The sequence below is a fragment of the Channa argus genome, chromosome 5 (assembly GCF_033026475.1).
Source record: "Channa argus isolate prfri chromosome 5, Channa argus male v1.0, whole genome shotgun sequence".
Taxonomy (NCBI): domain Eukaryota; kingdom Metazoa; phylum Chordata; class Actinopteri; order Anabantiformes; family Channidae; genus Channa; species Channa argus.
In genome coordinates, this window is record NC_090201.1 from 12,288,696 (window position 1) to 12,398,688 (window position 109,993).

The 109,993-nt window shown below is 37.7% G+C and overlaps 15 protein-coding genes across 45 annotated transcripts in view; 7 read left to right on the forward strand and 8 right to left on the reverse strand.

Moving 5' to 3' along the window:
• arfgap1 (ADP-ribosylation factor GTPase activating protein 1) overlaps nucleotides 1-6,240 on the reverse strand; it is a 14,566-nt gene extending 8,326 nt beyond the window's left edge. For 8 of the 10 annotated variants that reach the window (XM_067504419.1, XM_067504418.1, XM_067504420.1 and 5 more), the window contains exons 1-6: nucleotides 6,024-6,240; nucleotides 3,762-3,832; nucleotides 3,480-3,589; nucleotides 1,248-1,419; nucleotides 821-921; nucleotides 649-735 (exon numbers count right to left, since the gene is read on the reverse strand). In XM_067504419.1, coding sequence (XP_067360520.1) covers nucleotides 649-735; nucleotides 821-921; nucleotides 1,248-1,419; nucleotides 3,480-3,589; nucleotides 3,762-3,821 — 530 coding nt within the window. In that variant the 5' untranslated portion in view covers nucleotides 3,822-3,832; nucleotides 6,024-6,240. The other 2 variants (XM_067504422.1, XM_067504424.1) reach the window with 2 other exon arrangements.
• An 837-nt stretch (nucleotides 6,241-7,077) lies between these two features.
• LOC137128220 (signaling threshold-regulating transmembrane adapter 1-like) lies at nucleotides 7,078-10,835 on the reverse strand. The gene is made up of 6 exons (XM_067506049.1): nucleotides 10,712-10,835; nucleotides 8,791-8,907; nucleotides 8,624-8,657; nucleotides 8,415-8,476; nucleotides 8,232-8,323; nucleotides 7,078-7,995 (listed from the first exon to the last, which is right to left on the reverse strand). Exons 1-6 carry the CDS (start codon nucleotides 10,743-10,745, stop codon nucleotides 7,744-7,746), a joined length of 591 nt encoding a protein of 196 aa, XP_067362150.1. The 5' UTR covers nucleotides 10,746-10,835; the 3' UTR covers nucleotides 7,078-7,743.
• Nucleotides 10,836-12,482: 1,647 nt separating this feature from the next.
• Nucleotides 12,483-17,285, forward strand: LOC137128009 (translocon-associated protein subunit alpha-like). Its single transcript, XM_067505653.1, has 9 exons — nucleotides 12,483-12,643; nucleotides 13,545-13,663; nucleotides 13,757-13,850; nucleotides 14,028-14,155; nucleotides 14,620-14,754; nucleotides 14,947-15,023; nucleotides 15,708-15,786; nucleotides 16,052-16,145; nucleotides 16,327-17,285. Exons 1-9 carry the CDS (start codon nucleotides 12,574-12,576, stop codon nucleotides 16,389-16,391), a joined length of 861 nt encoding a protein of 286 aa, XP_067361754.1. The 5' UTR covers nucleotides 12,483-12,573; the 3' UTR covers nucleotides 16,392-17,285.
• Nucleotides 17,286-18,128: 843 nt separating this feature from the next.
• Nucleotides 18,129-21,770, forward strand: LOC137127015 (neuritin-like). Of its 2 annotated transcripts, none has more exons than XM_067503296.1 (3): nucleotides 18,129-18,486; nucleotides 19,443-19,572; nucleotides 20,190-21,770. In XM_067503296.1, exons 1-3 carry the CDS (start codon nucleotides 18,435-18,437, stop codon nucleotides 20,425-20,427), a joined length of 420 nt encoding a protein of 139 aa, XP_067359397.1. In that variant the 5' UTR covers nucleotides 18,129-18,434; the 3' UTR covers nucleotides 20,428-21,770. The 2 variants fall into 2 exon arrangements, with proteins under 2 accessions (XP_067359397.1, XP_067359396.1); XM_067503295.1 differs by having other exon boundaries at nucleotides 18,137-18,486; nucleotides 19,419-19,572.
• Nucleotides 21,771-24,201: 2,431 nt separating this feature from the next.
• Nucleotides 24,202-29,972, reverse strand: sys1 (SYS1 golgi trafficking protein). Of its 5 annotated transcripts, none has more exons than XM_067503292.1 (5): nucleotides 29,506-29,961; nucleotides 28,255-28,472; nucleotides 26,009-26,268; nucleotides 25,863-25,930; nucleotides 24,202-25,578 (listed from the first exon to the last, which is right to left on the reverse strand). In XM_067503292.1, the coding sequence occupies exons 3-5, from the start codon at nucleotides 26,168-26,170 to the stop codon at nucleotides 25,338-25,340; spliced, it is 471 nt and encodes a 156-aa protein (XP_067359393.1). In that variant the 5' UTR covers nucleotides 26,171-26,268; nucleotides 28,255-28,472; nucleotides 29,506-29,961; the 3' UTR covers nucleotides 24,202-25,337. The 5 variants fall into 5 exon arrangements, with proteins under 5 accessions (XP_067359393.1, XP_067359392.1, XP_067359391.1 ...); XM_067503291.1 differs by having other exon boundaries at nucleotides 28,255-28,477; XM_067503290.1 differs by lacking the exon at nucleotides 28,255-28,472 and having other exon boundaries at nucleotides 29,506-29,958.
• Nucleotides 29,973-31,844: 1,872 nt separating this feature from the next.
• Nucleotides 31,845-40,286, forward strand: LOC137127017 (peroxisomal succinyl-coenzyme A thioesterase-like). Of its 4 annotated transcripts, none has more exons than XM_067503301.1 (11): nucleotides 31,845-32,003; nucleotides 32,964-33,173; nucleotides 33,343-33,442; nucleotides 37,111-37,301; nucleotides 37,388-37,563; nucleotides 38,171-38,287; nucleotides 38,380-38,471; nucleotides 38,775-38,868; nucleotides 38,975-39,055; nucleotides 39,296-39,431; nucleotides 39,591-40,286. In XM_067503301.1, exons 1-11 carry the CDS (start codon nucleotides 31,943-31,945, stop codon nucleotides 39,689-39,691), a joined length of 1,359 nt encoding a protein of 452 aa, XP_067359402.1. In that variant the 5' UTR covers nucleotides 31,845-31,942; the 3' UTR covers nucleotides 39,692-40,286. The 4 variants fall into 4 exon arrangements, with proteins under 4 accessions (XP_067359402.1, XP_067359404.1, XP_067359405.1 ...); XM_067503304.1 differs by having other exon boundaries at nucleotides 31,928-32,003; nucleotides 38,359-38,471; XM_067503302.1 differs by lacking the exon at nucleotides 31,845-32,003 and adding an exon at nucleotides 32,012-32,827 and having other exon boundaries at nucleotides 38,359-38,471.
• A 45-nt stretch (nucleotides 40,287-40,331) lies between these two features.
• Nucleotides 40,332-42,809, reverse strand: LOC137127019 (protein S100-B-like). The gene is made up of 3 exons (XM_067503307.1): nucleotides 41,222-42,809; nucleotides 40,989-41,132; nucleotides 40,332-40,490 (listed from the first exon to the last, which is right to left on the reverse strand). The coding sequence occupies exons 1-3, from the start codon at nucleotides 41,225-41,227 to the stop codon at nucleotides 40,335-40,337; spliced, it is 306 nt and encodes a 101-aa protein (XP_067359408.1). The 5' UTR covers nucleotides 41,228-42,809; the 3' UTR covers nucleotides 40,332-40,334.
• Nucleotides 42,810-43,121: 312 nt separating this feature from the next.
• inpp1 (inositol polyphosphate-1-phosphatase) lies at nucleotides 43,122-48,946 on the forward strand. 2 transcript variants are annotated; one of them, XM_067503306.1, is made up of 6 exons: nucleotides 43,122-43,421; nucleotides 44,122-44,327; nucleotides 44,410-44,470; nucleotides 45,025-45,225; nucleotides 45,314-45,488; nucleotides 46,706-48,946. In XM_067503306.1, exons 2-6 carry the CDS (start codon nucleotides 44,124-44,126, stop codon nucleotides 47,199-47,201), a joined length of 1,137 nt encoding a protein of 378 aa, XP_067359407.1. In that variant the 5' UTR covers nucleotides 43,122-43,421; nucleotides 44,122-44,123; the 3' UTR covers nucleotides 47,202-48,946. The 2 variants fall into 2 exon arrangements, with proteins under 2 accessions (XP_067359407.1, XP_067359406.1); XM_067503305.1 differs by having other exon boundaries at nucleotides 43,127-43,421; nucleotides 44,117-44,327.
• A 172-nt stretch (nucleotides 48,947-49,118) lies between these two features.
• dnajc14 (DnaJ (Hsp40) homolog, subfamily C, member 14) lies at nucleotides 49,119-57,611 on the reverse strand. Of its 3 annotated transcripts, XM_067503298.1 has the most exons (8): nucleotides 57,476-57,605; nucleotides 56,842-56,927; nucleotides 54,864-56,286; nucleotides 54,428-54,534; nucleotides 53,965-54,084; nucleotides 53,653-53,813; nucleotides 53,376-53,478; nucleotides 49,119-51,942 (listed from the first exon to the last, which is right to left on the reverse strand). In XM_067503298.1, the coding sequence occupies exons 3-8, from the start codon at nucleotides 56,079-56,081 to the stop codon at nucleotides 51,648-51,650; spliced, it is 2,004 nt and encodes a 667-aa protein (XP_067359399.1). In that variant the 5' UTR covers nucleotides 56,082-56,286; nucleotides 56,842-56,927; nucleotides 57,476-57,605; the 3' UTR covers nucleotides 49,119-51,647. The 3 variants fall into 3 exon arrangements, with proteins under 3 accessions (XP_067359399.1, XP_067359398.1, XP_067359401.1); XM_067503297.1 differs by lacking the exon at nucleotides 56,842-56,927 and having other exon boundaries at nucleotides 57,476-57,611; XM_067503300.1 differs by lacking the exon at nucleotides 56,842-56,927 and having other exon boundaries at nucleotides 54,864-56,301; nucleotides 57,476-57,571.
• A 1,599-nt stretch (nucleotides 57,612-59,210) lies between these two features.
• nab2 (NGFI-A binding protein 2 (EGR1 binding protein 2)) lies at nucleotides 59,211-66,923 on the forward strand. 3 transcript variants are annotated; one of them, XM_067505151.1, is made up of 8 exons: nucleotides 59,211-59,578; nucleotides 59,789-59,893; nucleotides 60,129-61,082; nucleotides 61,271-61,404; nucleotides 62,218-62,269; nucleotides 62,397-62,511; nucleotides 62,612-62,797; nucleotides 65,223-66,923. In XM_067505151.1, the coding sequence occupies exons 3-8, from the start codon at nucleotides 60,171-60,173 to the stop codon at nucleotides 65,318-65,320; spliced, it is 1,497 nt and encodes a 498-aa protein (XP_067361252.1). In that variant the 5' UTR covers nucleotides 59,211-59,578; nucleotides 59,789-59,893; nucleotides 60,129-60,170; the 3' UTR covers nucleotides 65,321-66,923. The 3 variants fall into 3 exon arrangements, with proteins under 3 accessions (XP_067361252.1, XP_067361255.1, XP_067361254.1); XM_067505154.1 differs by having other exon boundaries at nucleotides 59,211-59,512; XM_067505153.1 differs by having other exon boundaries at nucleotides 59,211-59,893.
• A 1,760-nt stretch (nucleotides 66,924-68,683) lies between these two features.
• On the reverse strand, nucleotides 68,684-71,432 carry zgc:113184 (uncharacterized protein LOC553745 homolog). 3 transcript variants are annotated; one of them, XM_067505157.1, is made up of 5 exons: nucleotides 71,230-71,432; nucleotides 70,054-70,100; nucleotides 69,605-69,733; nucleotides 69,169-69,530; nucleotides 68,684-69,056 (listed from the first exon to the last, which is right to left on the reverse strand). In XM_067505157.1, the coding sequence occupies exons 3-5, from the start codon at nucleotides 69,714-69,716 to the stop codon at nucleotides 68,883-68,885; spliced, it is 648 nt and encodes a 215-aa protein (XP_067361258.1). In that variant the 5' UTR covers nucleotides 69,717-69,733; nucleotides 70,054-70,100; nucleotides 71,230-71,432; the 3' UTR covers nucleotides 68,684-68,882. The 3 variants fall into 3 exon arrangements, with proteins under 3 accessions (XP_067361258.1, XP_067361256.1, XP_067361257.1); XM_067505155.1 differs by having other exon boundaries at nucleotides 70,054-70,172; nucleotides 71,230-71,431; XM_067505156.1 differs by lacking the exon at nucleotides 70,054-70,100.
• A 5,457-nt stretch (nucleotides 71,433-76,889) lies between these two features.
• On the reverse strand, nucleotides 76,890-83,316 carry LOC137127852 (probable nuclear hormone receptor HR38). 2 transcript variants are annotated; one of them, XM_067505338.1, is made up of 7 exons: nucleotides 83,156-83,316; nucleotides 80,982-81,820; nucleotides 80,309-80,438; nucleotides 79,939-80,102; nucleotides 79,633-79,829; nucleotides 79,364-79,542; nucleotides 76,890-79,278 (listed from the first exon to the last, which is right to left on the reverse strand). In XM_067505338.1, the coding sequence occupies exons 2-7, from the start codon at nucleotides 81,816-81,818 to the stop codon at nucleotides 79,016-79,018; spliced, it is 1,770 nt and encodes a 589-aa protein (XP_067361439.1). In that variant the 5' UTR covers nucleotides 81,819-81,820; nucleotides 83,156-83,316; the 3' UTR covers nucleotides 76,890-79,015. The 2 variants fall into 2 exon arrangements, with proteins under 2 accessions (XP_067361439.1, XP_067361437.1); XM_067505336.1 differs by having other exon boundaries at nucleotides 79,633-79,835.
• Nucleotides 83,317-87,301: 3,985 nt separating this feature from the next.
• dgkab (diacylglycerol kinase, alpha b) lies at nucleotides 87,302-99,598 on the reverse strand. Of its 3 annotated transcripts, none has more exons than XM_067505800.1 (24): nucleotides 98,722-99,598; nucleotides 97,845-98,002; nucleotides 96,121-96,197; nucleotides 95,797-95,941; nucleotides 95,427-95,501; nucleotides 95,242-95,291; nucleotides 93,575-93,649; nucleotides 93,363-93,479; nucleotides 93,143-93,260; nucleotides 92,895-92,983; nucleotides 92,312-92,422; nucleotides 92,124-92,222; nucleotides 91,984-92,034; nucleotides 91,373-91,446; nucleotides 90,995-91,069; nucleotides 90,823-90,908; nucleotides 90,653-90,742; nucleotides 90,401-90,561; nucleotides 90,248-90,312; nucleotides 90,042-90,132; nucleotides 89,759-89,939; nucleotides 89,487-89,607; nucleotides 89,213-89,273; nucleotides 87,302-89,004 (listed from the first exon to the last, which is right to left on the reverse strand). In XM_067505800.1, the coding sequence occupies exons 2-24, from the start codon at nucleotides 97,915-97,917 to the stop codon at nucleotides 88,924-88,926; spliced, it is 2,166 nt and encodes a 721-aa protein (XP_067361901.1). In that variant the 5' UTR covers nucleotides 97,918-98,002; nucleotides 98,722-99,598; the 3' UTR covers nucleotides 87,302-88,923. The 3 variants fall into 3 exon arrangements, with proteins under 3 accessions (XP_067361901.1, XP_067361902.1, XP_067361903.1); XM_067505801.1 differs by lacking the exon at nucleotides 98,722-99,598 and adding an exon at nucleotides 98,444-98,715; XM_067505802.1 differs by lacking the exon at nucleotides 91,984-92,034 and having other exon boundaries at nucleotides 98,722-99,597.
• A 310-nt stretch (nucleotides 99,599-99,908) lies between these two features.
• Nucleotides 99,909-107,360, forward strand: stx16 (syntaxin 16). Of its 4 annotated transcripts, none has more exons than XM_067505806.1 (9): nucleotides 99,909-100,327; nucleotides 103,726-103,737; nucleotides 103,844-103,951; nucleotides 104,112-104,252; nucleotides 104,377-104,539; nucleotides 104,626-104,714; nucleotides 105,032-105,175; nucleotides 105,258-105,338; nucleotides 105,948-107,360. In XM_067505806.1, the coding sequence occupies exons 1-9, from the start codon at nucleotides 100,202-100,204 to the stop codon at nucleotides 106,047-106,049; spliced, it is 966 nt and encodes a 321-aa protein (XP_067361907.1). In that variant the 5' UTR covers nucleotides 99,909-100,201; the 3' UTR covers nucleotides 106,050-107,360. The 4 variants fall into 4 exon arrangements, with proteins under 4 accessions (XP_067361907.1, XP_067361910.1, XP_067361909.1 ...); XM_067505809.1 differs by having other exon boundaries at nucleotides 99,909-100,282; XM_067505808.1 differs by lacking the exon at nucleotides 103,726-103,737.
• A 155-nt stretch (nucleotides 107,361-107,515) lies between these two features.
• LOC137128103 (EEF1A lysine methyltransferase 3-like) lies at nucleotides 107,516-109,634 on the forward strand. The gene is made up of 3 exons (XM_067505811.1): nucleotides 107,516-108,281; nucleotides 108,376-108,487; nucleotides 109,037-109,634. Exons 1-3 carry the CDS (start codon nucleotides 108,120-108,122, stop codon nucleotides 109,429-109,431), a joined length of 669 nt encoding a protein of 222 aa, XP_067361912.1. The 5' UTR covers nucleotides 107,516-108,119; the 3' UTR covers nucleotides 109,432-109,634.
• Nucleotides 109,635-109,993: the final 359 nt, after the last annotated feature.

Here is a 109,993-nt window from a genome sequence, read left to right on the forward strand (position 1 = left end):
AGACAATGTGAAAATTACAAATAACATACAAGGAAAAGAAAAAAACTAGGGACAACGTAAGAATGGCATATAAAACACAGATGCAGGTGGGGAGTTTGTGGCAGTTTCAAAATAATTACTTGTATACTTAAAGTGCAGGGTGTGTGTTTTTGTGTGGGTTCTAGGTTCTAGCTCTGTAGTGCCGTAGGAAATACATCCGCTGCTGAGTCTTTCTGATGATGGAGGTAATGTTGTTCTCCCACCTTAAAATCATGCGAGATAGTAGACCCCAAAAATTTAAAGAATTTCACAGTTGACAGAGGCCTGGAGGACTCACAAGCGCACCAGCACGCTTCCCTCACCTGCATCTCCTCTGAAATTCATAGACAGCTATTGCTCCCCCAACCAAGATCTCAAAATAAGTTTCTGGATGTAAGAAGACTGGCGACAAATTACGTGAAATGGATTGTGTGATATTACGCAGGTCATCTCTGGTGTTTCTAATTGACTTAGAGAGGCCTAATACACCGAAAATACATAAAAATAGACAAAGTCCTAGAGAGCATTGGACCAAGGTGGCCATCCATGATGCCCTTCTTAAAAAGCTCTTTTACAGAAGACAACAGATTGAGTGAATAAAAAGAATATAAAATTTTACAAGGTACTTACCTCTGATAAGAGTTAACATCATCACTCAACCAGTCTTCAAAAGCTTTGTCACTAGATTTTGCAGAGTTTTTTCCAGGTCCTCCAGAGCTTAATAACAGAAACACGAATTCATGCTCTGTTGGTTGATATGACACCTAAGTTTGTTGTATGTTTACACCTCCCCCACTCTTACCGATGAGAAGATGAAAGGTTGGACTTAGGTTGAGGAGATGTCCAATTTCTGGCAGGAGATGTTTCAATGGACCACTCCTTACCCTCTGCTAAAGTTGAAACCTGTGATATGCAGTACAACATAAAAAGAATGAATTATTGGGATGAGCAAGAGACATAGCATGTAGAAGCAACGAGTCTTACTTATGCTCGGCTCTTTCTAGACAATCAAGTCACCTTTCGTATGAAGCCATTTGTTCTATCCATTAAATGTTGCATTTATTTACAGATAACTATACATAATTCATATTCACAATAAAAAAAATCTATCATCTACGATAATCAAAGCTTACCTAACAATGGTTAACTTTGTTGGAAAGTAATTTAACTGATGTCTTCAATCTGCAATTAAGTGAAACATCACAGACATTTGGGTCTGCACCGCTCACCTTGTCCCTGAAGAGAGCAGCAGCTCGGCTGTTGTACTTCTCCTGTAATGTCCAGTTTGGATCATAATCATCTTGGAGTTCAAGAAACAGGCGAAATTTTCCATTTCCCCCTGCTTTCATTTTCTCAAGCTCGAGATCCTTCCACTTGTCCATGGTGACAGAGCGCACAAAACTGTAAAATGGGCAAAAGAGAAAAAATAAAGTAGCATTTTTGTAATTTTCTAAATTAATTGTATGGTCTGGAATTACCATGTGCTAAAATTGTTAATGGATATCCTCTTTTCACATGTAGTCTGTTAGCCTGCAGCCTGGTTTCTGTCTGTGCTATTGTTGTCCAAAAAAGATTGAAAACATACCGGCCAGACATACTGCTCCATTGGGTTACGTGTCTTCATTCAAAAGTGTGTGAACAACATGATTTTAAATTAGAATTGCTCTGAATCAGCATTGCTTAATACAAGATCTCTATTACAGTTATGCTTATACACATCAATTTGCGCAATACATCCATCAGCCAAAACAATACCACACCATTTAATACAAAAAATGTATATGTTTTTAATAAATATTATGAATAAATAAATGCTGATGTATTAACCACCTATCTGTTCCACCTTTACCACCAGGATTCTTTAACCATCTTTAAGCTGTATGTTTTTCCAATTACTGTACATGTTTTGCCATAATTACCTAAATCAGTATTATTTAAAATACACATTTTCTTAATGGAATACTTTTACTTTGTACTTTAAGTAAAATGTAGATAATTTACTTAGTACTTATACTCAAATAAAAGATTTGAAGTGGTGCTTGTAGGAAAGAATTTTCTTAGGGCCAATACTTTAATTAAATATGGAGTTTGTGTATTTCTATTACCTCTGTGCATAGTGTTTCAAATTTGGCTATATGGGGCAGTTCAGCCACGAATGCTCAGAGTGGCTATTCCAACCCCTTTCCACCATACTATAATTAGGAACACCGGTGTTAATGTTATTAAATTAACTATTAACTAAATATTAATGGGGTTTTTTTTGTATACAAGTATCTGTTTTTTCTGCTGCACACTGACACAGACTGAAAATGAGTAGAGGAGATTCATTTTTGGTGCCTCTGTTATATTTTGTGGACAGTCTTTCATTGTTATGCCAGAAATAAAAAGGTACATATTGACTTCTCTGAGCTAAGTTGTTGGTAAACCCAGTATGGGAACACATAATACACCACATACACATTGCTCATAAGGGGTCCATAACATATTATTTACATTTAGTTATTTGGCAGATGCTTTTATCCGAACTGAGATGCAAAGCAAGCAAAAAACAAATAAAAATTGGAGTCCCCATAATCAAGTGCATGAAAAAAGGTAGCAAGAACCAATCTTTTTTTAACTTGCAGAGCAATGTCAGCTTTTTGTCTATATTAAAACCCTAGCTTTAACCTACACATTCTGTTTAAATGTAAGATAATTATTAAGGCCATATGCCAAAACACTTATAACCAGATACAATCTCAACTTTTTCCCCATTTGCTGTCAGTGTGTCAATCATGTCCATCAACTTTGTTTCTTAAATTAGAGTTAAAAATAATATAAATAAATAATATCAGTTAGGCAATGATGAGGACTTTGAAAGTTGTCCTGGTGTCTACGGAAAGCCAATGCAGAGATATGAACAGTGGTGTGATATGTCCTTTTTAGGTGATCAGAAATAAGACCTGTTGCTAGATTCCGAGTCAACTGGAGGGGTTTTATTTATTCCTGGAGTTAGCCCTGTAAGCACAGCATTGCAGTAGTCAAGACAAGATAAGACCAGTGGCTGTACACAGAGTTTAGTAGCATACAGAAGAAATGGAGGGTCTAATATTTCTGAAACTGTAGAGAGCAAATGTGCATGCCTGAGAGTGAGTGTAGACGTAGTCTGTGAAGCTTAGTTGGTCGTCAATAATGACCTCCACATTATTAGCTAATTTTGTGGAGAAAGTCAATGATCATTAGCTTAGCTGATGGCGTTCCAAGAATATCTTAAATGCCCACACCCTGAACTGACAAATATATCTATGCTCAGTGTACATCTCTATTAAGTTATATTTCAAATCTTCTTAAATGAATGAGTAAAAATTGCAACCAGTAACATTACCCAATGTCTGAACGAGAAGTGTGAGATTAACATATACCAAATACCAAATTTGAATGTATCTATGCCATAATGGCATAATTCACGTCATGGTTCTTACCTGAGATGTACTCCTAGACCCCTGTGTTTGCCAGAGCATTCTAGACAAATCCAGATTCCATAGGTCACACTAACCCACTGAGGGTTGAAGGCTCCACATTCAAAACATAGCTACAAAGAAAACACAAGACGTTGGACAACTAATGAATTTATGCACATGTAAAACAAGCGCACTATTTTACTTTACTTTTACTTTAGTAAAATAGTGTCACCTCTATTGGGGTTATACTATTTTGACTAGGAACTGAATTTCAGTTACATGAAAGATGCTTTGAGGACTTACATTATTCTCATCTTGGGTTCTCACTTCCTTTAGAACTCTTCTGGTCCTTGGACTCGCCATATTATTCCACACTAAATGAGAAATGCATAGTATGCTTGTAACTACTGTATTTTATTATTAACTCAGATTATAAAAATTCATTTAAATCAGTTGAAAACACCAAATCATATTGCTAAAAATGTATATTCCTGAACCCAACATTATTTTACAGAGAAACACCTTAAACAGCAGAGCTCTGTTTCTCATATTGAAATATCATATTCCTGCTATAATACCGTTTCTAAGGAAAATACACACTAAAATAAAATATACAATTTTTAATAGGTAAATGTAACCAATTTCTCCAAAAGGCGAGCATGAGTAAGAGAAACCACTTTAAAGATGTGATCTAAAACAATCCTCTACCTGCTCCACATTTAGCATCTTTGTCTGACATTAACTGTTATTTGCCAGGAGAGTGAAAGTAGCAAGTAGTAGCAACAATGGGAAGTTAAACCTCCTAAAATTTTAAAAGAAGTCTATAATAACTAGAAAATGCACTGTGAATGCTTCAGTAGTAAAAGGATTTTCCAAGCAAAGCTAAAAAAAAAGCTGAACTAGAAAAAGTATCAAACAGGCTTTTATTTTTGAAAGCGTGCTTCCTGTCTGTGTGTCGACTGTAGGTAGATTTCACCACAAACTCATTTTAGCATTTACATGCTAACATGTTGAAATAGTATCAAAAAAGACTTTTATTTTGAAGGTCTGTTTCCTGTGTGCGTAAGGCTTGACCAAACACAATAAAGGTCTCCAATCTGAGTTTCAGACGGCACTCTCTAGTGGAGGTGATGAAAGTTAATTTTAGAAATATTTTAAAATATTTTTTGTCTAACTTCAAATCAACGTGCTGAATATGTTCTGCTGTGGGGACCCCTGAAGGGACAAGCCAAAAGCCGTTTATCTTTAGGATAATCTACTGTGAATGCTAATCTATACACGACATTATCAGTTACATCATTATTTGCTTTGTCTATAACATTTTTGAAAAATGCTATTACATTAACAATGAAAAATACAGAACATCCTCAAGATTTTTTTAAACATGTTTGACTGACATTGGCAACGACCTAGGCAAGATCTATAACTACTGCTTTACCTGAGATTTGCTTTTTTTTAAACTTCCTTATTCCTATTTAGACTGTAAATGGTAAATGGTCTGCACTTATATAGGCCTTTTCTACCTATTGGCACTCAAAGTTGGGACTTTTAAAAAAATATTAAAATATGCATTTGGTACCTAAGCTTTTATATTATCATTTGAATTATATGATTAAAATGATTAGGAATATTTAGAATAATTATAAGGTTGGTACGGCCTTAAGGCATACAGTATTAAGAAATGTCTAGAACTTGATATAAGTTCTATTCATTCGTTTATTCATTCATATGATGGAGCTGACGTAAATTGAGAAATGGAGACTTTCCAATCGTTTTGTCTGAACAACTGGCCAAAATGCACCAACATTTACAGTGATATCTTTAAGCAAAGAAGAGCCAAGACACAGGCTTTACACTGGAAAGGGTCTAAACTATAGTTTTGCCCACAAATGAATCCCATACCCAGATCATTCTACCTGTTTGAGATTAAAAACACTGATTATATTGAAAATTATTTTTTGGTCTAACTTCTAACATTGGCTGGGATTTCGCAAAAGCAGTAAGATAGGAGAATCTTTAGAAGAAGGGGACAGAAAAAAATAGCAAACCAAGCACTGTAAGTTTGGGGCCTTCCCAGAAACAGGCTCATTTAATTTGGTTCATATTCAGTAAGATAACAATTGAAGTTGTCATTTGTCCCAAAGAGTAACCCTAACGTTACTGGCTGTGGTGATTGATGTATGTAACATTTCATGTTGTCAAGATTCTTTACAAGCAGGGCATGATAATAATAACAATATAAACATCCGTTAAACACCATCTCTAAACTCATACCAATTTCAGTTTTGTAAGCAAATGTAAATCACTGACATTTAACAGATAACAGAAATGCAGTCGTGTCGAAACTTACTGACAAGCTACATTGAGTAACAATATATCGCGTCTCAAAGTGGATGACTTAACCGTGGTCTGATTCAGGTAGCATTAATGATTAAAACAATATTTCCGAATGGACCTGATAAAAAATTTTAATTGTTTTTTATTACCGAGTTAACCGAGTGGGTCGTTAGCGTTAGCTGCCGATGCTAACATTAAACTAGCTAGCTAACTGATCCGCTAACTTACCTGTCTGCGATTGATTTCTACGAAGAAACTGTATTTAACGGTTTGGCTCCGCATATAAATCCTATGAAAGCCTTTCTTCTGTCGCGGAGGCACAGCAAATATTGTGTTATCACAGACTGTGTCAAGCCGACAAAATTGTGCTTTTAAAATGGACAATCGATCTTAAATGCCGGTAGCCATGTTCCTGTTTGCATACGTTGGCATTGCAATGCATTATGGGAGCCCTCACCTTCTCCTCCTCCTCCTCCTCCTCCTCCTCCTCCTCCTTCTTCTTCTTCTTCTTCCTCCTCCTCCTACTTCTGCGTCTTACCTCTGTTCGATTTTGCTTCTTTTCTGACAGTTTGTTGTCTTTGCTTCCTTTACCGCTGCTGAGTGTGAACATTAACGTTAAAGTGTAGTTTACTTTTCTTTAATAGCGCCAAGTCATTAAAAATGCATAAACGAAGCGTAATTGCCGTGTGTTTGAAATTATTAAGTTCTCTGGGAAACATTTATCATGGAACCGAACAGAAAATGTCACTTTTGCACATTTGTTAATTTAATAGTGGGTTTTTAAGAATAAGGTGTACTAGTAAGTTATGCACTAGGCTCTTCATGGGCTATGCCAGAACACTAAACTGAACCTGAAGCTATTTAGCTATTGATAATTTTATTATTTACATGTGTATGTGTTACTGTGGAATGTCTATGGAATGTCTATAAGGAAATATAATGTTTTAGGTTGGTACCCATCCATCAGACTTTAACAACCCTAAAGTCAAGAAGGACATAGGCTATAAAAAAAATGGTTAACTGCCATCATAGAGTTGGATGATGGGAATAATATACAGGCCAAATGGGCCTTTCTTCCAAGAAAGTAAATGTACATAATAACATATTTTGTTTTTATAGCTTAAACAAAGCACAAAAAGCAGAATTTAAGTTTTTTTCCTGCTTGTGCTGACAATATCAGCCTAAAAAGATGCAAACCACCACCCCCTCCCTTTTTATTATTATTAATCCCACTTTTTTTACTTTTTTACTTGAATCAATGACATTGAAATAGGCATACAAGCAAGATTACATGTCATTTTTACTGTATGTGTGGCACAATTTAAATAAGCTTCACTGAGCAGAAAATTTATAATAAGACAAACAAATCTGCATTTTACATTTTGACTTGTGTGGTTAAGCAGTTATTGATTTGACAGCTTTAAACATGAACAAATATGCAAGTGATATCAGTTGATCCTCAGCAAACATTAAAACAAGGAGCCAGCACTGTCACACATCACTGACCCAAAAAGAAGAGAATTAGACAGTCAGCAGTTTTTAACAGAGACTGATCAATTGACAAACAATGTCTATTCAATTGTTAAATCCCTCTTAACCTAAAAAGTGTCTTATGTTATACCTCACTTGGATGTATGGCTAAACTGTGCAGAATCGTGTGAGAAGAGTTTTATAGAAACTTTCATCTTATGTAGGAGGACTGTGGTCACCATCACAAAGTTTGTTTATAAGCATGTAGGTGGGCTGTTTGGCCTTTTAGAAACATACCCTGTATCTCTTTTGCTTTAAGAAACATACCAAAACAAGTCCAGAACATCCATGAACATTTAGCTTCTCTGGTAAAACTAGTACCATTAATTTGTTCTTTTATGGCAAACACTGCCGTCCTGTGGTGGCAAGTCATGTTGCAAAAAGAACTTTTATCTCCGTATGTCAGTATCAGCTTCTCCTAGAGATGGTTTGCATAGTCCTCTCCATTATCCGCAGTGTCGACTGTTTTGGTGCGTTGAGTTTGCACCGAAGCGTACAGATCAGACATGGTGGAAACAGCATCTGTGTTGCCCTCATCCTCCTTCTCTGATACCACTGATGGCTCCTCTATATGAACTACATCTGAGTACTGTATCTGTGGAGAGGTGCGGCCAGTCTGCACCCTAGGGGGCTTCAGAGTGAGGTTGGCATAGCAGTCCTGAGTTTTGGACTGGAAAGAGAAACACAAACCCAAGAATATATCATCCTCAACAAACGCTGTGTGTGAAGGACATGTTTATAGAGAAAATGTTAGCAAAGTCCATGTCTTTATGCACAACATTTGCATTTTTTATGCTACTGCCACTTTCCTTTATCTGTAAAAACACCTATGAGCTGTTGGGATGTGTGTGAGTAAATAAAAGATGCAGAGAAGAAAAATGTACAGTAAAAGATCTCAATCTTTACCTGTGGGTTACGATTGACTTCTTGTGGATCCCTCAAAGATGAAGAGCCTGAGGGTGAGTTATGAGGATCAACCTCTGTGTACACAGTTGTGCCTGTGGAAAACAACATCACACTGTGGAACCGACACAAGTGTACACAGACACACACAGACAGACAAACAGGCAACAGGCACAATGCACTTACTTGTCTGCATGTAGCTTATGTTTCCATAAATGGGATTTTCTTCCATCTGCCTTGGGCTTCGTCTTTAATGTGTTGCCCAGAACATAGAAAAATATGTTTGTTTGTTTGTTTTTTTCATTTTCAGTTTTGCGATGACTTACAAAAAAGCCGACTATTTAACATTATTAGAATTTTTCTTGTGAATATTAGTAAATATATTATCTTCATACCTTCGCCCCAACTTTGGTCGACACGTCCCTTTTTCTGTTACAGTACAAAACATAGCATGTAACACTACACAGTAGCTCACAAGTTAGTGCCTAATTCAATCAAATTTACAGTATGTCATTACCTAAACCAGTATTGAAATTTTTTAAAAAGTGAATAATGTAATTACCTGAGAAAAATCTTGACATACAGCAAAGAATATTCCAAGATAGTGAAAGGACCAGCATTGTGCTAATGACCCCTAGGAGCAACTGTAAATTAAATGGCATACAATAAAAGTTCCAGCCTAGAGAAAAAGAGAAGGCCCATATTATTTAAGGATAATACAAAATTAGCATGATTATAGCAAATTGGAGCATGTTTGGCTTCTAAGACAACCAAAATAATTTTTTAATGAATGTGTTGTTCAGCAGCACTGACTGAATCTACTGTCAGCCTTGTCAGTGTAAGGCGAATGCTGCTACAAAAATCAAACGGGACATTTATTAGAAACAGAAAACAGAATTCATCCATCATCGATGCCTTCTTCTATCTTCTGCAAACGTTTTAAGGCTGATTAATACCAACTCATACTGAATGAATGGTGGGGTACACACCAAACAAACAACAATAAATCATACACACATTTACTTGTGCTTAGTCTAGAGCAGGGGTCACCAACCTTTTTGAAACTGAGAGCTACTTCTTGGGTACCGATTAATGCGAAGGGCTACCAGTTTAATAAGCACTTTTGAAATAACAAATTTGTTCAATTTACCGTTAATTATATGTTATTATATAAGGGGCGATATATACTCATGTGGTCCTTGCGGGCTACCTGGTGCCCACAGGCACCATGTTGGTGACCCTTGGTCTAGAGACATTATATGTATGTTTTGGCAGACAACATGTAAACTTTCTAAAAAAAAGACCACACCTGCAGTGAGGTGACACTGTAAACCTCTGTACCACCACCACAGTATTGCCCATGCTGAATTAAACAATGTTTATTGCAGTAGGTAAGGACAGTAACAAATGTATTTATTAATTATGTTTTATTTAACAACCAAGTGTTTTGTAATTACAGCACTTTAACACATATCCTTTAATAATTTTATTTTAATTTATTCAGCTAAGCTGGTAATTGTGTGAGTCTGAAACAAGGTTTTGAAAAATGTAAATTATTTTTGCCGGTTAGAGGTGTAAAGTTCTTCCACTAAAACCTTTGGACTATTTCCATCTCTGCTGGTAAAACAGGGCCATGAAGTAAATTATAGAAATAAGCACAGAAGTGTTGCCCTAAAGCAACAGATTTACACAGCCACTTTCTCTAGAAGAGCTGCTCAGATGTCAGCAGCAGAAGATGTGGTTTTACTGAGATGTTGCAGGCATGCATATGTGAGATGTGCGATTGTGCACTACAATAGATTTCGGGTGCAAGATCACATGCTCAGCAAAATATGCTGGATACATTTCCTACCTCACAAACCATTTTCAAAATGTGGTTTTAGTTGAACATACATTCCACTGAACCTGCATCACGTGACAGCTGGATTAAAGTAAAATACTGAAATCATTTGTTTTGCTACAGAACTACAGGAAACATGTATTGTGAAATATTTTGCAGAATATATCCACTGAAATAAGCTTGTCGTTGGTGTTTTTCTATTATTTTGTTTTTGACATTTGATTGGATTGTGTGAATACAGGGTTTTAATTAGATCTTGACTGGTCTGGTTATATCATTGTTTAGGAAATGTGGGTGTGAAAGTGTCTGACATTCAGGAGGCTGCAAAAGAAACCATTTTATAAACCTTTAATCTGTGTTTTCTTCTACTGACTGCATCAAGCCACACATGTTGCTGTATGTTAACTAACCAGCCCTTTAATAATTTCTACAGCCATGGCTGAAACTGACTCTCCTCTACTATTTTACCATAAATCCAGTGTACGGAAGAAGCCTCTAGCTGTTCAAGTTGCATCTCTCACACGCCTATTGATCTGACAGTGTTGTTTAGGTTCAAGAATGTCAAAAAACTTAGTCACTGACATTTTAAAATGCAAATCATCCTTTACATATCACATGTAAGTGATCATTTTAGGATTCTTACCGTCTGAACTTGTCCAATTGACACAGTCTGCCATGGCAATAAATGCTCTAACCAGGGTCCCTCGCTCTCTGTGTCCACAGTGTCTGTGATAAACAAGGATGTCTGTTGGGTGTATATGATTGCACAGTGTGATGCTCTTCAAAAGAAGAAAAAAAGAGTGCATTACAGGATGTGTGCTTCTGCAGAAAACCACAAATCTTTTTTTAGCCTGAAATAGGCATCAAGACATAAAGTACAAAGCCTGTAAACTTTTATTAAGGAATATCAACACAGTTTAATTATAACTGAGACAGCTTTCACTTAAATTACACGGAAGAAACTTTCTTAAAGTATCTTCTCACACACTTTATCTTACCAGTCAGCATCTACCTAAACCTCATTTTGTGATTTTATATATTTTTCCTTTGAATTATAACAAAGCTAAATCCCATTAAGCATTTTTACTTCCCTCAACATACAAGAGAACTCAATTTTCATATTGTCAAATACCTCATCTAAATGCAATAACAGTGCTGCAGACTGCTAGGACAAAAATCTCAGTGACAAGGGTTACACACATAACCACTGTGATGTTATGTTATGTTATGTTATGTAACCAATATTGGAATCAACATTTTAAAGCGCTTTGGATAAAAGCGCTATATAAGTGGCCATTTACCATTTACATGTTAAGCGTGTTCAGTGACAACAGTCAACATTATATTTTTATGAACATTTACACACAAGCCAGGATCCTATTTTGAGGTCTGCTTTTCACCATATTGTCATATAAGGCAAAAGTATAATCATAAAAGTTATATTTACATGGCAGAGAATTCTCAGTTTATACCATTTGTTTTATACTATTTTCCTCAAAGCCTGAGCATAGCCTGTACCAACATATGTATTTAGCCCGCCAGGTTCAGTGAAGTGCTGAGCTGCATGGTTTCCAACACCTCCTTCCCACGAATTAAACATGCTAGGTTTTTCACTAGCTGATCTGTGTGACTGAATAGAGCAGAAACCATTGTTCAAGTTTTGCGTCCTGACTAATAAACGAATTTAAAGCTAAATGACTGTTGGTGGGAGCTGGGTTATGACAGCAGTTAATTGGGCCCCTGCTGCTCCAACTATGCCTATTTGTCTGTCTGCTCATGTGAACCACTGTGCATCTGTGACTTTCCACTGGTTTCCCAGCAGTGATATCAGAGTTTACCTGTATTTAGCAGGTGTTTGAAACACCTCTAAGTGCATCTGCTTACACAGTTCATCCTGCTATCAAAAAAGAGCTTTTTAAACCATGGATAGTTTGTTTTTAACACATTAAGAGGTTTCATTGGTTAAACTGAGCAACAGCGACATCCTATGGTCTTTTGGTCTATCCACATATTTGTTTGAGTATATACACACTTGTACACACTAGACGAGGCCTAGTTGGATATGGTGGCGCCCTAGTGGGAAACTTTGTCCTACTAATTGAACAAAAAATGATTACTAGTTCACTAGTTAGAGCAAAAAGGGATACTAGTTGATTTATGAAACATTAAAACTAGTACTACTAGTAAACATTTTTCCTCAGTTAGTGCACCGGCATATCCAACTAGTTCGCACAAAGGTATGACGTAGAAGACAAAATGTGTGTTTGGACAATGTGGATACTCAATTCTCCAACGTCTCGCCACAGATCACCGTGCATGACACAACTTCACTTCCTCGGTGTGTAATCCAACCCACTGGAGCTTTACAGAGTGGGACCTCCCACACACACGCACGCACACACGCCGGGCGGGTCTCGCTCCTTTATCCCGCCCACCGCTCTGCGCTGCTGCTGTGCTGTGCTTAACGCTGATGTGTTACTAACTTCAGCCTACATCTCTGCAAAAATGTTCAATTTTGGATCAAAGATGTTGCTGCTCTTTCTCTTGGCCTTCCCCTGTGGATTAATATCCGTCGGTAAGTCAGACTTTCCTGCGTGTGAACCAGACGAGTTCGCGACAGCTCCTTCACTTTGGCAACAGTTCCCAAGTTTTAACGCATTGACGTGGCATAGTCATTTTTTAACCTTACACATTAGCGGCTTTGTGTGTCCAATGACGCTTTACTTGCATGAATATGTTCATTTTTAGCCACAGCAATAAGACAGCGCGTTTACGTGGAAATGAATGAAAATGATCTTTCTCCCCGCGTATGCCTGTTGTTAAAGTATAAAAAACACTCACACTCGTGTCAGGTAACGTTTACTTTAAGGTGTTTAGGTTTACGTGTCATTTTAGTCCGATATTTTAAGTGCTGGGGATACACCCGCAGTAAAGAGCTCCCCCATGCTGGGACACGTCACCATAGATAACATGGGAACTTTTATTTGGGATTGTTGGTTTCTCCTAGGTTGTTTTATAGATACAGTTACTTCTGGGATGAAATACACTAATGTGGGAGCTGTTGTGATTTCTATATAGAAAGTGGAAATTGTAGGTTATTAAAGCATTCAGTGATTTTTGGTTGTATTGACTTTTATTGACATACTGTACTGATATTTTCAGAGATTACTATATTAAGTTGTCACAGAATTGAAATTACTAATAATATGGACCTGTTGACCACATTTATTATATAATTTCACTCACCTGAAGCAGTACAAAAAGCTGCTTTTGTGAGGAAAAAAGTTAACATCACAAAAAACAGGTAATTGTATAACTATTTGAAAGTAACCAAGTACCCATACTATCTCTACATGTCCATCACAATATCAACGCTGGTATTTCACCCATGTCTACACCAACACACTCTCACGGTGAAACTTTCAACCTTCACTCTCACATAGTGTGTGTCCCTGTATCTTTGCTGTTGCTCGCAGGCCACGTCTCTGCAAACACTGACTCTGCTGAGGACATTGTAGAAGATGCTGATGTTGCTGTAGATGAGGAGGACGACGATGAAGAGGAACTTGTCGAGGAAGATCAGATACAAGCCTCAGTATGTACTACGCTTCATTTACACAGTACTAATACACTATAGCTTTCATGCGCCAGTGGTGAAATTTTAGTGCTGCGCTTTGTTTATCCTCAGAAACGAGATGAGGATGACTCTGATGAAGCTGCTGATAAACTGTTAACCTCTCACCCTGATGCTGACACAACAATCATCTTCATGACAGGAGAAGGTTGGTCTGCTGCTATTTCAGGTTTTACTGTGTTTTATCTGGCAGATGAATTTAAGAAATTAAGTGAATTACAGAAGGAATTAAATACAAGTGTGTGGATTTGGTACTACATTATACCTTGAATATACTCTTGTTTTAACTGTATTTAATATATATTCGCACTTATCATAAATTTAGAGTTTCCAGCCAATGAAATTGTGAGGTTTCTGGTGGGCTTCACCAACAAGGGGAGCCAGGATTTCACTGTACAGTTACTGGAGGCCTCCTTCCGTTATCCTCAAGATTTCCAGATCTACATTCAGAATGTAAGTTTGATCTGAAATAAAACCACCAGCAAATGTTGCTCTGCCTTTTGACTTTACCTGGAGGGGTCAAATTATTTTAAAATGTGATTAATTTTTTCACACCTAAAAATACAAGAAGTAAGCTATCCCTATGTGAAAGAAGGGAATAAAGTGTGTTTAAAATATATTCTAAATGAAAAAAATGGCTTATAAAAATTAAAATTTCTGGTAAATTCAAATCATTCAGGGCAGAAAAAAATCTGTGGTTTGTTATTATTGCACACAAGTTATCGTTTATGGATTTTAAAGCTACCTTGCAGATTTCTAACATGATTTACTTTTTAGTTCATACGACATTAACATAGTGTAACAACTCAGGAGCAAGATTTGTCATATGCCGTGCAGCGAAACACAATAAATATTACTGAAAAAATGACCATGTCATTGTTGAAGAGTTCTTTTTATAATGATGTATGCGTTTGTAGTTCACAGCGTTGCCTCTGAACACTGTAGTGCAGCCCCAGGCTCAGGCCTCCTTTGAGTACTCCTTCATCCCAGCTCAGCCTATGGCTGGTCGTCCATTCGGTCTTGTTATACTCCTCAACTATGTTGACACAGAGGTAGGAATGTTTTTCATTATTTATGAAGAAGATATTTGTAGTGGTTTATTTACTTATTTGAATTAATCATCAGTGTGAAAAATGCTGAATCATTTTGCCATTTTAATTTTAAGAATCAGTCCTTAAAACCTTCAAGACAGTTCTTAAAAGTCTGAGTTACGTGCTCATTCATTATTTGCAACTTTTCTTCAGGGTAGTGTTTTCCAGACTGCCATTTATAACCAGACCGTCACCATCACTGAGAAAGAAGAGGGGCTCGATGGAGAAACGTAAGGCTTTCTTCTGCTGACTTTGAAAATGGAAGGACAAGAACAAGTTGTAGTGTAGTACCAAAATGACTATATGTGAGTAGGCAGTAGGTAAATAATGTTAAATATAATTATTATTACTATTTCAAATTTGTTATTTGCTTTGTTCCATAAACAGTCTTCATAATCCCAGCTCCCTCAGACTATTGCAGCTAATGTAAGAACCTGCAAAAGGTGTGAAATTGGCACTGTGTAGTCGTCAGAATTGTGCTGCTTGTGCAAGATGCAGAAACTGTCACCAGCAAAATAGCCAAGAAAGAAAAACAGTTTTCCAGCTAAAAAATGCTGCAGTTACCTAAAGCTCTTGAAGTTGTTAATGAATGTTTATTTGTTGCTACTAGAATTTGCACAAATTGTTTAGGAAATAAACAGAATGTTTAGTAGAAGCTATAGAGATTTTATGAGTTAATATCAATTATGCTTCATTGTATGATGTATTTAAATAAATTTCACATCTCTTTTGAAAGGAAAAAAAACAGTAATTGTGGCCATTCATTGTAGTAGAACAGAGAGAGACAAAGCCTTAAGGTCTACACTGAACACTTAGTCATCTTGTAGCCATTAATTATTCATAGAAGATGTAAAAACAGGAGCAATGGAAATGTAGTAAGAAATATAAATTAATATATTTTGTTTTATTTGCAGAATGTTCATGTACATTTTCCTGGGTGGATTGGTGGTCCTGATTCTCTTTGGGATGTACCAGGTCCTGGAGTCAAGGACAGTATGTGTCTTTTTATGTGTTAAGATACAGTATGAGTTTTTTTGGTCTATACACGAACTTAAGAAATTACTAATTTTTTAAAATCTGGTTTACCAGTTCACATTCAGAGCAGCATATAGGGAAAAGTTCACATTGTCCTGGAGAAACATTCATTCTCTTCATGTAAACTATGCACTAAACCAGAGATATGTTGGGACTGAAGCAGGCTAATAGATAACATACATTAAAACTAAGATATGTTGTCTTTGAACCATCATTTTTGCAGAAAAGAAGAATTCCAGTGAAAATAGAAAAGGGCACAGGTGGGATCAATGATGTGGACATCAGCTGGATCCCCCAGGAGACTTTGAATGTCATGAGTATGTCATTTTATATTTATGTTTATGTATTTTGTATAACAGAGTGAATTCCTTACCACAACTTGTCTCAAAATCCATTGTGTCATAAATTCTTTGAGATTACTTGCTCATCTGACTTTCCTTCTCCATATACTGTGAGTAAAGTAAAACAACTAGATGATCTTTACATCCTGTCTTACAGACAAGGCTTCTCCTAAAACATCTCCACGGAAACGAAACAAGAGGGCAGTTGGAGTAGATCAATAAAACAGTGGGTTTCCATCCATCATCATACTGTCCATAAGGCTTTCAAAGCTCATTTCCTTGCTACACACCCCATTCCCCTTCTCAGTGGATCAACGTTTCTGGAGTCCAATTTCCAGCACAGCAACATGTTTAAAATGTTTGTACAGATTTCAGCCTCTCAGACCAGAGATCAGAGAGCCTCCTGGACTCGACTGCTCTGCTCCCAGAATTTAGTCACTATCAAGACTGGACTGTTCATTTTGAAAGGGACTTTTCTTTTTATCAATATGTGTGTGAATGTTGATAGAACATAAACCAATAAGTCAATAAATGTTTTGAGGTAAAACCGATGGAGTACGGCACAGGTTGTGTCCCAAAAGAAGTTTGAATACACGCATATACAGTATATCCTGTAAAGTCACAGAAATTGCATTGAAGTTTAATGACATTTCATCTGCAGACGCGATGGTCAACACTGTGAAGATAAACTGGATGTTTTAATTGCAACTCATTCATATTTCTCTCTCTTGTCTCTGATGTAACACCATTGTGCCTTACCCAGGTGTTTGCAATGCCCTGCAGATAATGTTGTGAAAGATTAAAAGATGTCCAACAGATACCCCTCGGTTTTTAGCTTCCAACCACATTGTCTGAGGTCTTTAAAACTTTCAGTCTGGCGTGAAATTAGTTTTACCATGGGGCAATGGCAGGGGCAATGGCAGCTGCAAGGACAGCAAACATTAAAAACAGTATTTTCTGGATGTTTCTGCAGGTTAATGTTCCTGTTTCATCACATGATTGTTGTGTTACTCTCAGTGGAGCATTTCGAATTCTTACTCAATACTGGAGTCTTGCAGATTGTATTGTCATTATTTGTGCTAAAACATGTTTTGAAAATAAAAGGGTGAAAGAGTGTTTCATTAGTTGCTCTTGTACAAACATGGTCCATTTTTAAAATGTACTTCAGTCATAGCATCTTCTAAGAGCTGGTTTTTCTTGCAACCATGTTGTCACTCTACTATATGAAAGTAAAATTACATTATTGGTTGAACCAGAAAAGATTTCAAAACTTTTGATAACTATTTTCTCTAATAATCTAGGAAAATGTCTTTAAAAGAACTCTCCAGCAACACTCTCAATGTTGCTAATTTTAATTTAGATTTCCATACGTTTAAACTCATCTTGGTAAAATTACAATGCAGTACATATTTATTGATATTCAGGAATGTTGTATTGTATATGCCTGGTTTCCAGCGTTATATCAGAAATAAAGCGTTACCAAACATTTGGTTAACATGATTGAGTTAGTTAGGTTACTTTTTCTGCCTAACCTTTCATTGTAGGCCACACTGCTTAAGTATTAAGTTTCCCTCCTGTCAGAATTTACTTTTTCTTACCATTACATCAGTTGGGTGTTTGGCATCACTGCATGTGCCGGTTATAGCCTACTATAATGTGCAAGTTAGACAAGTGTCTTAGTGATTTTCTACTAATTTTTTCGCACTAAAAAGGAGATACATTTTTTTAACACTATGTCCATTTTCATTGAAAAATTAATTTTTCAAGCGAGAGAGAAGCATTGTGTGTGTTTCTTTAACTAGTCAAAAATCATGTCAGGAGGAGATTAAAACTAAAGCCATATTAGAAGTAGCTGTTCATCATCTGTGTAATAGCAAATTCTGTAAAAATAAAATGGAGATGCTACATTAAGACACAAAAAATTGCTCAGGTAAAGGTGTGAAGTATGCGTTGTGTGAGTGTTGCAGGTGGGTTGTGCGCTGATTGCAGCTCGGGGAGGTGAGAGCTGTCCGGTGCTGAGGGGGGAAGATGAGCTCAGCTCCCGCCGGGGGGCAGGTAACGTCAGCAGTGGACCGGAGCAGGGAAAGACTGTGCATACACACCCACCAAGTGTTTATCGCCGCTTTAGCACTAATACACACCGACACACAGTAAAAAAAAATGGGAAGCTAATCCGCTCCGTGTGACTCAGCGCCGCTTTTTATCCCGATTCCCGAGCTCCTCGGCAGCATCCCGCGCCCTCCGCTTGGCTTGAAATGGGATGATATGGGATTTTTCACGTCGACAAAGATCGGAGGGATTCTCGCGTTTGCCTTGGGTAAGACAGTCTATCTCAGGCTCCTCCGTGGTTGTTTTTACACTGACAGCCACTTTGCACGGGTTTTCAGCCTTACATGGTGTTATCCCCGTGCATCCGAAATGTGACTGCTAACGTAGAAACCTTTATTAATCTCCATCACTGCTGGATGATTGAGATCTGCACCGTGGCCAAACTGCTTTGGTACCACCATGGACGATGGGGGTGTCTATACTTAGGTGGTAATGTGCAAGCTTTTGTTACATGAAACATTTAAAAAGCAAAACCCGGCGTTGAAATAAAATTTATGGTTTCCACTTTTTATTGGTATTTAATATCTTCTTGTTTGCTATAGCACTTTTTACCACTCCCTTCCACAGATTATTCTATTATTTCTAATATTTAAATAGCAAATATCAAAGTATTCTTTGCACTGCAGTGGTCAGGAATATTCTCTGTGGTAACATCTGCCTCACAGCCTGCCGCCCACTTACATCTGTCCTAAGTGAAGTTCACGCCAGGACTGCAAAATAGCTACATTCTGTTATTTATATTTAATATATAATGGGGTATTAAAAGTACTTGCTATTTACATGTATGTATGCATGCATTTTTGTAAAGAATCAGAACTTGGATGAAAAATAAGTTTTGTGCAAAAGTTGATGGAGGGTGCTTTTGGTAGTAAAGACATAGTAGAGGAAGAGAAACCAGATTAAAACAAGTTCACACATAGGAAAAATACCAAATGGCCTGACATCCTCAGCTGGAGGCTAGTGAATGTATCCTTTTTTGTTCAATTGCAAAAATAACAGAGGCACTTCATAACTTTTCTTGTGCACTTCTTGTGGACATCAGTTCTGATTAACTTAACAGGTCACTGTGGTTCAGCAAGTGCCAAACATTACAAGTGTGGTCAAATAAACCTGTGTGTTACATGTGTGTGTGATTTGCAGTATTCCTATCCCTTGTGGTGTCAGGAGACTCTGCAGATGTGAGGTGTGAAAACATTTATAAGGACTTTTCTGACTGTGTCCTGGAGCTGGGAGAGAGCATGGACAATTATCAGGAGAATGTGACCAGTGAGAGGGGAGTGGCGGCAGTGTGCAGGTGAGAGTAATTTTTAAAGAGTGTGTGGACCGTGTTAGGCACACTGGACATCTCTGTGACGAATCCCAGTGCTCTGTACTGCTAAGCACAGAATTATGTTTCACTTCAATTAGTCTAGTGCATAATGTTCCATGATTGAGGAAAATAATATAGACAAACAGACTACATCTCCTGATAAATTACTGGAGAGATGCCATAATCTCAGAGGGAGAATACAGAAATGAATGGTGCTGAGACACTGAGCCATTGTACTAAATAATTTATGACTTTGCTGCAGCAGTAATGAAATTCCGGGGACGTTTTTTGTCATTGTTACTGCACGCACCCTACAACCCTAGAACAGTATACTCAAGACAAAGACTTACAGATAAGGCTTCTGTTGAAAATTGCCCACTTGCAACATCATCTGTGATATTATTTCACTCTGTGATGCAGTTGCCATGGTAATTAAAGCTCACTTTGACTTTCTAGAAGCCACCACAGTCATCTGAGTGATGTATTATTGGCAAGCAAATTAATCCATGACAGCTAGCGCATGTCTGCATGCTGTAGTCAGGATGAATTTTTTGTGAAATGGCAGATGCAACATTGATCTGATGATCCTCTGTTTGCTACAGTCACTGGGAAGCTTTCCACACATGTGCACTCACAGCGCTGTCGGACTGTCAGGAGGAAGTCAGCTCCATCTGGGAGACTCTGAGGCAGGACTCCAGGAAGATGCGCTTCCAGGGAAGTCTGTTTGACCTGTGCAGCCCGAGCTCTTCTCCTGGATTAAGTTCCCCTCTTCTTGCCCTTACCCTGCCACTGATGCTGATCATGGCTGGGACCAACTGGTCCTCCATACAGATGGTGTAGGGTAGGTGTGAGGATTAGGAGATGAGCAGGTTGTGGAGGGATTTAGATTCCCCAAATTCACTTCTCCAAGTGCAAACTTGAAGCCAAGGATTTAAGAGGAACAAATGTATGATCCAAATTTGCAGTGATGAATAATTTTAAATGCTCTCAAATAATTTAACCTGATCTTCCCTCATGTATAGAAAATGCTGGAGTAGTGAAGAAAATGACATTTGTATGAATTTATTGTCCAGGCAAATGAAACACTCAATATTCTAGTGATCTCAGATACAATGTGACCTTTGGCTCTCTGTTATCAATATGCTATATAAAAGGGTGAACACAATACCATTAACACCTACAATATACAACCTGTTTAATGCAGAACAGACCCGCAATAAATAGCCTCCTGTACTTCTACAGATGATGACATTTCAGTTTTAAACGGAGGTTAATCTGTGAAGTTGTACTAGTTTTCAATAGATTATGATCCAATAGTGTGTTTCTGGTATTGTGTCTACTCACCCTATAATTTAAAACAGTTCAACATTTTGGGACTTAGCTGTAAAAGACTTATGTCACTCTTGTGTCTGTATGCTAAAGACAAAGCTATTGGCAGGAGCCCATCAGCTTAGTGTTGCACATTGCTCCTATGGCTCAGCACAAACCCTTATAAAAAATATTTTTTAAAACCATTGTGCTGATTAAATAGGTAAGATATTAAATGTTAATTAGTGAGCTTTAGAGAAACTAGTGAGTGTATTTCGTTACCTTTGAAATGCATCTAAGATAAGCAAACTGGTTGATGGCTGCTTTATATTTAGAGTACAGACTTTAGAACCTAACAGAAAGAAAAAAAGATCTTAAGTTCTTAAAATGGCAAAATGTTCCTTGAGCTACAGTTTGTTGGCACCAAAAAACCCAATTTAATTGCCAGTGAGTTTGTTTAAATACAGCCATGGTATCACAGTGTGGTTAGCTATTACATTGCAGAATAAATAAAAAATGCCACCAATGTCCTAAAAGGTTTTTTGTCTAAATTTGGTCAGTGAAAGGACAAAAAGCAGCGACTAAATGTTTGTGTAAGTGACAATCATAAATCTTTTGACCCCTTCACAACATTTTAGCCTGCTGTGGCTGATGTTGCACGGCTGCTATAAAGACACCAAAAAAAGACATCACCTGGCATCACTATGTTCACTCCCCCAGCTCTTCTTTCGGAGCCTCGCACTATGGTTTGGTTCATGTGTTATGCTCAACTTTCACACTTCTGAGCTATTGTTTGTGTAAAAAGAGAATCTAAATTGTTCAGCAACGTTTTGCATAAATATTTTTACCTGTAGTAAACAATTTAACTAATTACTGGAGAAAAACACTAGGATATACAGTGTACAGATCGACCACGTAGGGGACTTTTTTCTTTTTTTTTTTTTTTTTTTTTACAGTGATGAGATTTTGAAAGAAGAATCTGTATGATGATGCAGCCAAAGTTATACGGAAATTCCCTAAATTAAATACACAGTATTTAAAGTTAAATACATAAAATTAATTTCTAATGAGGTCAATAGCCAAACTAGTGGCTGTTGTAACACAAACTAATGGCTCATTTTATCCACATAATTGCCCTTGCATTACAGTAACGGTATTTTAATTAATGTATTGCATAAAGCAGACTCCAAAGTATGCTGCTCCATTTATTAATGTCATGCTTTTACTCAATCTAAATTTTCTAAAATTTAGGCTTTTACACAAAAAGGCACAAAATGTAAATGCAGCAAAAAAAAAAGTTTTGTGAATCTGATCAACAGAAATGAGCTAACAAGAGCTACAAATTGTGGCAATGTATTGGTCGTCACTTCTACTTGTCTTGTCTACTTTTTCAAAAAAGACTATGAGAGATTTTGCCAGTTGTGGTAGAACCTCAATCACTCCTCTTGCAAAAATGATGTTTTTATTAAAAATGAATTAGCAATACCATCAGATAGTTTTGTTTGTGTTTCCAAAACAGTGTTACTAATTGCATAGGTCCTTTAATACTAATAGTCCTAACAGGCACCATCAAAATATGGAGGCTTTCTGTGGTACTGGATATTGTACACCATCTATTTTTGTCACCAATGCATGACAGTTTTTGTGGCAGTGCTTTAGAAAAATGGACAGTCTGTTGATTTTATCTTGGACAAAGTGTACAGAGATTTGGATCTGTGCATGAAGTTAAGATAGCTCTTAGTGTTTCAGCATCTTCTCTTATATAGTCATTAACCCACCCCAACCCCCATTTCATGAGCATGTTTGTTCTAGATGTTTCTATTTATTTCACATTTCAGTGCTAGCATTATGTCATCCATTGTGTGTCTGGTGGTGAGAATAAGAAAAACAGTTTTGGTGTCCTCAAAGCATGAGCAATACTATGTACATTCACTTAAAAGAGGACTTTTTTTTCATTGCCGTTGAAAAAAAGCATGAAATATATTCTGTTATCATAAGCATTATATAACAAGAGATAAACCCTCTTGGGTGAAGGAACTTTTGAATGTAAAAACTGGTTCAGTTTCTTTTTTTTGTTTGTTTGTTCGTTTACTGATGAAAAGCACACTACATGTATCACCAAGATGGTATAAAGCAACTTATGGCAAAGTAATGTGTTTGTAATAAAGCACCATGTTTAAAATGCAGTGTGTATGTGTGTGTGGATGCACATCACTATCAAGTGAATAGCAAAGATCTAGAAACCGATGAAATAAGGAGAATTTAATTGCAATAAAGTGCAGTAAATTTTCTGCTGTACAACCCGTTTACTACAGTTTCTGTTTTTAGTCATCCCTGAAGCAAAGTGTTGGTAATGAGTATCACAGCCAGCTTTTTTAGATTTGTTAGTGCTATCCCATCTGCTGCTTTCCACCTGGACACCTTCAGTCAGGGGTGCGGTGGGAGAAAATGAGGAATCATGGCCCTGGGTAGAAAACCTTAGGAGCACTAAAGTTAAGCTTCTGCTGTGCATATGAAGTATAATGGCCAATTATTTTGCTTCCACCTAGACTGACCTAGTCAGTTTCCTGACAAACAACTTCACTTTCTTGTTTATGAAATGGTCATGTTTTATTTTAAAACACAAGGTATTTACACTGTACCAAATGATGTTGTCTGGTGCCAGCCATGTACACTCAGAGAGGAAAATAAATATGTTAACTATGACTATAATGCTAAACACGTCAGAAAATTTTATCACAACAAAAGGTTTGTCATTAAGGGTCTTTCTATTTCAATATATAAAATTAAGTCACACTAGGTACACACAAGTTGCATTGCATGCGAAAACTTCCCAAACAGCAACTGAGATCAATAATCACATAGCAGGCAACATTGGCTTAGAAAGAGAGTAAGATTGACACCATTTTCTTGTCTTTACTGTAAATATGCAGCTTCCAACCATCGCTTAGCTTGGCTTAGCACAAACACTGAAGACAAGGAAAGAGTTAGCGTGGCTATGTCCAAAAGTAACAAAAGATACAAGCAAGTAAGCAAGTCTTATGTTACAGCTTGTTTAAAACATACAAAAATCAAAGTTATCAAAATATTAAGGAGTGCCATCATTATGAAGCTGAATAAAGTGACAAGATGACTGCAGGAATTTACTGTGGTCACTCAAATTATGTGGCACATAACTCTCCTTTATATATAGTTTTTACCCTTTACTGATGAAATAAAAAAATATACTTTGCTTGAGCTATCACAGAGTCCACACTATAAAAGCTGCAAAGATATTGATCTGACAGTCACCACCCACATTAATAAAATATGAGCATCCGTTACCCAAATGTGATTGATTGATTCAGATAAGATTTTAAGAAACATAATATAAATAATGAAGCTGATTTTCATCTCACATCTGCACTATCAGTGACTGTGTTTCTGAAAAGGCAGACACAGCCTGCTGTCAGTACTCAGCAGGCAACTGACAAACTGTCCCCAAGTGGCCTCTATGTCTGCATAATAAATCAAGATATAAAGAGAGGGAAACAAACACAAGCTGTGCAAAATGCTGTACAAATAAAGGATTAAACTAAAAGGTAGAATACTGGACATACACACTCTCCAAAAAAAGGGAAAGTTCTTTCAAATTTCTAAAAAATAACAATTAACTCTACCAATCCCCCCCATGAATTCTGCACAACCTTGCAGTAAAAACAATAAATACATAAATTGTGGCATTTTAGGCAACAACCACCAAGAAGTCCACAAAATCATGAAAGGGCTAAATGGTTGAGTACTGAGAGTCAGAAAACATTAGCATCCACTTTTCACTGAACTAGTTACCCACGGTTTATCTTTTTGCTGCATAAAAAAAGAAATAAACACTATAGTAACAATAGACACTTGCATCAATATGTCACTGAGGTATGCCAAGAACTTCAGTTTGTTAAAATTATTCTGTAATGGGATGGTCATGTTTGTTACTAACCCAGCAACTCAATACAATGTAAAGAATGAGGAAAAATTGTATCTATTGATCCTAGTTTTGCGTCAAAGGGGGAATATAATATCCCCTTTATAAATGATTAAAAGGTCTTAAAAGAAGGCATTGAGATGCACTAATGTAGTTAATTTTAACACAAAGCATTGAATTACTGAGAAATGTATTGTACAGACATTAGTTTTTAAAAAGGGATGTAAACTTATTTTCTTTGAAAAACTTTAATATTTGAATCCTAATATGCTAAAGACTTAACACTGTCAACAACTTAAATGACAGCTATGAATAAATATATCAGTTCATCTGATTTATCACTTGATGAAGAGAAGCATAACAATTCAAATAACAATGTATGCTGATAGAGGTTCATGTTTCACTTTTCCTACCCCCAGTGGAAAACCTCTGAGCGAGTTCCTGAAGGTTTAACTGTCCACAGATTTTCCGTGTAGATAAAAATTCACAGGTTCGACTTGGGTCCGCTATTGACAGGAATGGCCCTGAGCTCAGTCCGCATGCACAGGTACTCTCCAATTACAGCCATCAATGCCATGCAGGCGACATTGACGAGCCACCAGGACAGGGCAGCTGGAAGATGAGCATTGTAGATCCAGCAGCCAATCATATGAAAGAAATGCACAGTGACTGTGAAGTCCAGGCACTGTTTCCCGCGACGGATGAAGAACCACAGGCCAAGCGCGCTGGGGAATGACAAGACAGACTTTATTCTGTCAGCCATGCCCAAGATCAAATCTCGCCAGACATCAGTTATATAAAAAGCAGAGTTTATCTTCATCCTATACCAATTTAGTGGGGGGTTTTTTTAAACAATGTTCACTCCTACTGTTTAACGTCAGGTTTCCAGGTGCAATTTTGTTGTGCTCTCTACAATATATGATTCATAAGATGATTAACCAACAGCATTTTAGTAGGATTTGTCACAGCTCTTATCGCTTTGGATGTACAAAGAAAAGGATGAACTCACCACGTCAGGGAATTTAAGATGAATGCCATCATTGAAAGTCTACCCTGGAGTGTTGCAAAACCAAGGACCTGCAAAAATTCAGTTTTATGAGTGTACAAATGTGGCCCATAAAACAGGCTTTACAGATAGAATAAATTATTACTTACTTCATAGCTGAAGATTTGGTCTAATGACCGACTAGTTTGGACCAGACTGTCCACTCCAGCCAACCAGAGGCCCAAAAAACTGTAGTAGATGCACTGCATCAACACAATCTGGCACACAATGAGGACTGGATCCCAGATGTAACTACGGAAGTGGCTTGCCATTGCAGGCTGATGTTTCACATACAGGCTTAAAGGGTCTTAACGATGGCTCTGATTGGTACAAGCTGGCCCATCCAGTGTGACGAATGTAATTTCAAAACCTAAAACACAAAAATTAAATTGATAAATAGCATGTATAGAGTTCATGTCTTGGAAAGCTCAGAAGCTTGGAAAGATATGTACAGTAATATGACAATACTGTCAGACTGTAGCTATTTAACTAACAAAGTGAACTACATAGCTGTGAAGAAGGCTACCTTATAAATATTAGTCTCAACATCTGAACAGTTTAAACAATTAAAAAGTCTAATAGGATAAAATGCAACCACAAGGGGCACAATCCAGTGTCTTCTTATGCCAGTCCCAAGTCTTGACATATGCAGACGGTTGTGTCAGGGCATCTGACATAATCTGCATCTGACATAAAACACATCCCAAATCCAACATTGCCAAATGTTTGAATATGCCAAATGCCAAACGTTTCAGTATGGAATGATGCTAAATCATTCCATACTGAATCTGACTTCCATAAATAGATTGGTCTCCGCCCGGGTTAACAACCACCACCTGTGCAACTGGCCTACAGAGTGGGAAATTGGGGTACTGTTGGTCAAAGGAGGAGAGGAGGAAGGCGTATTCATAGGCAAAGAAAATAGAGGAAAGCCAAAAGTATAGGAGGGACTTTGAGTGCATGGACTATGACAGAAAGGCTAGAAATTTAGTTGACACGATGCACTGAAAGAAGCTGAATATACAGTGTATCCAGGTAGCAAGGTTGAAAGCTTAGTAGCAGTGTTTAAGATGTTTAACATGGTGTGGATGGGAATAGAAATGGAGTAAAAGTTATCCTGACAACAAAAGTATTGGTAGGAGAGCCTGTAGCCAGCCAACACAGGATGGTCGTGTGTAAAATGACTTTGGTGGTGAGGAAGATGAAGAGGACTAAGGCAGAGGACAGGATGAAGTGGTGGAAGTTGAAAAAGGAAGAATGTTGGTAGTTTTCAGGGAGGAGTTGACACAGACTGGGTGGTGAGGAGATGCTTCCAGATGACTGGACCACTGCAGTTAATGTGATGAGGGAGACCGGTACGAGACTACTCTGTGTGTCACCGGGAAAGACGAAAGTGGACAAGGAGACTTTGTGGTGGAACGACGAAGTTCGGGAGTGTATACAAAGAAAGACATTAGCTAAGAAGAAGGGGGACACTGAGAGGACTGAAGAGAGTAGACGGAAGTAAAGGGATATGCAATGTAAGGTGAAGGTAGATGTGGCAAAGGCCAAACAAAGAGCATACGAGGACTTGTATGTTAGATTGGACAGAAAGGAGAGGGAGGTGGATTTGTACAGGTTGGCGAGGCAGAGAAATGAGAACTATGTGCAGTAGGTTAGTGTGATTAAAGATAAGGAAATGTATTGAGGTGTGCCAGGAATGTGATGGTTGGAAGGAGAACTTTGAAAAGTTGCTGAATAAGGAGAATGAAAGAAAACAATGAATAGAAGAGGTGTCTGTTGACTGGAGCAAGAAAGTAGCAAAGATTAGTAAGAGTGAAAGGAGGAGGGCGTTGAAGAGGGTGAAGAGTGGAAAGGCAGGTGGTTCTGATGACATACCTGTGGAGGTATGGAAGTGTCTGGGAGAGGTGGCAGTAGAGTTTCTGACTAGTTTGTTTAACAAGATCTTTGAGAGTGAAAGGTTTCCCGCAAACTGGAGGAGAAGTGTACTGGTGCTGGATTTTAAGAACAAGAGAGATGTGCAGAGCTGTGGCAACTACAGAGGACTAAAGCTGATGAGCCACACAATGAAGTTGTGGGAAAGAGTAGTGGAGGCTAGGCTACGGGCAGAGGTGAACATTTGTGAGGAGCAATATGCTTTCTTGCCAACAAAGAGTACAACAGATGCAGTATTTGCTTTAAGGATGCTGATGGAGAAGTACAGAGAAGGTCACAGGGAGTTGCATTGTGTCTTCGTAGATTTAGGGAAAGCGTGTGACAGGGTGCCGAGAGAGGAGCTGTGGTATTGTATGAGGACATGTGGAGTGGCAGAGAAGTATATTAGAGCGTTGCAGGACACGTATGAGAGCTGTAAGACCGTGGTGAGCTGTGGTGTAGGTTTGACAGAGGAGTTCAAGGTGGAGGTGGGTCTGCATCAAGGATCGGCTCTGAGCCCCTTCTGGTTTGCTCTTGTGATGGACAGGATGACAGGTGAGGTTAGACAGGAATCTCCATGGAATATGATGTTTCCAGATGACATTGTGATCTGTAGTGAGAGCAGAGAGCAGGTGGAGGCAAATCTAGAGAGGTGGAGGTCTGCTCTGGAAAACAGAGGAATGAAGCTTAGCGGCAGCAAGACAGAATACATGTATGTGAACAAGAGGTATCCAAGTGGAACAGTGAGGGTACAGGGAGTGACGAGGATGGACAGGATTAGGAATAGGTCTGACGGGTATGGGGGTCCGATCTTTTGGGATTTTTTTTACCATGGCTGGCTCTGTGCTGCAAACAGGGTGGATACCAGATTGGAATTGTTCATACAGATTATTGTTAATATGCCAGCTCTGCCATGAATTTAAAGGTGGTTCTAATGTTTTGGACGACCCATATAAAATTAATTAGAGGAACATATAATTAGAACCACCTCTTAATATTATGCACGGCAGTATCACTCTAAATAAACATATTGTAGAATTATAACGTTTCTGACAATTTCAACTTAACTTGTGTTAGATTCTATAAGTGTAACTCACTAAGTGGGCAGTGTATTAAGTAATTAAATTAATAGTTTCATACAAGCTATCTGCACCTTTAGAAAACCTTTACTTTACTTTCAATACCCAAAACCTCCAATTTTTTTCCCCTTAGAACTTCATATGCTAGTAGGTGTAAAATAAGATAATATCAGCTCATATCAGCTTAACCGATTTAGTGGTTTAAGGTAGTTAGTATAGATAGTGCTAACCATAATAATGATAATTAAACAAAAAGTTTAACAGTAAAAGTAATGTTTTAAAAAAATAAAACAACTGAGTTATATAAAACATCAACTTCTGTCATGAAAACAGCTGGTTACGGTTTAGCTTAGTTTGTGTAATTTGCCATGAGCAACCACAGCTATACGTTAGCTCTTCGATTAGCAAACGCTAGCAACATTAAGCTAACGTTAGCGCTGTTCATGGTTGACGTGACGTTCAGTTCACACAAACGTCAAACTTAGCAAAGACAAGATCACCTCTAAGTTAATGGTACAACAACACTGATAAGATATGCAGGTATAACAAACAGCCTGTTAACAGACAGCATAGTTATTTTCAGTTTTGATCAAACTCATGCAGTCGATACAGACCTGACAACTTGATTAGAAAGGTGTCAATGTGCCATATTCACGATAATCCCTTCGTCTGTCTACTATTTTAAAAGCTCGCCGTCTACTAAACAGAACCTTGCTGTAATAGAGCGACTAGTGATTTACCTAGTTAACAATATATGCAACGTTACAGTTAACAACACGGAAGTTGCAGTGATGGAACCGGAAAGAAAACTTATGAGGTCAAACTATATTTTCAATGTAAAATAAACCTAAACTATGTGATCATCTGTACTAGATTTTCTGCTAAATGTTGTATTTCCAAACAACAAAGAATATACATTTTCATAATTCATTATTTTAACGCTATATAATTGTGTTGTCCACGTTGTACTTTAATAAATGTAATGATTCCCCCCCTCTTCACATTCAATTGCCACATTTATTTTGACTTCTTCTTTACTTTCCGGTAGGTTGTAGTAGTTTCAATAAAATACTGCGTTTGTAATAAATAAATAAATAAATAAATAAATAAAGGAATTATATACCAATCTAAACTGTCGTTTTTTGAAGATAGGACTTTAAAATTGCCAAAAACTAATCTTTGATATTTATTAACCATCTAACACAAAATCTAATACAATAACAATTGGAAAATAGCCGAGTTTTTTAATTATAAGGAGATACATATGAGAATAGATTAGTTAGACGATATCGTCTTCTTAAACCAATAGCAGCATCGGTGCATGTATGAATAAGGGGTAATTCTCGTTTTTTTAATGTCAAGGGATAGTCCTGATGCTTGTGACAATATTGATATTATACAGGTGGCTATAGCTACCACAGATTTATATTGTTAAAGAAATGAATGTGTCTTCACCAAACGGACACATTTTAAATCCTAACTGACTAATTGTAATACTTTAAAATTTAGCATTATTAATAATAAGCACTGCTAATAATTGTGTAGTCAAAATAAATAATCTTGGGAAAATTGGACACCCTTGTTGAAGATTCCTTTGTAGCCAAAAAATAGGCGTCAGTGTAAACCATCATAATTGTATTGGAAAAATGTACTCCACAACACAAGGTTTTGGGTTAAAAGAAAAACATTCAACATTATCAAACACTTTGTAGAAGTCTAGGAATAACACCAAACTCTTGGTTTTGGTTAGCTTTTAATGATGAAGCATATACAACATCAGCCTGCTATGATTATGTATAATTGATTGCATTATAAAAGCGAATTGACAATAGTCAACTAGTCACTTTAAGCCCTTGTTTAGTCAGTTTGCAAAGACATTTGTCAATAATCATTACATAATAGGTTAATCTATTTCCAATTATCTAATGGAAGTTAATCTTAATAGGTTTTCAGTATTAAAGTAAGTAAAGTCTTCTGTATTTGCATCTATTTTTTATAATTCCCTATTTATTTTTTTAATAAAGTTTGGGGGAAAGGTTTTTCCTCATTCATTTTATCTTGATCTTTAGTAATAATTATTTTAGTAATATGAGGTAAAATACCTCTTATTTCTTTAATCTAAACCAAAAAGAAATTTTAAAAAAGAATTAAAGAAATTTTCATATATTTTTCAACTGGGATTGAATTGTTTAAATTTATATGTTACTACAGTGATAATTTATCTTTACAATACTGCTTGTTAATGTCCTCAATAATGTTTCGCTCTTTATGCTGTTCTTTAGAAGGGTCTGTCACCTGTCTAACTTTGAATTAAAATCATTCCCATTTAATCATAAGTTTTCTAAATCAAATAGTTCCTCAACCCGTTTTTTAACTTCTTTACACAAATTTTCATTGTCCAAAAGGTTGCTATTGAATTTTCATACTGGGTTGAGGAAAGACTCATAAATTATAAAATCACCAATTAGAGAAGATGCTACGTTTTTCACTTAGAAGCATTATTAACTAAGTTATGTGAAATTACCCAATAGTCATTGGTCATTATTCAATTCATTAAACTGGATATATCAAGTAGTATTGTAATTTTTTTATTCTCCATCTCAGTCTAACATAGATTAAAAACTAGCTCAGTTGTATTTTCATCATAGTAGTAACACGTTGCTCTAGATCAGAGCTAAATACTGGTTTTGAAGTATACCCTGCCCACCTTGGTTTCCAACTAAGCCTGCTTTACTAACTTACTTAATTATTTTGGTATTTTTTTAGATTTTTGATCTTTTTATATATACGGTAATTTATTTTGCAATTGGCAATTCAATATGCAATAATGTTTGTTCGTTGTTCAAGTTCATTGACAGAGAATTGTACCTTAATAAAATGACATGTTGCAATTCCATCTCTGCCCTTGGAACAGTTGTACGGTTTAATATTTAACTTGGGCAGAGCAACTCTATTTCATTAAATGCAACCTTACTAATTGTTTATGCTCATTTCTGTTCACAGGGTCAGCAGAAACGCCATATCACTGTGAGAATACACCAGTTTATAGAAATGAAGATGATACCATGCTTCAGTTTAACCAGGAAACTGGCAAGTTTAAATTTTCCAATGGGTAAGACTATTTCTTGTCATTTGTTATGTTGGGTCTCTTAGATAGCTTGTAAAATCTGCTCCAGCTCTGAATAAATTAGCTATTAAATACTGCTTATTGATGGTCCACTTGTGATATTTGTGACCAAATCAATTATATGAAATTAATTCTTTATTGATATCTATTGAAAGTATTTTAGTGATGTATGTTTTTATTGTTGTTTTATTGTAAAATTATTAGAATTAGGGTTTTAAGTTTGTTTTTTAAATGTTTTTTAATTTATTGAATACATTATACACCTACATAAGTTACATTTAAAACTCTTCTACTTAAATAAAAACTGTCTTATATGGTTTCTCATAACAATTTCATTTAACTTAATTTTAAATGTAGTAAAAATGTGGTATTTTATAAAAAACAAAAAGTAAAAGCAAATCATATTTTTGTCTTCACAATAAAACATCAGAATATGTAGATAACCAGCTCAAAACAAAATATTTCCTTGCATGTTTGCATATGTGTTATTGACTGGAATAATCATTTCTTCTAATATCTTTACTTCTTGAAGAAAACATTAACAGTATAATGCAGAACAGAAAACTGAAACCTATTTTTACTGAAGGGACAATTAATTTTACATGTAGTCTATGGTGTTAAAGATGTAAATTAATAAAAACAACTTTTTGTTTTTCAAAAATTATTAAATACATTAATTAATTATGACTAGCCCACATGTACCCTGCTTTACTACAACAGAATAAACTTTGTAACCTTCCACTAAAGAATGTTATGTATTCCTCTTTTTTTTGTTTGTTTGTAAGTGCGCAACTGGGCTCTGAATATAGGTAATAGGTCGAGGACCACACGGTGGTTTTAAATGTTTCAACTATGTCTCATGATCTACTGCAATTACATCAAAGAAAACTGTCAAATTGTTTTCATCCTACAAAGTCCAATAGTACATTTGTTTTCTACCTACAGGTCCAGTTCGTTGGAGGAGCAGCTGTAAACCAGCTCCCCTATTAACAGTTGCTCCAGTTCGTGTCCTCATGGATGAACAAACTAGCATTAAAGGTCATTTCCTGCCACCACACTGTCCAGTTACAGTGTGTTCAAGACTGCAAAGTGAGGATGGAGACCTGTGGGAGGCATTCGCCAATTATTATACTAACTCAGATGGCACTGTGAACTGTGAGTCACACTGAGTATTGTAGCACCTTATATTCACAGTTTTAAATACAGTAGTTATATGTATTTTTTTTTTCCTTTTTGAAGTTTTTTTTAACTCCTAGCAAAACATATACGTTGAATAAATACTGCAACTTCTAGAAATGTTTTCAAACTTTTTTGCCTCTAACAGTAGCCAGAGATCATTCAGTCGGGGGCTCATATTTAGGTTGTGAACCAATGGGACTCTTCTGGGGACTGCAGCCAGCTCCTGGGGGAAGAGAGGGTTTAAGGTAATTGATGAAAACAAGTAAATGGTTAATAGTTGCTTATATAGCGCTTTTATCCAAAGCGCTTTACAATGTTGATTCCCATTCATCCATTCATACACCAATGGCAGTGGCTGCCATGCAAGGTGCTCACCTGACCCACCAGGAGCAACTTGGGGTTCAGTGTCTTGCCCAATGACACTTTGACATGTAGCCGGGGATTGAACCACTGACCCTGTGGTCAGTGGTCAACTGCCTTACCAACTGATCTACAGCCATGATATATGATACAGATATATGCATGATATATGATATAGATATATGCATAAAACATATATCATGGTGATATGTAAAACATTAATAAAACAGAATGGAAGAATGGATTGCAAATCTCATCAGCCTATCTTTTATTCACAATGGAACATAAACAACATATCAGATCAAACTGAGACATTTTACCATTTCTTGGAAAATATTAGCTCATTTTGAATTTGATGGCAGCAACACATCTCAAAAAAGTTGGAACAGGGGCAACAAAAGGCTGGAAAAGTAATTACCACCAAAAATGTAGGAGCATTTGACAACTAATTAGGTTAATGGGCAACAGGACTGGGTATAAAAGGAGCATTTCAGAGAGGCAGATCCTCTTAAATGTAAAGAAGGGCAGAGGTTCACCAATGACAAACTGTATCTCAAAACTGTGGAATATTTCAGAAAAATGTTCCTCAATGTAAAATTGTGATGGATTTAAAGATTCAACCATCTACAGTATATAATATCATCAAAAGATTGAGAGAATCCGGAAGAATCTCTGTGCTCAAGGGAGAAAGCCTAAGGATGCGTGTGATCTTCGGGCCCTTAAGTGGCACTGCATTAAAAACAGAACATCACTGCATGGGCTCAGGAACACTTCCACAAATCAATGTCTGTGAACACAGTTCGCTGTACAATCCACAAATGTCAGTTAAAGCTGCATGATGCTAAGAAGAAGCCATATGTGAACACGATCCAGAAATGCCACCGTGTTCTCTAGGCCAAAGCTCATTTAAAAAGGTCAGAAGCAAAAAGGAAAACTGTTGGTCAGATAAATCAAAGTTCCCAAAAATGGTTTCCAAAATTTTTTTGGGAAACCATACATGCCATATCCTGCAGACTAAAGAGTAGAGGGACCCTCCAGTTTATTATCAGCAATGCTAAACCACATACTGCATCCATCACAACAGCATGGCTTCAAAGGAGAAGAGTCCGGGTGCTGAACTGGCCTGTTCTGCAGTCCTTTCAAGATATGCAGGTATAACAAACAGCCTGTTAACAGACAGCATAGTTATTTTCAGTTTTGATCAAACTCATGCAGTCGATACAGACCTGACAACTTGATTAGAAAGGTGTCAATGTGCCATATTCACGATAATCCCTTCGTCTGTCTACTATTTTAAAAGCTCGCCGTCTACTAAACAGAACCTTGCTGTAATAGAGCGACTAGTGATTTACCTAGTTAACAATATATGCAACGTTACAGTTAACAACACGGAAGTTGCAGTGATGGAACCGGAAAGAAAACTTATGAGGTCAAACTATATTTTCAATGTAAAATAAACCTAAACTATGTGATCATTTGTACTAGATTTTCTGCTAAATGTTGTATTTCCAAACAACAAAGAATATACATTTTCATAATTCATTATTTTAACGCTATATAATTGTGTTGTCCACGTTGTACTTTAATAAATGTAATGATTCCCCCCCTCTTCACATTCAATTGCCACATTTATTTTGACTTCTTCTTTACTTTCCGGTAGGTTGTAGTAGTTTCAATAAAATACTGCGTTTGTAATAAATAAATAAATAAATAACTAAATAAAGGAATTATATACCAATCTAAACTGTCGTTTTTTGAAGATAGGACTTTAAAATTGCCAAAAACTAATCTTTGATATTTATTAACCATCTAACACAAAATCTAATACAATAACAATTGGAAAATAGCCGAGTTTTTTAATTATAAGGAGATACATATGAGAATAGATTAGTTAGACGATATCGTCTTCTTAAACCAATAGCAGCATCGGTGCATGTATGAATAAGGGGTAATTCTCGTTTTTTTAATGTCAAGGGATAGTCCTGATGCTTGTGACAATATTGATATTATACAGGTGGCTATAGCTACCACAGATTTATATTGTTAAAGAAATGAATGTGTCTTCACCAAACGGACACATTTTAAATCCTAACTGACTAATTGTAATACTTTAAAATTTAGCATTATTAATAATAAGCACTGCTAATAATTGTGTAGTCAAAATAAATAATCTTGGGAAAATTGGACACCCTTGTTGAAGATTCCTTTGTAGCCAAAAAATAGGCGTCAGTGTAAACCATCATAATTGTATTGGAAAAATGTACTCCACAACACAAGGTTTTGGGTTAAAAGAAAAACATTCAACATTATCAAACACTTTGTAGAAGTCTAGGAATAACACCAAACTCTTGGTTTTGGTTAGCTTTTAATGATGAAGCATATACAACATCAGCCTGCTATGATTATGTATAATTGATTGCATTATAAAAGCGAATTGACAATAGTCAACTAGTCACTTTAAGCCCTTGTTTAGTCAGTTTGCAAAGACATTTGTCAATAATCATTACATAATAGGTTAATCTATTTCCAATTATCTAATGGAAGTTAATCTTAATAGGTTTTCAGTATTAAAGTAAGTAAAGTCTTCTGTATTTGCATCTATTTTTTATAATTCCCTATTTATTTTTTTAATAAAGTTTGGGGGAAAGGTTTTTCCTCATTCATTTTATCTTGATCTTTAGTAATAATTATTTTAGTAATATGAGGTAAAATACCTCTTATTTCTTTAATCTAAACCAAAAAGAAATTTTAAAAAAGAATTAAAGAAATTTTCATATATTTTTCAACTGGGATTGAATTGTTTAAATTTATATGTTACTACAGTGATAATTTATCTTTACAATACTGCTTGTTAATGTCCTCAATAATGTTTCGCTCTTTATGCTGTTCTTTAGAAGGGTCTGTCACCTGTCTAACTTTGAATTAAAATCATTCCCATTTAATCATAAGTTTTCTAAATCAAATAGTTCCTCAACCCGTTTTTTAACTTCTTTACACAAATTTTCATTGTCCAAAAGGTTGCTATTGAATTTTCATACTGGGTTGAGGAAAGACTCATAAATTATAAAATCACCAATTAGAGAAGATGCTACGTTTTTCACTTAGAAGCATTATTAACTAAGTTATGTGAAATTACCCAATAGTCATTGGTCATTATTCAATTCATTAAACTGGATATATCAAGTAGTATTGTAATTTTTTATTCTCCATCTCAGTCTAACATAGATTAAAAACTAGCTCAGTTGTATTTTCATCATAGTAGTAACACGTTGCTCTAGATCAGAGCTAAATACTGGTTTTGAAGTATACCCTGCCCACCTTGGTTTCCAACTAAGCCTGCTTTACTAACTTACTTAATTATTTTGGTATTTTTTTAGATTTTTGATCTTTTTATATATACGGTAATTTATTTTGCAATTGGCAATTCAATATGCAATAATGTTTGTTCGTTGTTCAAGTTCATTGACAGAGATACACATTAAACCTAAATTCTTGTTATTGCAATAACGTGGTTGATGACAGTTTTCTGACTGAACTGAACTAATTTTTACAGATTGAGGAAAAAAAATGTTGCACATCCATACACAGTGCACATATCTTTACTGGAGGGCCATGTTTCACCCAGTGAGGTTCACAACACTAAGCTGGCTGTTGCAACGAATGAGCGCTGGTACATGGCACCAGGTGTGAGGAGAATAGATATTCGTCATAATGGACTTGTAGGGACGTTATTCTTACCCCCCGGTGAGGAGATAATTTGAAGCATTCAGTAACAAATTTTAAGACTGATGTGTCCACTCAACAGCATCTCCTGTACTAATTTCCTGTAGGACCAGGCCCGTTTCCAGCCATACTGGACCTATGGGGAATGGGCGGAGGACTGGTGGAATATCGATCTGCCCTGTTAGCATCCAGAGGCTATGCCAGTTTGGCCCTTGCCTACATAGGGCACAAAGAATTACCTGGTCCACACAATCGCATCAATGTTGGTTATTCATATTTCAAGGTAAGAGCACATGCAGACATTACATTATTCTGCACTTTCCACCAGTTGCATGTAAAGTAATGTCCAAAAGTTAGGGCCCCCTTATTTGGAAGTGGGAACCATCATTTTTCATACACAATTCGATATTACAAATGTTTTTTCATCAAAAATGAATTCAAATGAGGGAAGCAACATTTTTTATATACACTGCTTGATCATTTTTGTTACTTCTGAAGACGAGAGAACATTTATATAAGCTGAATATGCAACATTACGTATTTAGGTTTAGGGTTACGTTTGCATCAACTTACATTAAAACTGCATATAGGGAGATGGAAAATTGACCCTAAACCTATTATGTCCAATGTACCACCCGATTTAAAATGAATAAGGTGGCCAAAACATTAGAACCACCGCTTCTTATTATGCACTCCAGTACGTCTCCACTACCCACTTTGACCTCTATAATTATCACCTTTTTGACAGTTTGAACCTAAAAACTGAAAAATTATAAATTAGCTTGTAAGTACGTTTATGGCACATGAGTGTATCACCTAAAACCTCTTTACTTGAATGTATAGAAATGTATTAATGTCTCTAAAATATTCTATTTGTTGTTTTTGGACAGTCAGCTTTCCGCTTGCTTCAAGATCATCATCACGTGTGTGCTGACAGAATTGGGATCATCGGTCTGTCGTATGGAGTCTATGTGACCCTTCAACTTGCTACTCAGAGTGACCTCAAAGTGTGTCAGAAAGACTTTTTTTGTCCAATCAGCACTAAGCAGTATAAAGTTAATTGTCATTTTTTTTTAAGTTCTTATATCGTCCTCTCCAGGATTTTATCTCCTGTTTGATTTGTATCAATGGCCCAATGGGAAGTACAAGCAGACTTTCAGCTCCAGATGGCCGGACTGAACAACTTGAAAGGTTAATTTTAAATACTGACAGAGTGTAATACCTTGTACAATACTTGGTGTATGTGATAACTCTGTTCTTGTTTTAGTTTCATTTGATTAAAACATTTTTTTAAAGTTTTCTTTTGATTAAATCTAATACCACTTGATCAAACAAAGATTGCCTGACCGGTAGAGTAAATAGTATATGAAATGGAAAATCCCGCAAGAATTGTATATCACTGACCATTAACAGTATTTTCCACCATTTCAACAAAGGGTAAAGAAATTGAAGGTAAACTGAGTTGTAGGTTTCTCTGTCAACTTGTCTTTTTAGCGAGAAAAAACATTGGAAGTATGATGATCAAGGCTATGTCAGTTTCAAAGATGTCTTCCTGCCTGATAACTTTTTTTCTGACTACATTGTAAAGGTGATGTAAAAGACTCTCGATCCCGATACCCTACTAGCATAAAAATTACATGGGACACATAATATCTTTATATGATGTTTTGTTTGTTTGTTTCTTTTTTAAATAGATAGAGAATATCACCTGCCCATTATTGTACATACTGGGTGAAGATGATCTGAGCATGTCAAGCCTAGAGAATGCAAACCTGGTAGGTCGTCTGATTTTATTTTTTCAAAATAGAATTAATAGAATATTACTGGTGAAATATAGTTAATACTGTTATGGTACATGTGATATAGAATAATTCCAGCTTAGGACAGCTTTAATTCAAAAGGTATTTGCTCAAGGCCACATTCACTTTAGCTGTAAATTTTAATAGATATTCTTGTATTCTACGGTAAGTAGCTGTGGGAGAATTGTTATTTTGAGTGTGACTTATTGTCATCAGATTGAGAAGACTCTAAGGGCTGCAGGTAAATCTGAGCTTTTCACTCGTTTGTCGTACCCTGGTGCTGGTCACCTTATCGAACCGCCTCACATGCCAACTTCAAGAATGTCCCTCTGGAGCATCAAACCACAAAAATGTGAGCTATGTCCCACAGCTGCCTTTTTTTCCTTCAGCCAGATCCTATTTTGTACTTCTTGTCAAACTAGAGCCCTGTTCGTTCAACATACATAGATAATAACATAAACAATCTATAATGCAAAGTAATATTACTGAAATTCAGTTTCCTTTCCTGCAGTCATTGCTCTGTGGGGAGGTCAACTCGCACCCCATGCTGCTGCCCAGGAAGATGCCTGGAAGAAGATCCTGGATTTTTTGGAAAGAAACCTAAGAGGATAAATCTGTGGTGAAGTGAAAACACCTGATCATAAATGTGACTGTGACATACATCTGCCTGAGAGAGAGCTGTGCATGCAAACAGCAGAGAATGTGCAGTTTTTAGATTAGTTCATTTTCAGCAGTCTACAGATTCTCCACAGGGGGTAGCTGCTGAGAGCAGTTTAGGAATCTACTCCACCAAAGAGAAGAAAACATACTTTAACATACTTTAAGGTACTTTAACATCTATCCAGCTATTATCTGTACTGGTCACCCTGGTTCAGGTCACAATGTAGTTCAAGTAGTTACTATAAGATAATTAAAAAAATTATTTTTCATGTCTATAGACATGTTACATGTCACACAGATCAGTTTTTTTTTTTCGTCAATTCACCACAAAGTCATCTCAAGGCACTTTACAGAACAAAGTCAAGATCACAAATGTTGATCCTGTTACTTTTCTTGGCTGAAAGTTGATAAGGCTGGAAGCTGCATTGTATTAGTTTCATTCAGATGCTTTTCATTAGTGTGTTCATGTTGTAGTATTGCAGAGATTTTCATGTGTCTTCATTATATTTCAACAAGCTTAAAACATTAAACAGGCAATATGAAAATCTTTCTGTTTATGGACTAATCCTTTATTCATTATGAGTTCAGATGCAAACTATTTATTATAGTGGTAGTTTGGGACGAAGAGTTCGTGGCATGCTGAGGTGACCATGGCAATGAGGGCGATGAACTCCTTAAAGTCAATTTCCAGGTCTCCGTTCTGGTCGAGGTCTGCAAAGAGCAGATCCAGAGTTTCATTCTCTTGGATTTTCTGTTCAGTGGGAAAATTGAATGCAAGGAAATTATACAATACCAAAAATTTACTCCAAACAACAAAGAGATACATGGGGTTAGGTCAAAGTTTTACATTTTGGACTAAAGGTCACAAGAGAGGAGGTTTTCCCTCTTTATCCCAACATTTAAACATGACATTTTGATAACATGTATCTGAGACAAAAGAAAAAACAAATTTATTTTTTTTGCTTTACTGTGATGATAAAATGCATTAGAATGTGCATGTGAATTTAATGTGAATCCATCAAAAAATTGTCATATTATTTATTGATCAGTGTTCAACTGGTATGACTGCTAGACCAACCGCCATCCATATCTCTACAGTATCCAAGTATTAAATTTACTGCAATACATATTTTAATTTTAGTTAATGTTGCCTCAAAGACACAAATCCTAAAGTCCATTATCTTTAGGTGATTGTATTGTTAAGCACTACTGCTGCCATAAACATGACAATTTTTTCACTATAACCTACCTTTATAAAATTGCCCATCTCATTGTTGATAAGTGCTTTAAGCTCTGTTTTCCTCAGGTTGCACTTATGACCCGAGTATTTGTGAAACACTTTAATGATGGTGACCATGCCACTCTCCAGTTCTGACATATTTTCCTTTGAGGCCTGCAACAAACCAAGAACATGCATTAGTAACTTGTCATTCAAAGTTATTATTATATCTAAAACAAACTCAAAAATTACTTCTTTCCTACCTCCATTTTAAGAAGCTCCTTTGTCTTGTAAGAATCCTGCAGTAAGTGCGACTGATCTTGACTGCCTCTCCCAGTTTACTGTGAACACTAAAATGTATTGATCAACCATACCCTGGCCAGTCATCTGCCATCCACTACGTAATGCACAACTAATGGATGGTTGTGGCCAGGGCGTAGACCAAAAGCCATTTGTACAAAATGTGTCGTTTGTCTATGATCATGTTTCTCCAATTTGTTGCGTGTGTGCATGCGTCTAATTAACATCTAATTAAAATTTTTTCTCCTTTTCTTCAAATCTCATTCTTTACGCTTGACCTGATTTTCTGTATGTGTGTGTGTGAGAGTGTGTATGTGTGTGCACGTGCGCACATGCGCATGTAAGTAAACTGAGTATTAAGCACATCGTCTATGTCAACAGCCCAGTAAAGTTCAGTGTATTCGTGATTTGTTCAGATACTATCTACTAATGTAGCTATGGGCAAATAAAAAACAATTGGCAAAATAAAAAAATGCAGAAAACATACAGAAAGCAATGCCGGCAACAATATATTTTAATTCTATGGGCTCAAACAAGTGTCAATATATGAGTTGATGAAATTAAATAATATTAACTTTTAAAGCCAGTACTTACACATAAATGTTAAAAAAAAAACCTGTATGAGAAATTGATGTTTGTAAATGTGTAAACAAGTATTTGTTTTTTTTATTGTATTTGTAGGGAGAAATTGAAAAAGTAAAATAAACTAAAAACTAAAAAAACTTTCTGATGAGGATAAAAAATAAAACTAAAATCATTGAAAGTTCCTATTCAGTATCTCACTGCCGTGACACATGCACACACACATTTGAGCTGCACATGTGATTTTCCTGCCCTTAGGACAGTAAAACATAAAACAATCAAAAGAACATACAAAAACACACAAAATCAACTGCTTGGTGAGGACATATAGCTTCTACAAGATTCCTCTGACATGTGAATGGTTTATATCATCCAATGTATGATCCTCTATCAATGAAAGCCTTGCAACATAACAGTGTTATCTGCAGAAGCAAACCGAAAAAAAGCTGTTTGTTCTCTTATAGTCTCTAGATGTGATTACTGGGGTGTAATTACTAAACATAGTTATTATATTCCCAGTAAGTGTGGGTTAGAAATATATTTCCTGACATTGCCCACCCTTGTAGGTTTTTGGACTACAAACTGAGGAGTCATGTTATACAGATTTCAGATTTAGATATCATTCTTGTATTTAATTGTTTTAAATTATACATTTTCCATACATTTTGCTAACAACCCGTAATCTTACTTTATTGTTTATCCACTACAGTATCTCAGTTTTTATGAATCAGTATGTTTTGGTGCAGTTCTGCACATCAGGCAATGGATAAAATGCATTTAGCTATATCGCGGTGTGTCAGGGAGGGGTTTTTCCTCTGCATTTCAGTAGCCATGTAAGCTACAGTGCTGAAGCCTTAAACAACTTATTCTTTCCAGTGATATCAATTTTATGGATTTGTGCACATGACAAGAGAAGCTTTGATTTTTCTAAATAGTCTAAATAATCTTGTTTTATGAAAACAAGTTTTATGAAAACAAGAGGGGAATTGATTAAAATAAATGCTTGTACGTTCTAAAATCTACACACAATTGTTTCAAGCTTTGAACAATGTTTAACATTTTATTCTGTAAAATGCACAATACTTTATGTACTTAATATGCATACAGTGACGTCATCAGCGACAACTGAAAATCATTTCCTGTTGATGTGTAGTGTTCCTTATTTAGGATGTATGCAATATTTCTTAAGTTTTCTACTGAATACGTGAGACATACATTTCCCAACAGTGAAGCATACATTTTGGATCTACTTCCTGTTGTCCGCTCCTTGTACAACTTACCGTGCCGGGGCCGGGTGCGCTTGTGTCTGAACCTTGTGCCTTTCGGCCTAGATGTTGAGGACGGTCAGCCCTTCCTCTTGAGAGGAAACTCGCGTTGACATGAAGAAACCAGAGCGGACAGAAACCGGTGTTAATTAGGGAGCTTAATACCTTTTTTGTAATTTTTTTATTTTTTTTACCGCAACTCTACGTTTTGGCTCATTCCTGCCACTACAAATTATCTGTGTGTTTTGACTACTTGGTGGACAGATACCGAGACGAACAGGCAAGAGAAAATTAAGCAGTGTACAACCTGGGTTTGGTAAGCTTTTAGTCATTTCACCGTAGTGTTTCTTTTTTCTCAAGACATTCGTATTGCTCTACTACATAATCTCACCTTGTTAGCTAAAATAAGCACTATCATGCCTGCCGGGATATTATGATCGTATTAGTTATACAGTAGCTGACAGGAGTAAATTTGGTTAGAGTCAAAACAGCTAAATTAAAAATATCTTGGCTTGTTTTTCCATCTCCACAGAACATAAAGGTATTACGACCCTAAGATTACTAATAGCATTCAAAAGTGTGTAGGTGGCACTCAGCTGTCAGACCTTACTGTGCTGTGTAGTACTTAAAAAGATTATTAAGTCATTATGTAAGACACAGTTTTGTGATGCATTTGTTTTGCATGGTCTTCTATAATTCTTTGGACATTGATATTACTGGGTAGTTTGGAGAGAGGATCAGAATACATCATGTATTTGACTGCAGCACAGAGTGTGGTGGCTCACATGCAAATACTTAAAACCACAACCCACCCTGTAACACATTTATTAAAAAAAAAATGCTCTCTGTTTTTATTTTGAGGCTATAATTATCTCAGTATGTGCAAATGTGACCTACCTCATTCTCTCTCTCTCTCTCTCTCTCTCACTCTCTCTCTCACACACACACACAAAACACACACGCACACTTTCCATCTCTGTGTTGATGAAAATCCCTTCTTCTTCTCCAAAGTTCAGACATGGCTGATCTGCTGAGGCTGCTGCTGCAGGTGGCAGAGAAAGCAGCCAATGTGGCTCGAGTGTGCAGGCAGGAGGCAACTCTCTTTCAGCTCCTTGTGCAAGAGAAAACCGGAGATGACAAGAACAAGAAGTTTGTCCAGGACTTCAAGACGCTTGCAGACGTGGTGATCCAGGAAATGATCAGACATGATGTTGGTGCTCAGGTGAGATGTCAGTATGGACTGTATAAAACAAAGCAGACAGTGCATTACACTTTAATTAATGTCTGTCTCATCTCTTGCGCAGTTCCCTGAAATGCTCGACTTCATTCAGGGAGAGGAGTCAAACAAATTTGAAAATGGGCTTGGTAAGTTTACACAATAATCATTTCCATAATAATGCATGTTCTTGCACCCTCCATACTGCATATACAAACACTTGCATGAAATATTTGATTTAGGCCAAGCAGGTTCATTCATTGGAATATTATAGCTTGCAGATAATCCCTTTATCACTGCAACAGTTTTCTGCATAAGCTGTCATTCAGATTTGCAGCCCCTCAGAATTCATTGCCAGAGTTACTACGTGTCAAGTGCTTGGCATTTGATAGATTGCAACTTTGGGAAATGTACACCCCTACAGTACAATTTGAACAAATGCCCTAAGAATTCCAGAAAATAAATTCAGATTAGGGGAAGACTAAATGCTAGAGTTGCTAAAAATACACTTGTCCCAATGATATAGTACTTGTGCCTCACTGTAACTGTCATCTTTGATCTAAAATAATCAGAACATAAAAGGAACTTATCCATGTGTCACTCTCCAAATATTTAGATGTGCTGCTCATTGCATTGTGTAAATATTTAAAGTCATTTGTTATAAAGTAATCAAAGCATCCTCACTGACTCTGTCTGACACCAGGAGAGAGCGTGACAGTCACTGTGTGTAGTACAGAGGAGCAGACCGCGGCGCTGCTGGCCACAGTGCTGGATGGGAATCACGCAGCCGCATCTCTCCTAGCCCGAACTATCCACCAAAACCCGGCGACCATTGACACCAGCACAGATGGTTTGACGGTTCCCCTGAGCCCCTCTGAGCTCGGCATCTGGATCGACCCCATAGGTGAAAAGCTGTTCCCTCTCTGCTCCTTTGAATTTATCCAGAAGCTGTAACAGAGCTGAACTGTTTGTCTCTGTTGCATTTAATAAAGATGCCACCAGCCAGTACATAGAGGGGAGAGAGGAAGTGCTAGAGGACAGCCACTTGTGTCCTTCAGGTCTGCACTGTGCTTTGGTTCTGATTGGGGTTTACCTCCGGAGCACAGGAAAGCCTGTCATGGGTGTCATCAACCAGCCATTCAACTACAGAGACCCTGCTGGTAGAGGGTATGTTATCAACACACTTTTCTTCTTCTCATCTGTTCTGATTACATTCTGCACCACTGACTCACAATTAAAGTCAACAGAGGGCTCTTTAGAAAATCTTACCTGCAACTTTATCACAGAGCTTAATATTATAAAAGCTCGTGCCAATATTAGAATATAATAAGTCTGCAAACCTACATTTGGATAAACCAGAGTTGTTTTGGAAACATGTCCTGTAGACTGATGATGTTAAAAAGTTCTTTGGAAAAAGATTCCCTGCAAAATGTCATATCCAGGGGCTGAAAATATTCTGGCAGCCAGTGATAGGAAACCCTGTATAGATAGCAGGAAATAAAATATCTGGATGCAAATGTCCAGCAGACAGTAAAGACAGGTAAAGGCTTACTTCTAAACAAGGACAGTGATCCAAAGCAAACCTCAAAATCCACCATGAAGTACTTCGGAAATCACAAGCTGATGTACCTGGAACATCACTCACTGACCAGAACATTGTTGCATAAATAAAAAGGGAACTCGAGAAGGTGAAAATCCCCTTAAAGGAATAGCTGGGGGTTGGATTTATTTGATTTCACTTTGAGAAACTTGAAATTTGTCCTACTTTATCGGACCTTCTGAGTAAATGTGACTTGTCTCATTGATACTGTTGCATTGATACACATTGGTACTATTAACAATTATTTAATTTTTATCAAATTATCTGCAGCTAAATTTGCTGATTATTTACAAAGCAGGTCTTGCATGCAACACATTCTTAATGAATAAGAAACCAGGGTTATCCGAAAGAAATTACTTTCTAGTTATCATTTTTTCTTTGCCTTTTGTGTAATTATACTGCATGAACTGTTCACCTCGTCTTTTGCGAGCCTCACAATGAATTAATATTACAAGCTCAATTTTGCTTTGAAGTTCAAGTCTGGAGAGTGAGAAAACACTTTGTAATGAGCCTGACCAGATACCCTACATGTTAGGCCAATAAACATATTGTGGAAAGAGTTTGAATGATTAAAATACTCCTTGATAAACCTCCTGAACCCTGTGAACATCTACACAAGGAAGATTTCAAAAAAAAATTTTTCAATAAGCTCAAGTCCAATATAAATTCACTCATAAATGTTTTTCTAACTCAAAATATGAATTAGACACCCTTGGTTTGCTCTAACAAGGTTTTCTCTGCCACCTCTGAAGTATTCATATGAACTGTTTTCCTGTTTCCACAGCTGGAGGGGGAAACATTTCTGGGGTGTGTCCTGTGGCGAAGTTAACATCTGTTCACTGAACCAGTCTAAATTTGGATCTGAAAAGGGGCGAGGTCTCTCTGTGGTGCTAAGCTCCAGTGAGAAACAGGTAGTAAAGGACACCCTGACTTCTCTGTGTGGACCTGAGAAGGTTATGTTTGCCTCTGGAGCCGGATACAAGATCCTGTGTGTCATTCAGGGCCTTGCAGACGTCTATGTCCTATCTGAGGGCAGCACCTTCAAATGGGACTCCTGCGCCCCACATGCCTTGCTCCGGGCTCTCGGAGGTGGAGTTGTAGACCTAACTAAGAGTCTACAGTCCAGCTCTGTAGCACAGGACCAGACAGAACTGACCTATCACCAGCCTGACACTGAGTGTAAAGGAGCTGACCGCTGGGCTAACCATGGGGGCTTAGTGGCCTATCGAGACTGTTCTCAGCTCCAAACCATCATGAAGGCTTTGAAAGGAAAGCTGTAGTTGAAAGCTGATGTAATCAGAACAGCCTGAAGCTATTATTTAAGCATATACAATATTCAGATTTTCTACTTTAGAGGACAGAAAGGATGAAGTATTTTAATTATAAATAATGTAGTTTTATCTTTAAGGAGCTGTATATCCAAGTGTTTATTGTACATGATAAAGTTAAGGTCTTGGCCAAATAATATTTATAGGATTCAGGTTATAAAATTACAACTCCGGTAATTATTATTTTTTTGAAACGTAGGAAAACACAAATGTCAGTTAAATCCACCACCTGTGTAAACCACATATGAAATGAACATGAAGTTCATCTTCCTGTTGTTGTCACTAGCTAGTGAAAGTTAAATTAGCGGGGTTATGACAAAAAGACGTATGGGAACCACTGATCTGTGTCTTTGCAGATGGGTGGGACTTTCCACACAGCCTGGGGAAATGTACAGTACGAAGTGTGAACCATCACAAGATTTGTTGAGGTGGGGCAATCCAAATTGGTTGGTTCAACCCAGCAGCTACTCCAGACAAAGCACTATCTATCAATTTTATTTAGCTCAGACCTGATAATTATTGAACATTGCTATGTTTCGTACCAGGTTGTCTCCATGCTGCATAAAGAGTGAGGATGAACTAGAATGCTTACTGCTGGTCAGCTGAGGAACATTTTGCTATGAGAGAAAATTTGGCATCACAAGGCTACGTTTGCCTGGTCCGAGGGATTTCTTTGCATTTAAAGTAATCTAAATTGATTGATATTTTCCACCCTATTTAACCTGTAAAAGGCTACAATAAGTCGAGAGGAATGAGATTTAAACCGAGCAGCGCACAGGAATTTGAACCTCTCAGAAACAACTCCTTGTAAGGAGCCCTCTTTCCATGGCCATAACACCATTAGTTAATAAGGTCCGAGACTGAAAAGCCATAAGAGGTAAAAGACTGAAACAGAGCCATTTATAAGTGGGTTAACAGTGAAATTAGGCCAAAATGAGGGATGTGCACAATGCTCTGAAGAAGATACTTATCAAGATATTAGTCATATACACATGTAAGCTTGATTTATCACTGTATATGTTTGACATGTTTTAACTTTGAAATGAATTGTTAAGTAACTTACAAATCATGTTTTATGTATACTAAGCTCAGAACAGATATTGTGCAGATATGAAATCTTTTATTTTGAAAACAAGGTAAAGCGGGGGAAATGAAACCCAACAGTGATATTTTAAAATTGTTGGCCAGCCAGGGAACTTGCCTCATACAGTAATTCCCTACAAAAAAGAAACCCTGATGATTGTCATATATCTTTTGCAATACTTCTGCATATTCTGTTAAAAATGTGAAAAGAAAATGGAGTGTAATAAGTTCCTTCGTCTTTGAACTGCTACGTTCAACATACTGAGCTGAAAATTCTGCGTACAAACATGTTCTGCTTAAGGTGGATTCAGTTTCCCAGACAGGGAATTAAATAGATATTAAATAGTGTTTTGTAATCCAGGATTCCTTAATGTCGGTAAGAATTTACATGGTCAATGCCTGAATTTGGATTTGCACATTGTAATTGTTTAAGTCTCACAAATTTTCACACAATATTTTAGGCTTCACCACAGTATCTTTAAAAATCTAAATTTAGCCCTGATCATTTTGCCCAGGCCTTAATCTTCCTTTAGCAAATTGATTTTAGTAAAATAAGATAAATCCAGGACTTGTTTAATCCCTTTAATCTGTTACTCAAAGATGCTTTGAGTTTATTTCATTTAAAAGGATGGGCCATTTTAGTTTGGTGGGGGGGGGGTACCAAGGGCCACCCTGGTGGCGATCCCGAGCCCAGATAAAAATAGTAGGGTTGCTGCAGGAAGGGCATTCAGCGTAAAAGCTATAACGACCTATGAATGGACGAAACCATTTATTTTTTTGGGGGGGGGGGGGGGGCGCATTTTTGTTTAAAGCATTTCAATCCATGTCTGAGAAACTGGTGAGATGTATGAGAGGAAAACAAGTGGACACATAAAGGGAAATGTGGCAAATGTAACACCCCCCTCAGTGAACTCAAACAACATTTGCAAGAGAGGTCCATCATCAAAACCCTCCACACAAACCCACTTTATGTATTACAAGGTCCTAAATAATTATTTAGTTACTTGTGTTTCTCCAGAGTGGTAAACTGGAGTGTGTTGGTTGTGGAACTCAAAAAATGTTTTTCCAAAACATTTGTCACTCATTTAACATTCAATTTTCACCAAATAATATTTTAATTTGCAAATGAGTTTAGAAAGCTACACCTCCTACTCAGCTGCAGCTGGAGGAGTCTGGTTAGGCTAAATCACAGATGACTGTTTAAGACTCCTCTGATGTTAATACAGGGGAGGTGTGCAAATTAACACCAAAACAAAAAACAAAAACAAACAATAACCATGGTATTTCTTATTATTGTGCATAAACCAGCTGTACATTTTCATTAAATTTCCTATAAACCTGTGACTTTGACATTTTGAAAGCTGAACCACAACCAGTTTGAAGTTTGAACCTGTGTTCAAGAAGACACAAGTTGACACATCCTGGACCTCATAAATGTCATAATATTAATTATCAATTAATTAATTACAATCTGCCAAAAGCCACCGAGATCCCGGATGGATGGATAGTCATCTAAGCTCTGCTTTCTCAGAGTGAAATTCTTTCATAACTTTTTTTTCTGATGTGTTCTGTGCTTGGGGACATTCATACAAAATTGCATGTCTTGGCTTAATAATTTCCATAACATTACAGCTGGCAAAAAATTACACTTAACAAGAGGAGGGAACTTGATGAATATTAATATTTACTGAACAGAACAGTAAAATATTTCAGTAATGATCCGAACAGCATCATAGATACATGCAGCACGGAGCATGTTTTTAAACTGCTGCTTTTTTAAACACACTGCAAAACTAAATAACACCAGTAAAAACATTTTTTTAAATTGTCACATTTAAATGGAGCTCAAGTTTGCTTTAGTAATTTGGAATTAGCATAATTTCTAATTCTACTGATTTTACTGTCAGTTAGCTGTGACAAATGTTTTCAAAAGGTCAAAATCAAGTGTGTGGTTACTCATCCAAAAGGGGCAGCATAAATCTATTCTGTGGTCTTTTCAAAGGAGGCCAGTATTTCAAAATGTCAAGGTGTCACCTTTCAATTTTAAAGTGAATTAAATCCAGCAGTTAAATTTGAACCTGTGCTGTGATTACAATGTATTGTCATTTCTGGCCTGTAAAACAGCACGCTGTTATCATCTGAGTTAAAATAAAACGTTTTGAATTTTAAATTGTGGTTCTTAAAAAACAAAAACAAAAAAAAAGCGTAACCCAATCTGAGAGGGTCGTAATTGGAGATGTGGTAATAACCACACAAATATCACCATTAGTTCAAGAATGACCTATTATGAATGAGTATTTGAGTTTTCAGGGCCAAATCTTGCTAAAGTAATTACTTTGACAGCATCTAAACTTTTAAAAAAGATCTTTAATACGTAACAATAAAACCAGTAAGAATTTATAACGTTTTTGAGGAGTCTGTTTGGAATAATATAAAGAACCTGGTGCAAATGCTTTCTGTCTTACTGGATCTCTAACACAGGAGCATGACTGCATGTGACTAAGCCATGTCTAATAACGTTTTTTTTTTTTTTTTTTTTTTTAAACCTCATCTGCATGTCTGCTACCAGACAACACCACAATGATGATGACATTGATTTAACTGTATAAAAACTAGCCAATCTCAGGTTGGCTCACCAATACAAACATGGCTACTGCACAAAAGTTTCCAAAATTTGCTGCTGTTTTTTTTTTGTTTTTAATTTAGTGTTCAGATGTGTTTGGGCTTGATTGGGTTGGATTCATTCTTTTATGAAATACAGTGGGTGCAGATCTGGATAGATCCACATACCAATGATGTGAAGCTGCCGAGATATCTATCTTCTTCATGACAAGTATATTGATTCAGTCCAACTGAGACCAACCCCCTCCAAATGACTGAAGTCAACATTTTAAATTAACTGTGTACAAAAAATGAACAACAAAAGTGAGAGAACTGAGGTGTTACATTTCAGTTGAATAAACCATGCATTACAGAATTTGGCAGTTAATTATGAAAGGAAAATATTTTGTTACAGCAACCTGGTGCGGATTTTCAAGGCTACAGTCGTCTAAAAAGACCAACACAAAAATAAAGTGAAATGAGAAATAGAGCACCATCACTGCCACCTCTTCAGCTCTCCTTCAATACTCATATTAAGTTCCAAGGCTTGTCTTCATGATCTCTCTCCTCTGGCTGATCTGAATACAGCCTTACCCACATGAATCTTCTCTGTGTCAGATCTTGTCATGCCAACAGGCAGGCAAGAGATCAACATGGCCATTATATATTGTGTCCCTGTGGTAATATGTTCTTACATTGAGAAGCCACAAGACTTCACCTCTGGAAGGGCTTTCGGACCTTCTTCCTCCTTCTGGGTGGTTTTCCACTTTCAGCCCACGTCTCGCTCGACTCTGGCCGGTGACCCCCCGGCATATAGTAACCTGTCTGGCCTGGGGAAGAAGAGAATGGGGGTGCTGCAGCACCAGGTGGATGATGATGAGGTGGACCTGAAGTGAAGAAGCCCCCATTGACAGCCATGTCATTTGCAGGTCCTCCTTTGAAAATGCGGTTGAAGAAGTCCTGCAAGTCGGCAGGGTTGGTTCCACCTGTGGCATGTTCTGAGGGTGTCCTGAAGAGAAAAGTTTAAAAGTTTAGAGATTATTTGCACTGGAGACTTAAATGTAATGAAACGGCTTTTTTAAGAGGTAATGTTGTAATAGTCAATAAAACATGTTAAAAAGCATTTGCTTGCCCAATGTGTGTTGCTACATACTCTCCTACCGGTCTTCATTTAAAAAGTGTTTGGGGATTGTACAGAGCATAAGTCAGTTACATTTTAAAGCACTAAGAGCTGAATAGTCTAAATCCATCACAGAAACCCACCAAAAAACTAAAATAAAGTTTACGGGGTGCGTTTTGAAAGAGAAATGACCATGAAGTGATAAATTTTCATCAGTTATAACTGAAATTTGAAACACTGTTTACAACATATGAACACAATAAATGACTGTCAACTGGCATCAAAGCTGTGATATCTCATTGAATTATTGATGGTTTAAAAATAAAGGGTAGATTAATATTTTGATAACACCATTACAAGATCAATGCCCAACACAAGAAGGGACCCCTCCAACACTATACACAGCAAGATCCTGGTAAAATTTGACTTTTAGTTATACAGTATGAGGAGATATTTTGTCAGCAGAAACCCAAAAATATTGACATAGGAAAGACATTCTACAGTCATATATACAGTCAAGTTAGGAATATTCGGCTTTTGGGTGAAATTTCAGAACGCACCTAACCTTTACGGGTGAACTTATTTTGACCTTCCTTAAACTTTTGAATGCACGTGTCTCACTGTTCAATGTTTCAGCACTTCTCTTGTTCTCTAACAAGGTAATTAACTGCAAAAAAAACAACATATCCATGAATCACATGTTCTGGTTCAATGACAGTTTGCATTTAAACAGTCCTCCTCATCATGCTGTTCACATTTTGAGAGACGATAACTAATAATTCACTATAATTCAAGGTTATTGAGACATGGACAGTTTTTGTTGTTAGATTTTGTTTCAATTTTAGTTTGTGATAAAGAAATTATCACAAGTAATTTTTAAATGCCCTACTTTTATGATAAAATATGACTGTAGAATGAACTTTTTACATTTTCCATAAATTTCACCCAAAAGTCAAAAATCCCTAACTTTTTGCGAGTAATGTATGTTTACATACTGGTACATTGTAAAAAAGGAAGCTGTTGTGTAAAGAAAGGGGGTAAAAATTTTGGTTTTGTAACAACCCTAAAACTTATATATATTATATAACAATATTCAAAGCACCACATGCCTAAAATAAGACACAGACATGGCACTGTTGAAGTCAAGACAAGTCAAAGAATGAAAAACCTTCCGTCAGATAAAACATTATGAATACATCATAAGCAAACAGTAAACAACAAAGATTAGGAGAGGATGAAACAGCTGCACTTCTTGTGTTCCTGTTAGCTCAAATAGTGTATGTATGTCTAATTTTACACCAGCTTTACCTGGGGGGACTTACCTGTGTCGTGTGGCATTGCTGCTGTTCTTTGAACCAAAGGAGATGTGATAGGGCACACGGTGTGTGTCAGGAGAAATGCCTATTCTTTGACAACCCGCCCACTCTGAAAATTCACACCATCACAACAGGTCACAGATAGAAAAATACTTTTAAAAATACTTTTCTTTAACCCTTTAGAGGTATCAAGAAGTGCATTAAATATACAGTATGTGCTCGTGTAAACTAAAGAAATAGTGGTGAGCTGGGCAAATAATCCTTGATTAAAAAAAATGTTTACCTGTAATATCATAAACCTTGCCATCCATACAGGCCAAGTATGTAATGCGTAGACCCAACATGCTGGACTCAGCCCACAGGTCGCCTTCCTCAGCACTATGGCTACGATTACATTCAGCACAGAACCTGGCCTCAGCGGGTTCACGATCCATCTCGAACCGCCTGCACAAATAGGTCAAAAAGGAAACAAGTCTGTGGTCAAAGTCTGCTACACAAGACACGAATCAGCTTTGTGTAATGCACAGTGTTAAACTTTAGAATGAGGGGATGTTTCATGCAGTTACAAGGTGGTGTTGAGCATGTAGCAACCTACTTATGTTTGCCTTCACACTTGGTGCACATCATGGTGTTCATGGCTTCCTTCAGGTCATCCTGCAGTTTAGTGAGGAACTCATTCATGGACTTTGACAGCTCAGTTGCTGCCATTCGCTTTCTGTGTGGCAATAAAAGAGAATGGTTGTGTTACAACAATAAAAGAATTTCCATCTACTATTACTGGTTGGCATCAGGTCAAAGTGCAGGAAATGCATTTTCTTTAAACTTAAGAGCACTTCAAATAATGCAAGGACTGCAACCACTGATGGGGACCTTTACCCAACAGTTTTTAATAAATATTTCATATAACAGAGCCACTCGTCCGATATTAAAACTTTACAACAGCAGAAATATTAATGATCGTTGTATCAGTGTACCAAAGAATATATTAAAAAAACACATTTGCAAATATGCTAAACGTTTTGCTTTTGTCCTGTGATAACCATTTTCTGTGTACTCACAACTCATACTCTCGTCGAGTCTCTGGATTACTGACAATATCCCAGGCAGCTCTCAGTACTTTGAACGCCTCTCCAGCTCGTGGGTGTTTGTTCTTGTCTGGATGGACCTGAAAGAGGAAGAACAGAGAAAAGGGTTGCATAAATATACAGAAAAATTTGAGCCACATATGCAGTTTATTAGTCATTATTACAGTCATAGAGCCACAACCTGGTGGTTGTGGTGAACAGGTGTCTGCACTTAAAAACTTTAATGCTGTTGACGAGTGTTAGAACAAACAGTGTATAAGACATTATTGTGTATATGGCTGTGTAGCTGCAAACACGTTAGAATGACCCCTGTCCACCTCAACATTAAAGTACCAGGTGGTATTATTGTTATGGCTGATCTGTATAAACACATTTCACTATTTACTTGGCTATGGCATTTCATACAAACCTGGACAGCCAGCTGTCTGTACGCCTTTTTCAGCTCAGCCTCTGTGGCGTGCACCTCAACACCAAGCACTGTAAAGGGGTCAAGCTCATCCTCTGGCACCTCAGCCAAAGCCAACAGTCTCTCTAGCTCCTGGCCTGGCTGGCCTCTCCCTGGTCGGCTGGGTGACTCTGGTGTGGACGGTGGTAAATGGCCATCTCTCCTGAATTGGTTTCGGACTCTCTCAAACACGTACACCACACTCTTACAAAATCGTGACTCCTGAAAAGCTGTCCAACAGCGTTTTCCTCTCTCTCCACCAAGTTGGACTAAAACACCTTTTGCCCACTGGGACCCGAGAATAACCAAAGCACAGCAAAGTCCAAAAAAAGATAAGGCAGCTGTCTTTACCCACTTCACTGACCAAACGGTTTTATCTACCAGATCTGCTCCTGTACATTTAGTCCAATTTAGAATCCGACTAGCATCTGCCTTCATCCCTGGAATATCTGTGACTTTTACAAGGATTTGCTGCCCAAAGTTGTAAAGTTTCACCCCTCCAGCCTCTACACCAACTCCACAATTATGAGTTAATGTAACAATAATCTCAATCATCATGTGGATACAGGAGATGCACCAGAAGCTGAGAGATTCTGACAACATCTCCTTGAAAGCTAAGACAAGCTGTTTGCCTGTCCGCCTGCGGCTTCGGTTCTGCTGATGGTGGTGTTGATTACGTCTGCGGGCCTGCTTGTGCCGGCCACCGCTTGACATAACATTTCCTTTTTGCATAGAAGCAAAAGAACTTTGACTGCTCTGCTCTGAAACTAAACCAGTACTCCTCAGTTTGCACCGCCTTCCACTTCCTATGTTCCTCCAACCGGACTCTCCATTCATGTGCTGCTCCTTTGCAGCTTCATCCTCTGTTTGATTTATAACTGGCGAATGCTCCTGATCTGCATTGCTGTCATGCTCATACCTATCTGAAGCCAGTTCGGTATCCTCTTTGGTCTCTGTAGACCCACAATACTCTGATTCACCAATTTCAGAATCTTGTGGAGATACTGGGTTTGACTGGTCCTGAGATTTGAGATAGCCTGTTTTGTCCTCCTGCTGGCAGTCATCGGTCTGTCTGGCCTCCCACTGATTAGATGTGCTTACTGTAGTGTAATCACCATCAGGAGTTTCCTCGTCAGTGTCTGCAACACTGTCCCTCTCCTTCTCAGCTGCTTCCTTCTCCATCTTCCTTACAGCTGTTTGACTGAAGTACAATGAGTATGGAAACTCATGGAAGTTGGTATCCTAGACCCAGAATCTGTAGCAACATTTTCCTCAGACTCCCAAACAGACACGGGGTCCTGAGGCTCAGGCTCTGATCTTCAATATCTGCAACCACTTGCAGGGTTCAAAGGCCTCACAGATCACATTGTATGCAGTAGCCTGGTACCTGAAAATCAACATACTGAAGCATAAATTAGGAGTACTTTATATTACATCAAAACAGGAGCAGTATAGATGGGCAAACAGTAGTTTCTCAGCTGTAAGAGATTTTGCCTAAATTTATACACCCCAGTAGTTATTATTTTAATTTTTATGGTTGTAATTAGATACTGTGGGAAAAATAAATGCACTGGAAACAAAAACACCACCAAAACACCAAAACACCACCCAAACATAAATCAGTGTGAGGATTTGCAGTTTTTTCTCTGTTTTAAATCTATTTAGGTTTTGGATTTTTCATAGGATAGCTTTTAGGAGCATTACCTGGTAGACACTATTTTTACCCATTTAACAGACTGAAAATTACATATTTTTTAAATATACCATTTGGTCTTGAAAACAATCTCACCACCCAAAGATAATGGTTTTGAGTTATTTTTTTGTATGCATGCATAACATAGATGTTACTTTTTTTTTAGAGAGAGAAATTGTGAATGTGTTTACTATACTTCATTCTTTGCAGCTACTACTAACAGTCCATTTTTATCACAATTACACTTACATAGATTCAGAATTCATCACGACAATAAAAGGCGCTGTTCCTAAACAAGGTTGTGTTGTTCGTCACTTCAGTTAGCCAAAAACGACCTACAAAAAAACGAGTCACAGATATCTAACCATTTGGAAAACATAAAAAGCGAAAAAAGCAGCCATTAGAAAGTGGCCAGTCCTGAATTGGGGACTGCGTGTCTCATAAAGCTCATGTTAATTTAACTCTGAAAACAACAACAAATGTTTTAAATGTGGCTAATGTTAACAGCCAGTCAAGCTGTTAGCATGAGGAAAGAGCCAGCCAACAGGATGACAGACATGCACTACAGGGGCTAAAATTAGCTTGCCTTTTGACTGGCTAACCTGCCAGTATTTCCACTAAATATGGTCTCAAATGATGAGAAAGCGACATGACAGCAGCTAAAGGTTAACGCATTTAGTGTTACATAGCAAACAGTCCACCGAGCAGCTAACTGTTAGCTAATAACAGTATAACGAGCTGACTAGCTAATATTAACGCCTGCTTCCCCTTCCTGTGGAGCTAGACGAGTAAACTAAGGCAAGTTTTGTACGCCGGAAAACTCCCACACGTAAAATAAACTATACTGCATCCTGCAATCATACAAACTAGATGTCATATATACCTCTCAGATAAGTGTGTAACCTTGTTTGTTAACAGACAGCCAAGTGTTCGTGTTGTTTTTTTTTTTCCACAGCCAATTCTTCTTCTACTGCTCTTTCCTACTTTCTTGCAATTTCCTCCTCCGCCCCATCTTCTTCTTCTGCAATCGTTTCTATCGGCAAACACAACGGCAAACGACCGCTACTGCCACCTATTGTTTTCGGGGCACAGCTGATAATTAGTAACCAGCTTCAACACAGCATGAATATTTAGTTAGTCCAGTAAACCGTATTACTTACTAATTTCAGTCTGATCACTATACCACATACAGGATGTTAATACCCATTACCCCTTTACTATTTAGAATATTACAGACCCCTGGACACCAACGAGTAAAAGGCCCCTCAATCCTCCTAAGGTACTCATACCTTGCAGTTATTTTTTCATTTGAAATGGTTGTGCATCTCTGCATGGTCATTTTGTTTTTCTGTGGTAATTTTGTTATTGTGTGTGGTTTTGTGGTTCTTCTGTCTCTCTTTGTAGATGCTTGATTGACTTCCCAACAAGAAATGTTAATTTTACTTTACATACCTGAAACAGAACCTCTCGGCCAGAGACCCTCGAGCCCTTTGGACATCTAGATGTGAGGTTGGTAGACCTGTTCAGTAATCCATCCTATACCTTAAAATAAACACCCTTTAGTAAACAACACAAGTCCACATAATTTAGATTAGACCCTGTGTTTAATGTTAAGGGGTATTTTTTTTAAAGGACCGATGGATGCAATGAGAGAGGACATGAAGTTAGTTGGTGTGAGAGATGAGGATGCAGAGGACAGGGTTAGATCGAGGCACATGATTTTCTGTGGTGACCCCTGAAAGGGAACAGCCGAAAGGAAAAGAAGAGGAAGATTCTAACTATCAGTATACACCAATCAGGCATATTAAGGGCAAGATAAAACATTAGAACCCTTCTTCATTTAATGCACACCAGTACAACTCTACTTCGACCTTAATAATAAACACATAGATTTATCACCTCTCTGACAGAATTTATCAGAAGAAATTGTAAGCTTGTAAAAGTAGAATTCATGGCAGAGCCACTGTATTGTATTGCATAAAATCGCACACATGGTCATAATCTTATGCCTGATCTGTGTAAGTCAGGCTCCAAATCTACTGTTCCCACGGCTAGTAACCAAGTGCCCACACCCAAATCAGCCATGCAGTATGTCTGACTCTACATTGCAAATTCTCTTGAGGCACAGAATATGACTTCAACCAGTTAATGAGACTCAATACTTTCCCTCATCGTCCAGCAGGATGATTCAGACACCAATCATCCAATCAACAAATCAGTCTCTTGGTTTCAAAGGAGATGTTTTGCAAGCCTACAAAAGAACAAAGAAAACACCCAACAAATAATAAGAATCAGACATTTATTCACTTCTGAATAAAACACAAAGTGGCAAATTTATTGAATGTGCTAAATTAAACAGGCATATTGTTATTATGAGTCTGGATTTGCATGGACAGAAACGCTATAATAAAGAGCTTGAGCTTGACATTCGAAAAACATATAGGAGTTTATTTGTGTGAAATTTCCTTTAAACCTGCAAAGTACTGGAGTTTCACCTGGTCTCTCAGAATAATTTACGACCACCTACCTCCTACATAAAAAGAGAAGAATAATGCACAAACACTATTCAGTGAAACCCAGTGTGTCACATCAGTGATTGTTCTCTATAAAGGCCTAGTGTTGGTGTGCTGACTACTTGTTTAGGTGGTCTTTCAAATGGCAAAACTCTGGGAACCCCCCAAATCTTCTGCATAATGGACAAATCTTGAAGACGACAGGGTTAATTTCAAGCCCCCTCCACCACCACCCACATCTTCAATTTGAAAGCCGCCTCTCTACCGGGAGAGGAAGGCTCTTTTTCGGTCAGATGGCGTGCTGCAGTCCGCCCCCGTCATTCTCCAGCCCACACAGACAGCAAAAAGGCAGCCAGCAACCAATACGGTGCGCCGGAGGAGGATTGCTGCCAGTGATTTCAGACGAGGTACGATACGCAAAGGGGATTTACTACACCACTGAGCCGTGGAAGCTTTCGGCGATAGGTAACAGGGTAAGAGACGAGCAGCACAGTAATTGAGGCGCGCCTTAGAGCAGGGGGGGTTTCTGCTAACAGCTGGCTCATAAATACTTGCCTCCAGCCGATGGTTTTATGTGAACTGGCGCTAAACATTCAAGCGTTTCTGTTTAGTGTTGTCTAAATGTAACATGGTTTCGTCTAATTGATCTAGCAAATTAGTTTTTATTTGTTTGTCTTGATCAGTATTACTCCGGGAGTACCGACCTGTAACATCGTTGGTTGGAGAGACACCTTTGCACAATTACGCTGGTGTCCTCTCTGCACATCCGTCTACCTGACTTGAAAAGGGTAAGAGATCTCTGATTTATCAATCATTTCGTCATATTAGAGATTTAAATAAAAAAAGATGTTTTAAAAAGTGAAAACAGTTTATAGTACAGTAATGAAGCAGTTTTGCTCCCATGCGTGGATACAATTCCAATATTTATACGTTTTTACTAAAACTTGGACTTAAATAGGTGTAGTCCAGTTGGCCCAGTCTACATGTAAATAAATAACTTAAACTGGATTTCTCCTCCTGCAGGTCTTTCCTTTCTCTTGCCTAAACATTCCAGTGCTGTGTGCCATGTCTCTGCCACGCACACTTGGGGAGTTGCAGCTCTATCGGGTACTGCAGAGGGCCAACCTGCTGGCCTATTATGAAACCTTCATCCAGCAGGGTGGTGACGACGTGCAGCAACTTTGTGAGGCGGCAGAGGAGGAGTTTCTGGAGATCATGGCCCTAGTTGGCATGGCCACCAAGCCACTGCATGTGCGTAGGCTGCAAAAGGCTCTCAGAGACTGGGCTGCGAACCCTGCCCTTTTCAGTCAACCAGTCTCTAACGTTCCTCTCGGGGGAATCCCACTGTTCAAAGTTGATGGGACGGGCACAAGTGGATCAACAGGCGGTCCCCGGAAATCTCTCAGCAACGGGCAGCCAGGATCACCATGTGAAAGAGAGGATCGAGCGTGTCTTACTCCAATGCACAGTGGGAGTCCAAGAAGCCCCTGCTCCCAGGCTTCCCCACAGCCACCTGACACACACTACAGAGAAAAACTGTCACCCATGGACCCACACTGGCTCAGCCCAGAGCCAGATGGGAATTGCACTTTGGCTTCTGCATCTGGAATAGAGGAGGAGCCACCCAGCCCACCTCTGCTGTCAACATGTCCGCCCGGTCCCTCAACATCTCCAAACCCCTCCGCTTCTTATGCCCCTGCAGCTCTGTCAGCCTGGCCCGGAGGACAGCTGGACGAAGAGACAGCGAGGGCGGTGGTGGAGAGTGTAGAGAGGCTTCTCAGGACCATGCCCAGGTCAGATCCAGCAGAGGTAAAGACTCTGCTGAGGATGAATAAGAAGATGGCAAAGACTGTGGGCCACATCTTCAAAATGGGGTCCCAGGATGTGAACAAGGAAGAGGAGATCCGAAAGTACAGTCTCATTTATGGACGCTTTGACTCTAAGAGGAGAGAAGGCAAGCAGCTCACACATCATGAGGTAACAACACCAAAGAAGGAGCTATGATTAAGTTTTTAAATGAGCAACTTCGTGTTTCAAACCTACAGCTAACATTGTAAACCAGACGTCATCTTAAATCATAAATAAATACAAACAACATTTCAAACAAAGATTAGCAATTAGGAACAGTGTCCTTCCCTGCTTCACTCAGTGCTTTCCCTCCTCAGTTAATCATCAATGAAGCTGCAGCCCAGTTTTGTATGCGCGACAATGCCCTTCTGCTGAGACGGGTGGAGCTGTTTTCTTTGGCTCGGCAGGTGGCAAGAAAATGTGCCTACACCTCCACACTAAAGCATGCAAGGTAAGGGGGGTGCCTGTAGAGAAGACTGATTTAGTCTCCAGCAACCAATAGTTCACACACTCACTGTGTTTTGACGGCTCCTTGTCCTCTATAGGACAGTCAGTTAGAGGATCATAAATATACTTTAATATTTTAGAAACAATATATGATCCTCCGTAATATCTATTCAGGATAGAATGTTGTCATATTAAAATACGCCACATGTGAATAAAATAATACGTCAGCAAAAAAAAAAAAAAACATTTATAGTATTCATCATTTTCTACATATACCAGGTGGTTTATATGAGTCATCGTCCCACAAGTGCCTTCTCTTTCAGAATGAACCTGGATCAGATCACAGTGGGAATTAAACTCCAACCTCTGTAGTTGTAGTGTAATGAGTTAACAGTGCCACACAGAATTACACAGATACATTATGCATTTGTCAGTGCACAAAACATTTTCATTTATCTTCTGAAGGTAACCATTAGCAGTTTTTTTGGACAAAATAAACAACAATGCACAAATCAAAATTAAATAGATATAAAATTGGTCTCTCAAGTGCCCATGTTTAACAGCGTCATAATTCAGGGAATTATTTAAAGTTAACTTAGTAACTGAACTCGGTGATAAAATGCAATAAAAATCAGCAGATTTTGTGTCTGTTGTGCACAAACATCGTCACGTATTTATTTTATCTTATTCAATACTTAAAGCAAGATGCATTTCCTTTGTCAGAAGCTTTCTCACAGGATTACATCCTTAGAGAATGGAGAAAAAAGCTGAGAAGGAGCTCTAACATTCAGTTGGGTTAATTGTTTTATTGCTCTAGGACAAATGCAGACGAGAGCAGTGTGTTGTCCCACAAGAGAGCGAGACACGAGGTGAGTCTTCAGTCCCAGAAAATAAAGCTCATTTGGAGTTCTATTGATGCTTTGTGTAAATGTAGCCAAAGCTCTGGTCACATTTGAAGTGGTTCATCTGCTCTGAACTGACAGTGACGTGTTTTAGGTAATTGTGCCCGAGAGTGTGTCATCACTACTTGGAGTGGATGGCACAGAGGGCTTGACCCAGAGGGCAGACGATGACAGCTTATCAGCAGAAAGCCTCGACAGTGTATCGCACGGTAAAGACTTCATGTATAAACGTAAAAAGTTACAGACGTTCTTCTTGTTTCAATAAAATCTTAAGGCTGCATTTACACCCAGATCTGTCTGTTCTGGTAGACATTGGCTCACAGTGCAACCAGTCTCCATCCCCCCGTCCTCACACCGACACGTCCAACCCTGCCAACTGGAGTCGCCAGCTCATACAGCAAACACTAATGGACGAGGGGCTGCGATTGGCTCGGATGGTGTCACATGATCGGGCTGGCAAGATCAGCCTAGGGTCAGAGGGAACTCACTCCACAGGTGACATTTCTAACAATGATTTGACAATAATGTGTGCTTAATATGGACACAGAATAAAAGTGTTTGTTTTGGAATGTTTGCTCATCTTTCAATGAGCTTAAGGAATCACTTTGCATTTTGACAAACGCTGTACCCTTTTTACTGGGGGAAGAGTTACATCAGAAAATAGATACAAATGTCAAGGTTGGTCATAAGATCCGAAACTACGACAAGCAGCTAGTTAACTTAACCTAGTAAAAAGGCTACAAACAGGAGGACACAGTAAGTGAGGCCTTCCCAAAGTTAACAAAATCTGTCTTTATCTATCTCAGTTGTTTTTATGGTAAATATCGCTGGTTTTATCCGCTGAAGTAACTTAAGTGTTGTGAATTACAATTCAGCATTTTACAGGAGGTAAAGTGTTGAACTGTTTTTGGATGGGAGCTTTGGTGTTGGTGCAGATTTGACAAATTAGACAAAACATGTTAATTAATGAGCTTTAGATGCATTGTTAGGCAGATTTTGTTATCTTCAAACAGAGCCAGTCTTCTAACCAGCTGCATGCATTAGCTTCAGATTAACTGTTCCTACCTGAGAATGGTATCACACTTTCATCCTGCTCTCAGCAAGAAAGAACACATTTCCTAAATGTCAAACTATGGCTTCAGTTTGAAACAGTTGGAAATAGAAAGAAGCACAGAGTTGATATTGGGGTTGAACTGAAAATGACAGACAGAGACTCCCTAACCTCTCCTAACAATGAATATTTTATAGCTCTACAGCTTGAACTCTAGTGAGTCACAATCTCTCTGAGGTGACGCCTCCCACCATGCACAGCTGAACTTCACCAGACTGTAAATTAGAGAGGGTAGAAGTTAGATGGGGAAACTGAAGGAGGTGGAGAATGATATATAGAGGAAAAGAGTGAGAGAAGGAGGGAAGGGGGGGGGGGGGGGGGGGGGGGGGGGGTTTACACTGTTATAGCACTTCTTTAATACCCTGTTACTGTAGCATTTTTCTGATGCATTACAGCTTTTAACAAGAAAGGAAAAAGCAAGTGATCTAGACAAGTTGAGTCGTTCTGGGCTGTGATAGCCAGTCGAAGAGATGAAGCAAGGAGAAGGAAGCCAGCAAAGACATGTGGGGGCGGGGAGGGATGGAGGGGAGGGGAGGGGGGGTGCATAGGAAGTACTCTGTGGGCGGCAGAATTGGACCCCCCCTCTGAGCAGCAACTGACGTCAGAGTGTGTTAGGTGCGTGGGCTGAAGGGCGGGATGGATGGGGCGTGGGGGCGAACAAGTGGGAGGTAATTGGAGGGGCGTTGCATTGACTCACCAAGCGACAGTGTACAAAAATAAAACCTGTGGGCAGGGAAATGGCACAGTCTTTTTTATACATCTTCTCCCTCTACCAAAAGGACTGCGGAAATAACAAAAAATGACATATGTTTCATCTCTGACGTCGATCTCCCTCACTTTGTGTTTTTTTCATCTCTCACACATATAAGTTTCCTACTACTTCTGTCTGTCTCATTAATCAGAACTTTCTCTCACTTCCTTTTAAACATCACTGTTTTCTGCCATAACTCATCTTCCGTTATTTCGTCAAGATAATAATTCTCAGCCGTAATCTACAATCCAAAACATCAATCTGATTACCACTTGTGCTTTTATTTGTACATTGCTGAATATGTGCTATTAAACATTTATAACAAATAACTCTGTTCATACAGTATATCATTACATTGCCGCATGCTGTTGAAACACATGGTTGCTGTAAAAACAACACATAGTTAGTAGAATCAAATAAAAGTGAATTAATAGTTGTGGTTCCTAAAGACATAATAAAAACGGATTGTTTGGGCCTCAGACAGTAAAATGCTATACACAGTGGTGGCCAGACTAAACACATTGTGTTGTTTATTCAACACATCAGAATACAATGTGGACAAAAATTTCCTCATTTTGTTCCTGTAATGTGCTGATCCATCAGTATCTTCTCACCACTCAAAAACCATTGAACTCTGCAAAACTGGAGACGTCTCGTTATTGAGCAGCTTGGGCTGGTCATAGAGAGCTTGATGACTTCACTCCATGTGGGAGCGTTTTGCTGAATTCCCAAACTGTTAGTCAAAGATCTTGAAACACAGGTCTGTCTTGAGGACTGACTCTTAACTCGCTTTACATCAGTACAATAACTGTCTTTTCTGTTATGTAAAGTTAATGTGATGTCGGTGTGATGCCTTCACTAGCATCAAAACAAAGGAAATTATATAAAAAAACATCTAAAGCTGAAGTTGTTTCATTTAATTAATTTAGCTCCGATTAGATTATAGAGTGCTGCAGACTAATAAACTCATTACCTAAAAAAACTTTTTCAATGGTTCTTTAAGTAGTATTTATTATTAAACTGTTCTTAAGCTCATCCTAAACTTTACATCTCCACAGATCATGACATTAAAGTGGACAGACGGAGCTCGGTAACAGCGTGCAGGAGCAGTAGCCCTTGCATCACCAAAGATGACTCCAACCACCGGGGGAAATAAACATGATCAGCTGTTATCGGTGAACTCGTTTTACTCAGGCCTGCCCCTGAACCCCAGTCAGCTGCACAGTAGAGGCTGCTGCTGAGCAGGTTTTTCCACGTGTTCTTCACTGGCGTCTTGAGCATCTGATTGTGAGACTTTTATTGGTCACAAGATTGATTCAGTAAACGTCAGAATTTACCAGTGGCATAAACCTGCAGTGACTTTAAACACTGACATTGTGGGTCAAGTTTCAGAATGTTTCTGTTTTGAAATTTTATTATAATTTTATTAATATGAAGGGAAGACACTCATTTCTTTTATTTTTCACACATGGTGTTTAGTCCTGCTGATTTTAGCTGATAGTGAAAAAGTTCTTTTATCAGGAAAAACCTGATGCTTTGTTAAGTGAATCATTCTTTTGTGAGCAGTGCTGTCTGTTGAAGAAAAAAAAAAGAAACAAGAGTTTTAAATAGAAGAGGATCAACACAGCAGGGGGCACTGCAACTTTGGAAATGGACTCTTAACTTACTTCAGACTGGGTAACAACCTGTAGTTCCGTAATGGAAAATTGTTTTGTTTTTTTGGGAGACTTTTATAAACAATTTATCAGCAAGTTCTAATCTAAGTGGCATCACATGAAGCCAGGTGTTAGACTCAAATACCAGCAGGCTCTCCTGTGTGGCTTACTGGCACTTCAGTAGGGAGGATGCTCTTTGGAGCTCTGAACTCGGCTGCACTTTCCTCACAGCCTAGTACAAAATTGTTACACAAGTAACATTGGACAGCTGCTGAAGAAAATGCATTCAAAACTATATTGCAAGAGAACACTGACCAAAGCATTTTCAGAATATGTGGTGATGAGTGTGGGTTGCTGATGCTCTCTTTAGCACAAACATCCACTAAGGCAGTGTATCTGGGATGATTTCTATACTCTTAGATATTATCAAGGTGAATCTTATTTTACTTTCCCATTTTAGAGAGACAGTTTCTTGTCTTTTGAGACTTACGGTAAATTGTGGTAACTAATCTCATTTTATTTTTCAAGCTTCAGAACAATAGAAAAAACTGACCTACAGAAAGAAATCTCATGGTGCTTGACTTTTGATACAGCAGCTTGTATATGTCATTTCAAACTATTGGTACTTTTAAGGAATTGTAGAATTGTGTTCAGACTTCCTATAAACGACAGGCTTATGTTGATAATCTTTGTACCCTTAATTACAGAGTATGTCAGTGAGGTAGCTTGCTGTGCATCAGTAACACCTGCCTGTGTCTTGAGCATTGGTAACTTCCTCAGTTTATTATGTTGCAAAAAAGATTATTTATTTTGTTACATCTCAATAAATGTTATTTTATTGCTAAAAGCTACAGCATGTTGCATTTTTTACACAAAGATTTGTTTTTTTTTACTTGAGTGATGGAAAAGGCTGAAGTAGCTGCGTCACATAGCCAGCAACACCTCTGCTGTCGTTTTCTTTGTTGCACTGACGCTTTGCATCAAGCCTCAATGTCAGCATGAGTCACCTGTACCAGTGATGTCTTTGTGGCTCATACACACACACTCCCTCGCTCAATTTTCAGACAGACACTACAGACCTGAAGATAACAATAAGGACTTCACTTGTAGGATTTCAAAAGCACAAATGATTTTCAGTTTATTCACTTCCTGTGGCACATAATTATTAAAGGTTAAAATTGAGATTTGACATATCAAAAATCATGTACAATTAGTGGCTTGTCAGATTATATTTGTGAGTGTGTGTATTTTTCGATTGAAATATATTTTTATTGAAATATCTTAAAACTACTGTTTAGATTCACAGATTCATGGTCTCCAAAGAATGATTCTGATCCCCTCAATTTTCATCAGGTCACAAATGACAATCGCATATTTTGTTTATTATTAATTAGTCATTGTTGTTCCTGCTATCAGTCTAAACTAACATGGTATAACTGCAAGTTAGATTTTAGCTCAAAGTACAACTATAGGCTGTTAATCTCTTTCTCCACTACTGGATCAGCCCCAGAAAAAAATAAATTCATAAGTTAAGGGTAATGTTTTTGGTCAAAGTTGCCTTTTTTGTAATTATTATTATTATTATACAAGGGCAATCATATCAAGTTTGGTTGTCTTTGCTGTGATCATGAGAGCAATGCTCAATGTGGCAACAGATGAAGGGAGCCGTCGTCATCAATCACCTGTCAGCTCCACTAATTAGGGAGTTGAATCTTTGAGTCTATTGTGAGTCTCGGCTCTTTCCTTAAAACAGAGCTGTGCAACAGACATCTGAAGAGCGTTATGTTGGACTGAACATAAAAAAGATAATGAGCAATCCATTAAATTAGGAAGTCAAACTATCAAAAAATATATATTTATAATTTGCAGAATAGACACAGTGACCATTGTTCACTGCTCAGCAATGTGAATAAGGCTTAAAGATGTGAGAAACTGCAACATGATACCCACAACATTTTTTTTTTAAAAAGCAAATAAAACTTCCTTATATCAACAAAGTGATCTCATTTAATTAATTGAAGGTTGTTTATTTACTGTGACCTTGAGACGATAATTGCTCACAGGAAAGCCAAGATTTTTTTCTACCATACTACCAAATCTTTAATTTACATTGAGAGCCGCATGTGTGGTCATTTTGTGTCTATTCCAGTCTGAAGGTCCTCCTTTATATGGAGGGGTCAGAGGGCCTTTTCCCTGTCTATTCCCGGGAGTCTAAGGTAAAATACAATATCACCTATTACCTTCCTTATTTCCAACATTTTTTCACCTACTTGAAAAGTTTTGGTTATATGCAAGCAATCACGACCAAGATGTGTATGTAATCTTTATACTAAAGCTCATTGTGTCAAGTTAAAATGTAGTTGTCTATGCATTTGATAATAGGAAAATGCAAAATAAAAAGGTAAAACATTTTTACAGTTTTACACGTTCTGGTGCAAAATGACTGGTTACATAAAAGCATCTGAAGAATTTATGTACACAATCCGTGTACCGCGTACCGTGTATCCGTGTCCCCCCCCCCCCCCCCCCCCCCCCCCCCCCAAAAAAAAAATGTTGTATCTGGCCACACAGATAATTATGGTGTAAATTGCCCAGGTGTGGACTAGATTAGGGCAACATTATACTCCAAATAAAATAATAACTGCTAATTCTGCACAGAGATGTAGTGGATTTTCATTTGCAAAGTAGTATTTTAATGCAAGTGTCACAAATGAAATTCTGGTTACTACCCTGTATTTGGGAGGAGACATAAATCTCATAAGTACCTATCATATCAGTTTAAACCAAACCATAGACACATACTTGTATCTTGGAGTCAATTGGGTGAATTCAGCCTTTCAAATGCCATATCTCATAACACAGGATGATCATTTCCAACTTTAATTAATCTCAGACATGTAAAACGATGTAGACAGTTTCTGCACAGGCAAACAGCTAACGGCATAAAGAACAGGTCCATTTCGATGCTCCTTCCAGATATCAAGTGAATTCAGTTATTCCTACTGCAACCCAGCACATCATATAAAGCCAGAACTGATACGCCAGGTGGAGAAGCAATGTAATCTAGGTGACGTGAGTGTGGAGGTGTCGCAGGAACTCTCCTCTAGTGGTTGTGTCTCCAGGGAAAACTGCCTGGCAGAACTCACACATGTTAGACTGCAGTGCCACATCCGACATTAGCAAACCGTCGGGCTGGCTCAGAAAGTCAACCAGAGAGGAGCCGTCTGTCACAGGCATCTGACACAAACATGAACAACATGACAGGGAGTTTGTGGGAAACAGCATGCAATAAGGCCGGATCAGAGAACCCATGCCCACAGGTGAGACTTTGGCGAGTGAAGACACCTACCTTTGTTGCATGCAGAGTCCCGTCTCTATTAAAATTATCTGTTTGTTCTTCAATTTCATATTCACCGGTAGAGGCTGCTTGCCACATTGTGGAGTCCAGGCTTAACAAGGATGCAACCTTTGGTTCCAACAACAGATCCTCTTTTCTCTGTTGAGGTACACCCACGGAGAGTCTGGCCATATCTTCAGCAAGAAGATTAGAGAAAGTCCCCATGTGTCTCCAATCAGCACACTGTGGTGCTGGGTTGTGAGCTGCAGCTGCTAGTGGCTGAGGCTTTTCATGGAAATACACAGGGATTTCTTGGGTACACTGGACCGGGATGGACATCATATCACCCAGCTCTCCATTAGGAACAAGAGCACCTAAAATAGAATTTTAGATGTGTATAAGCACAACAGAAGTGTTTACGTGTGATGGAATTAGGATGTATATGGACCTTGAGGTTTCTTCTGGTTTGTTGCGAGTTCATGCAACAGAGCCGCTTGTCTGAAGCAAAGTGATCTCAGGCGGAGGAATTGCTTGTACAGTTCATTGTATGCTTCCTCCATCTCACCAGCTCAGGGATCTGCATATAAAAGATGTCATAGATCAATTATTACTTCAAGTACATTTTATATATCAACAGGTATCATTACTCTACCCCCCTACCCACCCAGTTTCATTTTAATAGAAGCAAACAGCCTACAAAGCAAATTAAATAAAAGATGAAATGCCTCAGGATCTGAGTGGATAATGACCTCTAGTACACAAGTCTCAATTTATTTTTCTTTTAACTCGAACATACATACTGTGTAGCTTAGCATAAACTGTACATCCATAAGGTGAAACAGACAAAATTCATTAATTAAATTATTATTATTTCCATATTAATAAAGATATACTTACTACTTTTTATGCAAATCCAAATGCCTTTCTCCAAGAACTCAGGACCCCTTGTCATTCATCAAAACAATTTAGATTCTGAGATTACTTCAGTCGAGCCACTTCCAATTAAAAATTCTTTCCTGAATAGGAATCAGACACCAGTGAAATATTTTGACTAAAACTAGAAACTAATTTCCTAAGCCCAGCCTATAACAAATATGCGATTGTGAAATCTATTCCTCAGATAAGGCCTAACAAACTACAATCTAAGTCTTTGCTAAAGGGCTAATAGAAATTAGGATGTACCATTGTGACAATATACACTGCACTGTTATATATAAAGAAGTAGCTTTTGAAAACAGAAGTGAAACTGCTTTGTTTTAAAAAGGTACTTCACCATTACTCAGTTAAACTGAGGTGTGACAATCTGCAAAAACTATACAGGCACTATTTTGAATGTAAACATACATGAGCGATTGGCTCAGCTGATAAGAGTTGTTGTTTACTATGTTCATTTGTTATCATTTATTATTAGTAAGTTACTATCTTATTTTTGCTCATGAGGGGTATAAACTGTGTACAAGACAAATAGCTCGGTGTGTTTAGCTCAGTGTAATAGTTCAGTGCACCAACAAAATACAGCTAAGTTACTGTGTAAATCAAAAGTATGAAATCTGTTTAATAACACATATCAGTTGTTTAAGGAATGCATCTGATGCTTCACCATCAATGGTGGATACCTACTTAAGTAAAATAATCTTTAATAATTAATTGCAGAACAGAAAGTAAAATGACTCTATAGGAAACTGGACCCAGTTATAATATATTATACAGAGTCAGTTGTTTATACTGTTGTTTCCATTCACACGATTTGTGGGAATGTGTTTTCTGTCTCAATCTGCAAAGTAAGTAGACTATAGCTGCAGGAGTCAGTCCTTCTGTGTACAGTTCTGTTCTTGTTTGCTTCCCTTTTTGTGTCACATTTCCTTTATTTAAACGTTCGATTTTAACCTTTATCCGACTTTACATACATCACAACGGAGTACTTTCCTCTGTCACGTACACTCGCACTTGGTTTTCTTTGCTCTAATAATAAATGCGAAACTCAAAGCGAAATTATCAGCTCTCTCAGACATCATCAGTAATGTCAGAATACTTTTCTCTTGTAACTTTTTCATTAAATTAACGTTTACTTACACCAACAGTGGCCGATCATTCCTAACAGGATGTAGACCGAAGACACAGACACTGACGGATGCGGAAAACTTCGTCCTGGCTAAATTGTTGGTCGGCCTGGACAAGATCCGCTTTTTTCTTCGCTTACGTCACCACACGTGACCTTAAAACACCTGAGTGCGGGTGCGCCCTGACAGCCAAATGGCCTAGGCCACGTATCCCTCCCCATCTCTTCTCTCACCTTTTCTATCTATTCTTCATTGCCACCTATCTAATTAAGACACAAATACTTAAAAAATAAAAAGTTAAAACTGCAAACAGTACACTTCCTGTTCAACGAGACTGGCTTCAAAATAAAAGCCACGACCTTGTGTAAGATGAAACAAAACAGGGAAACGTTTATGAAATTTTTAAGCTTGGTAAGCAGCTAAGGCACAGTTGGGCCAATCATCATAATAAATAACAGACACAAAAGAACAAAGTGTCATCTCAACTCTTATCTTTCGTGCACAATTACTGTGAGTTTAGACACAGGCAACAAAACAGCTCTACAAAGTTTGGCCAAACACAGGAAAAAAAACTATATTTATTCATTTTGATTGCGCATATTATGTGTTGACAGTTAATGTGTCTGTAATATTTTTTGTAAATTTTACCAGCTGCTGGTTTTGTCCACATGAGGTCTTTCGGTAAAAGATTTGTTTAACCTGTTTTGTTGTTTAGGCAAGTACCTAAATTTATAGCCATTTAAAGTTCAAACAAATTTGGCCCAAGTGCTAAAATATGCAAGATAATCAGCAATTGATGGCAGGTGTTATATTGTTTATACAGTAGGGGACAGGTGTTTGGGGACTGAGCCTGTGTGAAGAGTCACTATAAAAATGTTTTGTCATGTGGCTGATATTGATTTAAAATTAGACCAACATTAAGGCAAGAGAGTCTTGTGGGTGACAGAGTAGCTTTCATGCCATCCATCCACTTAGGAGGAGCAGCGGTTTTTGACCTCAGCGTCAGCCCCTGACAGCTGACTTCACAGCCAGCACCTTGTGATCCTACAGAGATGCCAGCTCCCTCGACTTTAAACCCATTATGTAACTGTGTGTGAGTAACTGATGAAACAAATCAGAGCTGCAAACATCTTATATGCCTTTCTGTCTGTCATATAAAGCCAATAGTCCATTACCTACATGGTGGATTTACAGAATGATTTTTAAAAAATTGGATTACAAGAGTTATGGTAATCAGGAAAACTTTAAAATGTCCTATTTACTTTCCTGTTTGTGTACAGAATAAACAAACAGAATAATCGGAAAATAGTTATGAAGTTGCTGTTGATTTTTTGTTTTTTTATTTAGTAGTCGGTGAAGTAAAAATCATCAGAAATAGGACAAAGGAAACAGCAGTTTCCTTGCAAAAATGACTCGATACCAACAATAGACACTGATGAACATCCAAAACACTGAAAAAGTAAAGAATCCCCATGATCTGTCTTTGCACTGTTGTTTGTTTATAACAGCTACCCAAGCTGAAGCTCTTAAATTAATGTGATGAGAACTTGCAAAATGTTTCCAAATACACCAATTTCACCTACATCTACTTTTAGGTAGGTTTGAATTGTTGATTGATGCATTTATATGTATGATGACCTTGAAACCCACCACACACACACAAAACACTTGGATCAAGTGCAAAGGGATGGCAGGAACAGTGCTGGTGAACAGGGTGTGATGCACTTGATACCAATGTTGGGGCCCTCTGAAGTTCCTGCGTGCATGTGTGTGTGTGTGTGTGTGTGAGTATATGTCTTTATCTTGTCACATGGCCATAGTTGGACAGTTGGACATTCCTCCAACTTCAAAGGGCCATTTTGGTGTTAACACATTTGGGGTTAAAGTAAGAATTATGTTGGGGGCAGGTTAAGGTAAAGGTTGAGGTTCGGCATTCAGTTGTGATGGTTAAAGTTAGTATAAGGGCTTAGGGAATGCATTATGTCAGTGAGTGTCCTCACAAAGATAGAGCACACTACGATATGCATGTGTTTACAGGGTTTGCTGTGAATAACTTCTGGGCATGCAGCCAAAACCTGTCATCTGCCAGTGCAACACTATCCATCCTGTCAATCTTGTTTTATAATTGTAACATTCTCATATTCTCCAGCTGAGCAGAAAGAAGTTTTCCAACTGCTGTGAGGCACTCAAACACACAAACGTAGGATATACCTTTTCTTATTGTTGCGTCTCAATCAGCTTCTTCATTATTCAAGTTCTAGGGCTGTGGAGTAATAAATTTTCTGATATACCATATAAAACATTGACTAATTTTTAGTATTCATTATTTCAGTCTTTAAATTTTAAAAACATCATTCACATAATATGGAGCAGGTTTTCTATAAACATGTTTTCTGGACACAGTGTAAAGATATTAAATATTCATGCAATATTATGCTTTTAATGGCTAATAAACACAAATTAAAGTAAACACATTTTTAGTTTTGTGTATGACTTTTCTTTTCTGGGGTAACTATTTTAGGTAAAACGCTAAACTGTAAACTTAACCCTCGTACCTCACTGATGAAAATAATGATTTTAAGTCAGGTAACTTTAAAATAGTCTTAAAAATGCAAAACACAAGTTAATACCCAGTTAGGGACAGCTATTAAATGTCCACAGAGCAGACAGGTTGCTATCATCCCTTCCTCTCACACACTAGAATTATAATTTAACTGGATCACTACTCACTTATGAATTTAATCCTGCAGGGACCAAGAGTTTAAGATGGTTATGTGGGGTGTACAGTTATCGCAGGAGTGGCATGAGCAGTGACGTCTGCCAACTCATTTATCGGTGGACTCTCTGAGTGAGAAAGAGACAAGATCCGATTACAGAGGTTTCTATGGGCTCAACAATGGCCTGCTATAAATACACTCCCAGAGGGTTTTCTCCACAACACACCCACACACATACTAGTTCTATTGCATAAATATACAGGATGTGTGATCAGATAAACCTGGGACATGCCATGTTTATCATGTCATGTGAATTTCTCTGCAACACATCAATTTGTGCCTTTTTCTAAAGTAGTGAAGCTCTGTGCTTGGTGCTGAGCTGGTCTGAAAAATTAATACGATAAATATTTGCAAATGAATATGTATGCACCTGTATGTATGATAAACTATAAAAAAGATGGAAGAGAGGAGAAAGACACACAGAAGCCTCCAAAGAGCTCTAACCAGCTTCCCAAAGTTATTTACAGCTCGGTCCATCAATAAACGACAGGTGCTGCCTCCTCACAAACAAACCTATTAGCTTTCCTCCCACTGGAACAATATCCTCTCCAGCAATCAGCTACTCACATACACACATGAAGAAAGTTTTCATGTTGCAGATAACTTTCATTAAGTCCATGTAAAAGAAACAGAACAAAATTACATTTTGTTTAATACTGCTTAATTTATTTTTCACTGTTAGTTTTAGCCTGGTATTCAGAAATTAGCAGATACTAGGTGTACATAGCCTTTTTTTCAAGTTCTACTTTACACAATAAAAGGTTTTACACTTCATACATTTCCATCATTTCAGTTGCACTTTGTGTTTAGCGTTATTTAGCAAATAGCATGCCAATGTAAACATAGTAAACATTATCTCCACCAAACACGAGCATTTTAGTGTTTCACAATGAGCAGTAACTAAGTGCGAGGAGCACTCAGAGAGAGGAAGCATGACTGTAAGTTGTCTTAATGTACATATCCACTTGCAGTAAATTTAGGTAGCATTTTAATGCTGTAGTTTGTCATAGTGACGGCTAATTTTAACTCCTTTATGTACTGTTTGATTACCTAATTCCTTAAAAAAATCATCGGTTTTATTATTGTCATTCTTCAATGCAACTAATCATATTTTAGCCATCTAATGAGTTTGATCTCAAAAGTATAACATAACATAATACTTCAAAGTATTAGTGACTCAAAACTGAAGTTCTGTAGGCAACTAGAGTAAATCATAATACAATGTCATAAAATTGTCTGTTTATGCTATATAAGGCAAATGTCCTTTTGGAACAAAATGATATAGCAAAGTGTGGGGCACAAGTGTAAAATGGTAGCATAGCATTTTTGTGCAACAAATCACCATGACAAGCCAGCTTCATATTACTGGTCAGAACATAATGTCTCATGTCTGCAGGGTGTAGGGCTACAGTTTGTTCCTGAATGCTGAATGTTGCATGTCAGGGCACAGCATGGGTCAAGTGTTAAGGGTCAGCTCCAGGTAATATATATTGTCAGGGGCTCTATTTTTGGTTTGGTCAGTGTGAAGGGAAAAGTCTGACCTGTCATGGACACGTGACCATAAAGAATTAAAAGTCACTCTGAAACTCAAAAGGGATTAACTACTTATTTGGTTCTGCAACCAGATAAAATATTTTTGCTACAACCAAAGAAATTCTCTGAGGTGCTACATTTAATCAAATCCTACTTATGAGACTGTATTCATGAGAAGATTTCATTATATATTGGACTTGTCAAATGAATGCCTCATTGCAAGCTTGCTTTCACATTGCCTCCTCCACTTTTCTCCCCTTGTCCCTTTTTCCACTCTGTCTGCCAACATCAAAATCCAGATGACCGGTACGTGCTGTACAGTAGTATCGGGTGTCGAGCAAATGAATGCAGTCGGAGCTGCAGTCTCCTGTAGCTGAGAGTAGGACGGTGTAATCTTCCTCTGGTCAGGATTGTTGCCAACAATAACACTATGTGTGACAAAACAACACAGACTCAGTGAAAAGGAGTGAATAACTGCTTTTGGTAAATCTTCCCAATTACTAATATCTAAAAAACTGTAGCACTGGTCCTGTGTTAAATAAAGATCCGCTCTAAAAAAAAAAAACCCCACAGCTGACAATGTTACAGTTGTCACAGTTCATTCTAAGCAAAAATTTATGTCTGTACTAAATTTCACGACATTTCATCCAACACTTTGCTTTGATGTTTTCTTCTTGACATAACTTGTAAGTCGCTTTGGATAAAAGTGTCTGCAAAATTACTAAATGTAAATGTAGACAACAATCAAGACATTTCACTAAAAATGCACAAATGCGCATGTTATGGTGGCACTAAAGGAAAGGTCAGGGGAAAGTTTTTGCCAGGCTATGCTGATATCTTGGCCAATGACATCTTGAGAGTCACACTGCATGCTTGGCTAACATCATGTCAATAGCCCATTGTGTATCGTACTTCATTACAATAAACAGAAATATTCATTTTGAGTCAATTCCAATTTCTGCTTTCCCAAATACTTGCTAATGAAGCAAATCCAAAGCTAAAATTAGTCCCAACATATTTACACTTTACACCTGTTTCAGGAATATTTTCTAAAGGCTATAGGACTCAGCTAAGAAATTATGTATTATTAAAAAAAACAGTGAACCATTTAATTAGGCTAAATTGTACAACATAGGGATTTTTAAATATTTAAAAATGATTCTATATTTTATTTCAGATATATACTGAATTAATTTCGAATTGTAACAATGTTAATAAAAGATATGTCACAATGTAGAGTAATTAATTGATTCACAGCTGAAATCATGAAAAACCAAACGTTTATATTTGAAAATAGACACTATAATCTGACAAAAGGACGCCTGAATTTCCAAACATTTAAATGAAGACAACCAATGATGTAAACGATTTAAACGTTTATTATCAAATATTGTCTAAATACTTTTTCACCATTTAATTAAAGTCTGGGCAGTGTCCACATACATGTCCCAAACAAACACAAAAGTGTTCTTCACACTGTTTGAACACAGTTTGTGTGTTCTTAGCTGCTCATCTCTTCACATTTCACTTTCCTTAAGATACTGTATTTCTTTAGTTCATTTTCAGATGAGAAAGACATAGAAAACTGCTCAACTCAGAAGAATGTGGAAGACAAGTTATAAGTTATACAAAAATAGAGTTGAAGTTTAAAACACATGAAGGGTGATGTACATAACAGCCAAAGACAAGAATGCAGTTACCAAAAAACGTCTAATTATGATTATTAGAATTTCCAAGCATTTAGGCGTTAATCCATTTATCAAATGATCAAATATCAAATTATACAAATGCTACACTGGTTCCAATTGTGGATACAAGTAGAAAACTAAAATGTGCTTGGACTAAATTTAATCTTGAGCTGGACAGCTCTACTGTAGCTATAACCTTGACTGTCTCAGGGACATGTGAACAGGATTTAGTTCTTGTGGATCGTAAACCACCTGTCCTCCCTTGATGTCCTTCCAGTTTAGCAGTGTGAAGGATGAGTTCAAGTTTTGGATGCTCTTTGTCAGACTGTATTGACAATCACTTGCCTTAGGCACTTCATATCAAAAGGCTGGAAATCATCATTATTGTGATGGTGATGGTAAATTTTATGTCTGTAATACATGGAATGAAAGCTCATTTACATACACATAGTGTGGTTCATGGATTGAGGTTTTAGCAAAGGCACTTTCCATTTTCACTCATTAGGTGGATTCTTTCGTTCTAAAAAGCCTAAGACGTATATTATTACATTGACATGTGTTTCAGACATCAACTTATAGGGCGTTTTGAAATACTTCGTTTGCTCTGATTTGATTCGGCGGACCGTTTTCACCTTAGTTCGGTTTACTTGAAAAATCCATGCGACCATAAATGCACCGCAACAAGGCACGCGAGATTCGTCTTGTCCGCTCATTGGTTAAACTGATTTGGGGTAGGAACATAAAAGTAAACAAAAGTAGGAAATCCCGTTCTATACTGGCGAATATTGTTATAAATGAAATTCTCTAAGAAGCGTGGAATAGCTTCACAACTTTACAACATTTTTACTTAACTGTAGTGATTATCTTGGCAATATACCAATAACAATGTTGCTGCAGATGATGATTGCCCTTCAAAAAAGCGGACAAATACAAAACCTCTTAACACTTGTGGACGACTTGACAACTCGCTGTCTGGCTAAAGAACATGCTGTCTTGGGGCCTGATCGATGTCACCACAAACGAACAGTTCCTGGGTTCGTTTGTGACCGGACGGAAATGTTGTGGGTTGTGGGTGTAATTGATGTGTTACACAAATTAACCGCACCAAGGTGGAAAACGAACCAGAGTTTGGTTGAACCGGAATAAACGAGGTAGGTAACGTTAGATGTTGCAAAATGGCAACTCAACAGATATGGCAGAATATTTTGGTTTAAGGCAATACGGTTTGTATTGAGAATCAACTTTGGTCCAAGACCTTCCAAAGGAGCATAATCAGGAGTCAAACTATATTTTGTGATACAAAGAAATTAATAAATATTTCCCTTTTGAAAACTGGGATTCCAAAGTTCTCATTAACAAACGGGACTTTTGGATACTAAACAATCTACAGGCTTATTAGTGGGGTCGAAAAGCAAATTGAAAAACATTTCTTCAAGATATTAGTGTCTTTCAGAATAGGTAGCATTGCACTGCATCAATCCAAATGTCTTTTGAGCTGCATAGTAACCTTCACACATTTAGCACAGCAATAAAATAATTTTACAAATGCACACGAAAATATATATCAACTTTGTGTGAACCAGTTCAGCCCTATTGAGAGTTCCACTGAATTGAATAAAACCTTCATGCAGAACTCACACAGGTTTCATATTCAATTTCAAAAATTAATGTTAAAAAAATAATGGTCTCTTAAAAAATGTCATTTATAAGCACACAAGTCAGTGGGAAAGAAGGAGGTTCATCATAGATAAAACCTCACATTAGGTGTTTTTAACTGCTCTTGTAACACATATGCGTGTTTTTAGAATGGCAGAGTATCCATGAAGATTTTCTCTACAATTGGTGGAGGGGGCACCAGGTCCTCTAGTTTCAAATAGAAGATACGTTGCAGGCCCTGTGTACACAGAGTCCTCAATTCTGGGAGTTTGCCCAGAAGACGAGAAAGATAGTTGGGCTGGGTCCTTCCCGGTTCAGATCCATTTCCACTCACGTGTTCCCTTAAGCATGTGATGAGATGATTCTGAAAGTCCTCAACCCGTTTGGGTTCTTTAAGGCCATGACGATCTAGGTGCAAAACATGTTATGAGAAACACAATCCTGAATAAAAACATAACATTTATATGCAATAAGAAGTGAGAAAAAGACTTACCAGTGATAATGACTAGTGCCTCAAGGCAGGCAAACATGGAGACATCTAAGTTCATGCGGTGAAGATTTTGAGAGAAATCTATGATGGAGTCGATCCAGTCACCAAAACTGCGAACACACTGAAGGCGGTGGAGAACCACACCATTGCAGAAGATCAGCTTGTTCTTCTCTGGATTTGACCTGCACAGTTTCAAGTCATTAGTGCAATCAGAGCATTGGTTCATTCTAGTGACATAACCGTTATTGTGGCATTTTTTATGGGAGGCCAACCTGTATGCTAATCGGAGGATGAAGAGCTCAACAAAGGCAGATTCAAGCAGGAGCTCTTGGTCCTCTGTGCAGAAGTCTGTGAATCCTGGGATTGTTTCAGCCCACTTTCTGATTACATCTAAAGCCCCACTCAGCAGGTCATAGAACTGCTGGATGTCATGAGCATCCTCCTTTTCTTTCATTTTGTCCATTGTCTCCTGATACTTAGGAGGAAGAGAACGAAATGGTCAGTGCTGCAGAATATAGTTTCAGTTTTAATTCATGTAAACAATCAATTCACTCTAAAACAACTCTGTCAAGATTTACCTTGGAGTAGTCAAGCTTTCCAATCACTGGATTTGAGTCTAAATGGGACCTGACAAGAGAGGATATGATGTTGACACTGGGAGTTGTGGACAAAGCCTCACCCACAGTCTTGGGTTTGGAGGGCAGGCGACCACGGCGACCTTTGAGACTATCTGTGCGCACAACTAAAGAAGAGACAGAAAAGAGAAGAACATTTGAAGAACTTGTCATTAACTTTGAAAGTGAGTTGCTGTATCAATATCAGATTCTTTTTTCTTGCATCTGGCATTGTAAAGCTCTAGTTACATGCAGTATGTCTGTCAGTCTGAACTTTAGTTTTACAAGTCTCTGTCACACATTAGTCCCTTAAAGTTTAATGTCATCACTTCACCTTCTTTGACCATTCCCACTGCAAGACATTTCTGGAAACGACAGAACTGACAGCGGTTTCTCCGTCTCTTATCCACAGGACAATCTTTATTGGCAAGGCAGAGATACTTAGCATTTTTCTGCACAGTTCGCTGCAAAACAGAAAAACACTACATTACCATAGGTTTATAATGATGCATACACATACATGATAGAAAGGCACCACTAAAATTTCACGTTATGTTAAATGTTTAAATCGTATTTCCTTGTTTTTGTTCCAAAAACATCTTTTGCATCTGTTTTGAAGAAAATGGCTAACTGGTGTCGGGCAAAAACTAAGCTCTTACTGGCAAATGATCAGCATGAATGTCATATTTATTCTGAATGGCTCAATAGTTTTTTCCCATGGTCCTATATTTAATAGCAATATCAATATTTGAGAGCTTAAGAAATCTGTGACAGACTGGCCCTTTTTTAAATGAACACATAACCAGCAAAATCCTGAAACAATGATATACCAAATTAGTGTTTTAAAGAATTGCCTGTATCAGTCCTGGAACAATCATGTTATGATGTATTTGTCTACTTAAAATTATAAATATTAATACAATTTTTTTTTTGTTAGTGATTAAGATCAATTTGATACCAAATACCTAGCATAAGTTAACATCAGTGGATGCTGTTCAGCTTTGTACCTTAAAAAACCCTTTGCAGCCTTCACAGGTCCGGACTCCATAGTGCTGACAAGATGCATTGTCACCACAAACTGCACAGCGGCCCTCACTGGATCCTTGGTTATGTGTTTTAGGAGATGTCACGGTTCCCTCCACTATCCTGGGGCTTTCCAGAGGTCCATGCTCCAAGGAAATGTTGGGACAAGGCAGAGGAGAAAGATGCTGCTGGGGAGGCAGGAAGAAAGGATCATCATGGCTTGGCTGAGCATCCTGGTGCTGCCTCAGGGGAGAATGCTGCTGTGGTGCAGAGCTGAAGGGGAAGAAAGAGAGCTGCTGAGCCATGGCAGCCTTATCAGCAACAGAGGCCATGGGGGCTGAGGAGTAGGGGCTGAAAGAAGAATCCCAGACAGGTGTGGACTGGGTCTGAAAGCTTGGTGTTGGAGACGAAGCAGCAGCATAAACTGGGCTGCCATAGTAGTCTGAGCCACATGATGATAGTGTTTCATCAAGGCAGCTGAGTGCAAAGGAGCCTGGGTAACAGCCATACACCTGGAGATCATCCAGCTTGAAGGACTGGTTCTGCATCTGAGGGCTGGAGCTCTCAGCTACAGTGGCATGGTTAAACGAAACTGTAGAGGCAGGAGGAGAGGTGGTAATCTTACAGGAATAAGCATCAAACTCTCCGACATAGCCATTTCCCATTAAGGTATTGATGCTGGGCAACGAAGATGTAGACAGCTGGTCCTTTTGGCCACTGATGTCCATCACCAGTTTGGCACTGAGGTCAGGGTTCAAAAACTCAGAGCTGAAGTAGGTGTCATGGAGCAGGGATGCATGCTGGGTGTGTACACAGGGCATCGCTAGGACAGAGAACAGCAACTATTACTACTGTTAAAAACATATGTTTACAATCTCAATATAAATGATTAAATGTTAGCAATTGTTTTCTATGTAAGCAGATACTGTGTAAACAATTGTTACAGATTAAAGTGCTTAGCCATATTTTTTCCAAAATGAAAGCAGGGGAATTGGAGTATCCTGGCAGCCATATAATCAAAATGTTCCTGATTTAAGTGAAGATGAGAACCATCTACCTCTGTTTAGTTCTTACTGTTTATTAAAGGCTAAAATGAACCCAAAAATGTAAGTGAGTTAAAGCACTGAGACTGAATAAGGATTTGACTGTTTAGTAAATCAGAAATAGCTTAAATTATGTGAGTCTGGATTTTAATTTATTTTCTCCAGCTTCAGAAGAGAGAATGCGGAAAAGTCCAGTAGAGCAATCATATGTTGTCAGATATTGTGTTACTGGTTGTTAATGCTCTGAAATACCTCCTTCAGTGGCAGACAGCCCTCTTCCAGGATAAGTGCCAGGTGAAATGGCAAAACCTGTTTGTGTGTATGGTTGGGTAAATGGGCGTGTATGTGTATGGGTTTTTCGGAACAACACATGCTTCACATCACATAAAAGCAAATGATAATTCTCTTCTAACTTTAAGAAAAGTAAATTAAAGTAAATTTAGGTAAACCACATTGGTCAATGTGTGTTTTATGTTCTATTAATATACCCAACTCACACCATCTCATGTAGCAACAGACCCACACATAATGTCATGTAAACTTTTGTAAGTTTTTGAGTTGAAAACATAATAATGCAAGCTCTGAATCGTTTTACTTGAGAATGTGGAAGAGGCACAAGGCACTTTTTCCAGTAAAGTACACATACCACACTCACACACACAAGTGCAAAAGTAGTACTGTCACTTAAATAAATTACACTTGTATAACGAGTATTGCTGTTTCAATAATAATTTAACTACATTCAATTGCCAATTTTATTAATTAAAATTACATTTTTGCTGAAACTGTATCAATGTGTTGTTGGTTTAGCTCTATGATCATTTTGGAGGCTGTATTTTTTCTGCTGGTGTATATTTTGTCCCCCACCAACTGGCTCTCTCAAGGGGGCAGTTTTTCTTTCAATAACTGTTACCTACATGGCATTTCTAAGAATTATTTCCAATAAAACCACGTACCATGTATAATTAATTTTTAATAAGCTGCCCAATTAGTCTTGTTCTCTGTGTTTACATTTTTACTTGAATAATATCTAAGAAAAAGCATCAAGGCATTAATTCTTATACCAGCATTAATATGGCCCCTTATAAAGTAACAAAACATCCATGTTTACTTACCTGGTTCATGTAAAAGTCCGGACTTTTTAGCTTTTCATTTATTCCAAACCAGTAAAGCGGTCAAATCACCTCTGCCAGCTGCTGTCAGTACACACACTCATTCAGATACACTCACACACACTGGGCCAGACCAGCGCAGGCGGCTCCATACTCTCTTGTTTTATTTTGGCTGCAGCGGCTAAAAGGCGGGACTGTGCCCAAACATGGCAAACAGGGTGGTGGAACGTTCCGGGATGCCAGCCAATCAGCTTCGCGGGCGACACAGACGTTTCTCCGTGTGACGCACTCACGGGATTCCATTGACGCAAGAGCTGAGGGAGCGTGCGTTCTAAATATAACCGACAACGACAGCGGTGCTCACGTGGGGCTATTACAGGATGAAAAATGCTAAAAATAGTCGGAATTTGGAGGTGCATACGTTTTATGACTGGAAAGAGCTACACGTTTACAACACGGACCCGTGTTATCTCAGGACAGACGAGGAAACACCTGCTGGGTTTCTTTAGAAAATGGGATTTTTGTTTTCGTAAAACAGCCAGAAATCCTCCGTAATATTTGCCATAAACTCTTGAAGGAAGCCACACCAAGAGATAAATATAGGAATAATACCAGTCACTTAATCATTGAGGATTTTTTTGTTCTTTGGATGTTTGTTATTTTAAATGGTGGTTAATTGTAATAATTAGGCAGCAGCTTCTACCCAGGTCCCACCAGTTTAATCTATTAGGGAATCATGGATGTACAATGTGTCTACGTGCATATCAACCAGTTTTATCTCGGGCCAAATTAGTCATTTCAATAAGAGAAAAAATAAAGTAAAATGGACCCTATTTTCAATGACATTTTTAAAAATCCATTAATTATCTGTTACCACTTATCCTATGTGGGTCGCGAAGGGGGTGGAGCCTATCCCACCTGTCATCGGGCGAGAGGCAGGGCACATCCTGAACAGATCGCCAGTCTATCGCATGCCCACAGGGAGACATACACAGACAGACAATAATTCCCACTCACATTCAGACCTACGGGCAATTTTAGATTCACCAATTAACCTAACGTGCATGTTTTGGGGCTGTCGGAGGAAACCCACGGAGGCACACTCCACACAGAAAGGCCACGGCCATTTTGAAACAAAAACCTTTTATTATTTAATAAAATGTATCATTATTGACAATTTTTAAAGGTAGTAAGATGAAAAATTTACTAAGACTGTGTTTTTCTCCATGTCAGAATTCAGCTTTGTAATATGTACTGTTTTTCTGCGTCGCTGCTGCATTCAGCCAGCATTCATTTGCTTCTGGTCTTTGGTAACTGTTAGTGACAGTGCAGAATATGTTCAACAGTAAGCAGTAAACAATATCTGAACAACGTAAGAAAGACAGCTGTAATATAGGAATTACTTTTTGAAAAACTGTGCAAAGGAGCACTTATTCTGTTAACTAATTCTGTTCAGTTATCACTGTCTGCTGCAATCTGTTCTGATCTAGTTTGTCTTCCAAAATGGAGGTTCCCAAGAACTTGAAGATGCAATGAACACAAGACTTAAGAGTATGGTGAGAGGAGAAAGTATAGGGGGGCTGACTCCTGAAATCCCCTTTCATCTCTTGACCATCTTCAGCTCCTTGTTGTTTTGACTTTCGGGTCACTGAAGGTGCCGTCGTTAGCGTAAAGGGAGAAGAGCAGAGGGGAATAGACACATCTCTGAGGACCATGCTTATGCAAGATATTACTTCCCTAAGCCTCACTTGCTGTGTGCTGTTGGTCAGGAAGTTGATAATCCACTGACAGATGGAGAGAGAGAGACAGAATTTCTGGAATAGTGGTGGCGAGTCCACAAACAGGCCTCTGGCATGAATCCCAGAGTGATCAAGGTGTTCCAGGATGTAGCCCTGCGATATCCTTTAGGTGGTTCAACACTAGTTGTTCACTAGGACTTAATGACCACATATGTCGTAGTTGCCCCATAGTCTTGTAGTCATTTAGTACTGTGATAAAAGATTCTTATCATAGTTGAAAGATGACTTTACACATCTGATGATCTATAATCTGTTGAAGATGTGGGTGATGATTTGGCCCATCTGTTCAGAACATGCATTAAGACAGGACAGGGATACAATGTGTAGACCCAGTAATTTCCTGGTTTTCTGTCTTTGGAAGAGTCTTCTCTTTGCATATATTGAGTGTGTGTGTGTGTGTAGGTGTGTGTGTGTGTGTGTGTGTGTGTGTGCAGGGTGGATGGTGGCAAGAGGATGATCAGGGAGGGGTGTTGTAGGGTCAGTGGTTATTGTATTAAATTTTATTGTATTTTTAAAAAATGTTTTTAAAGAAGATTTGTTTTTCTTATTGCTTTATTGCAATGTTTTACTTTTGAAATGCATTGGAGTGGTCACTAAAGTCCAATTTAAATAATTTTGTTCTATTCTGTTCAAATGTCGTTGGCTATAAAAGACCCTGAAGACGGCTGAAAGTTGAAACATGTTGGTCTAATAGTAAAGTTGTTTGATAATCTGCAAGTGTTGCTGAAGGTTTCATCTTTTCAGTTTGTTTTCTCTCACTGATAAAAAAGTAGGTGAAATTCTTGCTTTGCCTTGAGTTTTGCTAAAAACCCTCACTTCTTGTAGCGTTTAGCAAACACGTCTTTGCAAAAGATGTTGTTCATTCAGTCCATCCAGGTTTTCAGCTGCAGCTAAAAAACATTCAGCCGGTGCAGTGCAAGCCACCCTGCTGTTATGTTTAATAATATTTAGAATAGATGATTATCACATACTGTAGAAAATTCCCTCCAATCCAGACAAATTTTGTCCTGTCTGTCTTTTAACAGTTAATCCCCACATGGGACAAAGATCTTCACTCTGACCTGCAAAACATGACAATTACAACTATTTACACTGACCATGTCATACTGTAATATCATCATCAGACAATTTGCACTATGCATGGAGCCACAGCTGCAGATGTCTATTTGTCTGCATCAATTTAATTATCATTTAATACTCCTGATGTTATAACTTGACCACAAGAACGAGAAAAAACCAATACACTCCAATACTTGAGCCCCGTCAATGGCTTCTTGGGTGTGATCTAGCTTCTTTTTAAAGGGTGGAGAAAGTGACAAGGTTTAGTCAGGGTGAGAAGCAGTTAAGATTCACACAAGAGGAAAGATCCTAATGTATCTGCCCTCACTGAACTTACATAGAGAATTATAAAACCATCTGCAAGCAGCTTGATGTCCCTGTGACTACAGTTTCAAATATTACAGTATAAAGAAGTTTAGGCTCTACTAGATGTAGCCAAGCTCGCTGGTTGTGGATGCAAGAGAAAAATAAACCCCAGGCTGAACAGAACCATAGATGTAGACAAAGTGAAAGAACCGAACTCCGAGTTCAAAGTGGGCTAGTAAGGGATGTGGGATGTGGGGTCATTGATCTGGGCTCATTGGAAGAAAACCCAAGAAGGCCCTGTATCCAGCAAAGTGTGATACACTGTGTGCAGAGGTGGTAGAAGTACACAAACCCAATATTCAATAAAAAATTATTTTAAGCAATATTGGCTTTAAATATATAAATAAATTGGCTTTTTAATTATATAAATTTTTAATATTGAAACACTACTTGGTGTTAATGTTGTAACTGATCAGTGAATGACCACAGATTAGAGAAAGATTTAAACTTCCAAAGAAAAGAACACCGTATCTTACGTGAAACATGGGGAGGCTCAGTTATGTTTCCGGAATGTTTTGCTGTCCTTGAATCTGTACTGGGCTCAGGTCAAGGGTCCTGCAACTGGTCTGCCCTGAGTCCTATCTATGGAAAGAGCTGAAACATTTAGTCCAGGGAAGGCACCCTTCAAGGTGAAACAGCTGGAAAACTTTGCTGAATAAATTAGAGGTTTAAACTAACCTTTGGCATGTGCAAAAGTACCGTGGTGAACTGCAGAAATCACTTTGGAGTTTGCAGTGATTGTCTCTAAAGGTTGTGCAATAAAACATTCGGTAAGTGTACCCTCATATAATTTTCAAGTGTTGAAATATTTCTACTATTCTGTTGAATCAAAAATCTAAAAGAAAGTCCAAACTTTATTACGTAAATGAGTAAACTATGATTACTTTTGCTAGCTTTAAGTTATTTCACAGAAACATGCAGGTTCTTCATTTGTCATGGAAAGGTTAAGAAGTAAAGATACTGTACACACTTTAGAAAAGTTCAGTTCAGTTTTACTAAGCATTAATAATACATTTAGACTTGCAGCATGACATTTTTATGTTTTTCTCTGAAATGAATACTTCCATTTTACAACTCACTTAACATTACACTACTGACATTAAAAACTCTTGCTACTTTTTACTAAAGTACTGTTGTTTAGAAAAAAGATGTTAAAACTTGGTTTGAGGTTCAGCCCCAATACTGTTACCCCTTCTTTCCTCTCAGATCCATACTGCTTTCCATACTGAATCCACCCAATATTTTAAATACATAAACAAGACAATACACAGCATATCTACTGTTAAGTGCCAAACAAGATATTTATAAGAGCAAACTATAGGAATAGAGTACATGTGGTAGTACAGGTGTTTTTGTGTTCTCATCATAATACTGTAGCATCAATCACAATTCTGTCTCAATCCATGTCATCAAAATTTAAGATTTTGATATCTAGCTGCAAAATCTCGCAAGCAAAACCCAATTACAACTCTCTAATTGATCAGTCTGAGGACATTTCAGAATCTGCTGTCAGTGTGAGGCTGTATGATAGTACAATATAGTCAAGACACATACGCAAATGACAGCTTCAAGATAACATTAACACAAGACATACTAACATACATCTGTGTTATGTGTATAGAGAACACTGAAAATTCAACAAAAAATGGTTGAAGATGGACATTTGGTCTAAAAAAAAATTTAACACAAGCACTTTTCAATATTTTGTCCTATTCTTGTCAATGGCGGGAATTTTGTTACAAAGATGATGCAAAGACCGGAAATTATTAGAAAGGTTACAGGAAGAACCATGAAGATGTTAATATCACCCAAGTCCACCTTCCTGTCTTAAACATGACTAAACTTTGATTTCTCCTTTTATTTCTTTTCAATATTGAATCATGGTACATTTTGACAAAATTGTACAAATTTTTTTTCTCTCAAAAAATTTAAATTGAAAATTGAAGAGAAATGTTAGTGTCCAGATGTTTAAAGCTTGTTGGACCTATTCACACAGACTTGCTCTATGCTGTAGTTGCTGCCAAAAGAAAGGTCCATCTACTAAATGCTGACTTGAAGGGGTGAATACTTATCTTACTTACATTCTGTCTGATATTGTTAAATAATTGTCATTTACTCAACGCTTCCCCATGTTAATCTATCAACAGCTATTCAAGAATCAGTAAAAAATAAATACAAAAATACACTGTGAAAAACACTGAAGAAACAGGTAGGATAGTTTTGTTGAACAAGGGCAGCTGCTGTGGGCTTCTGAAAAGTCAGTTCATCAACAGCTGCAAATTACTCTTGAATTTTCTCTGAAAGTATATAGCTAAACAACATTCTCTGCTGTTTAAAAAAAAGCATTTAGGTTGGCACACATTAGCAGCTTTCACCACAATGTGCATTTAAATTTTTTGTGTGTGCAGGCTGTTGGTTATTTGAAAATTCCAGAAAAAAATCGGGGCTTTAGTGCAAAGGACATACACATTAATGCTTGATGAGGATGGCATATGTACCGTAGGTGAACTGCTGTAATGCATTTTAGTAAACGGTCTCAATGATGCTCTACTTGTGGTGAAAGAAGCCTGATGGTTTAGTTGGTGGAGCCATGAGCATGTTAGCTTGGTTCTTGTGAGTGATGTGGATCTAGAATAAATGAAGAACAGAATTTTACAATATTGAAAATTTATATATATGTGCTGTGCACAGTGCTCAAAATGCACAAATGAGTTTGTAGACTGAGTTCAAGCTGTGGCGCACTGCGTTGTAGTTTCCACCATTTAGTACAAATCTACTGTAAAACACAGTTTGAGTCCACTTTTGGCACTGGATTTTAATGGTTAATAACACTTACAGTACAAGGAGGCTGCATCCAGGGCTCCCCATCGATTTGCATGGGCAGAGCTTTGGTTGTCCTGCACACAGGGAGAAATAAAAGTGATTAAATTACTCTTCACCATTTATATTGTTGAGAGTGTGCCTGTTTAAACCAGACTGAATTAAATGAGGATAAAATAACAGTAACACCTGCATTTTTAAGGCTGTGATTTTTGGTTTTTCTGTGTGTACTTCAATTTCAGGTATTCCTGTTACTGTTTTATCTAACTGTAGAGGAAAGTAAAAAAAACCTGATGGTAATTTGAGAGGTCTGTGCCAGTCTGTGTCCAGCACTCTTTAGCCCAGTGTAGATTTGTCCCATCTCTATAACTCCTTCCAGCCCCACCACCTCCAAACGTTTATCGCTTATGTCTGCAGAGGTGAACACACGCAGGTGAAGTGAAAGATTAACTGAGCATCAGAGTCGACTTCACTGAGCCACATTAGGCTCACTGATAATATTTGGACTCTATAAATAAGGTAATTCAAGAGACTATGGATGGTCCAACTGGATCAGTCTTACCCTGTGAAATTGTTTTAAGAAGTTCAGGGTCAGTGATAACCTCACTGGGCTCCACCTCTGGCAGACATTCAGACTTCTTGGACTCTCCCCAGAGGTTGGAGCCTCCATGCATGCTGGGTATGTTGAGCACAGCTATCCCCTCCAGAGACATGCAGCTCAGGTCCAGATGTCTCCCACAGCACTGGGGGAGGATTGTTTAGTTTGAATAGCTGAACAACAATAAAATTTACAACATGCAAATTACTTAAAATATTAGGCAAACAACAGTAGTAGAAAATTTCACCTCAACCATGAGACAGTCCTTCAGCTTCTTACAAGAGGCAGAGAGTGTCTCAGAAGTGGCAAACTCGAAATACCAAAGTTTGTTTTTTGTTCTAAGAAAAAACAGAGATGAATAAGATACTCGCTTTCAATTAAGACTTGTCCAGTGACTCTTTTCACTGGAAAGCAGTTTTTGCTTGTGCTTGTAGAGTTACTGTAACGCCCCACCTGCTGTTGAACCTCTGGGGATGTTTCTCTCTCATTGAGTGGAAACGATGAGCAATAGAGGCATCCTGACACATGGACAGTAATGCAATCACTTTAGGTCACATTTTAAGCAATGTTTACGTCAGCAAGATGTTAGCAAAATGTTTGACTCACCACTCCAACAGAGAAGTAATTGTTAATGATCTCGTAGGGCACGGCATCTCCTGCCTCTCGAGGGTCTTCTGGTATTACCTGAATGCTCCAGCGATCCATGCGGACTAACTCACTCGCTTCAATCTCCTTCAGGGTCTCTGTCAAATCTGACCCTTCATAGCCTACAATGGGTTAACAAAACCAAGCCAACATCACTGACGAGACCTGAGTGATACATGCTTGAGTTTAGAGTTAATACGCTTATGGTTTTACCTCCTCCCCAGCGAAGACAGCGAGCCAGATCATTACCAGTGCCCAGAGGCAGGACAGCTACTGGTGGGTGCACTTGTAAGTTCTCTTTGTCTGAAATCACACATAAATCATTCAGCTGCCTCTCCTAAAAGAAAAAAAAAAAAAGAAAAAAGAAAAAAAAAGTGTGATACCTATAGCTTCCAGAAGCCACCCAACTGTGCCGTCTCCTCCACACACCAACATCCTGTACTCACGCAGATTACGAAAGAAGTGTAGTCTAAAAACACAGAGTCAACATAAAAAAGAAGAAGTTGATGTGTACAGTCAAAGTGCAAGTCCCACAGTGGAAAATGAGTACTCAACCCTGGAGCAGGACCTCCGTTGGAAAGGTTGTACACTTGACGAGGGTTCAGCAGGTACTGAAACTTCCTGAGCACTCTGTGAAAACACACAGAAAGTGAAATAATGGAAGGTGGTCTGTTTCAAAATAATGAAGAGATTATCTCTGTACTCAGATTGCAATTCAATGAGCAACTATAAATAATATACATTTCCAACACATGTACTGAGATCTAATTTTCTTTTCCTTTTGGCTGTTCCCTTTCAGGGGTCGCCACAGCGAATCACGTGCCTCCATGTAACTCTCTCCTCTGGATCTTCTTCTCTCACACCAACTAACTTCATGCCCTTTGTACTTTGTACACCATTACTTTAATTATTGCGAGACTTTAAACTGCCTACCTTTCCCCTTGCTTTCCCCCACTTTTTGGGTTTACAAACACCAGCAGAGGGTGGGTGCCTGGAATTGGAGCAATCTGAAAAAGAAAGCATAATGAAGTATCCAATCCAGTGATCCAGAGGATTATTTAACTCAGCTGAAAAAGACGTAAACTCTGTGAGTAAACAAATTGTATCTACAGTATTTACATGCATTTATAATGGCACACTTAAACTTTTGTTGATTTAAACTTAAATTGAGACAATTGCCTTTTTTTCCTTTGCTACTAACAAAGGCAGCGTAATGTAGTCATATTTTATAGGTAAATGGTCAATGCTGAATTTACATTTTTAGAAGTTTATGAATTTCCAGTCTTTTTTCAGCCAGAATGTCTTATGATTGGAATTGTTTGAAACTCACACAATTTTGGGTTTGTTACAGTTCAAAAAACAAAATAAAAACACATGGCAGTTGTGTGAAGGAAAACATGATCTGAAAAACACTGTCTCTCTTAGACTGTAGAATTAATGAAATTATGTTTTTAAGCCAGATTTGAAGCATGTATATGTGATGTAGACATCCTCCAACATAGTGCAAATGAATTGAACTGTCTTTAAAACATGACACCTCAAACCTGCAGGATGTGGCCATCGGGGGTAACATTTAACAGACTTGTGTCTTCCTCCTACACAAAACAATAAGGGGCAGATAAAAACAATCCTGGACATCAAAGACCAAAGCAACCTGTATTGGGGTTGTATATGCTCATTTTACCTTTGAGACCGCATATATTGCCCATGGTGGCAATATATGATCTCTCAATGGGCCACAATCACAGGACGATAAGCCAGAGAAGATACACTCATCGTGACGCTTTAAAAGAAACAAGACTCAATCAACATAGAAAAAAGGGATTCGCTGCTAAATATGCATCAGTATACACAAACACACACAATCCTCACCATCTCCTGGCACCACACACAACGCCGCCCAGCTAACATTTTGATCTTCTTGTGGCAGACCTGACATTTGGTGGAGTTGCAGTCAGATCTGATCCAGTCATGAACAGCTATCTGAGATACAGAAACGTAGAAAAAAAAAAGGTTTTCTTTTGCAACTTTAACCTGATTTCATTAAATATTGTTTATTTTCACCCTTTAATGTTAGTGTTTTCCTCAATTCTTAGACTCTTTATTGCCATGCTGTCACATTACAGAGCAGCCTTAGAGCTCATGGATGGCTTTGGATTTATGACTTTTTGGATAACCACTAACTTGTTTTGTGGCTGTTAAACTGCACTAGAAAAAGACAGTGAACAGGTCACTTTCTACAGCTGTGCAAAATTAGGACATTTAACAGATGTATCTAGCAGGTCGTGCATGCTAAAATCTGCACTTTAAAATGGATTGTACTGCCATTTGGTTTTTCGTCAGAAGACCCACAATATTCTCTTAAACACAAGTTAAACATGCTGTAATTTAAGTTAAAAATTAAAGGTTCAGACTGATGGAATAGGGACTGAGGAAGGATTATTGCGCTTCTTACACCGTTCTCCTTTTTAGATCTGACAAAGGTACGAGCACAGGGTTCAGGATTCTTGTTGGCACACTGACTGTGGACTGTGTACTTGCAACCTGTAGGAGGAGAAACAGGCCAACATAACACAGGTTCATGACAAATCTGATTGTAAAGCTAATTACATGCATTTGTCTGACACATACTGCTACAGACAGTTCATTAGTACTGTGTATGAGGTGCATGTCTGTCCCCTGCTGGCAACTGTGAGCTCTTACAGGTGCAACAAAGTCCCTGCTTCCCAAGGCCAAGCAGCATGCTCTGACACACACTACAGTAGGTTGGCCTGTTAAAGTGCTTCATCCTCCAAATATGCTGTCCATCCCTCTCTGTCATCTAAGTGAGGAAAAGAGAAAGTAGCATTAAAGATTTTTACACCAAAACTACAATAACAAGATGATTGAGGTTGCAGAAAAACTGTAAAATGTTGTATTTCACCTTTAGTCCAAGTAGGACAAGCAAAGGTACGTTGTTCATGCCTCCCTTCAACCATTCCTCCAGAGTGACAGTCCCACTCTCGTCCACATCGATCGCTGTCATCATGTCTTTAAGCACCTGCCCAGTCATAGAACGAAGACTGATTATCATCTGTGATCAATTTGTGATGAAATTAAAAATCACGCAGACTTAAAAATGGATTAAATTCATACTGGTCTGAGTTCAGTCACATCCCACGCCAGATAATCAGCAGCTCGCATCATCTGCGTGATTATACGATCCACTTCCTGATGGGGAGACAACAGAGTTTATTTTTAGGACATGCTAAATCAGCGTGCAAAATCTGTAGCATGTGACAATCACACTTGTGCAGGACCTCCAAATTCAGCCACTAAATCTAAATACTAACTCCAGAAAGTTAAAAAAAATCTGAAACTGTGCAAATAGCAGCTGAGTCTCTTATTTCATTATTATTCACATGCCCAGTTCAAAAAAGTCAGGATGATGTGTAAAACAGAAATAAAAGCACAAATTAATGATTAGCAAACTTCATCAAACCATATTTTATTCACAATAGAACATAAACAACATATCAGATGTTGAAACTGAGACATTTTACAATTTCATGGAAAATATTAGCTAGATTTAAATTTGATGGGAGCAACACATCTCAAAAGTTCTCATCTCAGGAGGAACAAAAAGCTGGAACAAAAGCTGGTTGAAAGCATTTGACAACTTATTAGGTTAATTGGCAATGGGTCATTAACATGACTGGGTATAAAAAGAGCCTTTCAGAGAGGCAAAGCCTCTTGAAAGTTAAGATGGGTATAGGTTCACCAATCTGTGACAAACTGCACCAAAAAAATCGTGGAACAATTTCAGAAAGATGTTCCTCAAAAACACTCTTAAATCACTGTCTTGTGAACACGGTTCACTGTGAAATCCTCAAATGTAAGTTAAAGCTGTACAATGCAAAGTAGAAGTCATATGTGGACACGATCCACAAACAAGACACAACGTTCCTCTCTTAAAACTTCAGCAACTGGTCTCCTCACTTCCCAGACATTTACAGAAAAGCAAAAAAAAGTTGTTAAAAGAAGACGGGATGCTACACAATGGTAAATGTCACCCTGTTCCAACTTTGTTTAAGTGTATTGCGCCCATCAAATTCAAAATGAGCTAATATTTTCCACGAAATGGTAAAATATCTATTTCCAACATGTTATATGTTTATTTTCTATGGTGAATAAAATATGGGTTGATGAAATTTGCAAATCATTGGATTCTGGTTTTAATTCAGTTTTACACATTGTCCTAACTTTTTTGAATTGGGGTTGTAGCTTTTTTTATTTGGATCACCAACAATATGAACAGTGTGTTTTCAATGGTTCTCAAATGTTTGTTAGTTGCTCTTAACTAAGTCTACATGAATCCTATTACCTTTTAGGCTTTGATCTTAATTTTTATTTAATCAATAGCATTAATGACTAAAGTACTCTAAAGAAGATATATGACTGAAACTTATACAATTTGTGTAACTTAAGTAAAAAGTACAGACATCCTATTTTTAGCTAAACTTGCCAAAATGAAAAGTATGTTTATGCATGCATACCATTTTTACAGACTTCGTTAAAGATTACAGTATGACACAGTTAAGGTGGATTTTTATTTTACTGTCACAAAAAAAAGAAAAAACGTGTTATGTATTTGTAAGCTTATCACCAAGTAATTATTAACAGGCTGTCAGAAAAATGTAGTGTAGTAAAAACAGTTTTAAACACTAAATGACTTTTTTTTACATTTACATAACTTTTTACAAATTGCAATCAATAATTATGCAACCGTGTAAGCAAGTTATCAGTGACTTTGTATAACTCACAGAGCTGTCCAGGAGTCCATTGCCATCTTTATCGTAGAGTTTGAAAGTAACTAGAAACACAACAACAGAAATCAGAGAGTCTGTCACTACTTCCTAAGACCGTCCATGCAGTCATGAATACACTAAACATCAGTTGCTCAATACTAAACATGTTAGAAAATATTTAAGACGTAGATGAAACTAACATTCAAGCTTGTCTCGCGGCTGTCCTTCCTCCAGCACAGAGAAGTAACAGGACACATCACGGAGAAAGACTCCTCCTGTAAATAAAGGAATGTATCCTTTTGATACTGTAACCATTTGTTCAAACTGAAAACTTTTATCTAAAACAGTATTTTTTTAGTTAACAGCAATCATTTTAATATGGTTTACTATCGAAACAGCCGCAATTAAAAAACGACAGAGATGTGCGTTGGACAATGCTTCAAAAGGAAATATCTTGCAGCAGTTTTCCTTTTACTAAGCATTAAAAACATTCTGTGCTGCATTCCCAGTTATGATGTGAGCTAAGCATGACTGGAGCTGTACACCTGACCAGAAAGGAGAATGATTTACCTCCTTTGGGCAGAGAACTCTTTGTGGTCCAATCCTTCTCTACATGTTGAAAATAGCAAAAGAGTCGTTGGCAGAAATCTGCAGGAAAGTCGTCCACCTCTAGGTAGGTCTTAAGAAACAGACAGAAACCTGCCTCATCAAGGTGCTGAGGGAAGAAATGAAGAAATGCATGATCCATTTTTAGAAACTGCTTTATTTAATGATAAGGCATTTCCTGAACTCTCCGCCTAATTATTACATTTTCAATACCATATTTGAATATGTTTGGAAAATTATAAACCCCTCAAATAAAGTTTTACAGCATCATGTTGTTGTGTGACTGACCTCTCCAAAGCTGTGCTGGGCCAACCGACCCCTGGGGTGAAACTCCTTAATCACATCTTTCACTCTCAAACTACTGTCTACAAGAAAAAGATTGGATCAAAAACATTTAATGACTCTAAAAGGATGTGAGAGAAGACTCTGAATCTCATTCACACTTATCTAATATAAATTAGTTAGATTTTTTTGTTATGGTTGTGAAACAAGAGAACAGTTCTATGGTAAAATTGAGGGGAGAGAACCTCAGTGATTGCTCTGTTAGCTCCACACAATATTTATACCCATGATATTATCACTAGTTGTGGACATGGACATACTGTGTGTATTAAACCTGGGTTTTGTCCTCACTGTCAAAGTAAAGTCTTTCTCAGATCCACAGTGAAGAGGGTGTAATTATCCATTCATCCATTAGTCCAACAGTACAAATACTTTCCATCCTGACACTAAAAGCATAGACACTAATTTCTGTCAAAGCCTCTGAGTGGATGGTAGCATATTTTTATCCCGGTACACCTTTGTTTCCTGTCAACAGGTCTATCAAATTTTGCATTAGTTCCAAACCCCGTGCAGGAGTGTGTCCTTGTATTTTGAAGCTGCTATTTGTGTTTTCATTGTTGATGCTGAATGATTCTCCTGAGAACATTGTGGAATGTTTTTGTCTAGATGGTGTGTGAATATGAGTCAAATGACTGATGTGAGAAATAGCCTCCCTTTATGATATAGCTGCTTTCACTCTAATATAATACAGAGCTCCCACAGAAAAGTTTGAAAGCAACTGGAAACATATTAAAGTAAGTCAGTGTTCAAGTAAATAAAAGAAAAGTTTGAAAAACTCAAAAATCCATTTAATCAGTATGCAATTTGAAAAATCTTTCAGTTTCCATACAGCAGATCCCTGTAGTTTATTCTTCTGTGTGGAGCCCTGAAATAATAAATGAAAATTATTTTTATATTTTTTCAATTTACAACTTACAATTTTGAACCTATAATATTATATTCTTCTAAATCATCAGTTTTTTGAAGATCATTTCAGAAATATATTTTTAAGTAAAAGTAGCATACAACAATCAGAAACACTGAATAACAAGTGAAAGACATGCTTTTAAGCATATCAAAGTAACAGTAGCAACGATATTGTAAAAGTATGTTGATGTGTATGCCATTTTCACATAACGATTTATTGGAGTATATTTTAGGAATATGTGGACGGGGCGCCTGTAGCCCAGTTAGTTAAGGCAGTCGTCTGCTCGATCCCCAGTCCCGGCTATATGTCGAAGTGTCTCTGGGCAAGACACTGAACCCCTAACAGCCCCTTCCCCGACCCAGCTGTGCAGTGCCGGTCCAACCCCGATAGAAATTGGGGAGGGTTGCGTCAGGAAGGGCATCCAGCGTAAAAACTGTGCCAAATCAACTACAGACAATGATCTGCTGTGGCGACCTTGAACTCACGAGATAAGCCAAAAGGACAAAATAATATAAACTATTTTAGCAATATGTGGAAATAACAGTTTACTGTAGATTTAAGCTGCAAATAAGTATGTTATACAGTACTGTATTTATCGAAAGGTTACAATCACCAAAGTCACAGCTGTTAGATGTAGTTGACTATAAACTACAATATTGTGTTAGTGTAAATGTATCCAAGTTAAAGTAACACAAATTGGAAACACAACACAAAACTAACCAAAAAATAATAATAAAAGGAAAATAGAGAAGGGGAAACTTACATTCCATGTAATGCTGAAGCTGGATAAAATCTACAGGAGTCGGAGACGCTTCTGTATCATCAGACGAGGCCATGTCTGAGTCAGGTGGATCAGCAAAGAGAGAACTAAATGTCACAGAGGTGACAGGACCAAAAATAACCCCTGGGTGAACTGCTAACCTTGAGAGACAAAGCAAGGAACAAGGTGTGACTCTTTTTTATAATAGATCTTAGGTGATACACTTTTTGCAGTGATGCACATTAACAGGTGTGTCTCCATTCCTTTAAAAGCACATTCCAGTTGTAAGTCCCATGTTATCAGACACTAATAAACCACATACTCAGACAGTGTTGGGCTTCCCTCATAGTTGAGAACTCCCAGAAATAAAACTTAGACTTAATGGAACACGTTCATTAATTAATTAAAATGTTATCACGTACATAATGTTTTTAACACCTTAAACAACAAGATGAATCAAAGGTTTGTAACCAGATCAGACAAGCTGATCAGCTGTCCACAAAGCTGTCACACAAAAGGGAATATGCTGCAGAGTGTATAAGTTCCTGCATGGAGAATCAACTGTGTCCAACAGAAAATCTAAAAGTAAATGTAACACTAACCTGTAGAGATAGCGAAGCACTGTCTAGCTCTTTAGCAGTCTCAGACCACAAAACACACACACTGCAATATCCCATCAGCTTAATCAGCACCATACAGTACAAGTCCGAGTGTGGCAAAGCAATTCAGAATTTAGTCATCAAGATTAGAGGCGGAAATCATCACACAGGATTATAATATGAAGCAAGATGACTGACAAACGCCACGGTTTCATTCATTCTGCTCTGTCGGTGCTGCACAGGTGTTCACCAGAAGAGGACTGTAGCTAAGGACTACTTACCTTGTCTCTGTCCGTCTCTATAGAGATCATCAGAGGGTAGGAAAAACTGAAAACTCACAACTTTGATGTTTTTAACGGCATTTGGGTTTACTGGATAAATGTGTCCCGCGGTTTTAGCGGATATAAGGGATTAAGAATGGGCGGAGGAGGAGCGCTTAGCCGCATATTACAGTTACCCTCACACACACCCACGTAACACTTTCGCCTGCCAACGTGATTTCCAAATACGGACGCTTTAAACCCGAAAGTCAAGTTCAGGTTGCCTGGATCTAAGAGAATTAATGAATGAACGAATAAATTAATGAATTGATAAATGAATGGGCTCTGCAGATCAGTTTGTGCCTTAAATAAGTCATTAGTTATTCAGGTGCTGCAGTTTATAGGTTAAGTGTTAAACATGTGGCAGACACGCGCGAGAGTCTAAAATTAGGGTTCAAAATTATAAGAGCACGTTGTTGTATAAAATCATTGTTTAAAAAATAGATATGCTGAGACTGTGCATGGACTGAAGATAAGGTGAAAGCGGAGGACATGCTGGCAAGTGCAAAGGTTAAGGCACATTGTACCATGATGCTATTACATATTTTCATGTGCAATAAACAAGACTCAAATCGGTTATCAGAATAATTACTGATATTTTTCGTAAACAGATTATGGCTGCAATAAACAATCATTTCCATTATTAGTTAATCTGCCGATTATTTCTCGATTAATCTGCTTAAAACTGCTAAAAACTGTCACTCAAATTTCCATTCTGTTTACATCGCCAAAAAAGAAAATCATGAAATGTATAAACCTGCATAGAATAGGCCTATGAATTAAAACAATCAATCGATTATCATATTAAATGTTGATTTATTTTCTGTCAAATACCAAAATAACCACCTAATCACAGCAGCTGTAAAACAGACTTTCACAATCTAACAAACCCCATCTGCTGAAGAAGTTGAAAGTTCCGGAAAAAAAGGGAACTGCTCAAAAGACTATTATAAACTATGATGTTTTTTAATAACGGTTTAATCACAGACGTTCATTGTGAGGTATTCTGGGGTCTATTTTGTAAACGGGAAGTGTTCTTCCAGTTACTTTCTCCTATTGTCTGCGGCGGCATTGCACTTCGGTTATAGATAAAACACAAAACTATTGCGTAGAAGCAGAAGAAGAAGGAGACGTTTACGCAGGTGTTTACTTTTTCTACTTCCGTAGCTGCCTACAGCGCAATAACGTTACCAGCCTGGCGTTAAATCCAACATTAAAGAAGTAACTCTCGATATGTTTCTAACTTTTGATAAAAGCATTGGAGGCGCTTGGTAGATGATTATGACTAAGGTTGCTTGTTGTCCACTATAGGCGCTGTGTCGCGAGTAATTGTAATTCTTTATCACTGGCAAAGCTAAAGCTAGCTAAGTGTTAGCAGCGGGTCACAATCGCCTGCTTCGCACTTTGCTCATTGATAAATCAAATTTAAAACAAGGCAGTTATGGCCACTCGGCGTCTAACCGATGCATTCTTGTTAATGCGGAACAATGCAATCCAAAACCGGCAGATATTGGCTGAGCAAGTGAGTACATACGACCCCCGTCTGAGTACACGTAGCAATGCTGCGGTGAGTGGTCTGCATCGTTTTGACATTTTAATGTGTGTTTTGCATGTAGTCAGTTTCCCAGTTGTGTTAGCTAGACTCAAGTAGCTGCATTTACTCAGGAAGAGTCTACGCCGATAGTGACCTTAGGACTGGCGGATTGAAGTAGGAGGAACGCTGTGTAGCGTTATTTTCATTTCTATACTAGCAAATGTTATAAGTAAACCGAGTTAAACAGGTATCTGCACCACTGCCGTTTTTCAGTATATTACACGCCATAAGTATTTGAAATCCAATGTATATTGAGTGGAGTTTTGTTGTTACTATTTACATAGTAATAAAAAGTGTCCTGTGGTCAGTATCGTATTTTGATATAGTGTAGATGAAGTTGTGGCTGTGACATGTAATTGAGTATTCCCTAGAACAGAAGTGGACAGTGTAAGTAAAACACTATCCACAATTAATGTAATTGTGTATTCTGATAATAATAATCCTATTGTAAATATTCTGGAAAAATAATTAAATTGTTTGACTAACTTGATTGATAGAGATGTCTAGTTTTGACAAACCCTTTATCTTGTACTCTCACACCTTTTGATAGTTCCATTTCCAGTTTCATTTTACGAAAGTATTACAGAACTTGCATCTAAACATTAATTTAGAATTAAAAATATATTTAGACTCCTTAATGTAACTGATGTATGCAGAAATACTGTTGATTTTTGTGGTGAGTGCTACTAAGAGACACAAAAACTTCCTCATTTTTTGGGTGGAACTCCTTAGTGGTTAGTTTTCCTAACCAAATTTTGTTGTACCTTACTCCCCTTTTTTCATATCATTCACATTTATTCAGAAATGTGCATAATTTACTACTAAAAGTCATATTTTCTTGTTCAGCTGCAATTTAAATAACATTCAGTACTGTAAAAACTATTGTTTTTAATAGACTTTTGAGCTCTTTTCTAGAAGTGTTTGCACTTTTGCTGTGCAGTCCAGCAACCAGGTGTAAGTTGGGTGTGTGACCTTTCACGTTCAAATGTGAACCTTTTAACCAATTACCTGCTAACTTCTCACTGAAGTAGATACATTTCTGCCAGCATTTACACTCAGTAGCATGCATTTACCCATTCACTACGTAGTTATCCCTTTGTATTTTTCCTATGGATGAGTCTGAAGGTTTAGCTTAGGGTAGTTAGACACCCCCGACTCAGTTCAACTTGGCTTCGTGAGCTTTTGGATTATTGATAGTAGATTGACAGGGAGAAAAATAATCCCTTGCATGTCCAAAACACTAAAGTGTTAGAAAAATGTTTTTGCTTAGAAGGTCTTCATCATGTTTCCTACTTGTTGTTAGCAGTGTGTGCATTTCTAAAAAGGTAGATCCTTACAGTGGTTGTAAAGAATAAGGAAATGTGTTTGTTAGTCTGTTTTGTCTCTCGAAAAAAGCTCTCTTTCAGCTTCTTATTGGACATCTACTTTGCACTTTGATGTTGTGTCAATCGAAATACCAGGATGTACACTATGTATTTTTGTTTGTGCAGTGTCTCTGTTCTATTTTTTAGTCATGTTGTCATTCGCCATCAATATTTGTATTTTATGTTCAATTAAATGTTTTGACACTCACCACCAATGTCAGAAAAAAACAGTGGCACATTAATTGATTGTAATTGTTTAACATTTTGACTTTTAATTAGTAAATAATCTCCTTCTGTATTTTTAGAGCAGGTAGTAAACAACTGTCAAGCGAACAAGGTGAAAACTGATTCGAAAACTGAAACGGTTTCTTGCTCTAAGTTGCCAGCAGAAGCGTCTATCACATTTTACAGTAGTGCATGTAAAACATATACACAGGTTGAATTACATTTATTTTGTCAAAAAGGTAACGACTCAACCGAAAGAACTTTGTTTGCCTTTAGCAGATGAACATTTAGCTTACTGAAATGTATTTATTCTCAGGTTGACTGAATTTTGCTAGAAATCCGCAGCAGATTTTAGTGAACAATAAGCTAATTTTTTATTTTTATTTTTTAATTCCATGTGAACTTCTTACATTGCTAAAACTTCCTTTATGTTACTTTACACTTGGGCACTCCAGGGGACTTTGAACTCTACAATTTCTTGTATTTATTCTGTCTTTATCCTCACTGTTTCTTGTATTTACTGATTTGGTTAAAGTGAAATTATTGTGTTGCTACTTTCTTGATACAGTGCCTTTAAACCCCTCCCCCTACATTGAATCCTGCTTGATTTCATTTTACTTTTTCCACTTTCAAGTTAGTATTCAGTAGATGCTGCTTTGGTTACATTTACAGTGTTGAGCCTATATAGATTTCAGTCAGCTTTGAAAATCCTGACCGGTTGCACAAAGCTTATAGGCAAGTCCATCAAAAAATTATCAAATTGAGGTCTGAGCTCTGACTTGGTCACTCCAGAAGATTAACATTAAGGGTTCAAGCTATTTGTGTGACTGCCTGGATGGTTGTCTTTAAGGAAAGCAGATCTTCTCCCATGTTGCAACTCTTGTCTCCAGTATTTTCCTGTATTTTACTGCATTCATTTCCTTTACAAACCTCCTAGGGTCTGTAGCAAAGAAGCATCCCGACAGTTTAATGCTGTCACCATAATGATTTGTGGTTTATCAGACCAAAGAACCTTCTTCCAGTGATTACAGTCTTTCACATGCCTTCTGACAAACTCTAGCTGCGATTTATTAGGAACTTTTTTCTCTTTAGTGTGCTCGAATAAAACTTCAACTGGTAAAGAACCAAGGAAACAGTTGTTGTATGTACAGTCTCTCCCATCTCACCTGCTGAATCTTCAGAGGAATCTTGGGTGCCTTTGTGGCCTCCCTCACTAGTTACCTGTTTTGCACAATCACTCACTTTTTAAAGAATACCTAACTTTATGGTGTAAAATTTGGCCAAGATACTGATTCACTAATAAGTGGACCTACAACATTTAGATGTATTCTACAGTCCTTCAAACACACTCACTGCGCTCAGTTTGTGTGACTTCTAAAATCAGTTGGTTGCACTATTGATGTTTTAAGTGAGCTACTTTAATAAGGGTAAATACTTTCACATTCAATTATATTTAGTTTTGTATATTATTAAATTTCAATAAAAAAATATAAAAATGCATTTTCAACTTTATTTGACATAGTATTTTTATATTGATCAGTGTTCAAAAAGCCAAATTGAACTGACTATGATTCATTGTTGTAAAAAATAAAAGGGAAAAGTTTTTAAGGGGATGAATTCTTTTTTGGCACTGTATTTTTTTTTAATGTTTTTCTACATAAGCATATAAGCTCACGGTGAACAGTGGAGGTTTCGCTGGCTCATTTTCTGTTGCTTCTGTCTCTCTTCCATTTTCCTTGTTCTCTGTTGGATGGGACCATTCTGCTCTGCCAATGACATTAGGAGCTTGATGAGGTACTGTTGATTGCCCTTTGTGGTCCATTTGGCTCTTAAAATGGCACATTGTCGTCATTATTTTGAGCTATGAAATGAAACGTTTTATTACATTTGTTTTTTCAAGTTGGCTGATGATCGAATGGCCCTGGTGTCAGGGATCAGTCTGGATCCTGAAGCTGCCATCGGAGTCACCAAAAAACTGCCCCCCAAATGGGTAGAGGGGGTTGATGAGGTAAAACAGATTTCTGTAAATACATCTGTTTAAACACATAACTCATCATAAATAAATATGTCATATGCATGCGGTGGTCTTCAGAACCAAATCAATCTTTCCTCTGGTAATTGTTATAAAAGGTTTTTATGCAGTCATTAACTGAATTGTTGCTTTTCAGATCCAGTATGAAATCACACGGGTTCGGCAGAAAATGAAGGAACTGGCCTTACTTCATGACAAGCATATGAATCGTCCCACGTTGGATGACAGTACTGAAGAAGAGCATACCATAGAGATCACTACTCAAGAGATCACACAGGTTCATTTTACAGATTAATAATCCTCTGAAACAGAATTATGAGAGTGGTTGATTAGCGTGAGTTTGAGTGTGATTTCTTTTTGCTTGTTAATTATTATTAATTATTATTTCACTCTTACTGCAGATGTTCCATCGATGCCAGCGAGCTGTGACAGGTTTGCAGTCTCGCTGTGGCCATTGCACTGAGCAGGAGGAGAGACTATTGAGAAACGTGGTGTCTTCGTTGGCACAGAGTCTGCAGGAGCTGTCCACCAATTTCAGGCACACACAGTCCAGCTACCTAAAACGTAAGACATCCAGTAAAGCTGGTCTTATCTCTCAACTCGTATCTATTTAATTTTTCAGTTGATTGTGTATTTCTTCTATCTATCAGGTATGAAAAATCGTGAGGAGAGATCAAAGCACTTTTTTGACTCTGGACCTCTAATGGAAGAAGATGAGGATTTAGCTCTTTATGACAAGGTGAGTGTTTATTTGCAGTTACGTGCTTGTCTGGACAAATCCAGTGAGATTATTAAGGTAAAAATATACATTAGGTAATTGAGAATTGACCACCTCAGTGCTCCTACCAGAGAGCATCGAGTCACCAAATGTGAAGGGCAGAAAATGATTCCCAGTGGTGTTTTTTGTTTTTGCACAGTATATGAAAAGACACACAGTGCAAAGAGATTCTGAAAATTAAACTCTGTCTGGTCTAGTTATAGCTACATGTACATGCGCTGTTATATTTGGACTAATCATTACTATAAAACAATGAAATTTTATTCTTTGTCTTTCAGGGGTTCACAGATGATCAGCTGATGCTGGTTGAGCAGAATGTGGTTATGGTAGAAGAACGAGAGCGAGAGATCCGACAAGTAGTGCAATCTATCTCAGATCTGAATGAGATTTTCCGGGACCTGGCTGGAATGGTGGTGGAACAGGTAACTGAACCAGCTTCTGACACAAACCACCAACAAATGGAAAACATCTTTAACTACTAACATTCCCCCTTTTCTCCTGAAGGGCACTGTTCTTGACAGAATCGACTTCAATGTGGAACAGGCCTGTGTGAAAACAGAAGATGGGCTGAAACAGTTACAAAAGGTAAACACAAAATACTTGTGTATCTAAGTAATGTTTTAAAAATTTTGATTCTATATTATCTCACATAATTTTATCACCGTGTTTAACATTTTGGTGTGAAAAAGCAACTGATTTGTGAACATGTCACATCTGTCGGTACGTCACAGACCAGTAGAAATAAACATGAAGAGCAACAACAGATACTGTATTTGGTGTAGAGATAAAGATGTTTATAATTTGACACTTATGGAGAAGCTTCTGGTCAAGCTAAAATAGAAGGAGGAATACATCTTAACCAATCAGTTACGAATGCATCGTGCATGCAATTTATGATCTCAGTGGTTTTCACACTGTTGACCAAAAACCATCAACATAAAACAATTCGATCTGATCAAAACCATTCAAATTGAGCATTAAGGTCTTTGATTCCACATTTTGGAAACTATTAATGAACATTGATAAGCATGGAGTAAATTTAAAATGTTGCTAACATTTAGCATACTGTCAGTTTCTAAATGTTTACAACTATTTGCAGTTAAACTGTTACATACTGACAATCCTTGCTTGTTACATGTCATCAAATTGAAATTATATAAATCCTAATACTTGACGTTTTTACTTTCATTGCAGGCAGAGCAGTATCAGAAGAAAAACAGAAAGATGCTGGTCATATTAATCCTGTTTGTCGTAGTCATTGTTCTAATAATTATTCTTTTTGGAACAAAGTTTTAATAATGCATTCCTCTGCCTTTTGTTTTCTGGGTTGGTGTCTGTTGTGCAACTGTGTGGACTCAGTCCTGCTCAAAACAAAGCCGAATGCTTTTCATACCCATCAGAAAAGAATTCCACACCTCTCTGCAGGTGTGCACTGGCCTATGTCGAGATGGTTCCTGGTTGATTTTAGGGAAGGAAACCTTCACATCCTGTCTGAGCTGTGGCTAATTTATCAAATGATTCAGACCCAAGTCACCAAAATCCTGTGACAGAGGTTTATCAGACCTGAACGTGTTGACATATGTGTGTTTTACCAAGTAACAAACGCGTTGTAGTATATAAAAATGGACTTGCTAGAGGACAATATTCAACAAAAATCTTCAAATTCAGCACATATTGTTAAATCAGTTGTGTGAAAAGGCATTATTTTTGTTTATTACAAACAAATTCTTAGGGAAAAGATGAAAGAAAAACACATAGTAGATGTATTTTGACTTGTCCTGTCACAGCATTTTACCTTAAAAGATAAAATGAAATGCTTTATTTATTAGCACAGTATCGGATATGAATAAAATTGTCACTCAGAACCAAGATTATTTCTTTGGTTAATGGACCACAGTTTATCCCTGTCTCAATACAAATAATGTAACAGAGGTCATTGTTACTCCACTGTTAGTGTGACGAAGGTGTAGGCAGTTTATCCTGTTATTTAAAACTGTACCCACTTCACACCTGCTGCAGTTTTCATGAACTGCTGATTTTAAAACACTCACTTGTTTTTGCTTTCCATGGTCCTTGCATAAAGTGCTACCTTTTTAAGCTCTTGCAATTTGCACATACTGAGGCCTGATGGGCAGGGATATAATGTTATGGATGTAATACTACTGTCATCTGTATGATGAGAAGGATTATTTATTTTTTAATAACTTCATATAATCCAGATGTTCACACTTGTGCCGTCTTAGGTAAAAAAAAAAAAATTTTTTTTGAAAGTGTATTTGATGTCCAAGCCCAACATAAACAGACATCTGAAGACAGCATTATGATTTTTAATTTTTTTTTCTAGTCATGTTTTGTTTTAGTTGGCTGTGTTGGAAATTATTTTTGTGTTCTGTAAAGATTCATAAATTGAAAGACGAGCTTTATTCAACATATCTGTACTGAACTCTATACTTTATACACCTGTTAAATGATCTTTGTCAATGATGTGAAGTTGTGTGTGTGAAAAAATGGTTATGTCATGGTGAAACTTTTACTGATGATTTTTCGACACAAAATAGGTGAGAAGACAGCAGCTTTTTTTTTTTTTTTAATAAACCTGAAACTTGGTGTTTTGTGTGTTTTGAATTGCAGTATTTAAACGGTGTAGTAAATGGATTTTTCTTCCAGCTCAAAATCTGACCCAGTTCATTAGAAGGCCTAATACACAGAACAAAGTTTTCTTCTTCAGATCTCAGATGAAACAGTTTAGGGGAAACATTTTATAAACCGTAATCATAGTTGATGATTAATCAAAATTACAAATGTCTGGTGGTTTCTTGCTTTTGAGATACAAACATGTATTGGCCTTTACTTTTTTAACATAATCGTAACCGAACATTTTCGATTACATAAATTGCTTGTTTTATTAAGCCAATGATCTAACACTCACATTCTTCCTATTTTAATATTTATAATTAACATCATCCATTATGTAACGGGGGCTGGTGTGTTGTCCATAATACTGGTCTTACTAAGTCAAATTTCTCATGATGTACAAACATTTAAGTGGGATTAGTGGTTGTAGCTTTGGCACATTTTCATTATGTAACCCGGAAACTCTGTTGGTGTTGCATTTCAAATTAAAAGCTTTGCATAAACATACATACATGCAATTATTTACACTAAATAGTAGTTAAGTATAATAACAGGGAGTATAAGTCATAAGTCTCCGCGTTTGCACTTTCCAAAAAATAGTGAAGCAGATCATCAAATTGGGGATCGTCTATTATGTTACACTTAACCTGGAAGACGACAGAGCAGCTGGTACTAACCACTGTGACACTAGATGACTGACCGCATGCTACTGTATTTTATCCTCCATTAGCCATGATTTGTGCTGGGGATGTAGATGACATATTTCCTGTTGACGACTGTCTGTTTGCAGAAACGTTTACTCAGGAAAGTGTTTACAGTTTGCTCGGTCAGGAGCTGAAGATAAGTCAGGTGTTTGGAGCAAACCTCGGCGTGGCTGCCCCGGTCTGGGAAGCTGTAAGACACATTGTTTTACTTTAGGAAAATACACTTGCTAGGTCATTTTGATGCTTGTCCAACACTAATGGTGAGCGTTTGCGTGCGTACACAGGCGCTACACCTGTGTCGTTACTTCGAGGAGCAGTCTGTGGAGCTGACAGGGAAGCGGATCATTGAGCTGGGATCAGGCACTGGTGTCGTCGGTATTTTGGCAGCACGCCTCGGTGTGTTGTCTCTTTTATTTACTGTGGAGAATGAATTGATTACGAGTGGCATCAACAGCTGCTGTACTATAAATTAAGCTTTATTTCTTTTTATTCCGGGAAATTTCCTTAAGATCCATCTCTTTTGCAAGACAGACCTGAGAACAAATTTCACATGTACAGTACATACGTTATGTTAAAATATAGCAAAACAGTTCATTCATCCAAACAATATTTTTATTAAGGGGCATAGTAGTAGTGTGGAAATCTGTCTTCCCCGGTTAGTGACCGTAGCATGAATATTTTTTAAAGCCAACTTCTATTGTAGTCTGGTTATGGTTAGGATCTCTGAACTCAAGTAAGAATGTCAGATATCATTGCAGATTAAAAAATTATTAGATGTGTAAATTATTTATTATGGTCAAAACAGCCTCATGTTTTATTTGCACATTTATTGTACCTGAATACATGTTTCATGTGGTGTTTTCATTTTTTTTAAAGTTGTTTGTAGCACATAAAAAAACCTTTTTACCCATAAAAGCTTGGGTGTTTCATTTTATTTCCTTTCAGGTGCGGCTGTGACCCTTACAGACCTTCCTTTGGCTCTGCCACAGCTCCAGGCTAATGTCTCAGCCAACATGCCATCCTCTGGTTGGCCCTCTCCAACTCCCACTATTCTCCCTCTTTCCTGGGGTGAGGACCACACTAAGTTTATTTCAGACTGGGACCTGGTGCTTTGTGCTGATATAGTTTACCTCCCAGAAACATATCCACTCTTATTGGAGACACTGACTCACTTGTGCAAGAATGGTGCTGTGGTATATCTCTCCTCGAAGATGCGAAGAGAGCATGGGACCCCAGGTTTCTACGAGGATCATCTACCAAGCAGATTTAATGTTGAGCTGGTGCACCGTGATGACAAACAAAACATAAATATCTACAGGGCATCTCTAAGAACAGATTAGTGACAGCAGAAACAGCAGTTTGAAGGCCTGGGACTTAAGTTAGTTATGTACTGAAACCAGTTCTGGGACCTTTCAAGATAATTTCTGAAAAGCTGTGAATGAATTCTGCCATATGTTAAAACAGCTCAACTTTTGATGGAAAAAAAAAACTATGTCAAGAAAATACACTTACAGATTATATTAAATCTTTTTTGCATGACTTTACAATGGAGTGCTTTATTCTGTACCATTAACTTGTTAGTTTTGCAATACGTGTTTTAAATAATGAAATGCATCGTCATTTTTTAAAGGCAAGAGTTGTACATTATTCAGCAAAAGGAGGTAAAATTCTGTGCAAAAATGCTAATTAACTCAAAATTGCACCATCTCATATTAAGTTTAAGCTGACAGTATTTGTATTATTTAGTATTTACTCTTCACTGAAACTAATTATGTCTTGAAACTTAGATTTTTTTTTTCATTGAATGCCAATTCCCCAAACAAGGTTATAAAATAACTCTTTAATATCATCCATTATGTAACGGGGACTGGTGTGTTGTCCAGTCCAATTTGTCATGATGTA

Bases quoted from the DNA above. Each gene is read 5' to 3' on its own strand.
- dgkab (XM_067505800.1), bottom strand. From the start codon at position 97,917: ATGGCCTCGTCTGATGATACAGAAGCGTCTCCGACTCCTGTAGATTTT. The intron at 93,480-93,574 runs GTATGAATTTAA...ATGACTGGGCAG, and splicing joins ATGTGACTGAACTCAGACCA to GTGCTTAAAGACATGATGAC. The intron at 92,223-92,311 runs GTGAGGATTGTG...TTTCTTTTAAAG, and splicing joins GTGTGTGGTGCCAGGAGATG to CGTCACGATGAGTGTATCTT.
- LOC137127017 (XM_067503304.1), top strand. From the start codon at position 31,943: ATGAAGATGATACCATGCTTCAGTTTAACCAGGAAACTGGCAAGTTTA. The intron at 32,004-32,963 runs GTAAGACTATTT...TTCTACCTACAG, and splicing joins AAGTTTAAATTTTCCAATGG to GTCCAGTTCGTTGGAGGAGC. The intron at 38,869-38,974 runs GTGATGTAAAAG...TTTTTTAAATAG, and splicing joins TTTCTGACTACATTGTAAAG to ATAGAGAATATCACCTGCCC.
- sys1 (XM_067503292.1), bottom strand. From the start codon at position 26,170: ATGGCAAGCCACTTCCGTAGTTACATCTGGGATCCAGTCCTCATTGTG. The intron at 25,931-26,008 runs GTAAGTAATAAT...GAATTTTTGCAG, and splicing joins ACCAAATCTTCAGCTATGAA to GTCCTTGGTTTTGCAACACT. The intron at 25,579-25,862 runs GTGAGTTCATCC...GTCATTCCCCAG, and splicing joins ATCTTAAATTCCCTGACGTG to CGCGCTTGGCCTGTGGTTCT.
- LOC137127852 (XM_067505336.1), bottom strand. From the start codon at position 81,818: ATGCCCTGTGTACACACCCAGCATGCATCCCTGCTCCATGACACCTAC. The intron at 80,439-80,981 runs GTACAAAGCTGA...TCTGTTTTGCAG, and splicing joins GCTGCAAAGGGTTTTTTAAG to CGAACTGTGCAGAAAAATGC. The intron at 80,103-80,308 runs GTGAAGTGATGA...TCTCTTCTTTAG, and splicing joins AGTGGGAATGGTCAAAGAAG to TTGTGCGCACAGATAGTCTC.
- LOC137128009 (XM_067505653.1), top strand. From the start codon at position 12,574: ATGTTCAATTTTGGATCAAAGATGTTGCTGCTCTTTCTCTTGGCCTTC. The intron at 14,156-14,619 runs GTAAGTTTGATC...ATGCGTTTGTAG, and splicing joins TCCAGATCTACATTCAGAAT to TTCACAGCGTTGCCTCTGAA. The intron at 15,787-16,051 runs GTATGTGTCTTT...TCATTTTTGCAG, and splicing joins AGGTCCTGGAGTCAAGGACA to AAAAGAAGAATTCCAGTGAA.
- zgc:113184 (XM_067505156.1), bottom strand. From the start codon at position 69,716: ATGGAGGAAGCATACAATGAACTGTACAAGCAATTCCTCCGCCTGAGA. The intron at 69,531-69,604 runs GTCCATATACAT...ATTCTATTTTAG, and splicing joins AAACCAGAAGAAACCTCAAG to GTGCTCTTGTTCCTAATGGA. The intron at 69,057-69,168 runs GTAGGTGTCTTC...TGTTTGTGTCAG, and splicing joins GGACTCTGCATGCAACAAAG to ATGCCTGTGACAGACGGCTC.
- inpp1 (XM_067503306.1), top strand. From the start codon at position 44,124: ATGGCTGATCTGCTGAGGCTGCTGCTGCAGGTGGCAGAGAAAGCAGCC. The intron at 45,226-45,313 runs GTGAAAAGCTGT...CATTTAATAAAG, and splicing joins CATCTGGATCGACCCCATAG to ATGCCACCAGCCAGTACATA. The intron at 45,489-46,705 runs GTATGTTATCAA...CTGTTTCCACAG, and splicing joins AGAGACCCTGCTGGTAGAGG to CTGGAGGGGGAAACATTTCT.
- LOC137128103 (XM_067505811.1), top strand. From the start codon at position 108,120: ATGATTTGTGCTGGGGATGTAGATGACATATTTCCTGTTGACGACTGT. The intron at 108,282-108,375 runs GTAAGACACATT...GTGCGTACACAG, and splicing joins CTGCCCCGGTCTGGGAAGCT to GCGCTACACCTGTGTCGTTA. The intron at 108,488-109,036 runs GTGTGTTGTCTC...ATTTCCTTTCAG, and splicing joins TATTTTGGCAGCACGCCTCG to GTGCGGCTGTGACCCTTACA.
- stx16 (XM_067505806.1), top strand. From the start codon at position 100,202: ATGGCCACTCGGCGTCTAACCGATGCATTCTTGTTAATGCGGAACAAT. The intron at 103,952-104,111 runs GTAAAACAGATT...GTTGCTTTTCAG, and splicing joins GGGTAGAGGGGGTTGATGAG to ATCCAGTATGAAATCACACG. The intron at 104,253-104,376 runs GTTCATTTTACA...CTCTTACTGCAG, and splicing joins CTACTCAAGAGATCACACAG to ATGTTCCATCGATGCCAGCG.
- dnajc14 (XM_067503297.1), bottom strand. From the start codon at position 56,081: ATGGAGAAGGAAGCAGCTGAGAAGGAGAGGGACAGTGTTGCAGACACT. The intron at 54,535-54,863 runs GTTTGTATGAAA...TTCCTCTTTCAG, and splicing joins ACAGACAGCTGGCTGTCCAG to GTCCATCCAGACAAGAACAA. The intron at 54,085-54,427 runs GTGAGTACACAG...ATTGCCACACAG, and splicing joins ACTCGACGAGAGTATGAGTT to AAAGCGAATGGCAGCAACTG.
- nab2 (XM_067505153.1), top strand. From the start codon at position 60,171: ATGTCTCTGCCACGCACACTTGGGGAGTTGCAGCTCTATCGGGTACTG. The intron at 61,405-62,217 runs GTAAGGGGGGTG...TTATTGCTCTAG, and splicing joins TCCACACTAAAGCATGCAAG to GACAAATGCAGACGAGAGCA. The intron at 62,512-62,611 runs GTAAAGACTTCA...CTGTTCTGGTAG, and splicing joins CCTCGACAGTGTATCGCACG to ACATTGGCTCACAGTGCAAC.
- LOC137127015 (XM_067503295.1), top strand. From the start codon at position 18,435: ATGGGATTTTTCACGTCGACAAAGATCGGAGGGATTCTCGCGTTTGCC. The intron at 18,487-19,418 runs GTAAGACAGTCT...TGTGATTTGCAG, and splicing joins GATTCTCGCGTTTGCCTTGG to TATTCCTATCCCTTGTGGTG. The intron at 19,573-20,189 runs GTGAGAGTAATT...TGTTTGCTACAG, and splicing joins GGAGTGGCGGCAGTGTGCAG to TCACTGGGAAGCTTTCCACA.
- LOC137128220 (XM_067506049.1), bottom strand. From the start codon at position 10,745: ATGGCAGACTGTGTCAATTGGACAAGTTCAGACG. The intron at 8,477-8,623 runs GTATGAAGATAA...AACACATTAAAG, and splicing joins CGACCAAAGTTGGGGCGAAG to ACGAAGCCCAAGGCAGATGG. The intron at 8,324-8,414 runs GTAAGTGCATTG...TGTTTTCCACAG, and splicing joins CATAAGCTACATGCAGACAA to GCACAACTGTGTACACAGAG.
- LOC137127019 (XM_067503307.1), bottom strand. The intron at 40,491-40,988 runs GTAGGTTATAGT...CCCACTGAACAG, and splicing joins AGATGGGCAATTTTATAAAG to AAAATCCAAGAGAATGAAAC.